Source organism: Cinclus cinclus, chromosome 3 (genome assembly GCF_963662255.1).
Source record: "Cinclus cinclus chromosome 3, bCinCin1.1, whole genome shotgun sequence".
NCBI classification, from domain to species: domain Eukaryota; kingdom Metazoa; phylum Chordata; class Aves; order Passeriformes; family Cinclidae; genus Cinclus; species Cinclus cinclus.
In genome coordinates, this window is record NC_085048.1 from 42,490,203 (window position 1) to 42,634,381 (window position 144,179).

Sequence of the window (144,179 nt, forward strand, 5' to 3'; positions counted from 1 at the left end):
CACAGGCATAGGCAGAAAGTACATTTTAAGTTGCTTTTCCAAGCGTTCTCACTGACATACTGCAGGCTTCTCAATGTTTATCCTTTCAGGTTCTTCTCTGCACCCAGCCAACCAGGAAACAGAAATATCTCCTCTAAATTCACAACCTGTTACCAACGCAGGAGAGCATTTAGGAAACCTGGTTTTAAATGGCCATTCCAAAATAATTTCCCTAGCGTAAGAGACACTGGTGCTCACAAAGAAGTCCAGAGCAGCTCTGCCTGACAACTGCCCCTACTCAGTGGTGGTGTCTAATTTTGTCACATGCATTATTCTCTGCGAGCTACTACCAGCTTATTGGGTTATGTCAACAACTGTTAAATTGTGCCACCAGAGAGACTTTAAACTGGGCTTTCTTAGAACCAGTTCCCTTTGCAATTGGATTGGGAAGAATACTTGATAGATAGAAGTACAGTAGCTGTTATGATCAGTTATGGCAGGGTCAAGATCTTGACAGTAACTGTTCCTCAGGGCAGAGATTTATATCATCATAAATAAGTTGGTTTAAGTGAAGTTTAAATGTCTAAGGCAGCAAGACTTCAGGTTGTCTTAAGAGCACAAATAAGGATCTCTGCAGAAGTGAGCTGGTGTGCATGATATCATCAATGTTAAGTCCCCAAAGGCTTTAAGCTTTAACAGTGCTTTTTCAGAGCATTATTATTAGCAATACAGTAACTTCAGCAGATCTCAAATAGGACTGAAATTTCACTGTCCTAAAACTGTACAAAATCGTTTTAAAAGAACTCCACACCCAGAAGTTCTTATGCCATAAATTGGTTAACAATACAAGATGGAGGAAGGAGGCTGCATTCCAGATCCTTGTCTGAAAGTACTGCAGCTTTCAATTAAAAAAAAAAAAAAAACAACAACACAATAAAAAAATTCATTTGGCGCAGTTCTTGAGATCACACAATAATTTACGCTAACCGTTTTTATTGGGTTTTCTTAAACTTTTTCCTCAAGATCCTACTGTAATAACAAATAACCCTTCAATATGCACAGACCAAATAGCCCTGAATAATATTATTACTTTAACAGAATTAACTGGATTTGTAAAAACAAGACATTTTTTAATTTGTTCAGAAACACTTCCACGGAGGGAGGAACTCTTTTGAGTGCATCATACTAGAAAATTTTTTCACTTCTAATGAATAATTTTCACAAGCATACATGATTCAGAACCTGTAAGCACTTCTGCCCTGACATTAGGCTGTTAAATGATAGCAAACATCACAGCAGAAAAGGAGTAATCTACCCTCACACCTTCCTTGATTCAAGGTGAATGAGTTGAAGGAAGAATGGCAGACCTAATGTCTGACAGGGATGACCAATGTCAGCCTACAGAGATTCTGAAGATATAAATATGCATCAGAGAGAGCATTAAATAACATTTTATTGCATTTAGAGAGCAGATTTGAGCTCCAAAGAAGTGATAATAAAAACCGGGATTTTGCAATGCAGTTTCAAGTTAAAAAAAAAAAAAAAAAAAAGAGAGCGAGAAATGGATGCAGATTGCTGTGCCATTCAGGCTTGGAACTACACTTGGCAAGTATCTTAATTTGAGTACAATGGCAAAAAACAGGGCAAATTTTCTTTACCATGTGCCACAAAAGGTTACTACGAAAGGTAAGACTTTCCTCCAGGGTTAAAATTGATGAATTGGTTCAGAGTAACTGGTGCTAAAGTCACACCAGCATCTCTTCCTTCTGTGAATATTTCCACATGTGAATGTTCCCATTAAAAATGCTTCATGAAAGTGATTTCCCTTCAGTCCAGGGTATCTCACTAAGATGCAAATTATGTTTCCTATTATAACACCAAACAAGTTTCCCTCCATGCAATGGAGAGTGGCAAGTGCTCCTAGAGAACTATTATTTTCTTACATAGACCAACTTGGGATACAACTTGGGATACAACAAATCGTTTTCTGCAGGCATCTCTCTCCACTGCTGCGAAGGCAGATTGGATGAGCTAAGACTAAGTAGAATCATAGAAGGGTTTTAGCCGAAAGAAGATCTTCTTTCATCTCAGGACCTCAGAAGATCATCTAGTCCAATTTCCTCTTCATGCTCAGGGATATCATTCACCAGATCAGCATCCAGAATATGAGAGTGGCTGAATATAAAATTATTACTTATAGAAAAATAGACAATAGACAACTGACAATAGACAGCTACAAAAAATGCATTCTCTCCATGATGTTTCTCTAGGACAGTGTAAAGCTCTAAATTGACTATTAAACATTGTCTACTCTTTGTTTCACTTTGGCAAATAATTATGATACCTATCCATCCATGCACTTCATTATCAGCTTTTTCTAGGAACTGATGGCAACATGGCATCGGATCTGATGTGCAGAGTAATCCAGGATGAACCCTATGTCTCATCAAAGAACACAGCATGAAATTAGAAACATTATCAAAGTACAATGTAAAGGAGTCTATCTGCATTTCTAAGTGATCTCCCAATTATTAAGATCCTGAAAAGAACCAACAGATGCTGAATAAATACCTGTGAATTAAAAAAAAAAAAAAAAGCTGACAAGTAAGCATAAAAAATAAAATATGAGGAAAATAACTGTAGCAGCAATGTTAAGGAAAATCACAGAAGTATCACCTCTAGAAGAGCTTCTCTGACAAATCCATTTTTACTGGGTGTTGTGCATAGGCACAGTCTTACATATTTTTGATTCAGGCAACAAAACTATAGGGCTGTGACATTCATGAAATACAGTCCTTACCCTGCTTGCTACTTTCTCTCCCTCCATCCAATCAAGGCAGCTCTTTTTCAAACATTCAGACACTCAAAAGGTCCATTCTTGATTTATTCAGATATGTCTTGGGCTACGGCAGATGCATAAACAAATAAGCTGTGCACATTCAGAGAATGCCACTGAAGATGGCAGTCAGTTTTCTTTTCAACCTGACTTATGCAGTGATGAAAACAACTGAACAAGCTCGAACTGCTGGAGATAAAATGCTCAAATATAGAGATTCAGTTCACACAGAAAAGCTACAATACTTCCAGATTTGCCATTTCAAGAGAAGGAGTAAGATTTCCTTTCTTGTTTTGCCACAGTAAGACATTAGTGACATTTAGAAAAAAAATGATCATTCCTGAACAGGGCAGTTATGTTACAATAGAGTTTACAACATTGAGATTTATTTTGGCTCGAGGCAAAGTTAAGATTAAAGAGATGGTGCCGCTCAGACTACAAAGGCTCATAAAACACTAAGCCATTATCTTGACCTTAATACAGAACTTAGGATTCAAGACATCAGTAGTCATAATAGTCTTATACTAATTTAAAATTCAGCTACAGTTTGTCACAGTCCTCTTTCAGTTTTGATCTAACCTACCCTGAACTTAGGCTGCACAAAGTATTTATTATTTCTTTATTATGTACAAAATTCACAAGGTCAAAGGTGGGAAGCACCAAGTCTCTGAAAAATCCAAGAAGTAACTGTAGCATTATCCAAGCTGTCCTGTTGTGCTGCCTTTGTATTGTAGAAGGTCAATTTACAACATAATAGAAAACAGTATTTCTACAATTTCAGGCTTGCCATGCAGGAATACATTTGCAGTGCACTGAAGACTGAGACAAATTTTCACACCACAACCTCACAGTCATTAATAAAGAAGATTGTGGTCTCTGTTTGTCAATACATTTTGCTCTCGCAAAATATCAAATCAGTTTTCCCTGGAAGATGGAAGGAGAAAAATGAGTTTGCCTGTGGATGCTCTTGGTTTAAATTCTTTTTAAAAACATGCTAGAAAACTGAAACACTTGCACCTTCTGTTTGAAGGTCACCCTCAGTCTGGTAATTTTTAAATTGCAGTGATTGGAATGCTCCCACCAGAACCCTCAATTCACCTGCATTCCCACAAAAGTAAGGATTGTTTTTGGTGGGGAAAAACTACACAAGCAAAAGATAGGCCAGTCTTCTGAAAGAAGAAAAAAGAAAATGAAAAATAAATAGCAAAAAAAAGTGCGTAAAGTTTCAGTAATCAACAAGAAAAGTGTGGGGGAAAGAAATCTTAATGGTTCTTGGGCAATGACTTTGTTGGAGGGAAGGGACAGGGATACATCAACCTGGAAAATCTGAGGCATCAGGTCCAACAACTACTTATTCTTTTGACCTTTCTTCTGGCAGGAAGCGGAAGCATTAGCACATAGCTGAAATGCAGACCAGAGGTGACAAGCAAAAAGACTGTATAACAACCCTCCTGTCATGAGATTTGGGGTTTTAACCATCATTATGGGAATTTTGAAAATAATAGGAATTTTAAAAGAGGGATTTTGCTTTTTCAAGAGAACGTATGAAATGATGAATCATAATCTCAGGCACAACTGAGAGACACTCATATTTCTACCTTTAAGTTAACATACACAAAACAGGTGTTTACAGTAGAAGAAGGAGATCTTGTAGTACAGGTTCCCAGAAGCATTGTTTCTCAGAATCTGAGAAAAGGAAGGCTCCTGAATACAGCAGCACCCAATAGCTGGTTCCTTTGGTAGGATTTCCTGGTAACAGTACTAACTTTTTCTGACTTTCTTCCTCATTATTTTGGTTTGTGTGGCCTCAGAGTGTGTTCACTCCCACAAATACTATCTTTATAGCATAATGCAGTAGATCTTCAACTTACAGGTAACTTCTTCATTCCAAACCAAACTTTATCAAAATATAACTAGTGCATGTCTGTGGGGTCCAGGAGCCAGAGACCCCTCCACAGCCACAGCTTCCATATGGAGGAGAAACAAGTCAAGTCTCCCATGGGAAGGAGCATCCCTGTGAAACTGATTTGGACCATTGCATTCAGCTTCAAAAACCAGCAAGCTTTCAAATGTAGGAGGATATAGTTCAGCATGGTTTTTCAACAGATGCATTTGTCAAATATGAATTACAACAAAAAGTGTTTCTTCACTCAAGTGGTCAAGTCCAATTCTACCTCTTTCTGGTTTTCCTTTTTTATTTATGGCAAATTTTATTCCGCTCACTCTCCTACTCTGTTTGCTGCAGTGCATACTTACCCACAGGAGTGAAAAATGGAAGTAATCAAAGGGTCATCGGAGGCTCAAAAACCTTAAGCTGTTGTTTTCAAGTTTTATTTATGTTTATTAAACTTTTTCAACTCATTTCATTATTCTTCTGTTTACCCACCCTGCCAAACACTGCTTTGGTGAATAATGAAATAATTCAAACAACAGAAAAACAGATATTTGATCCAATTTGTCTTGGCAGGCAAGCAAAAGAGGGAAATATCAAAAACAGGGAAATACCAGTTGATTATGAATAAAAAGAAGATAAACTATTGATAGCTACCAAAAGATGTTCCTATCTAATTATCTCTATTTCCTTATAGGTGTTCCAAGTCTTCAGAAAAGTACATTATGTGTATGTATAAGGACATAAAATCTTATTCTCTCTGTGCCTTTGAGCCACTACAATTGATCATATTTTAAAGTCTTTGTTTTTAAATGGCCTATAAAGAACAAAGACGAAAAGTGTCGAAACTGCCATCAGTTAATATGCTTCACAGAGGAAGGGAGGGAGAGTCACTATGCCTGGTTATGAAGCTATTAATGAAAGATGAATAGATGAATTTCAGTATCTTTTCACAGTTTATTAGCAGACTGGTATCTTGGAAAATGTTCATTCATAGTGGCTTTACTGTTTCATGCAAACAAATACTAGCTTCAATAGAAATGAGTCTGTCTGATCTCCTCCAGCTCCTTGCCATATTTGTAGTACCTAATTTTCCACTCTCATATCCCAATGCTGTGTCTTTCTCCTGGCAGAAAAAGGTGTTGTCTTAATACAGAGAGTATTAACACGTTTGAAGAGATGGACTTTGGTCACTGAGAGGAGAAAGGTATTTTGTAAATCCACTGATTTTTCTCGGATTAGATTTGCATCTCTTGACACAGGCTATGCCTCTTGTCCTAGGATGTGCTCTGTAAATTTTAATTCGGCTAATGAGATTGCACACACCATTTTTTATTCCATGGCAGTTGGATAGTACATGGGAGGGAATATCAGGCTGTGCAGCTTCAGTCTGAGAATCCCTGATTAGATGGGTTACTTTACCTCTACTCAAAAGCACCTGAAAAAAAGGGCCATTGAAGCTGTGCATTTTCCATTTTATCCCCTGGGACTTGTCAGAGCACAGGCGCTGGGGGCAATACAGATGGTTTCACTACCCAGCCACAGCCTCTTGCAGGGTAAATCCTTTGCACCCTGATGAAGGGAGCAGTGTTGCTGGCATCATTCAAGCATATCTGGTGATTCTGCTGGTCTCTAATTATCAACTCTGTCACCATTCACGCAAACCACCATTATAAGCAAACTGGGAAATATGCTGGAGGGAGATGTATAGTCCTGCTTGTCTGGAAGGGACCACAGTGGGTTATCTGGTCCAACCTCCCTGATCAAGCAGGATCATCTTAGGGCACAAGCGGAGTCAGTGGAGTTTTTTAAAAAATCTCCCTTTTTATTTGTCTGTCTCACTAATGAAGTTACTGTAGATCTTGAGAGACAAAAACAATTCTTTCTGTTCTGAACAAGTCTTTCAGCCTTGATTTTTCTCAATGCCCAAGTATGAGACAACTTTTGAGTTGACTTCATCATGTCTTCATATAAGAAAGTTGTCTTTTACTGCATTGTATTAGGACTGGGGGGAAAAAAAATGAAACATACACAATCACATTGCATTGATTATGCTAACATAAACTGCAAAATATATTTATGTAATTTTTATGCATTTTACTGATATAAAGATTGGGCTTTGGCAATACATGTATTTCTAATTTCCAGTCTTTTAAACACCATTAAAATTACCTATCCAAAAATTGTAAGCTTTCACACATTAGCACTTTCAAAACATTATAGTAATTTTATAGGTTGAAGTTCAGGTTAAAAGATTAACTTTGGTTGTGGAGCATCCCAGCTGCCCAAGACAAATGTGACTTTTGCTTTGGCTGAAGAAATGGAAAACTGCCTGTGGCTTAGATCACAAGCAAACCTTTACCATGCAGAGTTTATAACAAATGCAAGGGCTGGAGATTCAAGAAAGTGCAGCTCTTCACTTGCAGTTAAAGGAGAATGGCATTTTGCCTCTCAATGGCAGGAAGAGAGAGAGGCTGACATGAGAAACAGCCTTCAAGCCACTTGTGCATGGTTCGTCAGTCTAGTAGTATTATTCTGAGTTTTTTATCACAAGGAGCTGAGCAGGATTTTAATGATCTTGCAAAATCTCTTATTTCCACTATGACAATTAATATGAATTCAGGCCTGGGGTATTGCACTCACACAATGAGATCTCTGTCTCTTCCACTCCTCTAAGCATTAGATAGTAGGTAGGTAACAATTGAACCTACCTCAGACCTCGCTTTTTCTACCTCAGCTGCAACATTCTTGCTGTTATCTTTCCACAGACACTTTTCTTGGCTTCACTGATCTCCTTCTGTTCTGCTTAGGGAGTTTTAAATCCCACAGTGGAAGCTATTCTTCACATTACTTTTTGCAGTTCAGTCATTGGTTCCACATGAAAATGTGCTGCCAGTGACAGACTACTTGGCATGAAATCCTCTCTCTGATGGCCTTCTTAGAATAAAAGTGACTTGGGGATCATCCAAATCAAGGTCTGGTATGGCAAGTGCCTTCACCACTCAGCATCTCCAGGGATTTTGGCAATAGCAGAGCTAAAAGTTCTTTCTGGCATGTGCACTTGATCAGCACAAGAAACACAAACATTCTCAGGCTTTTTTGCCACTTTTTATCATTCAGCTAGCCATGACATCATGAGTCACCGGCATGATGTTTCACACATTTGCATTCACAATGCCACTCCTTAAGTGGACATTTCAGAAGCAAGAATATTCCTTGGGAATTGCTGCTTGGCTAGCACAGCCTGATGAAAATCTACAAAGTAAGACAACCACATTTAGAGACTTCAGCTAACTGGATCATCTTAGAGGAGAGCCAGGAACATTTTGTGGCTTTGATGAATTGATACTTTAGGATCTTTTTCTTTTACAAATCAAAGCCTTTTTTTTTTAATTACCCCTTGGAAGAATCAGTTCTGACAATAATTCTCCCCACTTCAGCCTATTCACTCCATTACCCAAATTAGGAATCAATGTTTACTCTTTCTCATTCATTCTCTTGAGGAACAAAATAAAAAAAATATTAGTAGGCATCACTCACTAAAATATGACACTACTTGAAATGGTCTGAGAGCAAGTGCTGTTGTATAAATACTACAGTGATTTTAATGTCCCCTAAACAATAGCTGACACAAACAATAAGAATAAACGTTCTTATTGATTTCCTATCTGGTATTATTTTTCACTCCCAAGGTAAATTATTCAAAATATATCAGCACAGATACTCTGTGAAGAAGGAGAGAATTAATCACATCAAAATATTAGTCACTAATGGGAAAAGGATTTAACTTTATGAAATCTTGTTATCAGGTTTTCCTTCACTCATTGCTTCAATATTTATACCTCAGTTGTCTCCAAAAATCAACTAGTATGTTTGTTACTTGTATATTTCATCAGGTACTAAACATTTCTTAGACAGTTTAGACGTCTGTAAGGCCCAGCATGAAATGAGTTAAAAGTCCTATTCAGTAACATAGATGTCTTTCTATACGACAGAAAATAGTTTTTCCATAAGTACCTAACAAATAATTGGATATGTTGAGCAAACAGCACGTGACATGCTTTTGACATTTAACTCACGTTCTGTGCACTCAGCTGCTGCTGAAGCTTCTCTTTTTGCTGTCCCCTGCTGCCCAGGGAAAGCAGCAGCAAAGCTCCATAAGGGCAGGCAGGAGCAAGGAGCTCCCGAGAGGCTGTGGGAAGCACGGAAGTGGGACAGGACTACTGTGGGTCCAGTGCTGCCTGGCATCATCCTGAGTGACAACAGAAAAGTAAAAGGAGGCCAAAATATGACCAGTCTGTCCACAGGGTGAAGGTATAGATGTTAAAGTGCAATAATCAAAGGCAGGTGTCTAGAATTCCGTTCCAATATCCATTTTTATAGTTGTCAAAACAAAGTGCTCGAGTATCACAGATGAGGTACAATATGACAAAGATTTACCATCTTCCCCATCCATCCTGAAATATATCATGTAACTTAGGAGGTTTCCCATTTCCTTTGGGAGCATATTGGTTTCTTTCCAGATCTATAAGATTTTATGCTCCAAAATTTGAACAGCTGCTGCTCAGCTACAGAAACCCAGCACTCCACTATTCCATCTGTGCCATCTTTCACTTCCTTGAGAATTACCTGGGTACCAAACTAAAGGGTGCATTCCAACCCCATGGTTCCCCTGTGCCCTTGGACAAGACTGATACAACAGACAAAGTAAGGAAATTAATGTTTCATTTTTGAGTGCTTTCCTATAGTTAAAAAAAAATTTGTGCTTGAAATCTAATTACTGGTAATAATCTCTGGTCTGGATTGGCAGAGAATAGAATCATAGAGTGGTTTGGGTTGGCAGGGACCTTTGAAGGTTATCTAGTCCAACTCCCTGCAATGAGTAGGAACATTTTCAACTAGATCAGGTTTCTCAAAGCCCCACCCAACCTGACCTTAGATATTTAGATAGCTGCAATATTTAGATATTGCAGCTTCTCTGTGCAACCTGGTTCAGAGTTCCACCATTCTCACTGTAAAAATTTCCTTTCTTCTATCTAGTCAGAATCTATCCTCTTTTAGTATAAAATGCTTTGTCCTATGACAAAAGGCCCTACTAAAAACTTTGCCTCATCTTTGCCCCTTTCTTTCTGTAGCCCCCCCTTTTATGTACTGGAAGGCTCCTCAAATCTCTCCCCTTGTGCCATCTCTTCTTCAGGCTGAACAACCCCAGCTCTCTCGGCCTGTCTTCATAGGAGAGGTGCTCCAGACCACTGATGTTCTTCATGTCCTTCCTCTGGACCTCCATCAGGTCTCGTCTTTTTTGTATTGATGGCTCCAAGCCCAGATGCAATACTCTACACTCCAGTTCTCAGTGCACTGAAAGAAATAGCCTTTATCTTTAACCACTTAATTGAAAATACCATTTAAAAATACTTGTATCACATCACAAAGAAATTTAGAATATTCTATTAGCAAATCTAATTCTACTCTGCAACTACAACCACTATGAAATACTAAAATTAATATTTAATATCTGATTACAAGCTCTTTGTTTATTATTATAGTTAAACAACTATCAAAATTATGGCTGATTAAGTTTAAATTAGTATGTCTTTCTTGACACTAGCATGTAAATTCCTCATCTAGAGAGGGCAAACTCTGAACTACTTTGCCAACAAATCCACTCTTTTCTGCCAAGCCTTGACACAAAGGATGGGTGATTAGATTAGCTGGGAACTGAGCTCCCTTTAAGACTCTCTCTATTCTAGATAGCCAGTGATTCACTTCTGAGCCTACTATTTTCTAAAACCCTGATTTACATTTGAATAAAGGAGTTGCTTTTCTCTGCTTACTATTTTACTAGTATCAGTTAGTTAAAGTATTATCTCTTCCTACACATGCTGCCTGTTGTCTACCCCTAAACCATAGCTATTATCCTAACTCTTTCCCTCTCCCAGGGCACTCCAGCCCCTCAGCCATGCAGCAGAGATGAACAGATTTCAGTCTGATTTCAGCACCCAGCATCCCAAGAACCCCAAATGATAAAGTAGGTATCAAGACAAGGTCTTTCTTGTTGCCTGATAACCATAACACTGATGAGTGCTCTTCCTCCTCCCAGCATCAGGCCCCAGATCTGTATATCTGAGCACCTGGATGGTACTCTGGTTAAAACAGTGAGTTTGAACTTGAAACTAACAAAGCTGTAAGAAAGCCTTTGATTTCCAGTATGTAAATATGTGTGGCATTCCTCTGCACCTACTAATTTTTTTTAAAGCCTGGTTTCTGACCGATGGAAGTCCTAGGCAGCTACATTCTTTTCTACATGCAAAAATCCTCTGTGGAGATAGATGAAGAGTAATTTATTCTCCTAAAAAAAAAAAAAAAAAGAAAAAAAGTCTTCTAAATAAGGAGTGGGAATGCATTGCATACATTCAATCTTTTCCAAGTTTAATTTGTCTACTCATTATCTTGAGGATCTTCTCAAGCTTTTTACAAAGAAAGACATAGTACTTTTGTTTCCTATCACTTCATTTCCAGGAAGCATTTTATGATTAGTGTGCAATAGACTGCTTCATTTCCTAGAGCCTGAATTCCCAAAAACACCCAAGTGATTTAAGGTCCCTTGACTTTATATTTCCAAAAGCAAACAACTGCAGGTGATTGGGGGTAATCTTAACAGCACCCATCTGCCATTTTCTCATGTGTAGCAAAAGCTTGTCCACATCTACTGCTCCCATCGCTTTGGACATCCCTCCCAGGCTCTAGCTCAGGTACAAAACACAGAGGATCACATTTGTATGTTGCTTTGTAAATGTTGACTCTGACACTTGTTCAGGCACAGCCAGTGGGGTTCAAAGCATGGTAAGCAATACAACTGAAGGAGTCTTTGTTTAAAGCCATAAGCCATGCAGTCAACACTCAGTTGAGCAAAGCTCAGCTGAGCTCATGTGAACTCAGCATGTAGTAAGAACATGTATTTTAAAATAATTACTATGAGTAAATGACAGTAGACATCAATTTTATCACAAAAATATGATAGTTTGCCTGGAGGTAAAGCTGAAATGTTAATGAGATGTAAAAATGCCTGTTTAAGGGAGGTAAGCTATTCTTTCATTTATTAAAACTTTTTTTGGCTTGAGTAAGTTTAGCAATAAAATTTCCTTTCATTTTTATCATCTAGTTCTCCATGAGCTATATTGTCTGCTTTCAAGTTTCATTGTTAAACTTATGCTGAAGGCAATTTAAAAACTCCTAAATAGCAATTTTTCCAGGCATAGTTGCTATGGTTACATATATGCCAATATATACCTGGGTAAAAGGAGAAAAAACATCTGACTGTTCTGCTTTTAAAAGGAGAGCATTATGTTCCACAGATAAAAGCCTGACTGAAGATCATTTCACCTGCTCTGCTTCAAGTCAGTGGAAGCAGAGCTGAGCTCCATGCCACCTTCTCTCAATCTGCCATGGACCTCTGAACCAGTGTGAAGATTGACTACCCTGCCTCCAAAAGCAACACAGTCACCCCTACATGAGCCAAACCTGGCAGAGAGGCAGGATTCCTGCATTCACCAGCTACGTAGGGTAGATGCCAAGACTCAGAGTGGAGCTCTGTTCCCTTGCACAGAGAACTTCAAACATCATTCCACATCCTGCTCCCTATCACACTTTCACTGCACTGTCTTCTGGTCTAAGGTGTATGCGTTCTGTGTCATCTCCAGCTCTGCTTTATTTTGCAAATAAAGAAGGGGCTATTTCCCCTCCTCACACTTCATTACCTTTGTAATTGAGATATGTATTCAGACAGGCTTCAGTTTTCAGAAACATCCAACCAATGTAAAGCAAGTTCTTATTCAGCCCCAGGGTCATCAGTGAAAAGCCAGGACCAGACAGATAGGTCATAAATTGGAGCAAACAAAAAAAAATTCTGAAGGGATTTGGTGACGTTTTTTCTTTATGGCTATTGTGGTTTGACTCCAGTAGACCGCTAAGCCTATTCACCTCTCCACGGTGAGATGGGAAAGAGAACCAAAAAAGCAAAAGGTATAAAACTCATGGGCTGAGATAAAGACAGTTTAATAAGGAGAAGAAAGAAAAGGGAAAAGAAATATGATGGGCAAAAAACCCAGTTGCTTACCACCAGTCAAGCCTAGATAGTCCCTGAACATCAAACAGCAGCCCTGAAAAGCTTCTCCTAACAATTTTATTGCTGAACACAATGCTGTTAGGTATGGAATATTCCTCTGATCAGTTGGGGTCATCTGTCACTTGACCAAAACCTTGCGTACCCCCAGCCCTCTCTCTGGTGGGGTGAGAAGCAGAAAACGCCATGACTCTGCAGTAGTGAAAACATCCTTGTTATCAACACTGGTCTCAGCACAAAACCAGAGCACAGCCCCGTAACAGCTACTCTGCCCCAGCCCAAACCAGCACAGCACTTTGCCATTTCCATGTTCCTGAATACCACAGTCCTTCAAGACAGTTATTCAGTTATCATTATTTGAAGATTAACATCTTTGTTAGTGTGAAGGAAAAGTAGCTATCTCTCAGTTACATCTACATTGCAAGGTCAAATTCTGTAGCATTAGCACAAGGCATTGATCCTGCCACAAAGAGTATAAGTGCATGTGAATTGACTTCAAACCTCTCCCAGAGAGAAGGTGATTGCTCCATTTTTTCTTACAAAATTATAGTACTTCCTTTACAAATTACCAGAGTTCTTACCAAAGTACAAAGCAATTATAAGCAGATTCTAACTTATGTAGTTTTAGAGAAAAACATTACAGTAATTTGTCCACCAAAATTATTGAAGCTGCTCCCTATTGCATCTATAGATGTAGCCCTGGACAAGCCTCACAGCAGAGAGTTCCACAAATAAACTATTTGTCCCTGTGAGCCAGAAACTATGGCAAAGCATACAACAGAGACTTGTGCTGATTTGACCAGAATGAGCAAGAAAATTTGCCACTTCACTAAAAATTATGGTGACCATGTAAATTATGAATATTCATGTGCTACCTCATTCTTACCATCAACTAGAGTCAAGCACTATGAAGAACCAAATTTTGAAAATCCCCTCTCTTGGGAAATCTCAACTCTACTTGTGTTTATGCTCAATTGCAGTGTCATGAAAATTAGTATCAAGATTACACTGTATTAACACATTTGCACAAAGCCTGAACAAGAAGAAGATAGTAATTACTGATATTAAGCTGCTGAATTTAAGTAATTGCTTTTCTTTATCAGCCATATTATCAAATGATCTTGTTACAGCTACAAAATTACCTATAATCACTTGCGCAGAGAGGATTTTAAGCCTGATCAGGAAGGAATCATTAAACATTAATTAAAATACTGCATGTACACTCTGTATTTGGCTTGACAGTTTGCAGGAGCAGCCTGTTAAACAATCCCTGCTAAGCACAGAGATAAAGAGAGGTGTGTCTGCACTGAGTGCCCCACTGGGAGCTGGAAACATGACTTTAGTCCATTTATAAAGTTTTCTCATTAGGTTTCAATTCAGGAGCAATGCCACAATGGTATTTAAAGGATATTCAATCACTCATGACAGAAAAGCTAGACTGACATTGCACAAATGATGTTTGATTATTACCAATCTATCATGTCAGTTAGCAGGAGGAAAAGATACATTTCAATTGATTTCAAAAGACTGCTGTGACAAATGCGTTCTGGGAAGCTGGGCAGCAACAGATTTCAGGTCTCGATTAATCTAGTATACACAAAACTGTATGCCCTGGTCTCTTTTAAGCACACAACACACCCTTCAACAGAAAATTCGAGCAGCTACATGACCAAACACTGGATTATTTTCTTTCCAGTCTTTCATTTGATTAGCTCAGCTCTTGAAAGGGTAGTGTTTAAAACACTCATGAAAAAATCTGGACTTCTACGTATTTGTTATATTGTCACCACAAGTGAGAAGTAGGACAGTGTCTTTGAGAAAATGAACCAAAATAGCTGGGGATTGTGTCACTTGCAATACCCAGGAGAAAGAAATTACATCAGCCATCTCCAAACAGGGCGGAAAGGGAATGTCACCCACCAACAATACATGCACGGCACAATCTGCTACCTCCAACTGTTCTGAGTGGTGGCAGGTCTGTCTTCCTTTAACAAGCAGGACTGTTTGTAAAATAAATGTCTCCACTGAGTTATTTTTTTCTTGCTGTGGACACTGCTAGTTGTACCTGGTGTGTAGTATTTTCCATAAGCAACATGCAGGCTTCCATGCTCCCAGGTTTGCCAAGTAAACAGAGAAGAGCTACTGACCTTGCAAACATGAAGGAAACATTGAGCAAAAAGAGTATGTTCAAATTCAATCCACCCCAAGCAGAGAGTACTTCAGAGACCACTTATACCAGCATATTTGGTTCCTTATAAATACTTCCATTGCAACAAGAAAGCCACAGAAGTACATTTATTTGTTCATTATATTTTCTGCTGGTTAAGGCCAAGAATTGTCCTTCTGCAGGAATTCCCTTTTTTCTCCACAGGGGTAAGATAGATAGGCATTTTTCCAAGTTTTGTCAATTCAGGATACCACAGAAACAAAGAATATATTTTTTCCTAAAGGTCTCTTAAAAAACACATTCTCGAAGACGGGGAAAACAGAGGACAAGGTAGAATTCCTTTTCTGCCTATCTAGTTAGAACCATGTAACTGGGGACTATTCCTGCATGTCATGGAAGACTAAGCACAAGACCTCATAAAAACCACAACCTCTTCTATCATGATGCTTTCACATTAACTCCGATGGTCTGGGCTATCAACAGAAAGGCAAGTGTTACCCCTTTTGCTAATGTGGCTAATAATTAACTACAACTGTTTAGCACTGAGGAATATATTCCAACAATTAATGGGGATAGTATGAAATGCAATTTGCTGTCTTCTTTGTTAGCTGAAGAACTTGAGAGAAGAATTAAGTCTAACAGTAATTGATGTGGGTTGAAGTAGTGAAAAAACAGAGGAATTAATCTGGTTAATTCAAAGTCTTGCTTTCTGATGCACCAGTGCATTCATAGGAAATCATCTTTTGCCTTCACAGTGGAAAAATAAACCTGAATATGAACCAGTGCAAGGCAGTCTTTCACTGGAATGGTTGTACATAGAAACTTTTTTTGCGCTTCTGCCACATTTTCTCCTTCTGGTGACTGGGAAGAAACTTAACACTGTTAGATTATTCCAAATAGACTGATCCATGACAAAGGCTTTAGGAGACTCCCTGAACAGCAGATAGGACTTTTGAATTCTCTCTTGTGAAGCAAAAAGGAAAACAGGCAATCAACATCCCTCCACATAGGTCTATAGTTGTTCTCTCACTGAGCTCACTGAGATCACAACTCCATCTGAAAGTTGGCAAGTCTGATTTTAAAATTTTCTGAAGGTCGGTTCCTCAGTACATACATGGTTCTTTCCATCTGTACTGGCAACAAAAAAAACATGAAATCACCAGTTTGTCTCACAGTAACACTGAGCTACAAGGTTTAACCATGACTAGCTAACAGGATTCTAAACACAGTTTCTCCAGATGTAGTAAGGCTATAAAATCACAATCAGAAGCCCAGCAGCCATTTATCTTTCAGAACAAATTTTGCACTTCGATAAGCTTTTACTCATGTTTTCAAAGACACTGTTCATAAAGTGAGGGGTTGTTCAGTGAGAGCAAAGGAAGCAGAAATGAGATTGCTGATTGGCACTGTCCTTGTAGTCACATCTACCCCAGAAAGGCATTTCTCTCCAGTCGGGACCTACGAGGTGTTCTGAGCACATGTAGAAACAAAACTGCTGAACTAATTATTTCATACCTCTCATAAGAACAAAAAACAAATCTACTCTTGGGCCAGAAATCTTGTGTGACAAGTTCCAGTCCATTTACTAAAAACCCTTGTCATGTGGAATTCATAACCACTGTGACAGCTTTAGCTAAAAGCATGCCATTATAATCTGTCACACAACATAACTATTACCCAAAAATGATGTTCTGCATATTCACTTTGTGAAACATGGGTAAGAGGGAGGGAGCTGGAGTAGGGTAGTATGACACCTGAAATGGCCTTCACTGTCCCAGACCATTTGTTGAAAAATGCACTTTGAAGTTAATCACATTACTTTCACCTCAATAACCAATGTAGACCCTGAATGTTTAATTATGCTACTGGTTTTATACCTAATCAATCTTTTTCATTAAAATCCAGTGAAGCAGACAACTGAGATAATTACTAAAGAATCATCTTAATTAAAAATTTTAGCTTCTAATTAAGAGTCATTGTTTACCTCATCAGAAATCCATTAGGATTCAGGATAAGGTTGCCCTGTTCATTATGTTTTCACCTTATTTTTTTTTTTCTAAAGCTTTGGGCAAAGAGAGTGATACAGGGTTTTATGTTAAAATGGGAATTATTACAGCTATCCCATGAAAAGGGAGAATATGTACAAGCCAGGGTCACCATTTTTCAAAAACCCAACAGCATATTTACATTCAAAGTAATTGCAGAATATGTTTGCATATAAATTGACACTGCCTTGGTTCTTGGAGATAAAGAAATGTCTATACTTAAAATGGACATGACCACCTAAAATATTTTTTATTGCTTTCCAACTACAGTAAAAATAATTTTGAAAGCCCTCAATCCTCATATACTGTAATCAGAAACTTCTATATGCTTTTCACTGTTGTTCTCACAAGTGTCAACACTGAAGTCTGTTCAACATCAGAAAAGTCCAACCAGACATTTCAGCTGGGGATTCAGAACTGCCTAGCAGTTAAATGGCACCACTGAAGATGTGCAGGTTCAACACACTCACACTCACTGCAAGGCACCAGCAGCAGCTCTACAGATGTGATGATGCTTCAACTGACAGAATTAATCAGGGAAAATATTATCCAATCCTTACTGCATTCAGTTGCAGGTTCTCTCTCTCTCTCGCTATATATATATATATTCCAAGACAGAAGCAAAAAACAAAGACATCTCCATATGAGAGGCTTTTTCCACCTTCACCCCATCAAGGAAATTTCTAAAAATTTTGATTATGTCATGCTGAATGTAAGTTCAAACATTTTAAATGTTAAGCTGAACATCTATAGCTAGAATGGTTGCTAATAAGCACTGACCATCTGCTGAAGACAAAGAAAACTATGTTAGCATGAGCACTAAACCAAAACCAAACCTATTTTATAGAAACATCTTGTACCATGTATTAATTTATTTACTTCTAGGGGCATCCTGCAGGATGGTATAACAAGCAATACGTTATCTCCAGTTACCAGTATTTCTCACGCTTTGGTAAACTACTGACCCATACTTCCCACAAGGAGTTGAGAAAATCGCATTAAAAGTAAGAAGTTTGCTTTTCATGCAAATTATTTGTAACTGTTCAAGTAGGTGAGGCTATAATTAATAGCTGCCAGGAAATTCATGGAAATCTTTCAGGTGTCACTGGTGTTATTAAGTTAAGCAACAATTGCCCCTATCAGTAGGAATTATATTTGCCAATAATAGAAGGCAACCACTTAAGGTTCAGGAAAAAGTATCAGATACTTGTTTTAAGGGAGAGAATGAAACCAAAAAACAGAAGATTTTAAGAGAAACGACACATTAGGATAAATAGCAGCAGCTCCTAGCTGATTTCAGGCAAGAACTCAGTTGTGCTAGCTGGTACCAGTACTTCTTAATCAGACGTACTTGCTCTAACCTTACAACAATGTCTGATTGCAGGAGGCTGGAACAGTTCTCACTTCTCTCAACAGGCAATTGGAGCCTGCGCACCCGTGTGGTAGGTGACCAGCACTACTGGCACACCAATACAGGGATACTTTAGGAGTCTGAAAGGCCAGCAGGCATATATTTTCCTGGGAAACACAGAAGGGGAAGACAAGTTAAGTTTACAGTTGCACCTGGGTGACCTCACTGAAGTTTCATGTGACCTAATCTGAAATTCAGATCTTCACCATAATTGTCACATGCTGACTGTACAATTTGCAGGGCACAGATGTTTCTATTATACTGTCATTGAATTCACCAAAATCTCTTGTCTAGTAATTTCAAACCCTTTGGGGAAGACACATCCTGTAAGCATGTTTGGATATCAGACATCAGGTTCAAAACATCATGGCCTCTGACTTGGATGAATAAGTATGGGAAGGTCAACACCACAACCTAGCCATTAAGGAATTCAAATCTAACACTGCCTTCCACATTTCTGCTCCTAAGTAAATATGGGATCTCATCACTGGGATCTTGGATGTAGGGGAAGAAGAACCAAGAGTGAGAAAAAAGCAGACACTTAAAGAACAAGTCAAAGTCTCAACTTCTGAAGCAGCCTTGTGACCTCTTATCCAAAAGGAAAAGCCAATCATTTCTTTCCAATCAAGGTTTTGGTGCTTGCCTAGCCATGCTATAGAACAGGAAGATTCCAGTACCATACCTGTGGGATCTTAGACATTTCTTCACTCCATTTTTTTATGGTCAGTGGTCAGTAGTTCTGCCTCCCTGCACACCACAGGGGTGCCTATCTAGCCTGCTTTTAGTACAGAAACTTTCTAGTTATTAAGTTAACAACACTAGTCCTCCTAAAGCTCAACTCTATTCACTGTCACAAAATTGGCTGCGAGTCACTTTCAGTGGTCACTTTATATTGTGCCACTATAAAGCCTTTATTGTAGTCACTAATGGAAAACACATGCCAAAGTAGTTACTTATTACAGCTGTAGGAAAGTGACATAAAGCAGTCACACTGCCTTGCCATTGAACCCTTATTAAATTCCAGGCCACCATTTTAATTGGTGCAACTAAATTAATTTATCATTTAATTATGTGCCAATTTATGAAGAAAAGTGATTTTGTATTTGTTACTGATCAAGGTTGCTGTGGTAGAAAGTCAGAGATTTAAACTCCTGTCTTTGCTGTACCCACTGGCAGTAACAACTGCTTTGAAAAAAGAAATTATCTTTTTATCTTATTATTTTATTATAATAAGAAATTATCATTTAACCAATGAACCAAATTTCAGAAGATCTGAAATGCAAGATTAGCTAAGAGCAGTTGTAAGGAGTCATAAGGTAAATGTGAAGATTATCTAGGCTGGGGAAATATATTTACAGTTAGAGTCAATGAGCAAACATTCTCACTCTCAGTTTTTTGCTATGAAGGAAACCATGAGACAAACAGCACAAGGAAAAAAACTCAGTCTTTTAAGCATTGAAGCTACCTGGGCATACTTAGCTGCAGATCCTCATGTCCACCCAAGTAATCTAAACTCACAGAGGGATTTTATGAAGTCTGTATAACAATCAAAATTGTATCTGCATGAGGCACAGGAACTGAAAACGCTGTTTGCTCTGTTCCTGGGGCTGATTTGCAGGACCTTGTTTCTGGGACAGTGATGGCAGTGCCAACAGCAAAATGAGGCTGTTTTCCTTATAGGAGCACAAGGTCTGGCAGAATAAAAACTACAGGGAATTGCTGGCCAGCAGCAGGCTCTGCTGCTAAGTGAATAAAAGGTTAGTAATAAAGGAACATCTCCTCAAAGGAAACCTAGTACATGTCAATTAGCTCTTGAGACCAATATAGGAGAAGCACGCACTTAGGTCAGTTTAAGGAAGGGGAAGTAAAGACTGGCTACAGAAAAAGTGGGCTATAGTTATCCTTTCTGTGGAAAGCTGATGGACTTGTCATTTAAGGGGCATCATCACCTGCCTGCAACACTGATGGCAGCCTGAGGAGGGACAAAGTGCATTAAAACCAGCCCATGCATGACCTCACTTGCATTCAAAGCAGAGTGGCTACAAAGACGTGAAACAGAGTAAGAAAAGAGATAATGAGGAGCTACAGCTAAACAAACATATTAATGGGTGCAGGAAAGCTGTTACCAACCCTCAAAACTACCAGAAAGGCATTGGTAAATTGTAAACCAGAAAGAGAATGAAACAAGAGACTAGAGACAGCAGTGCTCTAGACCTGAGCACTGTATGAATACGAATGTGAATGGCAACAGCAGGACACAAGAGATATTTGCTTCGCATAGCCTGAGAGTGCAATATTAAAGGGAAACTGTTTAGATTTCATTCAGATTAGCCCAACATGAAGAATAATTAAAAAAAAAAAAAAACAAATTAACATTTAGCAGTGGGACTGAAAGTTGTAAAAATCAATAATCTTGGCAAACTTGGCAACACAGTGGAACCCACAGAAGGACCAGTTCAAGGCAGAGGGAATTAAAAGACTTACTGACATGTTGGAGGCCATGGGACATTTGGAAAGACAGTGAAGAACTCAAACTGGACATAGTGCTAGTGGTGCATGCAGAGCAATGCATGTCAGGAGTGTTATGGTCGAAGTGGGAGAGCAGCTCCAGCATGCAACATAATTAAGTGTAATTGGAAAGGTAGAGGAATCCTCTGAATGAGTTAGCTTGATTGCTACAAGTAATAAAAACCAAACACATGCTGGGCCAATCTGGGCCAATCCCCTAAAACAGGGAAAATTGTACCACAGCCACCCTCCCAAATGTAACTTGCAAGAATTCCACAAAGGCTGGGTTCAGTACAGAGGAACAGGTACAGTCTACTCTCATCTGCTGAGGGAGCTGAGGGATCCCTACTTCCATTACTGCATCAGGAGGAAAGCATTTCTGTACATTAGAAGCACTTTGTATCCTAGAAAAGGGAATGAGATTAGAAGAGGGGAAGTGATCTGATCTAATTCTCTGAGGAGAAGACATTCATGGATTTAAAGCACCATCATCCATGAAAGAACTGAACCATGCTGAGGCTGTGAACTCTCTGTTAGTATTTACACAAAGATAGAGGGTAACACCAGCACTTTCATGAGGTCTGAGGAATAGAAGAGACTAACCGGTAGTGAAGGAGATGGACAAAAGAATCCAAAATACAAAGGATGACAATCACACTCCAGTGACTCAAATTAGAGCTCAAAGAAATAGAAAAAGATCCTGTAGCAGCTGTCCTGTCATGCAGCAGGATGATGGCCTATAAAAGAGAAGGGACAGATGTTCACTCACACTTATGATCTGCCAACAGAAATAGGGAAATGGGAAGAGAAGCACAGTGTGTAGACACCACTGATTTCTTTTTAATGCAGTCATCGAGGCCTGAATGTCAGGCATCAGAGATATGTGGAATAAAAAAAATAAAATCAGGCTCTGAATGTGGAATATGAACAAGTCCAAAGTAGTGTAGAGAAAAAAAAAAAAAAAAAACAACCCAAGAGATTCTAGAAAATATTTCCCCAACCATTCGGAAGGAAGTCTGTGAGGGTCACTAAGATGTGGCACTATACAAAAGGCAAAGAAGTGCAAAAGAATTTTCCAGTAAGGTGTCACAGGTAACATAAATTCTCCAAGACTGTTTTGTTTATGCAAAGTATCAGGAAAAAAAACAAACAGCAAGGAAGCACTGATAGTTCATGAAGCACCTAATAGAAGCTTGGCAGCAATTGGTGTGTGATTTATATGAACACAGGCAGAAACACTGCCTGCTGATACTTGATTATTGCAGTCGTTTTGTCAAAGCAACTCAACTTAGAAACACATTATACAGCACTGCAATGGATCAGGCCACAGGAATATTCACCAGGCACAGTATGTACAGCAAGCTAATTTTTAAGAGTAGCTTGCAATATATACCCAAGGTACTCTGAAAATTTGCAAAGGACAGTATTTCATACACACGACAAGAAGTTTGTCTTACCTGCAGTGCAACAGAATTCCTGAAAACACACATTTGAGTAACTGAGTAGACATTACCTAAGGCAGATGAAAAGGGTTTGAAATCTTTACTTCTGTTTAGTACAATAACATAACCAATTTGTGAAGTTTTGAGACTAAAAGTGTAAGAACCACCCTATCTAAGAGGAGGTGTAACACCCACAGGTGCAAATTACTGGATAAAAATGAGTGTGGTGGACAAAAAATATTGGAAATTTCACTATGAAATGTCAGGCTGCTAAAACGATCACAAGAAACATCAATGTCATAATATCACATCCAGGCAAAAAGGTTCAGCAATAGGAGAGTAAGACTATTTCTTCTGTAATAGATATGGATACAAACAGATATATCTACTATAATATAAACTACTACATCATCTGCAGTGAATAGCAGCACCTCACAAAGAATCTACCAAACCCATCAACCTGGCTGATCAGTGAAAAATTGTCACTCTTGCTAATGCACCTGCACAGTTTCCTCAGGTTACAAATTTCCCACCTGCAGCTGATGGGTCTTCTGTTACCTGACCAGATCTGCTTTGCAAAGCCTGTTGATATCCCCAGACAAATCCCACTCTCTCACATATAATGATCAGATTAATAGAAAATTAAATATAAAATAACACAGGAGTGAAGAGTAAGAGCATTAAGTACATCAACATTCAAGTATTCAGTAGTTAAGAGAATACCAAGATAATGTTAATTCATGCATTCTATCCCAGAAGGTATAAGCACTACAAAAAAAATTTAAAGTGCTTCTTTTATTCCACACAAAAGTGGTAAGGCCAGGGGGGCTGCAGAAAGGGATTTGACCCAGAGGTGCTGTACAAACCATCCAGTTGTGAGGTGTGTCCCACTCTTCAAGGTTTATGGTTTAAAGTTACCAAAGCAACAAAAACAGAAGGTTAAACAAAGGCAAAATAAACTTACTTACATGGTCATGCACCACGTAACTATTAAAACTGGGGCTTACACTAGTCCTCCTGAACACCAGTCGAGAGTTTACTCCTAAAATGTTGCATTGTAAGAAATGTCAACTGTTGCCCCACAGTTGGACAAACCCCAGGATGACACAAAGCCATCAATGGGGCTCCAAGTTTGACTGCAGGAACACCAGAGCATTCATAGACAATAAAACTTTCCTCCCAAGGCCACAAGTCTTGCAAACTTAGTGGTAAAGCAAACCAAACCTGCTCGGAATAAGCAGTCCTTGTGCTCATAGCTATGGAGAGGAATATTCAAATGTTACTTTTAAATTTTTAAAATAATGATGACAATGTTTTTAATATCTAACTAATGCAAAGACTAGAGGATGATGCCTCTCCCTGGACAGTTATAAACAATGACATATTTCCTATAATACCCTAACTGCAGGCTGAATATGTAATAGATTAAAAGTACACTGAAAGAGATTATTAACACACGGCCCATTATGGATTCCCTAAAGTAGCATTTTCTAAAATATTAATATTTAATTATGGAGGTAGCAGAAGGCTGCAGGGCTTCCCTTCTTTCTTTTCAATGTTCTTATCTGTCCTTAAAATATTAGAGATAATGAGAAATCATGTACCTGTGTAAACTCTAATAGGAATAATATGAAAAAGCAGAACAGAAAAAGAGGGAAAAAAATGGGCCTCAAGCTGTTCATGGGGTCTCTGTTAATTGGAAGAGTCAATGGCTATATGATTCAAGAAAATACCTTCCCTGGAGAAGGAGACTGATTGTGCCACATTTATACAGCAGCTAACCAACACTAAGCAGGCTTTCCTTTGCATATTATTGGTGCCAGCCCAATGAGGCAGAAAATTGCATCGTGTCATTTAATTTCCCAATCTTTGTTTTCATTGTATTAATCTTTTGGCTTTACTTCACTTTATAATTTGAAGGCTCAGCAAGAAGCAAACCAAATGGAAATTCAGCTTACTTTCATGTCTAGCTGAATGTTCATTGCTGTTTTGGAAAGTTTAATTCTGCGTAATCTCACCCATGAATAATAATCATCTGGTTTTGTATGCAGACATATTAGTGGTTATTAAAGACCGCTTTAAAAATTCCTGGGATTGTGCCCAAAAGTCAGTCACCAAAACATGATTAACAAATCGGTTATAGGAAGAGAGTAGATAGGTTTTTTCAACAGAACCTTTTCCCTTTAGTGTTATAGAAGAAAGTAAAGTTGACAAACTCCCTGAACTTGAGTGATCATTTTAAATTTTACAATTCCCAGACTGAAAATTCCAATGCTGAGGATGTTGAGACAGAGTGGTTGTCTTAGAGAAAGCCCAGGACATAAATATGGAGATTTCGGTTAGACAGAACAAAGAGGAGAAAATAAACAAACAACCCTGACTCTTTTACTGTGCTTGAACTTACTTGACTCACCAAGGACTGGTCTGTGCTGGGTCCCTCTCAGACAGCAGAGCCCTGCTGAGATGTGCCCAGAAGCAGGAACAGATTAGCAGAATCTGCACCTTGTCTTCCCTGACAGGGCAAAGTAAGGAATAAATCCCAAATCCAGGACTTCAGTTTGCTCTTATCCCCTCCCAAAGCACGTTGACTCCTTGTAAAAGGTCTGAAGGCTGACTCAATTGCTATTGAGCATCTTAGGCACATTACTCTTGTTGTCATTTATTGCACCATGATGAAGACACACTGCAAATTTATACAACATGTTTAATACATATTTCATGCTGTGGTTAAATGATTCTTAGTTCATCCAAATAGGATTCATGAGCCATATCTGATGAATAAAGCTTTATTTAAAATGTCTTTTTCATTATTCTGTCACTGTTTTGTCAAAAAAGGGGTATTTTTCTTTCAACCAGAATCTCTTGTAACCATGATGAAGAGTTTAAGGCTTCCTCTGGTCAGATCTGCAAGGGCATGTCTTACCCATGAAAGTTTAGGGGTTTGGCTATTGTCTTCCAGCTGTAGGAAGTTTCCACACTTGCATGCGCCTTAGTCACATTAAAAGAACTTACAGCAAATAATGCTGTCACTATCACAAGAGCAAAATTGTGAAGACCTAAACAAATGAAGCTTGTGTTTAAAAAAAAAGTCAAAACAAAAGAGGATAAACTTTAAAAGTTAGTGGAAATAAGGAAAGGGCACCATTAACTAGACTCTGCATTTCAGTGCAGGTCTCCAATTCTTAGTAGAAGAAAAAATACATTGGACCTGCTGCTGACTAAATGATGGTGAATGGAAGGCCCTGAGAGAAGCCACCATCTGACTGATGAGAGCTGAGCATTATTACAGAAGTTCAGCAAAAGTATTTCCTCCCTCTCAGGGTGAGTAGCCCTACCCAGTCACTTTTCTCTGCCTGGCAAAAACAAGGTGCCCTCATGAAACCCTTCAGAAGAGTGGATTGTAATTAAAAGTCTCCAATCTTGCTCCACTGCTGTCACTTGGTCAACTTGTGCCCCTTGAATGCACAAATCACATAGGAATGCACTTGCTGCCTGCCATTAGACAGGTGTTGAAGTACTTGATTATCACCAGGAAATAGATAAGATGTTTTAAAGCCCCTCGTGAAATAGTCATCATTCAGAGAGAGTTCAAAATTAGATTCTTGAATTCAGATTTTGAAATGGAGTTTTGAAAAGCTTATGAAAACTTTGCGAAAGCCATCCATGCTCTAAATGCAACAGAAGTTACTGGACTGCAAGATAAAACATGTCAGGAAATTCTGCATCTATAATATTTTAGCTGCACAATCAGATAGTCATAATGTTCCCTGTAGCTCCCAATTTTCACAGGAAAAGATGAGCAGCATCTCAAAACTCCATTAGTCTTATTGAAATACTAGAAATACCATCCCCTTTCATCTGAATTAATCTAGCCTCAAGCAAACTCAGAGCATACAGGGCTGCTTCAGTTTGCATATTGAAATAATGATTCTTCAGCCATTGTAGACTCTCTATAAGCTCATTTAAAACAGACCAGAAGTGCCCAAAATAGTTTCACAGACCTCAAGACACTCTGACATAAATTCAAATACTCTACCGATTAAGTTCAATGAAGATTTCAAAGTTCATTGGGACGAAGAACTGCATTTAGTTCCATATATCTAGAATAAAACAAGCTCCAATAACAAAAACAATTTAATGGTTTTTTACATTCTGACTTAAACTGACAAGAAACCTGACTTGCTTCACCAGTTTGTAATTGAGGCAATAGATGGACAATTATTAAATACTATGATATAGAATAGATTGAAAGGGTTTTCTTGCATAAAAGTTGATGCATCTTAGAAAGTCAATTACCAGAATTTGTAGAAACTGTCATACAGTTTTCATTGCCAGGACCTGACAAGAATATATTGCTGATATTTAATTGCAGAACTGAGAGAAGATAAAACATGTATCAAGATAATCAAATTGTAAAAGACAGTTACAAATCCCAAAGCTGGTAATTTATGGAGTCTGTTCTACACTTGATATCACTTTATAGTGGACATCATGAGTTCTGTAAGAATGTTTTTCTGTTTAACTTGTTTTTTCCAAGCACTTGTTTTTCCTTCTTGTCATGGTTTAATGCAGAAAGGATGAACCTCTTGTGAATCTTGGGTGCAGGAGGAGCATGGGCCTTGCAAGCAGTCAAGGAGAGAGGGCACAGGTCCAAGGCTGCAGCACAAGCATGTCTGCAAGATAAATGAATGTAGCATAAGACTGGGACAAAAAAAGGCTTTCTGCTATGACTCAGTCAAGATGCTAAGGAGAAAAGTGCAAAAAATTAAGTGCTAGCCTTCCTCAGAATTCTTTCCCAAATTCTTCACTTGACAGTTAATTTATATCTTCATGAAGACTTGTATGTGTGTAGACACATTCATCAATAACTTAAGCAAACACTGAATACACAACTACAACTGGAATAATAATGAAGTAAACATAATTATAACACTAAGGTTGAGGACTTTTTTACCAAAAGAAGAAAAGGACTGTGCAAAATGTTAAATACACTAAACACCCTCACAGACACTGGCATGTTGTTCAATAAATTACCCTCCATGAGAAAACACACATAGTGGAATAGCTTAATAAGGAGATTTATTATAATTTTTAAAAATAGAAGGAAAAACATTGGCAAAAAAACTTCATAAGAAACATCATTAACACTATAATTATGCAAGAGCTTTAATTTTTTATTACACCAATTACTCTTATTGTCCAGATTGCTTTAAGTGAAAAAATTAAAATAGACCTGGTCAGCCTAGATTTTAAAAAAATTAGTAAATGCCTGTTAGATAGCAGAATTAAGAGATGCCATCTTTTTATTTCAAGCCCAGAACCATGAAACATTTGCAAATTATTTGACAGCCATTTACATCCAAAAAAGTTATCAGATGTTCTTCTTAATGCATCATAAGTCTCAGAATGTTGCTAACAAACAGTAACCCATACCACAGAACAAAAGGGGGGGCTGGGGGAAGGGGAGAAGGAAACAAAAAGAACCAAACAGAAACCCAAAATCAAACCAATCCACCAATCAAACTGACCTAGCCAAGCTGGCCATAAACTACAAGGTACCAAAACAAGGAAAGACTGCAAGAATCAAATCTTAGGCCCCCATAATAACAGAATATTCACTAACAGGTAAAATCCTATTCACTCTGAAAAAATGAGCAAGCCACAAGGAAATGTTCACACTGGCAAAGCAAGTACAAGAGAAGTGATGTTAGAAAACTATTTACATGTAAAATTAAGGTTGTATTTTTTAATGATTTTAGTAGACAGTTTGAATTTGGTTCGAATTTTCAGCTCACTGACAGTATGCTTTAGAACAGGTCAGCATTTACCTATTTCTTGGCTATCCAAAGGTGAAGGTTCAAAACACCTGATATTATAGAAACAATTCAGTTTCATAAAGTGGCTTTCAAAATGTTGCAATAGAAATTGCAGCACTGTTTATGGAATTTGTTTCTAATTGCTTTTCCAAACCAAAATTCTCAGACTTTCTATATCTATTTTTGGGATGGACCATAATTTTCTTCTACAATTTAAAACACAAGGAGAAACAATATGAGAGTTTAATTTGGGGGGAGTGTGGGGGTGGGGGAAGAGGGTGTACCTTCTCTGTGAGCCACAAGAAACAGACATTACAGTTAACAGCAAAAAACCTCCAGTATTTTATGATTTCTTATGTTTTCAGAGTTTTATATGGGGATGTCAGGAACATTAGGCTGCTCCATTTTAAATTTCCACAGTCTGAAGAATATTGCTGTACTTTCCAATCACTATAGCCCTTTGCCTTAAATAGCCAGCATGGCAAAATACCTTCAAGTTCTAAAACAGTGAAGAAACTTGGAGAACAGTTTTAGACTCCTCAGTGCTATGCCCTTGAGACTGTTGCAGCCTTCTAGTGCCAATGGAAATGGTCTTTTGACTTTTCTGGACTTTCAGTAAGACCTAAAAAGTACAGTTTCAGTTCTAACTAATTGGTTCAGATGAAAGGAAATGGGGATAGCAATTGCCTGTAGCACTGCACCCGTATTTTGTTCCATGAGGTCTAGATATTAGTGCAGAAACCCTCTATCCCCTGTGCCCTGGCCTCTGACACCGCTTTTTAGGAAAACTGCTATGTTCAGCAACTCTAAACAATACAGTATTTCTGATGAGAGTGAGAAAAGATACTGAAGTTATGGTACAGGCAAGCACTATTTTATGACTCCATAAATACCTGAATTTTGGTATCATGGTTAACATCAACTCCTTTACAAGCTGATACCCTTTCAGATATTCTGTCCTTATCTGTCTGTCACATCCTGTAGGTGGCTGCTGCTGTATTTACACTGGTGTGTACTGCAGCCCTTCAGCCTCCCATGGCCATCCTGGGACTTGCAACTTCTTAGTTCTGCTCTATTTGGGAACAATGCATCTCTTTAAATACGAATAAGAGGCCAACAACTATAACAAACAAAAAAATAGAAGTTCTGCTAATAGGCATTATAGTCTCCGTTTCACACAAGGGGAAACTAGGGCAGAGAGATTTCTCTGCCTGAAATTGAGGAAGAAGTCTATGCCAACTAAAAACTGGAACCAGGCTCCATGCTTATACGTAACCAGCCTATCCTCAGGTAGCTGTTACCTACATCCTGTGGCTGCCTTCAGCCACTAACAAAATTATCTCTGATACCAGGGACAACATCGGGAGCAGTGACGGCACCGTGTGAAAATCCCAGCACCACCAGGGTAGATTTAATCTGGCCCATGCATTGCCCTGTGGCAGTGTGGGAGTGTGGACACTGGGGCAATATGCTCATCCCAACATGGGGGGACAATGACGTGTGCACTTTCAGCAGGACGAGTGTGTCAGTAGGAACAAGAGGAAGCCGTGCCCTGTCAAGAACACTAGAGAGCCATGTCCCTCAGACAGGAAGGAAAGGAGTGAGGGATTGAACTAGCAGGAGCTATATGGAGATCCACGAAAGAAATGCAATTGGAAAGAGTAATCTCTTGGCTAAAAAGAATCTGGTAGCTGGGAAACAGGAATCGGTCCACACTAGGTAGTTTATGCAAAGAATTTTGACAACCATTTGGAACAAACATTGTGAGTTTGCATTTAAAGTTAAATTGGGAGAGACAGCAAATAATAAGAAACAATACAGAGAGATAAAGAAGGTCTTAGAGTAGATATTTTAAATACCAACGCAGCTAATAAATGCAAATGAAGCTCAGTGCTGATAAGCACAGAATTATGAGACTGAAAGCAAAGAATGAAAAGGAGGAACTATCTGCTTAGAGGCAATCAGCTGCACTGTAATGGCCAAGAATGAGATCTGGGGAATTATTGTAAAAGAAATCCCTAAAGCTTTCAGCCCAATGAGGAAATGATTGAAATAAACAAGATGATAGGCTTTATTAAACCACCAGAGTACAATGTTCAGCTTCCACACCCTGCGAAAGGGTAGGAGTGAAATGCACCAAAGCAAAAGGATTAAAACCAAAAAAGCAGCACTAACCTCACAGAGTAAGATGGATTTTTGCCCTTGGCTTTTTTCTGAAGTCTGAATCTTCTCAATTCTTGTGCTCCTTTGTTACTATAATGTCCTATTTTATTATTCCTCTTCCTTTTATTATTTTTCAGCCTGTCAGATAAAACTTTATGAGAACTTACCCAGGAAAGGACAGCATCTCCTTCACAATCACTGTAATCTATTGTTCAGGTCAGGCAGATTTTTAAAGCATAAATCCAAATTACACATTGGATGGCTACCTGAGTTACCATATTACCTCATAACAATGTGCAGGAACAAAATTTAAAGCCATATTACTGCAGTATAGCAATGTTCAGAGAAAGTTTCAGCAGAGCCTGGAATATGGCAAGGAGGAAGCAGGTTGGACAGCAGGAGAGAGGAACTCGCACTAGCAAAGGTCTGGTGTGGACATAATACAAGAATTAAATGCAAGAGTAAACCTATTATGACTCAAGGCAGTTTGCCCAGGCATCTCTCTGCACAGGACCTCCAGAACCTACTGGGTAGCTCCTGGCAGCCATTAGCACCTTCTGGTAAAATCTCCAATCCCATCCCTCAGCCTCAGTGCTGGCTCTAAGAACACTGCAGAACAGAAGAATCGACATAGTGTGGCAACCTGAAAAGTGTTTAGCTCAGACCTGCTAAAGGCTCAGCTCAGATCAAATACAGAAACAATATTTTCTGAAGTTTTTTTCAATACCCTAAAGAAAATGCTGGTTTTAACAGGAAACTGTTAACATTTAATTTGCCAGGTTGTCTTTTAACTCATGCAAACTTTTACTACCCATACAGTCACTTGGTAAGAAACTTCATGGGTCCACTCAAAAGAAGACCATTAGTTTTGCTGAGACCTTTCTAGTGATGAGCAGAAGAATAAGTAAAGTTCTGCTTTTTTTTATAGAACTCCCTATCCTGCCTAAAGAATATTCAGATTGTGATCCACCAAAAAAAAAAATCCTTAGATTTTTTTTTTTCACAGGACTGGTTTCCAGTTAGTTGCTCTTAATCCTGGTCTTGTCAGCAGTAAACAACTGCAGTGAGTCTGGAGTCCCATCCATTAATATTTTTTTATCCCTGAAGTAAGACATTAAAAACAGCATTGACTTGTACCTGGAGAAGAGCAGATGCCTGCAGATACACTTCCATTCTGGCAATGAAATATTGCCTGATGACTTTTCTAAGGTTCTAAAGTTTCATCCCTACCTTGCATAATTCCCATTGTGATTCCAAAAATGCTGTAAAGACAGAGTCAGGAGCCTCAAAAACTTCAAAGGTTTTTTGGTTCGATTTGGGTTAGGCACTTGTATGTACTTCATCTACTTATATATTTTCCTACAACTGGATTCAAGCCAACAGCAGTTCTTCCACTCAGTTCACCCTTCATGAAAAGAGATTCTAACTGCCTTTCTCCCTGAACATCACCTACACTCTCCTTTCCTGTAGAAATAAGTTACTATAGCTCCAGGATCATCTGGGGTTCTAAACACCCTAGTCCTAAACTTCCTGCTGCCCAGCAGGAGCAGTGAATTTGAAAGCTTCAGGCAAATATTCTCCACCTTCTCACACTTAATTAGGATGTACTGAACCTGCAATAAAAATAAAAATGGAAAGGGCTTTAGGGACTCTGTTTCAATGACTTTTTTGGTCCACATATTCCTGCTCTATTGGGCAACAAATCAACCCTTTCCTTGGCCACCATCTCCCTTAGCAGGTATGGCTAAAGAATGATTTGTTTCTGTTCCTCATGTCTCCTGATGGTCAGGTTGATTCTTTTCATGCAGAAGAGTAACGAGCAACTAAAATGACAGTGACACAGGTGCTGATGTGATCAGGCTTCAAACTGCTGAGCCACAGGTGCAGCTTCCTCATTTCCTGGTGATGTATTAAAAATGCCTCCTCTGGTCTATTCTTGCAGACAGCTGTTTTCAGATGGATTTCCTCATAATTTCACTTTCCAGGGTGCATTGCTTCTCATTCTGTTCTAATCCTTCCATTTTGGTCAGCCCAGTGTATGAAAGCTTAAATTGAACACTTTGAGGCTGCCACAAAGGTTAAAAAACCTATTTACCACAAAATTAGACTCTGACTTGCAAGAGATACCAAACTCCTTCAGATTCAACAGGACTTCAGTCCTTATCAGGACCTGTCAAGAGTGGGTCATTTTGTCTCAGCAAGGCTACTTTACACTTCTCTGCTGGCACAACAGAGCCCAAAACCTGGAGCAATTGCCACCTGGGCATTTCTAGAGGGCACAAAATCTCCATAAACAACTCTAGCACTTTGCCTAGGTGCTCCCAACACAGTGGTAGAGTTGCTTTCTTTATCCCTTTGACTCCTTGAGGATTTGGAGGCAGGTCCCAAAGGGCAGAGAAAAGCCTTCACCACCACACCACCCAAACATCTGTAAAATGTGCCTGGCTCAGGCCCAGCTGTGGCTCAGCAGTCCCAAGGGGAGTTGACATGTCAGAGTAAAGGGGGGAGTGCTGTAGGAGTTAATATTTCATCTTTAGCATCTCCTGAGCCTAGCTCTGCCTTTGGTCATTGACTTAGTGACTTCCTTTGCACCAAAATTATTTAAAAAAAAAAAAAAAAGGACGTGCAGAAAGACAAGCATTTGAAAAGTACACTTTTAATAGCCTCTCCTGGGCAGAATCAACTGTACTCAGATGCAAAACTACTTTTTGCCAAACTCCCTGAAAGCATCATAAGATCTCGTTTTATCTCTCTTCTCTTGATTTATTGTAGTGGTGCCCTCTCACACTTCCACTCCAAAAAGCATTCCCATTACAAACTTCCTTCCTTTTTCAAATAATTTAACTCATCATGCATCTCATATGCATCATGCTGTAGCTTGGCATATAAAGTCCTTAGTCCAGTTGCAAGGGGGTTTTTAAGAGGTTAAAATGTGTTCTGCAGTTTTTGATTTACAGACACATAAAAACTCTAAAAATTACACTTTTCAGAGCTAGGGAATGTACCTGAAAAACAGAAATGATTGAAGCCAGGGGAAAAATGTACTATTCCAAATTTTAGTCCTAGAATTATTTATTTGAAAGGCAAAATACGTTTTTCTCAGACCTCATCTCCTGAGCATCTACTTTTCAAATATAGCAAAGGCTCAATGTATTCCACTTGCAATAAAGTTGCTGGAGGGGCATATAGGAGGAATAAAGAATTTTGCCTGTGATATGTTGTATCAGGGATCAATTTTGGTAGTTGTAGTTATAACTCAAAGGGTTACAAGACATGACCAGAGGAGCCAGTACCACATCACCAGACACAGGCAATGCTGGCAGTGCAACCAAAAGATAATAACTTCTGAGAAGTAAAGAACAAGATAGCTGATCCCTTAGAAATGCAGCTGGTAAAAAACTGTCCCCACACCCACATAAGACAGCTTTCTGTATGTGTTCTGAGCCTAGTCTAGTGTTACAGGTAGCTGCAATAAAGTCAGTTCAATTTTGCTGAGAAGTAAAATCTGCCACACACCAGTACCCAAGTTACTCCAAAGGGGGCTATAGGTTTCTCAAATCAAAGAGCAGCCCACCTCTGCTTCCCTGCATTATTGCCTGAGCCCACACCCCTGGAACCCACTCCATGTTGAAACAAACAGGTTTAAATCTTTAAAATCTAGTTTGCAGCAAAAAGGAAGAAGACTCTGCTGGCAAAGGACATATAACATATTCCTGCATTGGCTGTCGGAAAAAATCTTGCATAATTTTATAACCCACTTGATGCCTTGTGTATTCAGAAAAGAAAACTACACCAGCAGCATCTTTTAAAGCATCCTGCTGGTAAGTTAAGGTAGGGAGCACAGGAGACCTGCTGGTCAGATGCTCAAGGCCAGAACAAAATGCTGGTATCATTTACTGCCTCCCTCTTAAACGGGTAAGTATATGTACTACACTGCCCTGCATTTCTCGTGGCTCAGCTGGGCAGAAGCAAGCAGAACCCAAACTCTGCAGGGGCCTGAGTATATGTTTTGTTTTCCAATCAGTGCCACTGCCCTGCCACTGCTGCGACCCAGTCTGGCTGCTGCTCTCCCTGGGCAATAGCCCATGTACTCCTTGGTCCAGGCAGACATTAGGACACTTAGCCAGCAGTTCCCAAAGTTGTATTAGATCCTTGGTAGATAATTTTGTCAGCATAATTAACAAGGGTTTGTGCTGCCTCACAACAGAGAGTGCCCCTTGGTGTAGATGTAGCCTCCCTGTATTTGAAAGATATCCCAAGAACAGAGATGAAAGGGGAAACTGAGGCTGTGTCACACCTGGTGTCACATCCTCTGAATTCCCTTGTCTTTGCTCTTTTTCTCTCTCTTTTACCATAAAACATACAATGAAACTGTCTTTCAGCTATTTCAAGAGCCATGGCAAAAAATCTGTACTCTACCAGAGCTGTGTGCTGAAATACTGCAACACAGACTTTGCCTCACATGTTTGAAGTGATCCAAACATGAGAAATAACAGCTGCACACTTAAACAAGTTCAAAAGCCAGACCACTGAAGCAACCCAAAATTTAGCAAACCAAAAATGGCTCAAGTCACTCTTTATGGCCTTTGTAATTATTCTTTGCAAATTATAAAAAGAGAAAAAAAAATTGACTGTTTCATTGTGTTTCTTTTTGGTACATTGCCTGAAAAACCTGACATATTTTTAAATTACAGTGGCCCAATGTTTCAGATTTCCTTAGGTATTATTTTGCTATATATTCTAGAAAATATTTAGCTTATTGAGGCCTAAAACAATTGATCAAGGAAGTGTGAAAATGGAAGTAGCACAATTTTCTTTTTAAGGTGATTCATAGACATTTTGGTAAGTGCTGATCAAGATATTTAATTATGAACTTCAGACAATTCACTATTAAACTTCCCTAGTCTGTACTGCAGTGACCAAGGAAATAGGGAAAAGGATATTAACAAATGTGCAGCTTTCTGATAATCCATTAAACCAGTAATGTACACTGCTTTTTAAAAATGAACTTCATTTGCTGTGATTTGGTTACATTTTCTCTTTACATGTACATGGAAATGCTTTTGTAGATGTAGTAGTCTCATTACTTATCTCCTGCAGCTGCAAAGGGTTTGTTTTTCTCACTTGATGGTGAGATTATCCCCTAATATATGCCTTAATATTAGGATGTGAGACTGTATGTCATTTAAGACAATGCTAGAAAAGAAAGTGTCATGGCATTGAAGTGCAACAGTTTCAATTTTCAAAACATAAAATTATTTGAAATAAAAACTTTTATTTATTTGAAATAATTTTATTTAAAAATAAAATTGTTTGAAAACAGAATAATTTAAAACTAAATCAGGATATTCAGTATTGTGGACTGTGCTTGTTCCACCACACAAGCTCAGTTGTGAGCAGGGACATTTCATCCACAGCAATGAATCCTGCAATAACACTCAAGCGTAAAGCATTTACTTTCCCTCATAAATTGTCACACTTCAAAACATTAAAAAATGTTTCTGCATTCCCTTTAATCAAAATCAGTTCTATAAAAGCAGAATACAGCTGTAAAGAAGGCCCTAGATATACATTACTGTGACACCATAAAGCACGGTGTGTATGAGGTATGCTACACTGTCATTGTTACTGAGCTGGAGAGACCTGCAATGCAGTAAATGTTTGATAGGAAATGAAAGGCTAGGAAGGTTTACATTTCCTTTACATGTATCCAAAGCATTTCATATTTCAATGTACTTATGTAAACATGCCCTTGTTTCAGGCTTTTAGCAGAAAAAAAACAAGTGCAGTTTACTACTAAATGACTACTATCTGCAAGTGGCAATTCCAGCTAGCAGCTTGTAATTTGTCAGGGACAGATAACAGAATTCTGTTATCCTGCACCTGGTTAATCCTAGCCCAGTTTATCTTGTGTGCATGTCTGCACAGCCCAGCAACGTGAGCAGTAACAAATCTCATGGCATAGGCACACATCCTGCTGCCTTGTTCATCACACTTTATTGTCTTTTGCTTTATAAGCTGCATGTAAAGTGTTCTTCCAAGGTTTGCTAACTATAGAATGTGCATTTGAATTCCAGGACAACTGGAACTTTATGAGAACCTCCACTCTCATTCAGCTGTTTCGAGAGAGGCAATGAGAGAGGAAGAGAGGCTTTTCTAAACAAATGAGTTTTCACATTGGAAATAGTCTATGTTCTAAGGCACCATGGCAGAACATTAAAGTGTGCTGTGCAGGCTTTTAAAAGAGACAATATTACCATTTGTGGTTAGTCACCATCCATAGCCCATTATTTGAAGGAAAATATTATCCACTAATGGCAGCACACAGGAAATTGCTCCCTTGACAGAAATGGTTTACAAATAGGAAACAACTTCAGAATGGAGATTTGCTAATAGCTTTTCCTTGTCTTCACAACATTTTTTTATTCTTCTTTGCCTTTATTGCAAAGATGACTCCTTAATAGAATAAAGCCACTATCAGAGAATATTAGTTATTCATGTAGCTTCTGTGAGCTGTGGAAACAAATTATTGCAAGCTGAAAATGTTTCTCAAAGACCATAAAAAGCACTCCTTTTATGTTGCTCCATTACTTACAATTATTTTATTTATTTCCAGCTTTATATTTCTCTGTTAGTATCTTGTTCACTTGTCCTGAGGACAAGATGTAATTTCTCTTATCAAAATTACCCAGCTCAGACTGAGGTTAACTTGGAAAGCAACTGGTAATTATGCAGATCATTTTTAGAAAACATAAGTGAAGGCAAATACTACACAGAATTGCATGGATCCAAAAAATCTGGATGCTGCATCTCCCATTCCACCAGCTGACACTATAAAATGCAGAAGTTTCACTAAAGCCATTTTTCCAAGTAAGATTTAACTGCTTAATTCTCTTACACACTACAGAATGTACATTAATGCCTTTTTTCCATTGTTTTTCATCTGACAATCTCAACTGACTCTTCAGGTATTAAGGTATTAAAAAAAATTGGTTAACATGCTATCAAATGAGGGGTTTTTTCTCTGATCTTAATCCATTTGGGTTTCTGTTCCCCATATGGCTGGAATTCAGACATGAGAGGTTTTACACAAGTCTGTTCAGAGGATTGTTCTTACAACTAATTTTGAGCTGCTAACAGAAAATGACCTTCATGGTGTGTTGATATTTACAGGGTGAATCCCTTTATGATTGCCACCCCTGGTACTTTTCCTCAGGAGTTTGAAGGGGCTGGAGAAAACTGTCAGACAAAAGTACCTGGTAGTTGGTACCAGGTACAAAACCTCCCCCTGATACCAGGTATGAAACCTCTGATTTTAGTCTGTCAGAAAGCAAGTGGTCAGCTTGGAAGCTAGGAAGCAGAGGTCAAGGGAGACACGTGCTTACCCTAAAAGTCATGGTAGCTGTATGAGAATCTAATCACACAGCAAGATTTTTATATCTCTACTTGCCCCAAGGAAAAGAGAAGTCTTGATATTCACCCTGTAATATTAACAATATGCTTAATTGGCACTCAGCTCATGGTTATTTAGATCAGAATAGTGAACAGTTTGGACAGATACCAGTTGTCCTCAGGAGGTTGAGTTACCAGCTTACATTACAGGTGAGTACCCTCTTGAGTATTCAGAGAAAAGTTTGCAGGTTCAAGCCTCACAAACATCAGACCATGACAGTCTTCATGCCTACATAACTTGACACATATTCTGACAGCTCTCTTCATATGTCAGCCAACAACAGAAATTAAAAACAAGTTAACTCGCTCGATCATCCCTCCTGTTCAGGAACACAAGTAGGTACAAACCTCTCCTCATATTGCAAGCCCATTTCTCCAGAAGGCAGCACTTTCAGTCAGCTCAGGACTGAACTCAAATGGATCCGTTCTTGAGGAGGAATAACAAGCTAATCACGCACAAGTGACAGGAAGAGCAAGATCCTGAGCCCTTCCAATAAATTCTCTCCACCTAGTAAGAACAGGCTTTTAGCTGTCTGCATAAGTTATCCCTACAATCCATAAAGGAAGCAGATTCTACCTGTCCAGCCTTCCCTCTGGAAATATTGTAGGAGTGGGACATAACTCAACTGCTGCAGATTAAAAGCGTAATTCAGATGCCCAAGTACTTTACAGGTGAATTAACTCTGTGTTTGAATTTTGTCTATTAAGCATTTCATTGAAAGGGAATGAGAAAGTTGAAATTTTATTATTTAATATTTTCAATAGACCTCACTGTCATACTCAAAAGCAAAGAGTTTTCTTGAGATGCATATGTAGATGGGAATTATAAAAAGGCTATGCCAAGAGGTTTTATGGTGATGCAGATGCAATAAGATTTCTTTATAAACATGTTTTCCACTCAGTAGCACATTTAAAGACTGAAGGATTCTTTGCTCAACATCACAAAATTGTACAAGACAAATTCTGGTTTTTTAATGACTGTGGAGTACAAGCCTCAGTCAGGCTCCCAAATTTTGGTTCCACACTTTTCTTACCTCTTCTTACAATATGACACTTGCCTATTCCCTAAGTAAAAGTTGATTTCACATCCTTCACAAAACTTGAATTAAAATGGCATATTGCTTAATGCTTTTCTTGAGAACATCATCGTTGCAAGCTACCTGTCATGTCAGTTCTAACTATCTGTTAGCCAGATTGCTTAGTAGCATCACACTGGGTTCCACTAGAGGATGTGCAATTTTGAGATGGTGTTTAAAAACATTATAATCACAGGACTCAGCTACCATCACTACCCAAAACATGAGCAGCCTTTTTAAACACTAGAACTCAGGTATTAAACACCAGTGTTACAATCCAAAAACATTTCCACCTGTTTTTTGCAGTGGCTCAGGCATCGTTCTCTGCTCAGGATGTGATAACTGTCTCTCAATCTCCCCAACACTTTAAGGAGACAGAACCATTATAGGTGCCAGCTCAATACCAGGTGCTACTAGAAAATCAAGCACATACTTGACTTCACAAAGCCATGCAATAATAATAGCTGGGGTTTTGGGGTTGGTTTTTTTTTTTTTTTTTTTCTATTATTTGACCCAAGCATTCTTAACTATGAAACACTCTGTGATCTGTAACCCAAAATCCTGAGATGGTCTCCTATTTCAGGGACAAAAGGAAGAAGGCCTGAAATTAGACTGCTTCAACAGTTTCTTTGTCACCAGACACATAACTGTACACATCAGACTGCTGCCAGCAGGCTTGTTGGAGGCCAACTTGCTCTATGTCTAGATGCTGCTGCAATGACACAGCAGCTGTTTGAGAGAGAAAGGATACCAGCAATCCTAACCTTAAGGGCCCAGTTCTGCACATGGGCACTAGAGGACTAGGAAGCAGCAGGGAACTAGAGAAAAAATTCTGCAGACTGAAGTTCAATCAAGGGACACTGTAGGATACCAGCAGTTAGCAACAGAAGCAATCATCAGATGGGATGGGGAAAATGCACAGATAATTGATTGGAACAACATTTGGGCCCAGATAACACCCCAGTTCTCAACTAATACTTACAGGAGATGTCAAAGGAGCAATTGAGCTACCAATAATGATTATATCACTTTTCATCCCATAAGATCTTTGGATGGTTTTCAGACTGCAGGATTTCTCATTCACTGACGAATTACAGCTGGCTACAACAGCCATTTTGCAGCACTATACAATAGCTATTATAAAGGAAATGAAGAATAAACTTCTTCTATTGATCCAGCAATAGGAATCTTCAATAGACAGAATGTAATTACCTGAGGTAGAGGAAGGTTACAAAATGGCAGTAACCATGAGTATTAAAAAAGCACCAACAAAGTTAGCCTTGAAGCAGCCAAGGAATCTCTGTGAGAAGTTACTCACGACAGAACAAGCTTTAATGTAACATCAGGGAGCAAGGGAAAAGGAAACTTCCGCCCCACCCAATTATCCCACCCTCCTTCCCCCACAAATACAGCATCCTTTTCAGCCAAAAGCTCCCTATGGTCTTCTCACAGGAGTAAACAGTGACTTTATATGCAAATATAATTAACTTGGTCTGAAAAAACAGAGTGAGAAAGGAAGATAAAGAAGGAATCTTTCCAAAACAGTCTCCTTCACAATCCCTTTGGGGAATTAGGCTACTTACAGCCTGTTTGGGTGGCAGTCCTCCCTCCTTCTCTGGATCCAACAGGAGCCCTGGCTTTGCTTACAGAACAATGCATCCCAGGAACAGCCGCACAACACATCTCCTGCCACTGTGATTGCCATTTCAGAGCATGTGTTTTGTTCCAAAAGTGCTAGAAACTCTCACTCTATAGCTGGAGGGTCCACAAAAAACCCCAAGCATTATATATTCAGGTATTTCCTGCTCAGATTCTGCAGTACAGCTTTGTCGTCTCTAATTATCACCTCCTGCAGTGGGCAGTTACTTTCTTCTGGAACGAGGTTTTCATGTTTTCCCACAAAATATGGCTGCTTCAGAGGACTATGGAGATAGGGAGCAGCAAATCTCACCCTCCACATAAACATCATCATTTTCTGAAATCACATGTTACTCCTGCAAAATTACTGTTTTCTGTGTCAAGGACTGCCTGATGCATACAGTAAAAGAGAAGAGCAAGGGTGAATCTAAAATTTCTCTATAAAACTAATGAGCTCAAAACTGTCTGACAGCAACTCCCTTCTCCTCAGCACCTCAAATCCTCAGATCTTCCTGTCCTTTCTGATGTCTTCCCACTCTGTCATCAAATTACCCTTAGCGTTGTTTTTCCAGCAATGTGTTGAATTTTTTTCATTCATTCAGAATTTAAAAACAAAGGACATGGATGGGGACTCGAATAAGTTGATTGGTTTGATTTCATTTACTTTTAAGATTATCCAAAAACATGTTCAGCTTTGTAAAAGTAAGGCATGTACCCATTGATACAACAGTCATTTGTCTGCAGGAGAAACAAATGCCAGCTGCTGGTAGTTGAGACCATACTTTGATTTGACCCCTAGACATCTGAAGGCACCTTATTCATTTGAACTGTAAAATTTTGAGAAATCTCAAAAGAAATATGAAGTCATTACAAATGACAAAACCCAGAAAATGCGTAAAAAGCACTCCTTGACAAGACGTAACATTTTACACACCACTCAGGGGTAGACAGGGGTATGAAGAGGAACATGCATTACCATCTTCCACTCATACAGAGGAGAGAGGCATGGTAGTCACTGGAGTTCTCTCTAACTTGTAGAATTTATCTAACAAAATCCTGCTGTATAGAAAAGTCCATTTTAAAGATACTTGTTCCACTGCCTGCTGGCATTTTCTACAGTTTGCAGCATGTTAGATCAGCAGAGTCAATCTAAAAGAAAAAAAAAGCTTTCATCTTCTATTTGTCAGGAAACTGGCTGCATCTCAGGTACATTTAATCCATATTTGATAGACTTTGTAATATTCTGCAAACATTCCAGTAAATGTTAATTGTCATGCTGTGGCATGATGCATTTATAGAACCTGATGACTTCATTGATTTAAATGGCCTCTGGAAAAGATCCAGGCTTGCATCCTTGCCTAGTCTCATATTTGCCAAAACCCAATTTAAAAACCATTAAATCCTGTGAGAAGGAGATTATCATTAAGAAATTATTTTAATTCAATACTATTTAAGCCTCAAGTAATAGCTAATAACAGCAGTCAATGCTTAAAAGAATGTCTATAGTGCTTTGAAGATAGAAAGTGTTCTTTAGTATTTATACCAAGGAAGAAAGCTGAGTTTGAATAAACACTATCTCTTTTGAGGGGAGGGAGAAGGAATAATCAGCAAGCTATTATGTGTCAGTCTGTAAATAAATAGCTTTTGTGATACTTGAAAAGGTTCAGGCACTAATAAGATTGACATCTGAACCAGAAGATTTCAAGTGCTTTGGTGCTATTAGGTACTAATCTGTTTCTCTGAATGCTTTTGTGAAAATGGCCATCTTCATCAGACAAATAAAGTGGTAAAAATCATGTCTTAGCGAGGCAGCTTTTTGAGAGCTTGCCAAATTACGGAAAACGATACACAATTAATTATGTCTTTGTTCTCATTTACTCAGGTAAGCTACAAACTAGTCTTGGGGTTTTTTCCTCATATTTATATTTACAGTTACTGTGCTTCAGTGACCAGAGATGGATGATTCTCACAGGTGAACAGTTCTCCCACCCAACAGTTAAAGCTGTTAATGTGTTGATTCATTTCCACCCTAGAGAGTAGAGTTTGTTGGGAGCTCAGAAGGGTAGAAGAAAACAAGCCTTGGTTATATCACCAGTGTGAAGCTGCAAAAACTAAATCAAAAAGTTATTCTAGCACATATTAACAAGGCTTTAATTTCTAGATAGCAAATGGATTCTTCAAGAAAGCCTGAGACTGCTGCCTTAATGAAAACAAACCATCCAGGATCCTTGAGTCAGTGCTCTGCCTTCCACACTGAGAGCAAGATTGAGGATCAAGCCCAGAGCGTGCCCACCTGTATCCCTAAGGAGAAGGTGACCAACTTTCATTTAAGATAAGGGGCAGATTTAGAGATTTTGGCGCTGAAATCTCGCAGGACAAGAAGGGCTTAACCCGTTAACATCACCAAGAAAACACTGAGCAGTTCTGCTGTGAACCCACTACTTTTGTGTGGTCTCTATTTGAGTGTCAAGTCTGTGATTAGTCTCAGTTTGACTCATGGTTGTCAAGTGGTGCTCTAAAGTTGTTTGCCCTGAGGGTCGCCTTCTGGTGTTTTGCTATGTGGCAAGGACACAAGTGGCTGAGACAGGGCCTGGATACCTCCTGACTCAATGTGCCCACATACTGTGGGGCAGTGGAAATGCTCTACTGCTTTTCATGCCCTGAGTTGCTCTCCAGCAGCAGCATTATTTTAAAAAAATACAGTCTGAAGTTAATTCTGATTAGCCTCAAATAGTTTTCTTCTTCCAGGCTCAGCTATTCCAGAAAAAAGGGGAACCATTATATCTGCTGATCATCTCTCTCTCTCGCTGAAAGCCACTGCTCCCACCAGTCAGTAAGTGGAGAAACCTGTCCACACTCATCACATTCCAAGCCAAGCCAAGTGAATTAGCTCACGTAACACCAAAGATGGTTTGCTCCTGAAGAAGCAAGAGCAGAGGCTTGCACATAATTCCCCATAGCCTGACTAAAAACCGAAGCAACCACGTCTGCGAGCTCAGCTGAAAGATATGCATAGCCTACACTGCTGGTTTCTTATGTCACAAACTTCTTTTCATGATCAGATCCTCCACATCTCTACCATATGATGCCACAAAGCAGTTTGTACAAACAGGTTACCCGCCTCCAGATAAATATGGCCAGCTGTCCTCAAGTTTCACTATGTTTCAGGAGTGCAGTAAAAAAAAAAAAAAAAAAAAAAAAAAAAAAAAGTTCAGCTAAAGAGGAAAAAGAGTAGCAGCAATGAAATGACACCTCTTTTTCAGAGTCTTCCTGAATCCAGTAGGAACAGGCCAAGACAGAGGAACATCCGGACTTCAGCCAATGGCTGCTTGTCAGATGCTGTTATGAGGCTCTCAGTTCTGCTGAGAAGTGTCTCTTTGAAGAAGTGTTTACTTTTTGGTGAGAAAATAAATCAGAGAGATCCCCTTCAGAAACTGAGAGGGAGGGAGAGCCCTTATTTTGTGCACTATTGTGGATTGTATGAATTTGCTGCAGATTCTGCTCTTCACCCCATGAGACCCTGGCTGCCTGTGCTAAATACTGTCTGAAGGCATGTTTGCTTTCAGGTCTGTGTTTGCTCAGGGTGACTTTCAACAGATAAGTACTATGAAAAATCATCTTACCTGTGCTAATAGCTAATGCCTCTCTGGATCATGAAGTGAAATCAGGATGAGAAAAGTGACATGGAAATGGCACAGAAAATTATAGTTATGAGTCAGCAGGAAGGCAAACAGCAGTTCTGCAATTACATGTGGTACATCAAAAGCTCTGACAACAACTGACCTCTTGAAGTTGTTGTGCATGATATCTGATTGCACCATTCACCACCAATAGCATTGAGGGGAGTTAGTTGTCAAGAACCACTTCTTTATTATTATCATTTTCCATAGATTCAAATGTTCTTTGAAGACATTGGAGATTAATAAATATAAATAATTGGTCTGTTCCATCAGTCTGCAAAGATTTACACAATCTTGTCCTTGGTGAAACTTTGCCATGTGAAGCTAACATGAATGCAGCAGAAAGGAAGATGTCCAAAGGACTCTTCCAGATCCCATCTACAACTGAATCCTCTGGCTGTCAAAACACAAGTAAGAGAGGAGGACTTGTCCCATAAAAGTTGAGCCTGTTTTAATATATTTCAGTCAAGAGTAATGAAAGGAACTGAACTTGGCAGTGTATTTAACAATGAGTTGGAAGAACAACCAGTAGAAAGACTCCAATCTTTCTTTCAATACCATCCTGCTGTGATGACCAATCACCTCAGAGGCCATTCCCACAAGACTTTCATGAGCTCCAAACTGAAGCTAAATTGCATACCCAAGATTCTTTAAGAAGTCTGCTGTAGAGGGAAAAAAAAAAAAAGCCAACATGATGATCCAAATACCGGATTAGTCTCCCAAGCTGGAGCATCTTCCCTCTGCCAACTATTTATCTGACCATGATTCATTGCCTTTCAGATGGCTTTTCACTGAGAAACAGTGAGTTGTAAAAGGCTTTGTAGATTGAACTAGAAAGGTCCTCAAAAGGTGAACCAAGTATGATTTCAGATACAGAAATAAAAATGCTGTCTTGAAAGAGGTCAGAGAAACAGATGCCCATCACTTCACTGATGTTGCAAAGACGATATGCTGAACATTTAGCCTCAAACATGAACAGAGGAGCCTCCATCCCTGCCTCTCTGCCCTTGCAGTCTATTATTTATGTGCCATTTGGGAATTTTTCAGCTCTTTCATTTCTTACAACAGTTTCTCAGAGCCCTTCTACAGTCCCAGGGCAGACTCTGAAATAAAAATAGAACGGTGCCAGACTCAGATGTGATTTTTGATTAATTATCAGCATACCCTTTATGTAGACACCAACGCCTTCATGATGGTACCATATATGAACATTATTTTTCTCCCTATCCAATTAGAAAATAAGCCTCACTGACGCTGTAAGCAGTGTACAAAACCCCTATGATCAAGAGCCATTAAAAACATTTTTTATGCCAGAAAGACAAGGGGACAGTAGTGGTGAAGTCACAAGAAAGGACATGGAATAACAGCTTCTCAGACCCTGGAGTTCCATGGCAAGATAGAGTAAAATATCCAGCCAGATCCAAGGGCACCCCAGCCACATTCAGTCAAACATCATCTAGCAACGGGATCTTGCTGCATATGGCTCAGGAGTCAAGGGCTGGCCACAGGAAAATTGTGGGTTCTGCTATGAAATGCATTCCTAGTGGTACTCATGAGTCTGTCCTGGATGCTAGAAGGGAACTTTGTGCTCCTGCTGTTATCCTGGCACAACTAGAGCACAGCAGCTTTCACACCCTGACAGGATTTCATTTCACTTCTCTGACAAAATAAAAAACCTCAGAGTAAAACCTTCTCACGTGAATTTTGACAAACAAACAAGAGAAAAAAAAAGACAATGAAAAAATCAAACAAGCAACAGAACTAACTGCACCTCAGTCACTCCCGACAATCACACTCTCTCTGCCAGAAACTCGCAGTGGTCCCCTGCTTGGCAAAACATTGAAACTCATGCCACAGGTTCTGGGGGCTGCAGGGAGGAAGAAGGCAGATTTTAAACAAGTCCCATTGATAATGTCTTACTGGGTAAAGTGCAAGAGGCTCTTAGACCCAGGATCTTTCAACAAGACTTCCAGTTTTCTTCTGAAATCCTGCAAACTGGATTTTCAGATTCATCGAATATTTTCGCCAGTCAAAACAGATAAAATATGATCAAGGGATAAACAGAGGCCTAGACATTTCACCTGAATACCTGTTTTCAAACAGTGGTGTTCAGAAGGCAATGCCGCATGAAGTGCTCCCCCACATTTTGCTTTAAACTCTATAGCCTACCACCATTTTTCAAAATCTTGACAGTATGTCTGTACAGAGATAGAAACTAAAAAAAAAAAAAAAGCAGTCAGTTTACAGTCTTGAAGTCTAGTTACTGCTGTGCTAGAGGAAGAATAACTGCAAGCAAGGAGGCTACTACTAGCAGAAGTAAAAGGAGGAATAACTACACAGGTGCTTTTTTCAACCAGTGTGCTCACCTCAACTTGCCTTGGGGAGGGAGAGAGGGAGGAAGGAAGGAAGGAAACACACCTGGCACAGTGCATGAGTAACTGTTCAATCATTCTGAAAGAAACTGCAGAGAAAAAGGTTTTAAAAGTTCTCTAGTTTGGGGGAACTGCTGCTGATCACTTTCACAGAGTTAATAAGGGTTTAGGGTCAGCTCTTAAAAAAAAAACAGAGAATGAAGCTCAAGATAATGAAGCATTTGGTTTCTAACTATCATCAGCACAACACACATCTGGATTGTGGTTCAGTTTTTTAAGACAGCATAACTACCTTTAAACCACACCAGGCTTAGAGAGGCACAAGGCATACTCTGTGTATATTTTGAAATTGTCTGAGAGGAGAAACAAGCAGAAACTGGGCTGCCAGCAAAGGCGGGGGGGGGAAGGGGATCACTGTCACCCCCAGAGGCAGGTCAGACTGACAGAAAAACATATAAGCATCTGGGAAAATAGCAAGTGTAGAGAAGAGATTTATTCTGAGTAAGCCTGGATATAATATAATGAAATATTCTGTGCTGTTATAAAATATTTTTAAAAGAACAGAGAGATAAAAAGACATCAACTTCTAAATAAAACACGTCTTGAAACAATCTATTAGAAGCTGGGGAAATATTTATAGTTCATTCCTTGGTAAGAATATACATTTGGAATCTCTCACCCACCATCAAGCGACACTATAGTTTGATGTTGTTTACTTCTGATCAGCATTTTTCAAGAGAGTTTTAGGGGTTATGAATTTTCTTGCACCATAATCCAGAGATTTCCCTGCATCAGTATCTCATGACTGGTTTTAGCAATTTATCCTGACAAAAAACAAATACATTCATGTTAAGGTATCAAATACACACACACTCTCCCAAGGAATTTTAATCTTGTTTATCATAAATGCATCTTCCATTTCTAATTTTTCTATTCCATAACAGTTACCAGGTGAGCCTTTGCTTGTTCATTTGCATCCAATCCTTTCTCCCATTCAAGAAGCTTAAAAATCTACTGCCAGCTAGGTGCCCCTTGGAGCTGTACAGGTAATTCTCTTGCTTTACACCGTTAGAAATCAGTAATGCTGGGCAGCACTTTCTTTTGCTCTCCACTCACCTGCTCCATCTGAATCTCCAAGTACTTGTAGTATGAGTACTTGCAATAATCATCTGCATCTTATTTGCATGGACAGTATGTCTTGATGAGCAGGATGAAAGCAGCGTTGCCTCCTGTTGAGACCAGTAGGGTATGGAGTTCACAGCCAAAGGGCAGTGGAACATTTCCCATACAAAGCATTAAGGTGGAGTGTGCTAAATCAAAACCAAAATGAAGAGGGAAAAAAAAAAAAAAAAAACAGGAAATCTACTGCACTTTTTGCATGGACTGTTTTTTCTTACACCTTCTTTTCAGTCTGTAAAAACAATATATCTGCAATAGCTTCTAAAAATGTTAAGAGGACCCCACATGATGCCAAGCAGGCATTTGTCTGTGCATCTGCCCTGTGAAAAACCAGGATTTAGGAAAAAGATCTGTGGGTAGAAAGGCATTTCAAGTTAAAATGCAAAAGCCAGAAGTGCTCTGATTCCGAATTAAACACCTCTGACTTTGTTCTGTTCAAAATGGATGTATCTCATGTCATTATCCTAACTTGTGAGAAAAGCAATTGTTGAAACAATCTTCCCAAGTTCCTTTTCACAGGAAGGCTAGACTTCTCCTAGAGCATTTCCATATGCTTTAAGGCATTGCTGCTATTAAACCTTCCATATGTCAGAAATACATAAAGAATTTATCAGCTCCTGCATGCCTATTCAATAATGGTCTGATGGCCTACTGACAACAACCTTCCAATAAGGTCTTGCTGTGGTAGTCCTGGCAGTTAGGGCTGGTTTGTTTAACAGCATATTAACATGAAAAATTCTCTTTTTGAACCTTACAGAAACACTACAGTGTCCTGGCAAAACCTCAGTGAACTGTGACACTGTCTGAATTTCCTTGAATTGCTCTGGAAAAACATATCCTTTACTGAATATGAATTCAAAACGGAGTTAAAATGAAAGTCGAGCAGCTTTGGCAGGAAGCTGCTCCATGTTCTTTATCAGAAACCACTCATGACTAGCAGCCCACCAGGCACATGTCAAAATCAGGGTGCCCAGCAAGACCTGGAGCATGTCACCTTCATTTCCAGTCCCTGAAATCTATTTGAACTTATATTTTTCTCTTTATTCTAGAATTTATTTACTCACTTGCTGCAGAACAGCTTTTAAAATGCTTTCCAGCTTGCTGAGTTACAGTGGGTCACTCCCAGAGGTCCATCTTTTCATTCATAGTGCCATAAATAATGGCCTTCATCTACAGCATTATTATCTTTCTTGTTCCAGTATCTCTCAAAGTGACACCTTGTTTGGTGCTCCTGTGCCTGAGATGGATTAACAATACTCACAGGTACTAAACCACATTTGTTAGAGAGACATTCTCTGGGTTATTGACTTATACACTAACATGGTTCTCTCTTGCATTCCTTGCAAAGTTTAGAACTAATTACTTTGCAGGATGTTTCACAGCAGAGCAGTACAGCTTCCAACAAACTTTTCTTTCCTCTTGGAGGCAAGCACTTGCATTAGCAAGTTACGCTCATGTTTTAGTGCTCACAGATTGAATTACACTCATCACTCTGGAAGCAGCAACAGCATGACTGCCCTTCCACACGTGAGACATGCAATTCATCGATTTCTGGAGCTGTAACCACAGCTTTACATTTATCATATGTCAGTTTGGGTTTACTTAGCAGTCCCCTGTGTGGGACAGTGTAGTTTAAAATGTTGCTATTAAAGTGGGGAGTAAAAGAAACATTTCACATACAATGGTAGCATTCATCAACTGTTCTTTGCAGAGTGATGTAGCACTACTTATCAACTACCAGCTCCCAATTTCTCTAGCAATAACTTTTTTACTCTTATAGACAGTTCAGGGATCTAAGAACAAAATGACAAAAAAGAATAGTTGAAATACAACTCACATAAACCTGTTTCTTGTGCTGAACAACAGCCCCTTTTTTACAATAGGAAGATGCCATTTTTGATCCCTGAACTTTTGCCTGAAGGCACAGATCAGCTTCACGGCCCCTAAGGAAATTAACTGGCCCCCAAAATTAAAAGCTTCACTCCCAGTTTTGAACATCCCCATTTGAGTGAACAGCTCCATATTAAGGCATCCTGTTTCAGAAGCCTCTGAATTCCTCAAGCACTGGGCTTCATGTAGGCAGCCCCTGTTCTAGGGGACCTCACAAACAAACCCTTGCACCTGCCATTTGGTTTTCACATTAAGTAAAATTGAAGGTGAGTGACAAAAATCTCCCTATGTCAACTGTTTAGGTTAGTATCTAAAAAAACAAGATACTTTTAGCTAGTTCTGAAGCTCTTCAACTCTTTCTTCCCCCCCCACATTTTAAAATTTGTGGCTGCGAACGGCATGAAGTCTCTGACAACTAGTTGGTTCTGTCAGCCACACAAACCTATTCTGCTGCCCAGGAAGTCAGGAGAACCTGGTCTTCCCTTCATTTCTGGAGATGTTGCAGGCCCCTTACAAATCTCAGATGGACAGTGGAAGACAGGCTGCAGAAATAAACTTAGAATCATCTGCAAAATATTGCCCAAGCAAAATTTCAACAACGTGGAGATTGTCACATCTCTCTAGGCTTTAAGGAGCAAAGTGTATTCTAGCAGGAGGAACAACAAGGTGATGGTTTTCCCTGCTGCCAGATCAGGAGGCACTGCAGGAACCTGCCAGTACCAGGAGAGAGGGAGCAATGCAGTCACCCGCTCACTCCTGCTCAAAGACCTTCTCTTTTTCCTTTGCACTGGAAGAGGCCTCACTGGCCAGAGGAATAGCTTGTCTTGTCTTGGGGTAGGAGGGACATGAAGGGAAGAGGGTGGTGACTGTCATCACACTGGAATATATTTTCAAATGGCTGAGGGGAAAAGCAGAATTAATTCTGTCCAGATGACGCAGCAAAACATCAGCATGACTGCAAGAACCAGCAGACTTCAGCCTCTTATTGAAAACATATTGTCCAAGGAAAATGAAAAGAGAATGGGTCAAACAAAATGACGCCTTCTTGTGACACTTAACCTTGAAGATTTCCTAGTTCTATCAGAGGTGCTTTCATGCACTTTGCATTATGAATAACAAAATCACAGACATTTTAATCACAAGGCAAGTCCTATTTGTTTCTTGTTTTCTGTTGTGAAAATTGCTTTTCTGGCTAATGTCAAATATGTCCGAAACAAAATACTGTACAAGAATATTTCCTAAAAACTATTAGTTTCTACTACCGTACAAAAATATATTAGCAAAGAAAAAATTATGTAGTGCTGTTAACTGGTTTTATCTGTTTTATCTGTTCAAGAATAAACTGGTTTTAGATGAAGCAGGGCATAGGAAAAGGTAAATCCCAAGAGTTATCTCCACCTCCTCCATAACTTGTTAGTATGAAAACAAACGTAGGTTTTGCCAACATTTCTCATTAAGAAAATGTCATCATTTCCACTAGTTAGGACAGTCACTTGGGAAGTGGGAGATCCACATTTGAGGTGCTATCATCAGAGAAGCAAACCAGAGATATCTTTCTCAAATTCCAGGTATGCACAGAAAAGACCCCAACACATCAAGTAGTTTGACCTCCTTCCCCAAGCAGATCAACTAGATCAGGTTGCTCATTGCCATGTTTTAGCTCTGAATGTCTTCAAGAACAGACACACAGAAACCTCTCTGGCCAGGCTCTTACAGTGTTTGGCCACGCTCGTGGTGGAAAAAAAATTCTAATATCTACTTGGAATTTCCCTTGTTGCAGCTAGCCTCTGGTCTCTGCTATTCTTTCCCTCTGCATCTCACAGAAGGGTATTAAAGCATAAACATTTCCCATTACAATCCCTTCATCTACTCATCACTACATGAACGTGGGAGACTGGTCAGGCACAATTTGCCCATGGTACACCCACACTGGCTGTTCCCAGTCGCCTTCCCATTCTTCACGTGCTTGAACATGGCTTCCAGGAAGACAAGATCCATAACCTTCCTGAGAACTGAGGTTAGGCTGAGAGGTCAAATGTTCCCCAGATTTTCCTCCTTACTTTCATTAAAATGGCATTAAAATGGCATTAAAAAGGCATTTGCCCTTTTCTTGTTCCCTGATGGGCATCACATTTCCAAGACAATAGAGAGGGATTTTGCAATTTTATCAGCCAATGTTTGGCACCCTTGGATGCAACCCATGTGTTGTTCCTAACTCAGTCCAGCTTCCCTGTGAGTCAAGCATAACCCTCCCATCACTGGATGCAGAGCCCTTCACAAGATCCAGTCATGCAAACTACCTCAGCATATTTCTGCTATTCCAGTGGCAGAGGTCTGCATCTGCATGTGGACTTCAAATTCCTTCAATTTTTTTTCCACGCTGTGTATGTACCTGCATAAACACTTGATTGAGAGTCTGGCTTTAGAGAAAATAGGTAAACAAATTCTCATTCTTTCATGCTTCTCATTGGAATTCCTGTTTATCTCTATTCATATCAATGCTATCTTATTTCTTGGCTATTTAAAAAATTGGAATAGTAAGCTTAAAGCTTCCTATATATGGATTGTGTAAATTCAATCAGACAGTAGCTATAAATCCCATGTCCACAGTCTGAAAAAAAAAAAAAAAAAACAAAAAACAGATAAACTGAAAATTGTGAAATAAAGTCTGATGAGACTGTTATGAGAAAGATAGGAAGAGAGAAGGGAGGTACAATTGGAAACTTGGAAACTGATATTCCTCCCCAATACTGAAGAATATTCCACAATACTGAGCACAGAGTTCAAACTATTTAAAAGTTTCAAGAATTAATTAGAAGCAAGAAAGGTTTTGGCCATGGTGTCCAAGTGCCATGGACATGGAAAGCACACCTTACAAAGGAATATTTAATTCAATGGTCAAGTCTCCAGCATCAGCTGAAGCCAAATAAATTTAAGTTGTATGATAGTTGCAAGATTTTAATACAGTGTGTATTAAAACACATTTGCAAGGAAAAAGGTGGAATTTCCAGATCTTCAATTCTCTTTGCTGACAGTCTTCCTGGAAAATGTATTTGAATAGTTCAGAAATAGTTATCTCCTGAAAAAATCCTACATATGCTGTAGCCTACCCTACAAAAACTCAGAAGAGAACATGAGCATACGTTCAGATTGAAACTAGTATAAAGCAGGCACTTTCTTGATTTTGCCTAAAAGCAAAAAGTGGGGCACCATAGTAAGTCAGAGGTGTCCCCAACAGCATCACAGCCAGTGTTCTGCCAAGGCAAATTCTCTGGAAAATATCCATTTTAATTTTACTCGCATTAATAAATTCCAAGTTTTTGGCATACTGGTGTGAATACTCCAGTAATGCAGTAGAGCAGCAGCCTGTTTATATTCCTGTAGAATGACATTTATTGCAGTGATGAACTTTACAAACACTTTGGACCAGATGGTGACCTCTTTCTTTGATGGCACACAGGGGAAGGGAAGCCCCTCGAAACCGAGCTCAGAGGAAATCTGGGGAGTTCAGAAGGTAACACCTCCACTGACTGCAACTTTCCAGAGGTAGTAGGGCTTTGTCTCTTTGCCCTTTACATGGGGGTAAACCTGGCTGCATGTGACCTTTGTGGCTGTGTGTGAGCTCATCAAGAGAAACAGATGTGGAAACCTTGTCAAGATGGACATAGCTGTCACCTGCTCCCTGCAGCATTCAGAGACTGTGGTCTACTTCAACCAAGCTCATGAAGGTAGTTCAACAAGCCTTTGCTGAAGTGAATAAAAAAAAAGTTTGAAGAAATCCTAAAGTGAAAACAAATAAGGACAATATTTTCATAGGTACCTGTCTTTTACTGTTCTAGTTTTGTGTCCCTGATCATTTGTTTACACTCAGCTATTCTTTTTTAGCCTTTTTTAGCTCTCTTCTCTTGTTATCTGAGTCAGCCCCTTTTAACCACCTTGCTGTCCCGACCCCCAAGCTGCAGTATATGATATTGGTTTGGTACTTCACTGTGATGAGCAGAACTTCATGTCCTTGCTGCAGGCATGGGGCAAAGCCCACTGCTCCTGCTTGGAGGATGCAGAGGGGACTTTCCCCTTCCCTCTTCCCTAAGACAAGTCTCACCAACAGGCTTCATGCTGTTTGCACATAAATGCTGCTCTCCCACCCACACTTCTGTCTGCACACCACACATACGGTCTTTTGGCTGTATGAAATGCAGATATTCACACCAGCAAAATGAACGCACCTTACCAGCCTTAATTCTTACCTGTACCAAAGAAGCAGGATGCTGTTTGAGATACCCAGAAAAGGCACTTTTTAAGCATTTGTCATTGCATACATAGTGCGTACAAACTGCTACTCTTTGCATTTACCTCTGCAGTGCAGCATTTCAGAATGTACCTCTATATATTACCTCATTGTGGGCAACAAACACAAGCCTGGTGTTAAAATCGTATCATTGTGACAGTCATCCAATCTATATGTTAGAAGGACAATTCTGCAGACTCATTTGCATAGCCAGCATGGCAAAAATCTATTAGAAGAAAGAGCTTTAAAAATAAAACCCTGGATGCTACAAATCCAGGACACATAAAAAACTGCAAGTTACGCAAAATCATGCAGACCTCATTTTGGACTAGCTGAACTTACAAGAACAGCTGCTTCAGACATTTTTTCAAGAGAATTGAAAGGTACCAGAGGAAAAAGCATTTGTGTGCATACATGCATATCTTGTGCATACACACAGGCACATATATTATATTTATTTATGCACCTGACAAGATTTCTCCTTTACTCCAAATAAAGCATACAGGATCTTAAGGACTACCAGTTAATTTGGTAGCTTTTATATTCAGATATAGAGCCCAGCTGCCAAATGACAGAAATGGATTGAGTGCCACAAACTTTTTTTTTTTTGTTTGTTTCTCATTTGGTGCTGATATAATTTAGATCAGAAGCAGAGCTGGAATGCCAACTGTGCCAGCAGTCAGCTGCAGCCCTGGCACATTAGCTCCCAGCTCCCTCTGTTAGTTGTGTATGTCCATGTATCTACCAGCCTGCCTGACTTCTGAACACCTTTAATGTGCTCTAAAGATAAACATTTCTATATGTAGAACAGGAAATGAGGCTTCTTTTGCTGATAAAAAAGACTTACAACAAGAGTAGGGAAAGAACCTTTCCAATTAAAGCACCACTTAAGCTTTTTTTTTTTTTTGTCCTCAATATCAATGAAATCAGAACACCACTGTAATTCTGCTTGATAATTTTAACTTAGTTTATTAGAAATTATCCCCCTGAGTCACAAGCTGACCTCCAAAGCACTCCAGCTTCCTGTGGGATAACAAAGAATAACATAAAACATGCTATTCTAAAATAAGCATGGCTGGTGTGAAGTTTGTTCCTGTGTTGTCAGATATACAAACCTATAGCAAGTACTCAGCAATGATCAAATAAATATCTAGAGACCTTTTTCTAACAGACAACTCAGCCACTTCAAACAGATTTCTTGAGCAAATTCACTTGTGGTATGTGCTGATAAAGCAGTGTTAATCTCATGCTTTATATCAAGTCTCTGTCATAAGGCTCTATTAATCTCTTCCAAGTCATCAAGTGTCTTAGTGCTAGGAAATTATAATTCTGAAATGAATTTTGTTCTCTTTCAGTGTAGCAAGAAATATTTTTCAAACTTCTAATAAGAACTGTAAAACCTATGATGCCAACAGTATGTTTGAATAAAAACCATCATTTAAAGCCATTTTCTTCCAAGCCCAAATACTACAGCAAAATAACAGAAATTAGTTACCTAGAAAGAAGAAATTAAACACAAGATTTTAAATGAAAGTGAAGCAGACAGTTAATGTTCTTATCTTTTTATAGAAACTGGATATTTTTTTTTTAATTCTTTATGTCAAACAATCTCCAGGCACTAATAAAACACTTATTGATTCTTAGTATACACACTTAGTCTACAAGATGTCCTTACCTGTAGTTTCCATTATTTCTAATAGGAACAGATACCCTTTACATCAGTCTGCAAAGTTAGTGCCCTTTTGTTTCATGGGAAACAAATTTACAGTAAGTAAATATCTCTGCATTAAATTTACTATGCTTAAGTTAAAATTAATAACCATAGGTGACAAAATAACTTACTTTTATGGCCAGCAATAGAGCTGCAGGGTGGGCAGTGGCAGGAGACACCAGAATGTAACTGCAGCATCGATAAATTTTATGGCCTTTGCTTCCCAAGAAGAGGTCCACCATCTATATAAGGTTTAGACAGACCTGTCGCACTGGGTTATTTGAATCTTATCTACTGCTGACCATTACCATCTCACCAAGTGCAACAAACAGCACTGGTCAGTGCTTAGAACAGAAATACTGCCTGCATCGTCACACAGCAATAAATACATATCTCTTACACACCAACAGAATAGCATTTGCATTAAGCAGTGTTCAAGGCCACAGGGCCAGGACATCACCACTCAACTGATATCAGCTTTGCAGTCAAACCAAAATCCAGGTAGCACAAGGAATCACCTTGACTTATCAGGTTTGAGGTAAGATGGATTCAATTTCACTTAGATCAAATTTACATTTAAAAAATACATATACATGTACACCAAACCAAAAAACTATCCATGCTTGCTGTGGATTTATTCTGTCTCTGTAGTAATTAGATTTTTCTCACAAAAATGGAAGTCAAAACACTTACCACAAAGTGGCTTCTTTGGAAGAGGTTGTGGGATGGGAAGGATAGTGTTACCTTTTAAGTTAAGGTGGGACACATGGTGTAAGGATTGAATACCACCAACAGCACAGCGAGTTTGGAGCAAGAAGCATTTTAAGTGACTTCTGTCTCAAGTCTAATTTTAGCTGACCTTCATTAACTGTTCAAAGTTGACTTTCCTGTTTCCACTCCTATGACAAGGGTTTCAGAGTCTCCTCTGACATCACCATGATCATCCTCACTGCATTTTCTAATATGTGCCAACCTTTAAAGCATCTGCCCTAATAATCAGAGCTGTTAATGAAAACTGGAAATAGTTGTGAAAGCTAAAGGCAAATTTATTGTTAATATTTTTCAAGGCTGGTGCAGGCATGTGCTTGGTGTATGTGCAGGGAGAGCAGACTCATCCACACACAACAAAACAAGCAATAGGAGCCAGCTGAGGAGGCTATGGTGGAGCACAGGTCAGACTGCTGGTTCTTCTGGTGGCATGAATTAAATAAGATTTGATTCAGAGCAAAAAACACAGCCAAAGTGTTTCCACAAGACAGAGCACTTTCTTTCTAACCTGCTTTCTTTGTGACAAATGGAAGGATAATTCTCCCTGTCGACAGAAAAACAGAGAAAGATGAGAGAGGGAGGAGGAGAGAGAAAAGAAGCTACAGAGAGAGAAGGGCAGCTGCAGCCACCAAGGCTGGAGAGAAAGGGGGAGCACATCCTAGAGCTGACAATCCTCAGGTAGGCATTGCAGCAGCCCACCTGCAGTTCCTGCAAACAATTAGAAGTGAAAGGAGCCTGTTCTTGTCCATGCATCCAACAGGGCATCAACAGATTTTATAGTCCCTTTGTTTGCCCATCAGGCTTCTCCCTCAAGACATTAATTTTATCCTCTTTTAAGTAAAGCTGTTCCACTGACATATTTGAATGATATTTGCAGCCCGAGCTCTGAAACAAAGAGATGATGTATTCAGCAGCCTGTGCATACCACATTTCCGTGGAAACTTCTTCCCCAATTTGCCCTAGGTACCCTGTGATAAGTACCAGAAGAAATGCCTTATCAAGACATTGGTGTTTTCTCTGGAGACTGCTGATCAGTCTTTTCCTACCACAACCTCTGAGATCCAACAATAAAGAGAAAATATGGTCTTAAGACAACATAAGCAGAAACACATGCTCCTCCAAAATTCAGAATTTTAAGAACTACTCAAGACTACATAAGAAAATACAGATGGCAGTTGGGCAGATGTTAACTTTTGTATTTCAGGCTGGTCTTATACATGGAGAATGAGAATCTAAAGAGAGTAAAAGGCTCCTCAAAGGTAAGTGTCCTCATTTGTGTTACCTGAATCCAGTAAATATTTAAAAAATCACCGCTCAGAACATAAATTTAGGAGTTTGGCAATAAAAAGAAATTTCAAAATGGGAGGAAATGACAAGACACATTATTCAAAGGTCAAATTCACACCTCCCACAGAAAGCTGTCTACAAAAAAAAAAAAAAAAAAGTCTTGCATACAAACACTAAATTCATTAGAGAAAAGAGGAATTGGACTAATTATCTCTGTATTAAATACTATTCATTGGAGGCATATTGTATGATGCTCCCATTCCAGCAACTTATACTGATTTACAAGCAAGAGACCACTTTCTTAAACAAGTCATTGATAAAACTTAGACTTTTGCCCAAAAGTTAAAAGCCTTTGTAATCTCACCAAAGGTTTCTGAATAAAGACCTTTCCTTACGCACCCATTTACACAAGTCTGATGAATAGGATATCCCACATTTAGTTTGGCCTTTGGAAACTGGAAGACCTGGTATCCTACAAAGATTGAAAACAGATCAAAATGTCAAAATAACTAAGTTCCCTTAATTAAGCAGGTTCAGACATACTGAACTAGCACAGCTTTATGGTCCAGGATCAGACTGTAGTTGTCCTAAGGCAGCAAAATCAATGGAAATATTTTAGATACTTGGTACTCTTTTTTTGAGGGACGGTAGGAGTTGATGCTCGGCCTAAATCACCGCATAACTATGTGTCACCTTCAAAATTAGAGACCTTCAGACTCTGCAGATTCTTTGCTGGTTTTCTGCTTTCTATCCTGCCTTCCATCCTGCTCAGAAGCCTTCCTGATGCTGTGAAGTTTGATTTGAAGGGAGGGTAATTGTATGTCTGAAGGGGAGGGTAGCTTCATGAAAGATCTAATATTCCATGGTCATAGGAAAAATCAGGTATGCTTTAAAAAAGCAGCATCTCTGTAGAGATGGAGACTAGCACTCTGGATGAAGAGACCAGCACATTTCTGGAAAAATCAAGAAACTCCCCACCCTTGTTCCCCAAATTGTTGATTTCTAAGTGCCACCCACCTCAAACACAGACCAAAAATCTTTTCATGTACATAAATGCTCATCTTACAAAGATACAAGTGCACTGGGCTTTATTTTATTAAACCAAAAATCGTACTCGTTGCAAGCTCATATTGAAGGTCCAGATTAGATATAACATCTCTACATAACAGAAAAAATATGCAGACTCTAAGTATAGATTGCACCAGTGAGAGTTGCACATATACAAAAAAGGTAGGATTGACACCAGATGGACTTTTGGGATGGGTTCAACTTCAGGATAGTTAGTCTTGGGACCAAAGTTGCCAGGTGATGTTGAATGGATACAGAAACAGACCCAAACAAGAGGAGCATAACAATCACCATCAAGGCTTCTGAAAATTAAATTCACTTCTGCTTTAAGGAGAAAGTAAGATTTGCCTGTCATAGGATAACTCCTACTGCTTAAAAGCAACTTTTCAACTTTGTCACAAACTGGAAAACAATGCTTAGATCCTTATTTATCTGAACATTAAGGAATCAGCATTAAATCATGGGGATTTCCTGCCTTATCAGAAGCACCTCTCCATTCAGATCATCTGCGTCTGGGTGTAATAGCCTCCAGCATCAAGGAAGGCTACGAAGGCTCTTGACAAGATGGTGCTTCTAGGGCAAATTAAAGCACCTGAGTCACACTTGTATGGAACATCTCTGCCAGTTCACTGGTTATCAGACATGACTGCTTTCCAGACAGACCACAGGAATGAACATGTTCCCTCACACTTTAACAAGCATATGATCATGGTGACAGGGGAGGACAAGACACTGAAGCAAAATCAAGTCTTGGAGAGAGTTTGGTTGATCCCAAGCCCTTCTGTTACCATTTTCAAAATTTGTGACTGGTGAGCACTAAACAGCATTTTCAAGATACCAAGGTTTCCTGAGCACAAGTTTATGACAACTATCTGCTCCAGTTTGCTGCAGCTGCCAGAAGGGCTCAGCAGGATGGATGAGACAGAAGAACAAGTACACTCCTGAGACCCCACTCAAGGACGGTCCCCAAGGAACAGAAGTTAGCCCTGGGTAAAAACACAGACTATGTCTGGATACTTCCACATATCCCTGCCAAACTCATCCACTCTGCGTGGCATCACACAGACACACAGAGGCTGTCTCCATCCCTCAGAAGTTTACAGTCTAACTGCAATAGCACAGCCTATGTACAGAGACACAAAGGGATTCACCGAGGTTACAAAGGGGGTCACTGGCAGACGCAGACATCAAACATGAGCCACAGCAGTCTCCCTGTCATCTGCCTGTCCATTGAACTTTGCTGTCTGTTAACTACAAAGGTACATGACAGAGCAAAAGACCCTGGTGAACTCGCATCAAACCAGTCAGGACTGAGTAACTGAGAAGCCTGGTACTGGAAACAAGACAGAGAGACAAGCAGAAACAAAACCTACAGGCCAGCAGGGCAAGACATGGTAAAAGGATTTTTTGTTTGTTGGCTTTTTTCTGTAAAAGACAGTAAGAAAACCCTTTTCTTCAGGCATTTACACACACACACGAAGTGCACATTGCTATGAGCTGTAATTACACACCGCTGGGTTTTTAGACAGTTTAAAATGAAGTAATAATGCACCTTACAGAAAGCATGGCTTCGCATTAAAGTTTATCCCAGTTGTTCACTCATACATTTCTATAATTTCAGTCCATTCTTCTGGTAGCATTACCAGCGAAGACACAGGAAATTGTCACACAATGTACAGAAACTAATGAATAGCAAAGACTGAAAGTACATTTGCCTGGTCTGAGACAGCTCTTAAATTGCCACAATCCAGCCAATACTGAAGGTGGAGTTTCTAAATACAACACTTCCACAAAGAACCACAACCTAAACAAAGACACACAGAGACTATTTCCAAAACAAACACACAACATAAGGGTGCATTTTAAAGTGATGTCAAGGTGCTAAGGACCAAAAGCACAGATATGACTATTAACCCCTGTGTGTCCTGCCTATGGATTTTACATTTAGAATTTTCCTAAACCAGAGACATATTTCAGCAGTTATTCATGCCACTGTGCTTAATAGGGAGTATCTCACCTCCACAGAAGGAAACCCCTTCTCACATACAATTTGAAGTGGTGCCTTTTCAGCAGAAGCTTAACTTGCTTTAGCAAACACTGCCAAAAAAATCTACTTTAAGGCATGGGGGGGGGGGGGGGGGGGGGGCGGGAAGGGAATATACCAAAATGACAAATCAGCAGTAGACTCATTCTGAGCTAGCATCAAACATAAAGAAAATCCACCATGCTCCAGCAACCCTCCTGGCTGAGCCAAACCAGTCATCCCAGTCTCAGTGGCACCAGACTGCAGCCTTCAGACCAGGCAGGGAAGAAAAAAGGATCATAGCACTACAAGGCCCAGGCACTTTTCCCATCTGCCAGCTGAATGACATATCTGTTCTCAAAATACCCATTATTCCACATTTATACTCAGGACACGACTCACCTCTTTCCTGAAGATATTCCTCCCTTTCAGAAGTGTGCCTCTACTATTTATTTCCTCTTTTTTCTTGCTTATGTTCCTACACCTAAGAGCATCACTAATCCGTCCCACAAATCAGGGGTAAAGCACAGCAGTTATCTCCAAGCCACCTCTCCAGACCTAATCTAATACAAAATTTAGATCCCCCATAGTACAATCCCATATTTTAGCTGACATACACCAAAAAGCCTAACATCCACAGGCATCTAAATACCAATCAATAGCTGCATTACTTTGTAGAAATAAGGACAGCAATTAGAAGAATTAATCTAAAATAGTGTTTATACATTGACCTAAATACATCAGAATAAACTTACCAGCACAGAAAAGCTGCCTATTAGACACCTCTGAAGTCTTTGCATGTCAACTAGTACCATTCTTCAAGCGTTCATTTTCTTTCCAATCCATGTAATTTGTAGACAAAGGTGTTTTTATATACTGGACAGCACTAGGGTTCAGTTTCCTTTAACCAGGGGTTATAGATTTGACTAGACAGCAACAATTGCTTTTTAATCTAAGCAAACTGGTATGTCAGAGGCAATCAGTATGGCAAAGCTATCCCAGGAGTATCCTAATAATCCCAGTGAATCACCGGGCGTGGTATGAAACTGAATAGTTGAACTCTTGGCAGAGAGTGTCACAAGCACTTAATGCAGCAAGTATATGCAGCTGCAAACAGCGACCTCAGGGACAGTTCCCTTCATAGTGTTTGTACTCCTGCTCAACTTCTGCTCTTTTGGCATTAACCAGTTTCCAATCATATTAGCCTATTTTATTTTTTTAAACAATTTCCCATGAGGAAAACCTGACACAAATTTAGGGATGTTATTTGCTATTCCTACCAATGGTTGTATGTTACATTCAGAGAAGAACAGGAAAAATCTGGGAGGGCTCTGATACAAGAGAAAATCTATTGATATAAAGTAGTTAATAAATTAAGGAGAACAAAGTGCTTCCAATGAGAGACTTTTTAACACACAAATGACTGACACACAAATTACATTGATTTCAGAGGAAGTATTTCAGTGGACCGCTGCAGACCTTCTTAGCGATGCTTTGAGCCTAATCTGTAGCATTTCAAACATATCAAGTGAGCATTTCAAAAATAATGTCTTCCAACTAAATTATATGCCATTTATGGAAAGACATGCGATAATGCCATTTTTAAACCCAAACTAAAGGTGCAGTCTATCTTAATTCCATTTTTATTAATATATTCTATTGGTTTGAATTACATGCAGATTTTTAAAACTGAAACTAGAAATACTGCTTTACACACATAATTAGATATGTTTCAATATACCTAACTACAGAGAGCTATTTTCAAATGAAAATAATTAGCCAGTAACTAACCTAAGCCAGTAAACTTACACTAGGTTTCCTTATGTGGTGTGATTCCTACCACCTCTAAACAACAGCTAGCCCCACAGACGTACTTTAACTCTGTTAGTGTCCTTAGAGTGTAAAAGTGTTGAATTGACAAGTGTGTCTATAAAACATGCATCACAGTCTCTTGTCTATCCATCTTGTCTCTTGTCTGTATGATTACCTATAGTAAGTCTGGATAAAAACAGATGTTCTGACTTGAAAAGCACTTATCTTTACAACTCAAGAATCCCTGAGGAGGTTTAATATAGTTGATTTAAAGCTTTGGTTCTTAGCATCAGTTTAGTAGTTTGCTGATTTTACTTCTTAACTAGACAAATGCTCTTCTATGGACATGCTAAAAATTCTCAGTAATAATAGCTGCATAAACTACTGACTTGCCCATCATTTTTAAAGCACAGGTGATCCTAGTAATTTTTCCTACTGTGCTTGTGAAAGACTCCAAGTATCTGGAAAATTCAGGCCAACCACCATTTTCTTCTCATTCCATTTTCAATCTTACTTGACTACAGAACATACAGTAGAAGTCATTAAGCTGCATTTCACAGTTTATGGTTTTAATGGTTTTGCAACATTAGATGCACAACACACTTTCAAGCACCAAAAACTAGGCTTTGCTATCTAACATTTCATAAAGATAATAAAAACTAATGAGCACTCATGATCTATGATCTGACAAGACATCTGTTCTGTTCTTTCCAAGATAAAAGACTCACCCTGCCTTGCTCTGGCACAGTGGGAGAGAACAAATATAAACCAATTAACCATTCTAAACTATAAACTAAATTAAGTTATAGTTTCTCAACAGGCTTTTCATACTCTGTTGCTAATAGGGCACAGGTGTCCTAAACACAGTCTTTCCATGCAGTAATTAAATCCTGCTAATTTCACATGGTCAGCTGCAGTCAACAGCATTGTTCAGTTTCAGCAGGAAAAAACCCTGTTCAAAACAAGCAATAACAAGGTTGATATTATACCAAGAGTCCAGTATCAATAGCTCTATTCCCATTATCTACATCTTTACATCATGCTTTCTTATTACAGGACAATTTTAGAGGAATTTCATCCTGATCTGTTAGGGGGGTAAGTAGTGCAAACAATACAAGAAATCCTACAAGATACATCATAAGGGACATGACTAACATGGGGGCACAGAAGCAACAAGAATAATCCGTTTTACCATTGTGAGGCTGTAACAGGGAGATCTGTCATAGGAAACTGTTTAGAACATGGAAACTCTGCCCTCCTTTACATTTCAAAACCAGCTGCTAAGCATGTTAGGGGAACTGTTTGAGACCAAACTCAATTCGTTGTCACCTACAGTAAATTACAGAAGTGGAAAAAAAAAATTCTTTTTTGTCTGCATTCAACCTTGCAGTGTGACTCACTCGGAACACTGCAGGAGCATGCAATATTTTGGCTTCCTGGAAACTGCTGTACATTCCTCTAAATAAAACATGTGAAAGGGAAAAAAAAATCACAGCCTGCATAGTAGTTAACAAACAACATTATTTACAGTAAAACCTTAGATAAAGAAAAAAATCCCACTTTACATAAAGAAAATAAATACCCAATACCTGATATATATCTTGTACTGCTCAAAACACTGTCCTCCTATCAATCCACCTTGCAAAAGCACATGGTAAAATAAGCAATGGAAACAGGGAAGAAAGCACATCTTGCAAGAAAGCACAGTACATTTGCTGAACTGAAGGATCCAAGGTAACTGGGATTTAATATTAAAACCCCACATATCCTCAAACATATAACCTATTCAAGTAGCCTAAGCTTCCTCAAGCATGCCAGAGAAGAACAGCACCTCCCCATTTCCTTTCAGGAAAGGGAATGAAATCTTGCAATTTCAATGAGGATTATTTGGGCAGGATTCGGCTCATTTCCCTACACTTTTCACTTTTATTGTTCATTTGGTTTCAGAATATTGTTCCTTTTTTTGTTAATATTTCATTTCTTTAGTTCCTTCTCCTCTTTGTTTACCTTTCTTCCCTGATTTTACGACTTTAGTTGAAGCAATTTTGGCAAGTTTTGGTCCTTTTCACTGCACTTCATGTAATCCCAGTCTATTTGGTTGTAGTTGCTCCATTTCCAAATTTTCTTTTTTTCTGCAATTGCACTTTTCTTGATTGTATCTCCTTTCCAGAGCGTTTGTTAGATTTTTTTCTCTGATTTCAAAATTTCATTCCCTTTCCTGAAAGCAACAGCCAAGCAAGTTTCCCTGGATTGTTCTGCTGGAAGAGTCTGCTCTTTCTACTAACTAAACTGGTATTCTCCTCGTGTTGCAGCCACAGACTCTGCCTCAGAATTTAAACCAACATTTACACAACATGTGCACAAACAGAACCAAAAAAGAAGTGAAGTTAGTAAGTTCATGTACAAAGCTTAGTCCTGAGGAAAAATTACCGTGGCAAGATGGTCCATGGATTTCTCTCACTCCCCCAGAGAGGTTATGTATGCTTTAGTTTAAAAAAAAATAAAATATGAAAATAAACAGCACTAAATAAGCAGCCTAAATCAGCTGGTGAACTTGGGTTACACATGTATTAGCACTTAGCGTAGGAAAACATCAAGGGATCAGAAGGAAACAGTTTCTGCTGTGGACCTGAACATTAAAATTTGCATGTTTGGTGGGTTTGCTATGACCAAATTAATTTGTGAAATCTTCAGATCTGTAATATTCTTTTGTGATATTCTTCATATCATTTAAGCCTTGCAGACATAAATTTGATGCTCATCCATTAGCATTTAATACATTTTTGGATCAATTTTTTCTGTCCAGTTTCATCCAGACAGCATCCAATTTGAATTCTCCAAGGCAAAAACATGACAAGCAGGGATAACAGGATTAATTCACCAAAAAAAAAAAAAAAAACAAACATATCCACAACTGAAAAAACATACCGACAACAAAAAAGCATTCCTAACCTGAATCAAAACAAGAATGTAGACCTACCCCAGGGTCCCGAGAAAAGCAGTTATGCAACAGCATCATCAACCCCAACAGGTGCAGTTACTTATCAAATGTGCTGAGCTCTTGCTGTGCATTTTTGGATATTATAAGTGTAACACATTCTAATTCCTTATAAACTTTGACATGAGAGTCTAACTGTAACAGTTTAGTCAGTTAACTGCCTAAGCTCAATTTACTTCCTTGTGCACTTTTTATGTCCATCCATACACTCTGACTCTGAAAATACTGGTTCCATGACAATTTAAATTATAGAAAGATGAATAAAACCCTGGTAGAAAAAAGAATAATCTGCCCACAAAGACACAGAAACTTATCACATTCCAATTCTGGTTAAAATATTAAAATTTAATTAAGACCTTTTGAACATACAATTATATCAAGGGAAGAGTAAAGGCATTCAAACAATGGATATAGATCTTAAACAATATTTACAAATTCTAAACTGCAAGTTGACTTTAAAGTCACAAATACTTTAAATATTTTGTAGAATATAGTGTAAATTCTAATATAAAGTAGATAAACTCAATCTGTTGGGTTTTTTTCCAGTCATAACAGTCTAATCTTTAAATATACATTAGAATACTAAAAAGTTAGAAAATTTTCTTTCTGTTACTATGCAAAGAAATGGAAAATACATCAGCTCTGTCTTACTGTACAATATTCCAATTGAACTTTCTGTAGTGGTCTGCAAAAATAAATGGCACTTCCACATGCAACAAGGCATAAAGTACAACTCTTTTCATTTGCAGTATTCCATCTGAGTGCAAAGTAAACTGTAATACAAATGTTATTCAACCACGTAGCTGGAAATCAAATGTAAACTGTGGAAAGAGATTCTGAAAAATTTTCTCAGATTGAAGTAATAATGAAAAGCATGTAAACTGATCTGTAATTTTAAGAAATGAAAATACAGAATACTGAGAAGTTTGTTATGATGGTATCAGAGCTACCCTGACAACACAATAATGGAGGAAAAGCTGATGGTGCTGTGCCAATTCTAAAACCCAGGCCTGCCAAAGGGCTTGCAGCATCTAAGATGCTTTTCTACTGACAGTTTCCAAAATTACTTCTGCCACACAAAATTGCACATTAACAGTCAGATGGGTTTTCTAGACTTCATTATGCCATTGTGTAACCATAGCTTCCACAGTGCAATGCCACAAGAAGCCTGTCTTTCAGGATTTCTTTACTTGGGTATTCAGGTAACTTGAGCATGTTGATACTGAAAATACAAAAAAAAAAAAAAAGACATCACAGTTCAGCAAAAAACTCAACATTAAAGATTTCTGATTAAAACCCCTGAAGAGACCATATGTATGGAAGAAAATGAGCCTGTGCAAACTTAAGAGTATCACTGAGCATTTGAATATATTGTAGGAAATTAATTTGGTTTTTTCACTTTCAATAAGTTCTAATACAATAATTTAACTTTAATATTCTTTTATTAATTTCACTAACTTTAATTAGACAAATTCGAGTTGCAAACAATGAGCAAACATAATGTAACATCATTTGGGATAAAACCCACCACTTTCACGTTGGAGAGTGAATATTGCAGAAACTGTTTAAATTTTTTTGGAGCTTTTAATATTCTAAAGAACTGTACTTTTGACTGTGACCGACATGAAAAAGCCCTGGTTTTAAGATTTTTAATGAGAACAGTTAACATACCATGTGCTTGACGTTGGTAAAAGATTTGCAGTGTATGGTACAGCAGCAATAGTAAAATTTTGCAATCCACTGCCACCCATTATGTGGGCAAAGCCACCATGAGGCACCCTGGAACTGAGAAAATGTACAGAAATTAGAGCAGTGCAAAGACATTTTAACGCAAAAAAATGTAATCTTTACACTGAAAATATCTCTTACTTAGGATAATGTGAAGTTACGGATACTTTTACTAAAGTTCCCTTTTTCTTACTGATATCAAAATTCTCGTTCTTTAAAAGCTTTTAATTACAAGACTGAATAACACATCAGTCCACTTACAACAGGCATCATATTGTTTGACTGACATTAAGATAATTCTGCCTGCAAAAAGGACTCATTTCTATAACCAGCTTTTGTTCCTACAATCAGAATATTCTGAGCTGGTAAAGACCCACAAGGCTTGAAATCTGACTTCTAATGCTTCAGGGATCGCACCATGTGCCTGAGGGTTGTCCAAACCCTTCCTGAACTCTGTCAAGCTGGTTCTGTGACCATTTCCCTGGGGAGCCTGTTCCAGTGCCCAACCATCTTCTGGTGGAAGAGCCTTTCCCTAACATCCAACCAAAACCTCTCTGACATAGCTCCACATCATTCCCTTGGGTCCTGTCTCTGGTCATCAGAGAACAGATCAGTGCCTGCTGTTCCTCCTCCCCTCTGAGGAAGCTGTAAACTGCAATAAAATCTCCAAGGTCTCCCCTCAGGCTCTTCTTCTCCAGGCTGAACAGACAAGTGACCTCAGTCATTCCTCATACAGCTTCCCCTCAAGGCCCTTCACCATCTTTATGGCCTCTTTGAATGCTTTCTAACAGATTTATATCATTCTTATATTGTGACATTATCTCACTTAAGACAAACATGTCCATTTATGTTTAAAATTTAAGCTACATCACAAAACAGTTTATTCTCTGATTACTATCTGTGGGAGAAATGACCAAAGTGTCCTTGACATGTCTGTTCATTTACTACTTCAGATCAAATATTTCAAGTAACTAATAAAACCATTACATCAGTCACACTATAGCCCAGTGAAAAACTATAGCAAAACTAGAACACACAAAAAAATCACTAGCATCTTCAGGAATGCAATCTCACTTAATCACATTACTCTTTTTTCCTTTACCCAACATAATATTTAAAGATTACTCCAGGTGTAAACGGGCAACAGCCCATTGTTCAGGCTCCCTGTCATTCTAAACTAACAAATATAATAAAATTCAGATATTCAGATATTTTCATAATATCAATTTAAACTGACATACACTACAAGATAACATCTTGTTAGCATCTCCCTTGCATCCAAAAAAACCTCAACCTCCCCTCAAAATCCACTGTACTGAAAGGATCAAGGAAGCTGAATGCATTAGGAACAATGCCCACCAGTGGGGAGAGGGTGACTATCCTTTCCCTGTACTTGGGGAGAAATATTCAGCTCCCAACTCCCCACTATAGGAGTGTGACAGGGACATAATGCAGTAAGATGAGTGAAGGCCCACAAGGATTGTAAGGGATTGGAGCACCTGACAAAAGACAAAAGCAAGCTGGGACTGTTCAGCCTGGAGAAGTGAAAGCTCAGAGTAATCTGATCAATGTATATAAATACTTGAAGGAAGGGATAAATAAAATGAAGCAGCAGTCCCCAGTTACAGTACAAGAGGCAACTGGCAACAAATTAAAGTCTAGGAAATTTCCATTTAAACATAAGGAACACTTTTATAGTGTGAGGTGGTCAAACACTAGTACAAGCTGCCCAGAGAAGTTAACAGGTCAGCATTCCAGGAGACAGTCAAAACCCAGTCTGGACAAGATCTTGAGCATCCAGCTGTAGCTGACCCTGCTCTGAATACCATGCTGGACTAGACAATGAGATTACATCAGTTGTATAGAGCATGGTACTAATAATGCAAAGGTTGATCCCTGTACGAGCCATTCACTTAAGAGTTGGACCTGATAATCCCTGTGCGCCCCTTTCAACCCAAGAAGATTCTGTGAAAGTTAATCTCAAGAAGTCCCTTTCTGTCTCAGCTATTCTGTGATTTTCTAGATAGCAAAGAAAGAATCTGATAAAACAAAATAAACCTTCCAAAAATATCTAAGAGCTGTTAAAATTTTGGATTACAGGTACCTATACTAAAAGCAGTGCTCCCATATTCACCAGATCAAGAGGTTGTAAAAGCCAGAAGCAAGTGTAACAGGAGAAATGTTTCCACTCACAGTAAAACTACCTAGCAAAATGCAAAAGTGTAATGGTTGCTGCTGCTGAATGTGAAGGAGCTGGGACACAACTCACAGTAACACATTTTAAACATACCTTTTAGAACTAGCTGTAGTATCGAACACATAAATCTGTATTACCTAGTTTAACAACAGCAATGTTGAACATATACTTCTAACACTGCTACACAAAGTAACCACTATGGAGAGAAGTGCTGATTATTTGCAGCATATTCTTTCTGACACAAATGGAATTGTGCTTATAGCAACACTTCAGAACAGCAGTAAAAGATGGTACATCAGTACTCTTATACCATGGTTTTGGCTCACATTCCAATACAGTCCTACCTCCCCTGCAAAGACTTTTTTTCCCCCCCTCTGATAAACATCCCACATTCAAATCAGCAATAAAACAAAGACCGAACTGCTGAAAATTTCCTTCAATCCGCTATTGTCTAAGCATTTTTTTAACGTAACTTATTATAATATTTTCCATATAACAGGTCAAAACTGTAAAGCATGGTCAAGGCTTTGAACATTTAAAGGAAGAGACTGCTGCCAACTTCTGCCTCCAAGATTCAGTTTTCTCTCTAAGTGAACACTGCAGTATAGTAAAGAAATCCTACCAAACAGAATCAAAAAGAAGGAAAAAAAAATCACAGTAGCCGTGAGCAAGAGCAACAACACAATTTCACAGCTTTGGAAATTTCTACGTTTACATCTGAATCATGACTTTTCTACCTATTTTTCCACTGACAAATTTTGCGTAAATTTCCTTGGAATGAAAATGCTGTAGGAGAGATTTTAAGCTTGTTTCTGTATGTTTTCTTACTCTTATGTGATAGTAGACACACACATATTTCATATTTAACAACAATGCTGAATTTTTCTTAGAAGAGCATAAGCATATTGCTTATTGTTCAACAGAAATTACAGTGCCCAAAGAAGTTCTATAGAATTTTTGTAGCTGTAGAATACAAATAAAGTAGAATTTATCATTTAGAATTTATCAAGTTGTCAACACTTCCCTCCAGCTGTTCATTAAAAAACCCATCAGAAGTTGCCAGTGGAGAATCAACAACAAATCAGCCAAATACTATTATAAATACCAAACAGATCAAGAGGGAGAAAAATAAGAAAAGCTTGTAGAATTGGCAATATCATCCCAAGCAGCTGTTAGCTGAGAAAGAATAAATGGCATCATAAGTGAACTTTCAGATCCCCAACATGAGGCACAAAAATATTTAGGCGTTCTTGAGTGTGCCAAGACCTTCAAAGATGTTCAAACTTTGCTCATGACAATTACTTTACTATTAAAAGATGTCTCAAAATTGGCATTAACGACAAATGCAATGTTATCTCTACTGAAACTACCAAAGCAAGACTTCCTAAGAGAAAAAAAAGATGTAAAAATGGAGGAGGAAGACAAAAGGCAAAGTCTAAGAAATATTCAGAGATACCAGAGAAACACTGAAGACATAATCATAAATCTAAGTATTCTATTTAATTTGCTAGATTAATTTCACAGTCTTTGATTGGAAAGAAAGAATAGTTTCACTTCACACACACACAAAAAGATCAAGTAAGTGAATGTACAGAAGAGACTAAAGGGAAATGGAGGAAAAAAAAGACTTTTGAATGTAGCCTACCAACCACTACCCATAGAAACAAATTCTTCACTAAGGCAAGAAAAACAGGTATACTTTTAATGTAGAATTTTACTTACGATACCAGCCTGACTACTGTAGTAGGCTCACAGAAAAGTCAGCATCTAAATCTTCCATTTAAAAGAAAGTAGGACTGTCTGGGAACTTATGTGCAAAAATGCCAGCTGCATATCACTATTAGAGGTAACTTTCAAAAGTTAAACATTTATGGAAAATATATCTATTACATTTCAAACACTGAAGTAAAACCAGAGTTCCTCCTAGCTGATACAGAAGAGAAAAATTCTGGGCAGATTGGTTTTAAATTCCAGACCAGAGTTCTTAAAGCCACACCAAAAATTTCTTTCCTACTAACAACAAAATGGATAAGAACAACACAGTAGGTGATTTGTGACCAAACCAATGATGCTGACGCACATATTAATCAGACAGTAACTGCTTACTTGATAGAAAGCATCCCTTAGAATCCAGTAAGATTAGCCCAAATGCCATAAAAATACTGAATTCCATTTCAGTATCATTTGGAATGTCTTAAGAGGCATTTGAAACATGACCTTATATTTTAAAGATCCTTATTTGCTATCTAGATTTAGAAATGGACCAGTCCACTAAAAATGAAAGACCAGCAGTTGGCATGCCACACATGTGCAGTCACAACTTCAGGAATCATTTCTTCAGAGGACAAAAAGATCAACATGCACACAACTAGCTTCCTAAATCAGCCATATTCCCTAAAACCAAGAAAATGTATAATAAATCAAGTGAAATTAATACAATTTGGAGACTAGGCCATTTGATGATACATCTCTGACTGTGAAATTCCTTAATATACAAGGTCGTTTTGATGATGCTAATTTGTATTTTATCAGTGCTTAACCACAAAACATATACACAAAAGGTCAACTACTCTACTAATCCTAGAATATTAAGGGAACATCAGACTAAGAAGATGGTGTGATCTCTGCCTGCTACCAGAAAAAGATGAGATTGCACAACTCAGGTGTCAAATTTATGACTTCGTGAAATGCCTGTACCCACAAGCTCAGCAAATCACCCAGCTCACAGGGTCATTTATTATTAAAATAATCCCTCACTGGCCCCAAACCATAAGGGAAATAAAAGTGGCTTTCCCTAGAGAACTAATAGATTTAGGACAGAGACCCTTTATAAAGCAGACAGTCTTCCATAAGGTTACATCTTCTCTTGACATACTGCACTAATGTTGAATTCAACTCAGCTCGAGGAGAAGGATATTCTGTGCACACTGACTGAAGTGATACCAACTTAACCCATATATTACAGCCTCAGCTGATTACTGGAAAAGCCAAGAGTCACATAAGTGTGCAACAGGAATGAGAATATAAAGCTCAGTTAAATTCACTGCAGCCTTGTCGAGAACGGCCTGGACAGCAACAAAGGCTTCTTGCAAAGTGGTCAAGTATAATGAATATGTAATCAGTCATTTTGCAGGCAACAGAGATAGCAAAAGTACTAACACACACTTTGTCTACTTTGATCAATGTATAGAACAACCAGTATGCAAAACAGTTTCTAGATGATCTTCAATGGTCTCTTAAGTCTCTTGTCTTATTTCAGAATATCTAGACAATGTGTTTGTTCTTATAGAAGAGTCTCTCACCTGCCAGTAACAAACTGTAATAGTAGCACTCTCTCTTCCTGAGTTAGCTCTTCCACCACATCCCAGAACCACTAAACGACAAAATAAGTTAGTTTGCATTTTCCATTAAATACTTGTAGTACTTGAAAATATGCTGATGAAACAATAAATGGAATATACGTGAGTTTGCTACTTAAATTACGGATTTTTTCTACCACATTTATACACATTTAAGTTACTTAATATAGAAATACAGCATGAAAAAACCTCCACAAATTTCAGTGAAAATAAAGAGTCCACAAACACACACAGATAATGACAACAACAAAACCACATTTCTTGGATTAAATACTCTACATTATTTAAAAAAAAAAGGAAAAAAAATTTACCTGAATAACTTGGTCCCCTCTCTCATAGCCACTGGTGTATTCTGTATTTTTTAACCAGTCATTCACATCAATTTCTGGCATACCTGACAACAAAAGCTCCTTCAGAAGAAGCACATAGGTTGTGATTAGTTCTCCTGATTAACCACTTCTTTCAAGACTTTATGCTATTTTAAGAAGTAATGTTTTAAGAAGTAGAAAGCTTACAGTGCTTTTTCAGTTTATTGCAACCTTATGGAACCCACGACTGAATTTTAATACATGAAGATTCTTGAATTCAGGAAACTTCATGTGATATGTTTAATTTAAGTATGCACTAGCAAGAGAGAAAAACTATTGCCAAAGAACCTAAAAGAATAAACCTCTGAGTCTTGCCATGATTCAGAGAAAATATGAGATGTGTTGGCTACAGAAGCTCAAACCACCAACAAAAATTTACAGGAATTTCACTCCGTGACTCAGAAAAAGTAAAGACAATAGATAGCATCTCCTTACTCTTAAAGGATTTCTGTTCTCCTCAAGGAAAATACACAAAGACTTAAAAGCCACAACATGCTGATTCCATACTGAAATTACAATTTAAGGCCTTTATTTCTGCCATGTTAAGTTTCAGGAAGATGGTAACCCTGAGTAATTAGAAAAAGCAGGAATATACATAATGAGATCCTCACTGATAGATGCCCAGGAAGAAAAGCCCATGTGAAAGCTACAAGATCTTATTTTGTGATTACTGACCTTTATTTCTACATCACTTACACTGCTGATGAAGTATGATGAACAAAGTGTTTAAAAATACATATGAATTTCTGCTTACCAGTTCATATTCATCAAAAAGTTGGATCAAAGATGGTGGAATGAACATATGGAAGCCTTGTAAAAAGGCATTTATCTGAGGCTGAATGGCTCTTGTCATTCTGAGCTCTGTCACAAGCTGGACATACTCAGCCTGCAACATAGAAAACAATATTAAGAAAGACCCCAGCAAAAGCACATAGTGCTCAGACAAACTCAAACACACAAATGCAGTCCTCAATGCATTACAAATCTCTTCCACTGTAAGGTAATGAGTCCCTTTGCATTCTTCATATAGAAGCAACCCAAAATAAGCCCCTTCTGCTCTTCTGCCTTCCTTCCTAAGACAATTCCAAAACAGAAGTGTTTGAATTGTTACTTAAACCAGTCAAAAAACAGGGACTCAGACTAAGATAAAGGAAATAAATAAAACTTAATTTGTCATGCCTACATCTAATATAACCTCCATTAAACTCAATTAAGGGCATAAACACACCAATGTTTGTAAGCAAAAACACTATTTAAGCAAGCTGTCATTACTCAGGAAAAAGAGCTAATTTCTGAAGGAATATTTGTGAGCCTAAAAGCTTCCTTGCTTTCCCCCTGTCTCTGGAAGCCTAAAATAATACAAAATAAAGCCTGCAGAGGTAATAAGTCTTAATAAGAATTTCAATTTTTTTTAAGAAAGTCTTGAAAAATCTCCTTAGTTTTTTAAAAAAGAAAAACACCAGAGAACAATTTCCACCATAGCCAGGGAATAGACTACAACAGGCTTAAGAGATCTGGGGGCTCCATTCCCTTTAAAAGATGCCGGCCAAAAAAGGAATCCACCAGAACTTTGCTTTTGTTGAGAACACAAAAGCCTAGGAGGTGTTAATGGAAGAAGGCTTTTAGGAGGAGACAAGTGCCTTTTAGAAGGGAAAACTGCCTACATTCAAATTCTGTAAACATGTCTCATCTACCCCGACCAAATTACACAAGTTGAATAAAGTTTCTTTACTGAAGAAAATAGTTTTCCACTCGAAAACAAAATTTATTCCTGGATTATTTAAAGTACTCTGTTTAAAGAAATGTTTTGACTTCGCAATCATGACTTTTACTTAGAAAATCATGAAACGTATCTCCCAATTAGAGCATCTCAACTACCAGTTTCCTTCAAGCAAACAATCTTACAAAAATACTACTTTGATTTTTATTTTAAAAATACTTCAAACTAAACTTTTAGGTTCTGAACCTGCACAAAAGCAACCAAGGATTTCTTCTTTCCTCCCTTCCAGAAAAACAGAATGAAGCATGAAATATTTCAAACAGACAGGTATTTTTTAAAGGCAGGTCCTTATATTCACAGCTGTACAGAGGGGTTGTTTTCTTTGAAACATTTTGCAATTGAAAGATACTTTTAAATGCATTATCACCATTTTATTAGATTGAGAGAACAATTAATTTGTGAAGCATTCTGAAGAAGAGGAACATGACCTAATATCTTCAACTGCAATACTGCTCCCAAAAACCTAGTTTCAGCCCAGTAAACTCCCCAGGTTGCTTCTATTATCAGTGCAGCTGAAGACACCTCCCTTCTCTGAGGACTGAGAGGCAGTCAAAGGAGATTAACTGCACTAGACAAAAGTCAGTCTGTGAACAAAGAAGGAATCAGAATTTTTTGCAATACCAGGATTCAAAATAACATTAACACTGGTTGTCTTCAATGATCAGAAATGCATGTTTTACATCTCTTAAACTGTTCTTATGCAATTTAGGGTACTCAGAAAAAGAGCATTGTGGAAAGAAAAATTCACAACCTTGTTTTCAAAAATCAATTTTAAAAAATTACTTATTTTATGCATGACAAAATACTACACTGAACACTTTAATTATGAGACAAAGCAGTTGCTGTACTTTAGGTGTAACAAGAAATGTTTAAAATAGCCTGGAACTGCCAGGCATCCTGGGTATCAGGACCGGCACATGATTAAAAGACCTGTAGCACAGAATTTACATAATACATGTCAGTAAACAACCTGGTCAATTTGTTTTGCTTTTTGTGCACTTCATTTACATTTTATTCCCCTCTAAAGCCTTAGGAGAACATTACAAAACAGAAATACCTACATCATTTCAGATCTACATATGCATTCCTACACAGTACATAAAGTTACGATCCAGCCTTCTTTAAGGAAGGGAGATTTGATTGAACACAAATTAGATGGACTTCACAAATATAATGACAAAATCTAGTTAGGGTGAGGGATTGTTCTGTATTTTACTTTGAGGTAAATAAAGCAGAGACCATGCTTCCTCGATTTCACAATCCCATATACTGTGAGACAAGGATCAATGGTTATGATGATTTTCAGATTCAGAGAGCAGCTCCATTTTAAAGCTGACTTGGAAAAAAAAACTACTATTTTACTGCCAAACAGAATGGCCAGCTCACATACAGGTTCTGGGAGGACAAAGAAAGCCACAGGATTATGCAGATCTGCTCCATTCTTTAATACAACAAATAGTCAAACTTTGACTAGGCCTAATATTATTCTTTTCCTAAAAAGCAGAAAGCTGCAAAACTATACACAGCAAAGAGCAAATATAAATTCAGGATGAAGCCTGACTTTTCTCTTTGAAGTCTCTCATTACCATGACAAAAGGCATTTGAGCCAAGTTATAACTATTTCAGCTGGGTTACATGGACACAGCAATTGCAAGACATGAGTATTTGCATCATCTAATTGTCCCACAACCATTCACCTATTACACCGTTGATATAAAAAAAGAAAATTACCCCATTCTGAGAAAATAACATCTTAAAAATAGCTCTTGCTAGTAGTGCATTTACTCTGTTTCAGTTTTCAATGAGAGAAAGGGACTGGGTGGTTTCTGTGCAGGGAGGGACATGTGTTTTATTTTGGTTTTGACACAGGGAATTTTTTTGTGTGTGTGTTTGTTGTTTGAGTTTTTCAAGGGATAAAGATTCTTTTATAATTCAATTTTATCAGGCAATCTGCTAGTGTGTATACACAGCAAAGAAGCTGAATTTTCTTCTCCCAGAGGTACAATAAATACAATGAGTCTTAAACAGTGACCTATTATTCCTTGGGTAAAGGCAGGGGGGAAAAAAAATGTATCACTTGCTAGAGAAAAAGAGATTTTGTTTTATAAAGTAGACACATTCCCATTTAAACTGATAGAATAGCTAAGCTGAAACATACTGCAAAACTATATCAAATTAAACAAAATGGAAAAAAATCCCCCAAAACCACTAACATACACATCTCCAATTCGTAACAACTTGGTCACTGTCAACAACTTTGCCAGTGAACAAAACAGTGCCATCTTACAGATGTTTTTTCAGTTCACATTTTGCAACTTCAAATTTTAAAAATGCATTAATATTAATAGCTTCAAAGCTACCACCAGAGTCACCTCTTTCTTCCCACCTTCCAAATTAAAGCTACACAAACTCTAGTCTCCTCCTGCCATGCTGAGGAAGGCTTGATAAGATAGAATGGAGGCATCTCCTCCACATATTTTCAATCACCCTTTTTAGACTGTGCCCCAGCTCTAAAGTTGAGAGCAAATTAAGCTGCTGATGGGTAGTACCCTCATGTAAGCAAACTTCTAATTTTATGCTAATTGAAAGCAGGTTTTAAATAGTAGTTATGAAATTACAACTTAGGTTAAATGCATCTTTTTTATACACTGAGAAGCTAAGACTGACCAGATACAAGAATCAATACCCTTGCTTTCCCCAACAGATAATAAAGAAATTAAGTCTCCACTACCTTGACAATTAGATTTGTTTTACCATCTGTATTCTTTCACAAGTGACGGTACTGCAGGAATCAGTGCAGAATCAGGCTAATAATACAAATTCCTGCTCTTGGAATGACATTGTACCTTAAGGACAATGAGGATTAAGGCTACTAGAATCCAGGGCCAATTGCTCCAACACAAACTGGAATGTCCTTGCAACAAAGGCTGACACCAAGCGGCTGTTCCCCAGTACAGCAGCTGTCGATACCATTCCTGAAGCCAAATGCTTACTGAGAGCAGAGAATAGGCTCCGACAGCCGAACACAAATAAAAATCAGAACGCAGCAGGACCAAGAGTCAACATCACAAAAAACTGCAGGTCTACCCATGACACTCCTGCAGTTACTCAGAACTGTTTAGTCAGTAACTGCAGGATTCACTTAGATTCAATGTTTATCAAAATTTCTAGAAGATTTTCAAAATCTGGCTGTGTTTCCCCATATTTCTTTTTTTGAATTAATACTGCAGAGGAATCAGGGGCTTTTGAACCTGTTAAAGTAATTTCTAAAAGTGAGTCATTTCCATACACACCAAGTGACTTGCAAATGGCTAAAAAATGCTTCCTGCAGACTTTTACTCTGTCCATTATCTGCATGTTAATTAGAGCAATCCAGTGCTATAGACTGGCCTAGCAGGTAGCACACTTTGCAACATTACCTATAATTTTATGTTTAGCAATTGCTATTGTTCTACTTTCTTGGTTTATATACCCAATACATAATTTTAGGACTATCTGTGGCTTTTAAAATAACTCCTTCATTTAAATTGATCCTAATTCACTTCCACAGGTCTGTCAGAAAGAACTTCTAATCTGAACTTTTTTAAAGATTTTAAGTAGTACTATTTATGTAACATGCTAACCCAGAAAAAGGGGAAAGAGTGCTGGCAACTAATTTTTTTTGTGTTTTCTTCAAAACAGGTATACCACTCACCCTTCCAGTTATTCAGACAGTCCAATGGCTTTTCCTATAGGACCTTCTTCTGAATAAACCTGTATACTCACCTTGTTTTCCTGTGTAACAAGTATACTTGCACCCCCTGGCTTCAATGGCACTTCTTCCATTGCTCCAAACACATCAGTCTCAACAGAGAAGGTCAGCTCTAAACCCAGATCACTGATATCATTATCTAAAATCCACTGCAAGTTCTTTGCATACTCTGGATCAATAGATGCTACGTCCTGATAATTTACAGGTATGCCTAGGGGAAAAAAAAAAACAAACAAAAAGACAAAACTGCTCAAATAAATAGGATAAAGCAAAAACGGTTCTGACTTAATACATGGTAGAAGATTGCCCTCTAGAGAGAAACCAAAATAATGCAGTAACATGGAAAGAGAAAGGGAGGCAATGTTGCTAACTACAGCAGAACTGTATATACTGTATATTTTAAATACTACAAAATCAAATTTCCTCTGTATGTTTTTCCTCCTAGTGAAGCAAATGACATACCACTTGGCCAAACCAATTTGCATGATATTAGGTCACTAATGGATTTCAGTAAAAGCATCTACTTATTCTGAACACAAAACTTTAAAGGTTTCCTACAAAGTCTTAAAAGCTTTCTACCTAAATTTTAGAAACACAAATACCGTATTTCTCTATAAAAGTATCTTTTCCCCAAGAGCATTACTTGGGGGGGGGGGGGGGGGGGGGGAAATTATTATTATTATTATTACTACAGGAATTTTACATTTCAAACTGAACTTGCAAGTCATTTAGAAGCATTAAAAGGAGAGTTGCTACAAATCTGACTTTTATCCAGGTACAGAAAGTGTCTATTTACAAACCCCTTCAGAGACATGGCACACAAGAACATTTGAGCAAGCGACCCTAGCTCATGCAAGAGAGCTACCCTCTTCACAAGAAAGCAGACCTCGATCATTTTAACTCTGTCATGATAGATACTTCAACTATACCAAGACTGATACAGTAACTGGGAAAAGGGGCAGGGGGTGAGAGTAGCAGTAGGTTTAGAGAAAAGCAAGTTATTGGGAATTACTGTCCTTGCTTCACCATCTTACATGCATTGTGCAGTGTCACAAAGGACGCCCATCAGTAGAAGCCTTAGCACACTATGGATTGTGGATGCAGTACCCCAGAGAAATACAAAATTCAAAGGTTAGCAGCCACTGCAAAACATTCAAGTGTGAAAAATGGTATAGTATTTCCCTGGAAGAGCTGACAAGCGCTGAAATAGTGTGTACACAGCTGTAAGGCATTGTTTTTCAAATAAAATCAAGCAATACTCCAGTTTAAGAGAGGGACAGATAATTTACTAATTAAACATCACTGTCAACTCTCTCAAAACAAACAAAAAAATCTAACAGCTGTCTAATAGTTTCCAGAGGACTTTTACTTTTGCCAACTAGCAAGCATATGTGCATTTGACACACAAAATGTGGAAATAATGATGTCTCCGAGGGATACATGCAAAATGTGGGAAAAGAAGACTGAAAAGTAGGAATCAGAGACTCCCTTTAGAAAAGAAACTCAACAAGTGTTATGATGAGAGTACACTCATAGTCAGCATGTTGTGAGACCAAAGCACTAAGCTCAGTCATTTGGTTGCTAGATATTTTACCAATGAATTGACTCAAGCAGGCGCTTTTAAAAAAATTCCATCAGACTTATGACAAAATTAGAATCCCACAAAATATTACGTATCTTTCTCCAGTATACCCCTTGAGGCCCCTGCAGTTGGAAAAGGAAATCTATCTTAGCATAATTGTGAGAAGTATGTATTTTTGTGCAACAGAACTTCAAAGAGATACTACAGGTAAGCTCTGAGACAAGCTCATTAATTATTCAAGGTTTCAAGGCCTCCAGTTCAAAATACACTGACACAGAAATTACTTTACACTTTTGTTTATGCCATTTCAAAGACTACTTTCTATTACAGAGTGGAACGCAAGAGCAGATAGAACAGTTAAGAATTTATCCCCTATCTGTCTTTGTAAACTGGAGGTAGAATTTTCTTTTTACACAATGGAAAGTAACCATACCTGCAAAGAAATACAAAGTAACTGGAAAACACCACTAGAGAAACCATCTGCTCCTGCCCTGCTTAAGCAGAAGGATAATAGGTAAGAAGTGTGAGAAAAATAAACCTAAGAGGTCTTACTGACTTCTGACTGTATTTCTCCCTGTGCTACATCTGGAATAGAGTGCAGCCTTAATAAACATGCAGACCTACAGAACAATGTTTGGTTTCACAGCATACACACACAAAAACATCATGCACACTACATATCTAATACCTTATAAAAGCACTTTAGTTGTGTGTTAGCTGTATCATCACGTAAGTTAATGATCTCACCTACCAGATATTGTTGCAGGAAGATCTCAACTCACCACAGTGGAAAAAGGTAATGCACCCACCTGAATCTTCCAGAAATATATGAACAATTTGTTCATACAGGTTTCAGCTTCTAATTAAGGCACTTCCACATCATGTCTGTTGACTAAAAAGAGGAGTTCCTCTCTGAAAGAGATTCACAGTGTTCCACAGATACAGAAGGGCTTAGCACATAACTGGTGGTTTCAGGGCCATCAACAGATGGATATACTTTTCTACAGAAAACAAGGATCTCTGTGCAAGGTGAGAAACCAAAGGAATGGAAACAGTCTCAGACAGCAAGAGATTTCATACTCCTTTACTTGAGGCCTGATAAGTAGCTGAAGGGAATTTCTATGTCTGTGACCAAATAACTTGCATTTGGCATGAACAAGAGCTAGCAAAAATAAAAAAAATCCGCTCAGTAGCACCCACTGCTGTGCAACTCTGATTCCTTAGACAGGAAGATAGGAGTTGCACAAAGCTGATGGAAAAGGCCTTGGGAAGGTTTAAATAAATCACAGTGATTGAGGCAGAAAAAGCAACTACTTTGAGAAGTGGAGGTGTAATTTTTTCAGTTCTTTGTCTCTGATACATAATAAGAAATGATAAAAAGAGATTTTTTGACCTTAAAAAAGTTGAATGTGTATAAGCCTCTAGAAAGTTCCAGGATGCCTGTAAGACAGAATGTTGGAATGACAAGACCAGTTAGACCTTATTAACAGAGACTAATGACCACTACTTGGTTTGTAATAGTTATTCTACCAAAGTGAAAAAAAAAGAAAAAAGTAAGTAATAGGTCATCATGTCAATTCAGAAACCAACAAATCACGCATATCATCACAAACCAAAACTAGGAGGGAAGCCAAAATCATTAGCAGCCATTTCCAAAAGAGGTGACAAGAACAACATTTCACTATTCCCAAGGTAATACTGAACAGCAGAAAAATAAGATTTTCTTTTTTGTGAATACATCACAAGGAAACTAGCCTGTGAGTGTTATTCATAGCAGCATGGCAAGGAGGTCAAAGGTGATGATTTTGCCTCTCTATCTCACACTCCATCTGGATGTCTGGATGAGACCCCATCTGGAGTACTGCATCCAGCTCTGGGGCCCCAACATAAGAAGGGCATACACCCGTTGGAGCAAGTCCAAAGGAGGCTATAATAATGATCAGACAGCTGGAGTACCTCTCCTACGAAGACTGAAGGCTGAGATACCTGGTCTTGTTTCAGCCTGGAGAAAAAGCGCCAGGGCTTCAAGCAGCCTTCCAGCACCAGAAGGTGGCCCACAAAAGAGCTGAAGAGAGACTTTTTACACAGGCAAGTAGTTACAGGGAATGGTTTCATTTCTACCTAGTACAAGGGGGAATGGTTTCAATCTGGAAGACAATTAAATTCAGATTAGATAAAAGAAAGAATTTCATTACTGTGGAGGTGATGAGGCATTGGAATAGGTTGCTCAGAGAAGCTGTGGATGCCCCATCCCTGGAAGTGTTCCAAGACCAAGCTGTACAGGGCTTCAAGCAACCTGGTCTAGAGGAAGGTGTCTCTGACCAAGGTAACAAAGATCCCTTCAAACCCAAATCATTCAAGATTCTTCTACTCACTCTTGATGTCAGAGGCCAAGGTTTAGGTCAGCACCGAACTGTGCCATGCCATGATACCTCTACTTTAGACTCTCCTGTGTGAAGATCAGTGACTAGGAGAGCCTGATGAAGCACTGCCAACATGGTGCTGCTGCAGACTGGCTGTGCTCCACTGGCCCCTGTCCAGCAGAGTCACTCTCCTGCCACAGAAAGCAGTACTGAGGGAGAGAAGTAAAATACACTCCTTTGTGAAGATCTTGACAAAGATGACTGAGCCAGCACCTTCAATGAACTGCAAGTGTTCTCTGAACACTTTCAGGGAAGATAAACAGTAAACTTGAAGTTAAGTGTTAATCTGTCCTGGACTCAGCAAACAACACATGAAGATCATGTGAGAACACATGAAGATCAAGAACACATGTAGGTAGATAAAACGATCACAGAAAACCATCAAGCTACCTCATACTTCCAAAGATTAGTGATCAGACACAAAGGAAATGCTGCATGCAACAGCAAACAGATTTATATACTTGGAGGAGTAACAAGAATGCACTGGGAATCACATCTTCTTTCAAGATAAGTTTTTTCATGACAATGCAGAAGAGGGGTATCTTGTTCAGCGATCAAGAGGCACAAAGGTTCTTAAAAAAGAGCAGAGAAGAGCCCTAGGCCACAGATACCACCAGCTAAAAGAGGGTATCCTCTACTAAAAAAGTTACATTTCTATAAAAACATCTGTCCAATCCTCCTGAATACTACAGTAAAAGCATATGAATTCATTTCTCTCATTAAGGAGACAGGATGAACCTGCATTAGATCTGAAATTCTATTTTGGGAAATAAGTACTGTTTTTTTGGAGTAGGTAGACAGAGAGGTTTACAACAGCAGGGGTTAGCCTTTTTAAAAACCACTGCACAAGTGAAGAACTTCAGACATGATCAAGAATGCCTGGTAGATTTATGGCAGAGTTCATAAACATTATCAGCTTTGTCTTAAGTTAACTAGGGAACAATTATTTTCATTTCTCAAGAATGACACTACTCAGAAGAACAAACAAATTTCACAACTGTGATGCAAAGGACTGTTGTGACTCTGATGTACATAAAAGACTAGCAAGGCATTAATTTCCAAAGCTTTTTCACTTTTAACACACACAAAAGTAAAAAAGGAAAAGGCTTATTACTCAGACAACTGCTAGGACTAATAAGCAGGACTTTAATAAAACCATACCAAGAATATGTTTGTAGAATGACCTTGTGAAGTAGATGTTCACCAGCTGCCTGTGATTCAGAGCCAGCCCCAGGATCTGGCCTGCGAAACGGAAGTAGTTCAAATGATCTGGATTTACAGAAGAGTTGCTGTTTGGCTGGAAAGTTGTTCCTATTAAACAAAAATATTATCATGTTCCATTACTTTTTTTTTTTATTAAGCTTTTATTTATCAAACACACTAAGCATCTGAAAACACTGCAAGAGTTTTATCTCGGGGTTTTGATTGGAGTTTTCTGTTTACACAAAAAAGATGTCAAAAAGAAATGTCTTAGAATGTAATGACACCTTACTATAATGATACTGTTTAGCCATTCTCCAAGGTACTGTTCTGAAATACTTATCAACAGAAGGGTAACTACCAACTGGTAAATTTGGTCCTCCATCTTACTATATACATGTTTTACTTACTCTAATGGGCTTTGTTTCTATCAACTTGTGAACATGCTCAAAGGAAGGACAAAACTATATCTACTTCCTTTCATCTGTCTCCAGCCAGATACAGGCAGGAGACAGTCCAGTCCTAGTCTCCTTGGAGAAGACTACTTTAAACAGGCAGACCTGAATCTCTCCTTTTAGATTTCATGAAATAATCTGTGCCTCTACACAGACTTTTTGGATTACAAAAATGCTTTCATAAAAAATGACACCATGAACTTAGTGAAACAAAAAAAAAGCAGAGACATACCATCAGCTGACTGGGTAAATAAGGCATAATCTGGGTTAACTATTTCACTGGATAAGATATCAAACCATTCACGCACTACACCCTGTCCCTGCATGTCAAGAGAATAAAATATATTAGTACACAAAACTTTCACTCAATAGTTATGCTGAGCAACCACATATTTCTTTTAAAGTAATTCTAAAGTAAACTTTAGTTCAAAAACAACACTTGTGAATTTTCCATATGAAAATTCCATTAAAGAAAACCATGCACTTTTACCCACCATGCCTTCTTCTCCATGAAATCTCACAGCAATCCCCTGCTTTAATTTTGCACAGTTTGCTTTAGACACAACTTCACAGCTACTCCTGAAAATAGAATCTAAATACAAAATATCAATTAATTTTTTCATCTTCATTCATTATCTTTCAAAGACACACTAATTCCATTTAGAACACAATACCTCTGTGAACCAGAAGTATGTCATTTTCATTAACAGGCCTGTGCACCATGTCTGAATCTGGCTGCCCGGCGTGCAGATGTTCATAGAACCATTCACAGCGATCTTTAAATGGCTACAAAACAAGGTACAAACTGTATCATACTCATGCATTGCCCTGAACAATTCCTCTCCCGTCAGCAAATGGTTATGCATAATTCTCAGTTAATTTTTGAGATGTGCAGTTATCCTAATACGCTATACAGTATTTTGGGAAGAAGAAAGGACTAGACACGTGCTTGAGTCCTTGCTGAAGTTGGGTGTGCAGAAAGACTGGACCACCAGCTATCCAGAAAGAGCTGTTGAAGTTTTCCATGGAAGAGAAAAACAGCACAAAACTTCCTACAGGTTAGGGGAGAGCATGAAGGAACTTAGATAAGAAATAAGTCACAGGCTTCTGTAAAACTACTGATAATTAACCACAGCTGAGCACAGAAGCAGAAGTGATATGAACCAGCCCTATTTGCAATAACGTTCACTGGCAATATAAAACAGCCTAAAGGAACCAGAAACCTTACAAAGTAATTCCTAGGTGAGAAGGTTCTAACTTGTTTGACTCAGTGTTTATACTGACATTTTGCAGCTCTTTTGAGACAGATATGACATAAGTATGGCCTTTCTCATCCCCTGCAATTCACAGCACATACATAAGTTATCTAACAAGGTATCAGTTCTCAGGGTCTGCTCATTACTCATATGTAGTGAGTTTCAAAAACACACGTTTCAATGAAAGACTGAATAAACAATACACCTACACCATGTCCCAAAAATGAAACTTGATTAATAAAAGCAATTTATCTTTAAAAATAAAAACACAGTATGATTTACAACTAAGGAAATAAAGCTGTTGGAACAGACAAGATGACATGAAGTTTCACTAAAGGAGCTGCCACTGTGACCAAATTAAGTAATAGTGATGTACCTATCCTCTGGTTTGTCTCAAAATCTAAGTCATTTATGAGAAAGGAAAACATTTTAAAGTTCAATCTATTAGATGTGTACAAAAAGATTTAAAAACAGAAATTTCACTCTCTAACTAAAAGTTGGACTTGTAAGACACATCCAACATTGGTTATCTCAAATGGACTCACCCATAATAGAGAAATCTGGCTGCCATATCTGTTTAATATTATCTTTCCACATTACAGATTCAAGAGCACTAGAGGCCACGTTTAGTTCTTTTATCCTCCCCAAACAGGTTTTCTTTAAATATTTTTTTTAAAATCCTTAGTATATTCATTGAAGTTGTAACTAAGCACCTCCTGATATTTACCTGCGCTTTTATGATGTGCATAAATCTGGACATTAGTTCTGGACACTCAAGAAGAAAATGAAAGTGATCAAAAATTATTTTGGGATTTCTGAAAGAAAAGTAGGTTAGAAGCTGTTAGAGAATTAATAATAATGCTTCATGATGCAAAAAGTCTACATAAAGAAACAATGCAATTAATCATATAGACAAGTCTCAAGAGATTCTTCTATTTTATCACTTTTTCCTAACTCTTGTTTCCAAACAACTTACACTGCCTCATCTGTTAAACATGGAAGGATTAGAAGCAGCTCCCCACACAGAAGGAAGGTTATAAACCTGGCAGTCCCAGAAAAAATCTGGAAACAGCCAACTGTACAAAGATGGTTTAGACTCCTTTAAGTCGTCACACATTTGAGGAAGAATAAAAGTTTTCATCTACCTTAAAAGGGAAGGCCTTATTTGGAACAAATACAAGTAAAGAACCCATTCATCAAATTACTCTGTTGCTCTGTAAAATAATCATGAACCTTACAAATAGATCACTTAAATATGCAGAAGAGTTCATTTATGTCTGAGCTCTGAATCATTAATCTACACTCCCTTGAGTTCAGCAAGGCCATTAAATTGCATATTGTTCATATATCACGGCAACAATCTAAAAATACAACTCAGAAGAAAAAAAATGAATTATTGTCAGGGAGGAAGAGAGGGGTGGATTACAAGGTCTGTATTTGTTGAAGCTTACCGGTTAACAAAACACTTAAGGACATCATCATGTTTACAAACAAATTCTATAAAACGAGGTGACGTCATCCTGTTCAAAAATCAAAAGATGTTTTTGGTTAGTGCAATGAAAATTAATTTGAATTACATACATTGCTGGGGTCTTTTTTAAACAAATAGAAACTGATGCTTTAACTAGTTTAACTAGTCATCATGAAATTAAATAGTCAACAGCATTAAGATCTCACAACAATCTAACAGAAAAGGCAAAAATGTCAATAACCAATCATCTTCCAGAATATCCACAGAGATCTATGCCCCAGAAAAACATTACTGGCTAATTTCAAAGCTTTTATTCAACTCAGTTTGGCAGAGAAAGAAAAAACCTTATGGTTATTAGGAATAACCAAGAGTTATCATTTAGTAGGACCCTTGCTTCTTGATTCCTCAGGGAATTTGTAATGCCATCATACTTGCTTAATCTTCTATTCATGAGAGCCAAAGTCACAAATATTATCCAGAACAAGCTTGGACAGACTACGATCTCAGTTACAAGTGGGCACACTTATTTCCCTTTTAAAGGAAACCTAAGTTGAACTGCATGTTCCACATAAAACTACATGTTTGTCAACCTGGGACAGGATTCCAAGTGAGCATTACTTTGAGATTGAACTCTCCTTGTTATGTATAATATAGTCAATAAGTTTTGCCCCAGCCATCATTTTCATATACAAAGATAACTCTTTTTTTTTCTTCTGAGCTTACAGCTCTTCTTGCTGGATAATCACATTAAATTCAGGGTTAATTTCACATTAAGAGCCAACAGCAAATACAGCTAAGTTTCAAAATATCAAAATCTTACTACGTACAAGTATACTACATGATAAAGAAGAGCCATTAAACATTCAATATAAAATGTGCCCTAGTGCAGCTACATTCATAGCAGCAGCACTATAGAAAATTTGTACTGTTGTTTCGTGGCTTTAGAAAAAGCACTAGGGAAAAAACAAAAAAAGCATTCAAATGCTTTAGTGAAAGCATTAAACAGCCTAGCCTTGCCTGTCACTAATAAAATGTGGTTATTATCAACATTCTTCCAAGAAAGTATGTATGATTTTAAAATGGTAATAGTTTGGGTAAGCAAAATTAATCATCTCCTTACCCCTGAGGCATCTGACAAGAGCAGCACATATAGAAGGCTTGAATGACAGCACTTAGCCTATTTGCTGTCATGGAGATAACATCCTGACAATCAGAACAAGCTTCCTGCTTCCCAGCAACTTCATATGTTTTTAACTCGACAGCATCAGTGGACAGCTCTTTTATTCCCTCAGTTCCTGCAGTGACAAAAGGAGGTGCAGGAGTAGCATCTTGGTGATCTGGTCCTTTCTGCTTCAATAAAATAGAAGTAATGTTGGCAGAGTCCCTTTTGTTTTTCATCAGCTCTGTGGCTATCAAAACAAGCCATTCATCCAGAGAATGCCAGAGCAGTTCCAGAGGCTGCAATAAACACATGAAAAAAACAGACAGAAAGTAATATGCTGACATTAGATAATAATGTGACAATCCTCTTAAGGCAAATAAATATCATGCACGTTTTAAAGCTTTAAATGATCCTTTAGAGGTCATGTTAAGAGATAAGAGGCAAATACCCATAAAAAATTCTTCATTTGTATCCAAACAGCACAAACAGAGAATTTCACATAGAAGGAAAATCAAGCAGCAGATGGAAGAAAGATAAACTCATTTAGAATGAACTACAGAAGAACTACAGAAATGAACTAAATGACAAAAGTTTGGCCACACACAGCACACTATTGCCTAACCCCTGCAGCCAACCAGGGAAACAGAACATACAAGTTGAATTTCTAGAGTAAGAGAGTGCCAGTTCTTTTCAAAGAACCTTGTCAAAGGAGCTTCCTCTCCCAAGAAGATGGAGGAAATCCCAGACAACACCACTGAGATTCAGGTTCATGCACATGTCTAGTAAGAATGTGCTTTATGCATCCTGTGAGCTCATACAGCTCATTTTGATAGTACCTCAGCTGTTTCAGAATCAGGGTCACTAACACCTAGCTTTAAGAAATAGAAACAAGTATCAGCAGAATCCCATCTCAAATTACAAGGCTATATATTTTATTTTACTTTAACAAAGACACACTTTTTTCACTACCCCTGATAAAAAGCCAATATAATCGAAATCCAATACAATTCCCTCATTACACATTTACTCCGAGCTGCAGGCTTACTATGAAGGAGAAAAAGGGATAAGACCTGTGGCTTTCTCATGAGCATATAACAATCCACAAGGGCTAACTGTGTTGTCCCTTAATGGTGTTTAGGGCTTGTTTCACAAGCCTACAGTCTAGTGAGCATAGGGATATGAATCCTACAGGGAGGTAACCAGCTCAAGTACTTCCGAAAGTAAGAGTGAATTTCTAAATGGATTCCTTTTTCCATATATTACTGTTGCATCAACATTTCTCACCAGAGAAAACATTCAAAGACTTAGCAAACACTGCAAGTTATGTTCTCATATTCTCAGGCTGCTTTTGAAAATAAAGAGCTGCTCACAGCATCTGTATATATCTGGAATACTGTCAGTTGCACCTCATAGCTGACATGTTCTCAATACTCAATAAATTACTTCTCATAAGAGCTGTGTACTAAAGATTCTGCTGAAATTCACCATTTAAAATTTTACTACCACGCTTCCATTTTTTTCCCAACAGGAGTGTGGGGGAAAGCCAGCCTGATCTGTAGTACTGGAAGGCTTTGCTCAATATTTTCTATGTCACTCACTTAATGCTTGGGCTCCTAACAACCACACATCTCGAGATGGTGATCTGAATATCTCCAGCACAGGTAGCATTTTCTACATAAATGTCTGCCATACAGGCTCAAGTTATCCTTCCAAGACCCATCTGGAAGAACTTTACTACAAAATATAATGTAAAAAAACTTTCTAATGGAAAATATGATTAATTGAATACACAGGAGAATTAAAATGCAGCTGTGCTCTTAACCTGTAATTCAGCAGAAACTAGGTAGTTATTTACTAGAATATTAAAATCTACTTTTTTCCCCTCAAACTTTTTGACGTTTAGCTTGCCAGACACCATATTCCCCGAGTATCTTGTATTTTATCTTTCATTTCTAACAGATTTAGCACACCTTTCAGAACTTTTCCACCCAATTTGTTTTTCCAAAGCTAGTTCTTCACAGCTTCTGATCATAAACTCATTTCAAAGTCTAGTCAAGCACAGCAGCTTTAACATTTCATTTTCTTTCCTTCTAGTCCAACTTCAGGATACAAAACACTTCTAAACATCATCCACCACCTCCATATCCATGACTGTCAGCATCCTATGCTGGCATCCATGACCAGACCTTTTCAAGTCTGGACATCCAATCACTGGCAGTGGTTTTTTTCAAACTACTAGTCAGCATTCTTCAGTCAATTTTCACCATGAACCTCATGTTAAACAAAGGCATCCACTCAAACTTCAGTGGTCATATCTCACAGTGCAGAAAAGTTTCTCTAGAATTGTACAGCTGAATCTGATGGAGTACCAAGCTTTTACAGCTGCACACCTTACCTCCCAAATGCAAGAATTTACCTATGCAATGCCTTCCTCTTTACTCATCTAGAAAGCAAGACCAGTAACCAAATCCATATTCAAACTGCAACACTGAAGCAAAATCTTTTGCCAGATGTCATATAGCTTTTTAAGATACAGGGTGCAGGAGATCACTAATCCATGGAGTGACTTTGTTACAGCAGAGAAGTTACCTCAATTCTAGAAAAGAACAGTACGTGAAACAAGGAAAAAACATTAAGCACTTCCCAACCTTTTTCAGTTACAGAGAAATTTTGCCGCAAGTTTCCCAAATGTGCGATCACACTGAACAGTAACTGGAAGAGCAATACACAGAAAAGTAACAAGTGTAAACCAGGTCAAAATTACTACTCAAAAGTTTCTCACTGGTAAGTTCTCTTTTGAGTTAGCAGCTTGTTTCAAGCTTGGGAGACAAAACTCCATGATTCTTCTGTATCATACAGGATCAGTACAAGAATGTGTTATCATTAGCTAGTGCTTCCACTTTAAAACATCTGTATAGGCCTGAATCACATACACAGAATTCCACTAAAGCACAGATAGCCCTGTGATTTTCTTGACCTCATCAAGCAGTAACATTCCTCACTAGGCTCAAATAAAGAACAGTCACATTTTTAATCCCTTCCCAGCCACATTACAGTGACAATTTTTCAAAATATGTTCAATCAGTACATTGATACAGTAAAATTTAATGAAGCATTATGAAAAGTCAGGTCTTTTTTATCTCTTCCCAAAGGGTGAAAAAGACTATCACAAGCACATTTTCAAAGAAATGGAAAAAAAAGCACAAGGAAGGGTAGAAGTAAGAAAACTGGAAGTCACCCAATTCACTCAGCGCTATATCTCATCTCCCACTACCCAGTCTACTGTAAATCCAGGGAGGAACAGACTAAACCAACCACAACTGTAGATTAATTCAGCATTGCCAGACCTGTGTGCCCATTCCCAAACAAGAAGTTCTCATCAGCAGTTTTATATTTCTGAGTTTGAAATTTAAAACAATCTTTAAAATACCATGGACACAACAGTGGCTCTACTGCATGGTGGCCTCACTCATACTACTGCTAAATAAATTACAGTAATTACAATAACAATTTTTAGATCAATCTGAAAATTTTGTTTTGTTAGGTAATTGCTTACTTATTAAAATATACATGTTGTTTTCACACAAGTAAGAAGTACTGGTATTTTCTGGGACAACTGTGGCAGTTGTTTAATAAAAGTCTACTGCACAAGACTTAAATGCACAGTAAATTAAGAAACAACTTTTCATCATAAAAAGTCCTATGGGCACATGGCTAAGTAATTCTACTGATATATCACCTCCTTTGCAAATTGCAATTGAATGTTTTTGTTCATTTTATGCTGAGTTCTGAAATTATGTGGAGTTGAAAAGCAGGAAATCTTCCTTTTTTCCTTTTTGGGTTTGGTAGCAGAATATCTCAAATAGTTCTTGCATGAAGTGTGTTTAATATCTTTTTGTTACTTAATCTGGTATAGTGGGAGTAATTTTCATTAAAACTGTTAGAAAGCACTGCCTTTAATAAAATAATTCTTGTGATTTGGGTAGGGTTTTGTTTTTTTTTTAAAAACAGAATTCTGGCTAAACCCACATTATTGCCCTGTTTTGATGAACCACTCCAAAGGAAAATTATTACACTGCACACTGTACAATGCATTACATTTTTCACACAGTATTGTCCAGACTCAAGCATTAGTTTGATATTCATTATATAAATCAATTTGTTCTTAAAACTATTGTGCTACCAGAAGAACAAACATTTGTGCTTGTGCGTTTTTTAACTATCTAATGCTTTTTTTCTTTCCAAGAGAAGAAATTTAAACATAAACTGAGATACTTCACTAAATAAACAGGAATTAAGAGTATCATCTTCCACAATCTTATCAATATAGTTCTATCTTAAAAACCCTTAGAAGTAACCTAATATGATGGACACATATCATCAGATAATTGCAGTAAATTCAAAATATTGTTTTCATAACACAGTGGAAAAATGCAAAGCTAAAGAAAAATCCTCAAGTAATTATTGGCACCTAAATTTATTGATACAAGCTGAGCTGTGTAAGAGCATGGAGTAAAATGAGAGAAGAAAGATCACCCTGCAGTTCTTTTTTATTAGGTGCTCTGAAAAGTATGGCAGTTTTATATCCAGTGAAGACTGACTGGCACACAGGAAACTGGGGCTTCTTTACATAAAGGTAATCTACAACTTTTTACAGAGGGATTCCTTAACAAAAAAACATAAAAATACCAAACACCTTCAGGAACTAAACCCCTAAATGGCAACCACCAAAAGCATGTGTTTGAAAGCAGCTATAAATCAATCACCTTGCAAGGGTCACAGTGAACTGATATGTTTCAAATCACATAATTATAAAAACCAAGAACAACTTGGGAAAAGATTTCATGATCACAGTGAGAACAACATACAGACCAAGAATTCAACTGTTTCAATTTGTCTTGTGAAGCTGGATAAAGCTTATTGATCATCACACCATCTGTGTATCTCCAACTACCATTTTGAAATTACATTAATATAATCTATTATATTAATATCACCATATTTTGAGACTACTATACTCTTAACAGAAATAAAAACAAAATTTACCAAAGTCACCTGGGTAACTAAACCTTCAACACCTAATAAACAATATACTAAATAAGAAATCAACAGAAATCATAATATGAGATGTGCATCAGTGGTTAAAGGAATTAATTCAGTGAGGAAAAAAAAACAGAGGAGAAGGAGAGTGGTAGGTTTAACTTAAAAAGGGATAGGGACATCAACCAAACTTACTTCCTGTTCATGAGATGTCTGATTAATGAATGCATGCTTTGTGACATTCATCTCTTTAACGTCTATCTTCCTAACAACATCATATACTTTTCTGACCTTGAACACCTGACTTCTTGGAGTTTTATTTCCATTGTAGCCCATGTCATTTCCATTACTGGGAGAGGATGGGCCAATGCGAAACACATGGCAAAATATCCTCACGATCCTTAAGAGACTCTTCATTTGAGCTTCATAATTACTTGACAAGCTGGGGGAAAAAAATGGAATGTTTAAGTTTCTTTTCCTAGATGAAACAATTTAGTATAATAAGGAGTAAGCAATCTAATGGTAGGGTCTGATGCACATGCTGAGAAAAACTCCTAAGCTTCAAACCCTAGAAAATCTTAAATTTCATTTCCTCCATCAGCCCCAGAAGTCAAATATAAGCATGATGATTTTACTAACATGTACATGCAATTTTAACTAGAAGAACAGCAAATTCCAAATATTTTCAAAATACTTTTTTTTCATTAATGCACTTCTTAGGAACCCCTGGGAAGAAATTAAACTTCCTACAGAAAGAATCTCACTGCATGAAGCAAATTGAGATATCGAGATGAAAGTGTTTTTCAACTCAGAGAAGAGAGCATCCAATGGTAAAAGCCTACTGACTGACTGATCAGATATGCTGCTATAGCCCATCCTCACCAGCTATTATTCTAGATACCCAATAGCTACCTCAACCAGACAAGGGATCAGGATGGTAAGGATGTAACTATCAAAAAAACTCTATCTAAAAGATACTAAACAAAACTACCACTACATTATTTATTTATCCAACAAATATACCGAAACCTTTATGTCTCCTTAATTTAACAGGAAAACACTGAGCTCTGTACCAAAACAGTGCAAAATATGAGACATTCATGACTTTATGCACAAGCAGGACATTCCCCACCAAACTCAATTTGGTTTTCTTGACTCCTAAGTAGTAAGAATTCTTCTGTCTTGAATGCATAAAAATCCACAAGGAATTAATTCTTTTTCCATAAAATCCTACTAACTTACAAATATTACAGAAGTGAGCACACACACAATTCTATCCTTGAAGTACTTGCAACTTAAAAGCATGCTTCCCAGCCAGAAGATCGGTAAACACCAGAAAACTGACATCTTATAGGGTGCTATAAACATCTGTTATAATTAATAACCTGTTAATTCACAAACCTGAAACACAATTATTTGTAACAGCTAGTGCAGCTTAATTATGATCTCATTCACCCTGTGTCATTAGCAAAGGACCTATCTGTTTTCAGCACTACATTTTAATGACTGAGAGTTAACTTTAAAAAGCAATGTGCTAAGAATTATTACGAAACTACCATACAAAGTACGACCTTCTTGTGACAATTCATACTTTAACTAGGTAAGTTTTCAGTAAATCAGTGTAAGAAAGGAACAGAGAGAGGAACAGTGCTACATTAGGATCGTTTTTAACTAGGTAAAGAAAATCACCTGACTGGCAGTCTGCAATTTTTTTACCAGAAACTCTTGTCAAAAAATTAGCATTTGTAAAATCTTTGCTTATATACCAAAAGAATCTATGAATACAAGAAGCTAACTCAAGAAGTTAACTATTTAAAAAGAAAAAAAAAAAAAAGAAAACAGAACAACTACTAACATTTCAACTGAGGTTTATCATGTCTCAGCAGTCGTATTTTCCTGGTGAAATGTCCAGGTCTCCAAGATAAGGACCCACATATATAGAAAAACCTTAGAGGGCATTTAATATTTTACTGAAACTTCTACTGGCATGTTTGTAAACATTCAGCTATGCCTAACCTGCACCAGCAAGACCAAATCATGTCACACACTTCAATTATTTTCCTGGAAAAAGAGAATGCATGGTAAAGATAATTCTAAGTGAGACAGGGTCCTTGCTCATACACAGGGAAGAAGTCTTCAGATAGAAGATTAGTGGCACTCCTGGATACTTGCTGGTAGCATTATAAGAAACAATTTCAGGTACTTTAACAATGGAAAAACACAAAAGCAACCGGTTGGGGGTTAGTACCCAGGAAACTAATAGAGATTATATTAGTTCAGCCACGCAAAAATATCATTATTGGAGGTTTTTGTGTACAAAGTACATTTTACATGCTTTTGTAGGAAGAAGGAGAAGAAAGAGGCCCAAGCTCAGAGTATTTACCAAGTACTACCTTAATCCTCATTGTGTTTATAAGAAAGCAACTGAGAAATACTTCTTGAAGTAGAAATTCACCTGCTTCTGCCAGGAAACCAAGCTGGAGAGAAGAGAGACACAGTTTTTGTGAAACTGCGTCTATGAAACTATCTTGGAATTGTTTCCTTTTGCTATCACATTTCTGTTGTGACATATTACAAAGTGCCAAAGAGAAGCTGGCCAATAAGAGTTCACAGGACACTCCAAGTACTGGAATCTCTAGAAATGAGTCCTCACCCAATGAAATTAAATCCTTCCACCTTGTCTTCAGCCTCCACTAGCCCACCAAAACACAGCAATACAGGAGCACTCTGTGGCTCAAACTCAAGAGACAGTACAGACACCAAACTACTGTTTCTACAGCACACTGAGGGAGCATTGCTCAAGTCAGAAGAGCAGTAACGGTAACAAATCCAATCCAAACATCAAGACACTGTAACAGAAACAAATACTACTTCCTATGATGTAATCCAGCTACTACAACTTTCAATAACGTCCCTATACAGAGCAAGTTCGAAATCCTTTCCTGCACTATGGTTTTACACTTTATCACAATTTGTTTGTGGGAGATCTATCCGCTCTAAGGAAGTCTGGAGACAAAAATCTGCGTGTTACAAGTTAAGATGATACACATTGAAGCTCAGCACCAGCAGAAATTCTTTCAAGTTACCTTTGCAGCAACAAAATGTCATTAATGTCTATACCACTTTAATCCTGAAGTTTAAAGGGATTCAAACCTTTATGTTAATTCAAAGTGAACACTCATCAGAATAAGATTTATTCATGATGCAATGAAATTAATTTCCTACCATCATCCAGGAGTTCTGACCTGCTATCTACAAGCTCCATTTAAACTTTACTAATGGGGAAGAAAAAAAGGCATCTAGGGGTAAGAATGCACTACTCATTTTCCATCTCACTGATGGGCTCCTTGGACCCCAGCCAAAGTTAAAAAGAAGCTTTCCATGTCATAATCTTCTACAACCTATGCTGGTAAGTTGCTCTGATTACAGAACACTCTCAAACCTCTCTTTGCCAAAATGCCATCTAAAACATAATAAGGAACATCACTCATGTTTTCAGACCCTTGACTCTTTCACTAAAGATTTTCTAATAAAGCATAAAGGTTACACCAAAATCTGTTAGCTGTTGAAAACAGTAAAATGTTCCAACAAATAGCAGACAAAGTGTTTTGCACGAACTCAAACAGATGGCACAAAAGCTAGGAAAGCATACCAGGTAAATATGCTTGCCTGTCATGCATCTCCCCAAGTTACTGCTGCTTGTGCTGCTGAGACAGCACACTGGCAGATGAAATTTTTTATCTCAAATATATTAGTAGCCATGTAAGGCAACCAGAGACAGCAAACATGATACAGGTGTCAGAAGTAACAAAACTCTCTTCAAGCATACTAAGGAAGCACGTCAAAAAATAAAAATGTGGACGGGAAGTAAGAAGGGTAAAGCCAAAAAAAAAAATTATTTGAAAGTTATCTAAGAAGCTTCCCTTCCTAGGGCTGACATAACCAAACTAACCAAACCAAAAATATGCTTCTCTACAACTCAACCTTCTAGATACCAGCAGCTATACATAGACACCAACTTTTTCTCTTGAAGTCTTTGTGAAGACAGCAATCTAAATAGACATTATCATATTTGAGATCCACCTACTCTACTGTGCTGAGCATCAGATAGTTTGGACTAATAAATCTACTAAGTGGCACTAACTGCCACTTATCAACTTGTGACCTCACACTTACCTGAGCAATTTGTGACCATTTGTTGTAGCAACTTCAGCAAGACTTGTCAAGATTTTAAGATATTGGCTTTCACTCTGCTGAGACAAGTGTTCCAGAACTTGCCGCAACTGAAGGATTAAAACAGAAGCAATTGCATAGTGTCAAGGAGCATCAGATCAACAATAATTTATCAATTATGTAGAACACTATCACCCAAGCCTTAATATCAAGCAATAACAATGTACATCTATACTGTAAAACCTTTAATCTAACCTCAGTTAACATTTCATTATCATTTACAAAGATTACTGCAAAGGTATGCATTCTAGTGTCAATTCATGCACTGCAGGGTATTTAACATTACAGAATGTTACAAACAGTGGATGCTCAACCCTGTATTATTAATTCATAAGAACAACTTATGACATTTAAAATGTAAGTCCTGACTTGTAACACATATCCAGTTTCCTTATGTCATCACTTCCAGATAATATTAACTGGTCATTACCCAAGACTAAGCGGACCAGCTCAGACTTGGCCATAGAAAATAATTTTCAACATATGATTACATTTTGGCAATGAAGCAGAACTATAACACGTATTAGCTAATATATTTGGTATACACTCTCATTACGATCTTGTTTTTGCAAACACCTTGATCATTACTCAGACAGATGAAAAGTTTTTCTCACTTATTTTCTTCACTTCTACAATATACGGAAGGTCTTTTTGTTCTGTTGTTTTAGTTCTTTCTCTTTTAAATCATCCACAGCATCTCCCCTTGCATTTAACATACACTTTGAGAATTCTCACCTGCGTCATTTGACTCTCTAGAACTCAACTCTCTCTCAGAAATTTAAACACTCACTTGGAAATCCTCAGTGTTGTAGTGGAAGTAATGGAGTCATAGAGAAAATGAAAACGCCAAAAATTTAGCAAACTAAATCAAGTAAATTGGCAGCCAGCACCTTACTAAATTTTTTTTGCAGTCTGTAAGGTCATTTGCAGTTATTTTATAACAAATAACGAGCAAGCTAGATTTACAAGGGGGAAAAGGCATCCATCCCATGTTTGTTTTCCCTTACACAATCAAGAAACAAAACTTTTTCCTTGATTTTTCTTTGCTTTAGATTGTACTACCCCACAATAACCAAAGAAGCAAGGTATAAGAGAACCATCAAAAAAGAAATAGAGTAGTTTAATCTACAGAAATAATACTCAAATGAAATTGTGGCTGCAATCTTTTACACTCTAATTGTACAAGGCAACTTCATACAAATGAGTGCTCATACCACAAACTTGAAGTTTGCAATGCCTGCTCTTTAAACTGTCTAGATCACTTTGCCAAATGTGCAACATCAGAACACTAAAGGAAAACAGATCCTACATTTAATTCCAAAATCTTTTGTTTAAAATTACGTGAAAAATGTGCATTTCCCATGAGGAAAGAAAGATATGTAGTAGTCAACTACTGTGGAACTGATTGCCACTCATATTAAGCACTCAGCTCTCCACTACACACAGAGAGATCCCTGGCTATAACACACAGAATCCCGTATTACCATGTTTTCCCGCAGATCTTCATTCTGTGTCATTTGGATTATTGTCTGGAAAAGCCGAGGATGGTACTGTATTAAGACTTCACAAGTCTCTCCATAACCACCCTAAGAAAATGTTTTAATTAAAAGACACATTAGAATTGAGAGTTAGACTATTACAGGCAATAACATCTATTAAGGATGACAGTATTTTTCTTAATGCTGGAGAAACCATATTCTAAAATAAATTGAAATTCAAAAATGTAGCCTAGTTAGGTACACCAAAATGTCTGGGAGAAGACAAAATCAATTTTTTTTTCACTATACTGGCTCACCTATATCCACTCCTGTTTTTCTGGTTTTTGAAACGTTTTCCTACTTACCAAACTAAAGGTACAGTTGAACAGCACTTCAGCCAACAATTACCAGAGATTAAAAACAGTGCCATATTTCACTTCTCTTCTTCTTGCTGACATCTACTTAATTACACCCAAAATCTAATCCTTCAATGCAACATTTTCTAAAGGTTCATAGGACACATATCTGACTTGTTACAGGAAGAAATAGGATAAACCCATGAAAGGATTATTCTAAAATCAATATACAAGTATGATTCCAGGTGTGCCTTAGAATAATTTCACACCTTTCTGAGAAAAAATGTTTTCTGGAAGAAACAGAACTTGATTTTGTGGTTTATTTGTATCAAATCTTATTTAACACAGCTGCATTTTTAAGCAGACACCTAACACCTGAATATGCATCAACCCCCACCATGGGAAGATGACCATAAAATGTGTTAACTGCTGCAGCTACAGGGACTCCTCCTTGAATGACAGTTGACATTACCTCAGTAAAAAACACAGATTAAAAAATATATTTTTTTTTCTGGTACCAAGAAATTAAGTATTAAAAATTAACCCACCCAGAATCTGTAAGAATTAATGAAAGTCAAATCATCAAGATCAAGGTAATGCTGGCAAGAAGTATATGAACATATAATTTCAGTCTTCTAAAAATATGTATCAACTTTGAAAAACAAACCTGTAAGCATAGAGTAAAACCTTCAATGTAAAAAGAAAGAAAACATATTGTTTTCTCCATTCTTACTTGGCATCATCAACTTGTATACTGCATGATCTCGAACACAGTAAGATCATCACTACAAAACAAACACCAGGTGTCACTACTCACACCTAAAAAAAGTTAACAGAAGTTTTATGTGTAAAGAGGTGCCCTAGGAATTGCAAAACTGGAGACTGACACAGAAACTCAAAACATTAATCATAAAAAATAATAACTGTACCATTAAGCACACACTGGTATAGAATCACAGAATAATTTAAGTTGAAAAATGCCTTTAAGATCACCAAGTCCAAACATCAGCCTAGCATCACTCCTATGTATGTTACTAAACCACATCCTCAAGTGCCCTATCCACAATTTTTTTAACACTTTCAGGGGTGGAGACTCTACCACTTCCCTGGACAGTCTTCTCCAATGCTTTACAGCCCTTTCCATGAAAAAATTATTCTTAATATCTAATCTAAACCTCTCCTGCCATATACTGTCTTACAGGTCTGTGGCTGCAGAAAACCTTGAAACTGATCAGACTCCATGTGGCTTTATGTAATTGTAACTCATTCTGCCATAACAAAGAAAGAAACTCTGAATTTCACAATCAAGTCAGCAGTGAGATAATACAGTGATCTGGCACTTCTCAGTGACCAGAGCTGAGGACTTACTTGGTTTCTTACACCCAAAAAGAAATACTCTAAGTAACCTAACTGGATCAAGGTCTTCCACAAATAGTCTGAGAAATAAAGCTTTCAGAGTTAAACGTTCCAAAAACATCCCACAGGCATTGGAGACAGCACTCTTACACATACACAATCATTTCAAGTGCAAGTCTTAGGGATATGAGGACACCTCAGAAATTAAATAACTTGAGGCTGAAATAATTTGAAAATACAGAAAAAACCCCAGAAAACTTCAACTTTATCCTGACAAACTAATGACATGCACAAAGGTAGTGTGATGTCTACTCATTCCAGTGATTTGGTTTTTTCAGATTTCAGTTCAGTTTTCTAGTCTGATTACTGGCAAAGGTTCAAAAGCTTCCATTCAATCATGCTATTTATGCACTAACATTAAACTGATCTAACAAAAAAAAGTGTAAGTGTTCACAAATAAAAAGAATTCACTTTAGCAAGCAGTACAAGCAGTTCTTGGTATCAAACCAGACAAACTCTTCTGCAGTTGAAAATTCTGTGTTAGTTGAAAATATGTTAAGAATTTTGTTCCTCATCCAAATATAGAAATACCTTTGAAAAGTAAGAGTCATCACCATCTAAGTTTTGTTTGCTTTTAACAGCAATATCTTCCCAAGAGAAAAGAAAATCTATGATTTGAGGTTAAAAAAAAAAAAACACTCCTTTCTGCATGCCTTTACCTCTTACTTGATTACAGGTAAGCACCTAAATTGTCTACTACCATTATATCAAGGATTCCAAAACTTTCTAATCAATTGGAGCTCTGGAAACTCTTTCTCATGAGGTCAATTCTTGCTTCTTATGTAAAGGGCAGAAATTATGAACCTGCCTGTAGGATCAATATCATGATTAAAAAAATATATATTTTGGACTTGTTTTGCTGAAGGACTACCATCTTACAGAGGCCTTAAGAATAAAAAAAAAAAGGTAATAATAATCAGGTGACACTGTAGCAAGTCACAGAAACTCACAGAAGAAGTGTTGCTAACTTAATACCTGTACACAGAGATCCAGCGGAGTAACACCGTTTTTGTCTGGTAAATATTTAGCTCCTCTCATCAAAAGAATTTGTGCAGTGTCTCTCTGACCATGGCTATTCAAAAGAACAGAAGAAAGACAGTTAATACAGTATTTATTATCTGAGTCATAAATCTGTTTTTATTGCATCTAATCAACAAAACCAACATAAGCTAGAAGAAAATAGTTACTGCAAAAGAGCAGTGCAAAATTAGGGCCATTTATAAAGTCAGAGTCACCCTCATCATTCAGAAATGATTCATCTTAGCCTCGCCTCAAATATTTATGAGCTGCATTTCCTGCAAAAAGAGAGCTCTTTCTCCATTTACATCCTAATTTACTTCACAGACGAAGTTCTCTTTGCCAAGTTCTTTGCTCACTTCTACCACATTTGAGGAAAAAACAATCTAATTGTGCTTTATCAATAAAATATTAGCAAGATATTTTTATTAATAAACTTTTTGCACAAGAGATAAATACATCACTCAAATGGCTCTAATTCCTATATATAAATGTCATGCATAGCCTCTAGAAGTGGTGAGTTTTACTTTTCCAATAAAAGTCTATTTCAGTTTCTATTTCACTAATCTGCTTGTACAGGACCCTTAGTTCCCTCGAGTTAAAAATTTCCCAACATGCTAGCATTGCCTAGTAAAGCAGAAAACCAACTATTTTATACCTGTCAACACTTTCCCAAACCTTTTCTTCTGAAAAAAAATGAGAAATTGAGTATCAGTGATCAGAGGTCTACTTCATTAAAAACACATGGTATGATTACTTGAATATTACTTTCACCACCATTAAGTGCATATACTGCCAAACATAACAGAGAATCATCTAAAGGGTGAAATGAAAGACTGATAAAAAAGACATAGCAATTAAGGTTACCAATACAAGTTTTTTTCAGTGAAGTTTTATTTCTCAAGCTAGTTTGCAGTACACCCTTTACACCAATGTATATGAGTATTTGGCATCCTGGAATATATCAGAGGCTGCCTGCAGCCTATCAGTTCAGAAAGGGCACAGGTAAAGTGACAACTAAAAGCTGAGGGGTGAGAGGTAGCTTCAGTGATCTCTCAACAGCTCTCAAATGAGCTCTCCTCAGTCCTGTCCTTCCAGCCCAGAAAGCCAACAGATTAATCTAATGTACCAGACTTTGTCCCAATGCAAACATTAAGGGTCAGAAAGGAGCTAAGACTAATGGCCTACTCGCAGCATCCTCAGTGTAATTCTCTAGACTAAGTGCACAACCCAACACATTGACAAAACAGGTGCTTGAGACTCAACCTTGGAATACTGATACCCTTTCTGCAGCTATCACCTGCCACTGCTACCACATCCTGCCCTCCCTGTCATCAGGGACTTACCACCTTTCTTTCCACGTTTGCTGTAATACACACCCTGTTCATTCTACCCTGCCAGCTGCTCCAGTTGGTAATTTCTAAAGAATATGAATCCTGTACTTGCCTCATTCCCTTCTTATGAAACTTCTCCAAGACAAGACAAGCTGCTTACTTCTTTTCAAGTGTGTACAAATACCAGTCCCTAAATCAAGGACCAAGGCTAGTAACTATTTATTCTCCACTTCTCTTCCTCCCAACTGCCACAAGTCAACATATACTATCTCCAGAGACCACAGCTCCCAGAACATAATTCTTAGAAGGACAGCAGGTTCAGTCCATGTCTCCCTTTGCTTATAGTAATAATAAATCTTATGTGAACTACTCAATCTGCAACCAAAGCACAGGGATTGCAAAAATTGTAAATGGCTCTAACAAACTGCAGAAATGCTCTATTAAAACAAAAGATCATTTGTGATTAATTTTAAATATAACTAAACTTTGAAGAAAACAAAACTGATCAAAGCAACAATGTCATTTTAATTCAGCACTGTAAGTTTAACACATATATGCACATTTCATGTGTACTGTAATACCATACTGTACAGTAAGGAATAGCCAAACTTGCCTTATAAAAGTCTCTGGTTTTAATGTACTCAAAATAATCTAAGTTGGCAGAACTCATTTTTTCAGAAAAGGGTTCAGCAGTCATCAATCTGTGATTGTGTTTAATATGTCTGTTAGAAAGAGGTACATAAGGCTGCAGTACTAACCTAAGTATTTAGATAAGATGCCAAACTACACTCAAAAATAAGACAAGATTAAATACCAGTTAGCTTTTTATTTCCTATATTTTGTAATTTCTAATCAGCTATTGCAAAAGGGGAAAAAATACTTCCCTTTTAGTCCAGTATTCAAAAGTTAAAGGTATATAACCTGCAAGCAAAATAAAGTGGAGTTGCCCCAGAGACGTTCGGCCTGTTTATATCTGCACCGCTGTCCAGCAAACACTGCACCGTCTACAAGAGAACAAAACACCAGCTGTAGAAAAAGAGCACTGGAAAACTCTATTGGTTTGCAGCTATTCAGTGCATGTCTAAAGTATGAAAACACCCAGCAGACACTCAAACAACTGTTGTTACATTTCAGTTGCATAAATTTCCTACTTTTATAGATAATAGTTTTTCAGAATTGGGCCTTCCAAAATCCCTCACTGACAAGAACAGAAAGGTCTGTGTAGAATTACAATTTATTCTTTAAAGCAGTAAACAGTTTTGCTGGCAATCTGTATATCTCTATGGGGCTGTAATGCAGTTCAAGTAAAGTATACAGATTCATACTCTGAATATAAATAGTCACTCCTAATGCAAGGCCAGGCATAAAAATTATTCACACAGATCAGTAACAGAAGACTTTATTTGAATTTGTTTGCTTCTAGAGTTAAAATTTAAACTGACCCAACTCTGTTTTCATCTTTTACTCACAGTAAATTATTATTTCAGATTTCATATAACAGCTTGCACAATTATGAATTAAACATATTCTGAAAAATAAGGAAAAACATTTTCAAACATCTAGCATTACATAAAAACTTGATATTAACAAGCCAGTAACAGCACTACAGAAGACCTGAATACTATACAGTAAAGTCACCTAAACTCCCATAAGCATTGAGATCAATCACCTCCAGAAGAATAAATAAGTTGTTCCCATGGACGTGCCTGCAGTCCATACTAAAACACAGAACAGCATTTTTCACACTTGTATCCATTACCATGTGCATTACTACTCTGAAGTCTATTAAAAAAAGCACAGCAACTTAGAGGCATTACCAAGTTCTTCACAAAACAATTGTGTTCATACAATTTAGAAACTTACTGTCTTGTGTCCATTTTGACAAGCTACATGAAGGGCTGTCTGTCCCATGGCATCTTCAACATCTACATTACTGACATGCTGAACAAGATCATGAAGCAATTCTGTTCGTCCATTGACAGCCAACCAATGAATCTAAGTACAAAATTATGATACACTTTAGCAATTATATATATATATCGCATAAAAATTATTTTAAACCTGGCTGAGTTTTTGTCAACACTTTCATAAAGAGAAGCTTGGCATAATACTAAGAGAAGCTTTGAACAATATAATCACATGCTTAGGTATTTTGATCACATCTTTTGATTTTTTACAGCACTGGTTACCCAGCAGTTTAGTTTTATATGTAAGATGGCAAAAGCTTAAAAACCAAGAATCTCCAAATTCTTCATTCATTTTAAGAACATCATGATAATTAATAGCACTTACTGCAGTCAAGCCTTCATTATTACAAATGTTGACATCTGCACTGTATTCCAGCAGCTTGCTCATACATTTCTTCTGGCTATAAGCAAAAGAATACATTAAAATCCAGCCAGGGAAAATCACTGACAAAGACTGAATATCTTCTTGAAGCTCCACTCACTCTAATTTATCATTGCTCTAAGCACAGAAGGTGGTTTCAATTTTTAAGGATTATAGTAGTGAGAATGTGAAAGTGATCTTCACAGACTCAGACAGGGCAAGGGTAGCAAACAACAACATAGGGCTAAAGTCATAACTGTTTTTGTGAAAGTGCAGAAGCACTTAACCACTACTCTAAGTTTCAGCTCTGCATGAACTGCCCTTTCAAGGCAAATAGCCAGAGTTCAGCCAATAAAAGTCCAGGAAGTTCACCACTGCCTGTTTACAGTACACCACAAAATCATGACTTAATGAGACAGTCATTGTAAAACTATGCAAATCTTTGGTAAGTACAAGTACTGTCTTAATAAAAGTAGAGGTATTTTACCTAATTCATGGGGTTTTTTGGTTTTTTAACACTTTTTTAATGCTCTAAGTGCTTTACATTTACAAATTTATTTTGCTTTTCCTTTTTATTTGGTACCTTTCACACCTTTCTTATACCTCATTTCTACATAACTGTCTCCTGTGTGTATTTCTGCACTTCATAAACTACTTGGCTGCTTCTTTCCTCTCCTACAAATAGACTTCACACATACCCAGAAGTCACTAAACACTGTCACCTCCTCATGTGAAGTATCAGCTATGATACAATGCAGTTACTTTATCACATACACGTTCTAAAATGAAAAAGGCAACATTACAGCTGCATGTTTTCACATACTACAATTCAAGAAGCAGGATCTTAAAAAGGTACTGGTTGCTTGCTGGTTTGGAGTTTCTTCTCTGCCCCTCTCCTAACACTGCACAGGCCAGCTTTGTATTCCTTTTTTTGCAGGGAAAGTTTTCTTAGAGATATTATCCCAGAAAAATCAGAAGTCTTTGACCCAACTCCAAGCCCTCCAAAACCTTTCCTTACTCAGCTAACTGGAAGGTGAATGTATCCCTTGTTCAATTACTGTTGTAAGAATCATTATGCCCTTGATTAACAGAAAACACTAAAATAACTGGCACTGGAATTGGTACTTCAGACATGACTTACTATTTATAAAAAGGTTATTCTATGAATACTCGAAGTAAGGATTTTCATCTCCGTGTTCATTATTTTCAAAAGTGAAAAACAAAGGCATTTTTTTGAACTAAGCAAAAATATTACAGAACATGCCAGCTCAAGTACATTACGAACAAATTTTTTTAAGAATTTAAGCATTTTAAAAACCTACCCATTCCTTGCTGCTAAATGGAGAGGAGTACATCCTGAGATGTCCTGATAGTTTGGATTTGCTCCTTTTTTTAGTAACAGAACAAGGCATTCAACTGATCCACAGCTAAGAAGAAAATAAGACAGGGAAAAAATTATAACAAGGATATTTACAGATCTGAATTGGCATAAAGACAATAGCAATATTATGTACAGATCACACTCACTAGAACACCATTACATAAAATTGTTTTACACCTCATAGTTCAGGCTACACAAAGCTAAAGGAAAGTCAATAACACAGTGTGAAATGACTAAATATAACTTGTAGCAATGAATACATGCCAGCCTTCCCTCTGATTTTAATGACTTTAAAGCATAACAGTGAGTCTTCGGTAATTCTCAAAACTATAAACTGTTTTAAAAGTTTTGGTTTTGATTTCATCTCACCTCCCTCAGCTATTAACAGGACTAAATTTTCCATTGAATATTTTGGGGTTTGTTATGGTTCCATGTCTGGAAGTTATGTTTAGAAGTTTGAATATCAGGAAAATTCTAAAACTCATACAAATATTTCTTTGCTATTAATTTTGAACCTGTAATAAAGAGCTGAACTCTTTTACTTTACATAATACAGCAGCTCTTCAGGACAACCCATGTCACTAGGAAGACAGAAACTCTGCATTACATGTTTATCTTGCTCCTGAACTTTTCAAGAGGAAGAGCTGATTGAAAAGATAAACAGAGTATTTTTTGTATCTGTTACTACCAGCTAATCCATTTTTACAAATCTTCCCTATGTCAGAACTGCTACAGAACCCAAAGAAATTGAACATTAACTGTACAATATGTTGCAAAACCAGCAGCTTGATGACCCCTTTGTAACCCAATAACTAAGTCAAGATAAAAGACAATCCAGAAACTAAGTGTAACACAACTTCTTGTATCTTCAGAATCAGTAAGTACAGTGTATTTTCAAATCTACTTCTAAAGGGTATGCTAAAAATTTCCTTGCATTTTTTTAAGTGCTTCCTTAAGTAAATTTCATATAAGCAATATGTAATTCTGAGATGAAATCACTGGGAAACAGCTATTTTTAGAAGTCTGTTTAAGAAGCTGGAATTTCCACATTTATTGTGACCAAATACTGCTATATAAATGCAATACTACTACTATTTTTTGCCTTTTTTAACAGTTTAAATGTAAGAACTTCTAGGATATTTAAAAGAGAGCCAAATCATCAGTTTAAAGTTTAGTTACCTGAAAGGTCACGTCAAAAGCTATTTGGTTCATTTCTATTTATATGATGTTAACCTGTCTGTTTATGGGCAGAGTCACATATAAAATAGTTATCCCCATTGGAGAGGTATACAAACAATAAATAACGTAGAGCAAAATTTGTACTTAAGCCCCCTATCCAGGACACAAAGCTTATTAGAAGTGAGTGCCCAAGTTATATTCCCCTCAGCTATGGTCACATGAAGTACTTTGGAACAGCTACTTCCCAACAAACATCCAAATGCTTCCCACGGTTTTAGAATACCTCAAAAACAATCAGCACCTGCAAACAAGAGCTCTCCAGCTCTACAAAGGCAAGAGTAACCCAGCTATACAGGATGGACATCATGGCTGCATTTTTTTAAAGATTTGATATTTCACAGAAAGGTAAAGTATCTAGCCAGACCTCCCTCATTGGAATTTAGAAAGCCATTTCATATCATGTGTAAAATCTGTCCTCTTTATGAGGCAGGCAAGAAGAACAAACAAGATACAAAAGTGTGAAATCAAAATGTTAACTGACACTACAGAGTTTTCCAGCTTACATTGGTGCCTTAGATTTGTGGCAATATTTTCATTGTTAACTTCTGGACTGGACTCAAGTAAGTCTTACTTTGCTGCAATATGAAGCAAACTTCTCTTCACACGTCCAAAGGCATAATTCACATCAAATTTTGAATTTGACAGCAGCTCTGAGACAGACCTTCGAAGAGAAAAATAAATTTTAATTTTAAAAATAACTCACAGTGTCCAAGCAAAATTTATACCGAAAGTTATACACAAGTATTCTATTTCTTACTTAATCACTATTTCTTTTCCCTCCAACTGATACTAAGAGATCAAACAGTTTTTAAGCATTTGCTGATTAACAATACCTTTCTACTTCTTACTGTACATAAAAAATGACCTGTGACACTGGGAAACTGTTTCAAATGCAAACTAGTAAGAATTAGACCAAACAACCAAATCACTTCTTTACAAATATGAAAAACAAGCATTTCAACACCTTTGGTTTAAACAAAATATAAATTCCCATTTTCCCTCCTTACCACAATCACCCCAACCACATATCCAGCAGTTTTCCCAAACACAGGCAAAGCTCAGAGGGAAGATTGGTATGTGAAATCATAATGATGAAGTAGAAGGATACAAGATCAGGATAAAAAATTTAAATAGGACCTTTCAACTTCCAGTAATGGGCTGATTACGTAATTTAAAACCCTTTCATGCAATCTCAAAATACTACATAGCAGAATAAATGTTTACGTTGGCTGGAAAAACAGCTTTCTGTTTCAGTAAGAGTTACTGCCTGCTTCCCTATAAAATTCATGTGAAGGAAGCACCACTTAGCTGGCATTATAAAGCCTCGAGGTTACAAGCACTCTGAGGACAAGTCAGTAAGAAAAACAGCTGCTCATTTGAGGAATTCCAGAAGTATCAGTATCATTGTCCAACTCTTACTCCATGTTTTTCTGAGATGTCTAACGAGACTGAGAGCTTCTATGTCATCCATAAATACACACTGAGAGCTAAGACACAGTTACAAAACCAGGACAAATTTTCCTATGTTCTTCAACAGAACACATCCCAGTTCTGGTCTATGGCATAAATCAAAACAGAAAAAAGTATGCTGGGATGCACACAGTCAGTGACTAACTTCAAATTAGAACATAACCTCAGCAATTCAGAAGCAGGACTTCTGACAGTGCTTTATGAGCTATGATTTCAGCAAACATTCCGCATTTTTCAGATCTTAAAAAAAAAAAAGTAAATTTAAAGAAGCTCTCACCTGTGCTGGTCAGCCATAACCATTGGCATCAGTGTATAGACAGCAGTTTCATTATCTGGGAAGAAATTAAATTACTCCATTACCATAAAGCTTTATCATTTACATAAAATAAATGTATCTAGCAACACTTACTAACTTTTTCAAGTGTCCACTGTTCAACAGATCATTCTTTTTACACAGATTCTACACATACAAAGTTTCATTATAAAGAAAAAGTCATCATGCATAGATAAAAGAGAGAACAGAGTTACAATACATGAAATTTCAATGTGGCTGCTTTTCTTTCACTACGGAAAAATTACAGAATTCTCAGTGGAGCATCAATTTCTTTGGATTGACAATTCTGTGAATTAAACCAAAGTTTTTAGGAAATGGGCATTTTAAAATCCCGAACAAAACAAAAACCACTTAACTATTTAATTTTAAAAAGAAAGAAGTTTCATTTCTTCCAAGATGACTTCCATAGTTCTGAGACTATGATTTTGTAGTAGTGACTTCTTTAAATTACTTCATAACCATTCCATTTTGCCTCTATACTTGAATACCTCAGTGAAGTAAGTTTCATTTTAATTCTTAATCTCTAATCAATGTCATATTTCACACTCGAAGGCAACAAAGAAAGGCCAGAACACAAAGATCCACATCAGTGGTGGGAACACACTGACATTCAGTCACGGTTTCTGCCACCCCTACTGCTGCAAATGCCAGCACACTGCATGGATGCAACGAGCCTGTTCGGTCACTTACACACTTCCTGAAGCAATATAATATTTTTAGGAGATTAATTTGACAAAACTTAAAATCTTTTAACATATAATATTTATAAATAATATCAATGTGCAGTAATTTTTATTTTATTACGGACAATTATTATAACTTTTCCCTCCAATACGCTACCTATTTTTGAGAGTGTAATCTCCACAGACTGTTCACACGGATACCAACTTATGACAGGAGGAGCTATGCTTTCTGAGAACTCAGGTATATGGTTTCAGGAAATGGAAATACAGGACTGTTCGCGCAAAATCTTTATTTACAAGTTTTTCCTCGTCGCCTTCATTGATCTGAAGTTACAAAGCAATCACAGTGGGAAGAATTAGAACAGTCCCAAACAAGCATAGTATTTCATGTCTTTTACATACCATGCTTCTATACATTCACTACTTCCACAAGGTTGGCAAGGTGACATTTACTAAAGATTCTTCAGAATTATGAAGTGGGATCCAAGAAACTGTTTTGCTGCAGCTATGCTATTTGTTGTTATTATGGTTCTACAGTGATTCTCCAAAATTATTGCTGCTATCAGCTACCTGAAGTTGTGTGTCCCTAGCCAACAAAAGAAAGTAGCAACAGTAATCTATTATCTTTGAACATTGAAGAGATAAGTCAAATTCAAATCATGTTTCATCAGCTATAAAAATTTTTTTAAAAATCAACATTTTATGCTACACAGTCTGTAGCAAAAACATGGTGCAAGAGACACAATCCTCTCAAAACACCAAATGATGATTGAACATTGCAGAGTGTCACCAACCATCATCAAGTTCAAGTTTGAACTCTTTACAAATTGTTCCTCGTGACAGAGTTCTGTGAGCATCGAATAACTCCACCTCCAACACACACTCCTAGACTTTGACTGCTGTGCAAAGAACAAGCTGGGAGGGAGGGGACACAGAGAGAAAGAGTCCTGAAATAAAATTACATAGATGCTAAATAAATATCAATTGAAAAAAATATTTGAGCACTTTTAAAAAAATCTATCCATTATTAGCTCCCAGTATACACAAACTAAAAAGAAAAAATAGTATCTTGAGCTCCGTTTCACAGAGCTCTCGGCAGGAAGATAAAGCTTTCCAAATAAAACAAAAAACCAAACTTAAGAACATCAACTAAACGCAAACATGACATCCTTATATATTTATACAATCAGACCCTATGCAAGGTAACAAAAAAAGTGAAACAAAACTTTTAAATAGATCAGCACACTTAACTGAAATGCTTCATACTGATTCTAATTAAGTTTAACTATGTTGCAAGTATAGCGATCTAGAAAAACTCTAGAAAAAGACAACAGTAAAATATGAGTGTAACTGGGCCATAACAGGCATTTATGGCACAGTTACAAAACTAAGCCTTTTGCCATTCTATTAACAGAAATCACACTGTGGGGCACATGCAGATTTTTCCCAGAGTTTTTCTGTACAGAAGTAATTAAAAGGATGCGGGACTAAAGAGTTATTATGACTATCTTTTGTGATTATTTTCTCTAGTCATTAAAAAAAAAAAACCTCCAGCTGACATAAACCACACGACAGCAGGTAGAGAAAAAGCATTATACGCCTCATGGACTCACTGAACGTATGTGCTATCTAATTTGCTTGAATTTCAAATCCTGATTATATTAAAAAAAAAAAAAGGCAGGAAACTTGACATCAAATGCAGTGTCAGCTGCAAGACCCAGTTTTCAGGCACTGAGCCTTAATAGTAGCACCCAGAAATTTATGTCAAACTCTCAAGCGTCCAGAAAACAACTGCCTGAAGGATACTTTCTGGGAGAGTGCTTTAAAAAAAAAAAAAGTTCTACTTGCAAGCTCAGGGTATTCACTGGCACTAGACCCAGGTATTAAGACTTGCTTCAAAAAAATAAAATAAATAAATTAAAAAAAAAAAAAACCAACTTGAAATTCATCATCTAGAATCCTGACCTGGCAAGATACACTTACTACTTTATTTCCACAGAGATACTGCTGTGAAGTTTGCAGAGATCACAAATCTTAAAGAAGTGTCAACACTGTCCACATAATCCCCTAATAGCTATGGCACATGAAATGGAAGTTCAATACCTGAAGTTACTGCCTTCTTCAGCCTAAGTGAATTAAAACATACGTCTCCATTTCCTGTGAGAGAACTGTGACTCTCACTTCAAGGATGGAGGGGTAAACTACATATCTTTCAAATTAAATGTCAAATTAAAGTTATTCAAATGAGATGGGGGGGATCATAATTCAAGAGGTCAGACCCAGCACAAAAGAAGCCATCAAACTACATACTATCCTAGACCACGGTGGAATATTCCAAGCTGATCCTGTCAGTACATGTCTGGAACAACATACTACAAGCCAAACCTGCTTCTCAAGAACAGTCTGGGCAGACCTGCATGAACCTAATGAACACCAAGGTCAAGAATGAGGATACCTAATGAGCTAAGATGGACCCATTGTTGGATGGCCATTGAAGAGAGACCTTCTTGGAATGCAATTTGAGACTTCAGTGTGTTAAATTCATTTATCTCCTTATATCAGTCCCACTGATTTGTTCCACGCAATTCCTAGGGAATGCATAGAGCTCACACTCCTTCTGCACTACAGGATGATAGAGGTACTTGTTCCAAAGGTCACAGGGCTTGCACTTGCACTGCCATTCCACAGACATAACTACCTCTGAAGAGTAAGATAAAGATGCCCAAGATGTGAAGAAATCAGACGAAATTCAGAATCAATTTGCCTACATTAGTACTGGAGCAAATTTAAAGCAGCTCCAACTGACACAGGCTGTGTAAAGCGTTATTCATATCAGGATCTTCAATTAGTTAAACTCGAGCTACTCCATTATTTCTGAAAGACTAAGCTTAAGTTAATAGTATTATACCAATTTTCACTGCTGCCATTCAAAGGCTTACAAGCAGCAGCAAAATCTGCCTGAAAAACTTGCCTGTCAAGTGAAATTTATGAGAAACTGCACTGGAAGACACTGGAACTGTGACATAATAAAAATTAAAATAAGTCAAGGGTGTACTAGCACAGGTTCAAGAGGACACCAGGAAGTCCAAACAGGGAATGAAGAGAGAAAACAGAGTATCATTCCCCCTCCTCCACCACTGGAAATGGAAGCTGGCAGACAGACAGCCAAAGACTCATCCATAAAAGTAAACACTGAAGAAAGAGCAGTGACAGCATATGACTCACAAGAAGATATGTAATGCAATATCCGAGAGTTTTACAGTTAGTCCTCCCAAAAACTGGACCTGGCCAGAACATCAAACCATTTGCCGTAAGAGCCTGAAGCTGTTTTCAAATCCATCTCGATATGGGGGAACAAGCATCCCAGTGAAGTGGTTTAGAGGGAAAAAAAAAAAAAAAAAACAAAAAAAAAAAAAAAAAAAAAAAACAGGCTGTGACGGGTGACAGCGACTTACAGCACCTTTCCACACAAAATTCAGCACCATTAAAAACAAACAAAGAAAACAAAACAAAGACGCAAAGACTTGTCATCACTAGTCTGTCACCGAGGAGGGAGCTGACGCAGGGTTTAAAAGCCAACACGGACGGTGCCCGGCACCCCGGCCCTCACTCGGCCGGGCTCAGGGGCGGCAGCAGCCGGCAGGGATACCCGCGGCGCAGGCAGCGGGTGAAGGAAGGGGACGCCGCTGCCAGCACGACAAAACAGAGCCTGTCAGAAGCGGAGAGAGGAAGCCGTTCCCATTTTCCCCAGCCGCCTCAACTCATCCCCGCCGGCCCGGGCGCGGAGGCCGCCGGGACCGACCGCTACGTCAGGGCCCCGCTCCTACCGTCCGGCAGCTCCACGGTGCGGGCGCGCCGCAGGGACCTCGTCAGCCGGTTGAGTTGCTCCATGGCTCTCTCCATCCTCGGAGCGCCCAGCCCGGAGCCGCGCACAGCCCTCCCTGCCGCCGCCTGCCCTCAGCCCATCGCGGCGCTGAGGCCGCCCAGGCCGCCGCCACCCCGGGAGGCTGCGCGCGTGCGCGGGGCGGGGCTGGGGGCGGTGGCCGTCTCCCTCAGTTCGCTTTCTTTCCCGCAGGAGGGAAAGGGGTGGAGGAGGGTCGGTTTTCAAAGCTCGTAGAAAATGGGTCTTTAAACCTCTGTTTGTTACAAATAAAAATAAAAGCGTGCTGCCTTTTGAAGGCGCCCCTGCCGGGTGATCCTGCCTATGCGGGCTCATTTCCCCGGAGCCGCGGAAGGGAATGGGGCTGCAGAAGGCACCGGGGCTGCAGAAGGCACCGGAGCGGGACAGAATCACAGAATCGATCAGGTTGGAAACGACCTCTGAAATCATCGAGTCCACCCTACGACTGAACACCACCATGTCAACTAGACCATAGCGCCAAGTGCCACACGCAATCTTTTTTTAAACACCTCCAGGGATGGTCATTCCACCACTTCCTTGGGCAGCCTGTTCCAGCGCCTCATTGCCCCTTCTGTGAAGAACTTCTTCCTAGTGGCTGGCCTAAACCTCCCCTGGCGCAGCGTGAGGCCATTTCTTCTCTTCCTATTGCTGGTTGCCTGGGACAAGAGACCAACCCCACCTGGCTACACCCTCCTTTCAGGTGATGAGGTCACTCCTGAGCCTCCTTTTCTCCAGGCTGAACACCCCCAGCTCCCTCAGCTGCTCCTCACAGGACCTGTGCTCCAGACCCTTCACCAGCTCTGTTGCCCTTCCAGTGCCAGCACAAAAACTGTAGGCACTTGGAGCAAGTCTGTATTTCCTTGTGCAAAGAAATAACTATCAGCGTGAGCTTGTCAATTCATTTCTTCCCCTGGCATGATAATGCATGTTGTCAAGCATGAAGGAGAATTCCGTGTTGGGTATTTTGGCTTTAATGATGCTTCAGGTATTGATGCAATCTTGGCAAACCAGGGGAGTATGGGCTACATGACAATGCTGTAAAATTAGAATGAAAAAAATTATGTAAAAAATTGAATTTAAAGAAAGCATAGCCCCACAAGATTTTATTCAGGATCAACTTCCAAATGCAAGAAAGTATATGGGACTCTATGGGGATCTGTTGTGATCTGGTTCTGTGTAATATTTTCATTGTTTCATTCTGTAAAATGTTCCAGTGACTTTGACTTGAAAAAATGAAGAAAACCTATCAAAGATTTGAAAAATGTTTAGAAAGGACAGCAAGGACAATCAAGATTCTTAGAATCATGGGATAGTTTAAATTGGAATAGGTTTTTAAAGGTCACCCATTCCAACCCCTCTGTAATGAACAGGGACATCTTCAACTAGATCAGCTTGCTCAAAGAGCTGTCCAACCTGACCTTGCACATTTGCAGGTTTGGGGCATCCATCTCTCTGGGCCACCTGTTCCACTGCTTCACTACTCTCGTTGTAAAAATCTTTTTTCTTATATCTAATCTAAATCAACCCTCCTACAGTTTAAAACCATGACCCCTTGTTCTATTGCAAAAGGCCCTGTGAGGTGGCTTCCATATAAATGAGAACTGACTTGGAGTTGTGCTATCTGGAAAAGAAACACTGTACAGGATGAAGTAGAAGTAGAAAAATAATGAATGTCATGAAGATATGACTGAGGGAAAAAATTAATTTAATTTATTACCAATCAAAACAGAGTAAGTATATGAGAAACAAAAGCTAAATTAAAAAAAAAAAAACACTTTTCCCCCCCATAACTCCCTTCTTCCTCAACTTCATGCGTAAATTCTCCACCTTCTCCCCACCAGCAGCACAGGGAGACAGGAAATGAGGGCTGTGGTAAGTTCATCAAACACTCTCTATGCTGTTCCTTCTTCCTTAGAAGGACATCTCATACTCTTCCTCTGTTCCAGCCACTCCTGCAGAAGTCAGTCCTCCACAAACTTCTCCAATGTATATCCCCTCCACAGGCTGCAGTTCTTCATTAACTGCTCCAGCATGAGTCCCTTCCATGGAGTGCAGGCCTTCAGGAGCAGGCTGCTCCAGTGTGGGTCCCCACAGGGTCACAGCTCCTGCCAGCAAATCTGCTGCAGCACAGGCTCCTCTCTGCACAGGGCCTTAGAGAGCTATTTCCTTTTATTCCAAGTTTCTAGGGTCTGAGGTTAGAGTTTATTCCAATTTCTAAATGTTCTCACTAGAGTAGAGGATTAATTATGTGACTGCTCAAGGTCCCTTTCCCTTTCTGTGAGAATGATTCCAGATACACCTAATATTAGAACTACAGTATGTATGAACAACTGTTCATGGAAATCAAAGAAAAGTGAGGAAACTGGAGAATGTATGTTTTTTTCTAAATTAGTATTTTTTGAAACCCTTTGTAAGTAAAGTAATATTTCTTCAGTGCAACACTGCCACAGGACATATTTGGTGGCATCTTTTAAAAGCACCAAAATAATGGGCTGAAACAAAAACATTAGGAGTATGCAGTAAGTCACAAAATGTTATAAGTTTTTATGTATTTAGCTTCTAATTCAGTGCTAAACACAAAATATATTCAGGATGCATCATCAAAAGTTAAAGCATTGATACAGCAGTATGAAATCCTTAGTAAATTTTGTTTTAAATACTGAGTGTTTTACTGTGATCTGCAATCAGCAGGGAGGAAGTGCTGTTACTGGACAGTGAAGAGATAATACAAGTTCTTGTATACAATACAGCTTTGCATGATCTCATTGTAGTTTAAATTCTTAGTTCTTCTTGGGAAAGAGAGCGGATAAAATCTCAGTGGCTATTCTCGTCCAAACTGTCACAAACTGCTCAGGAGAGAAGGGAATGAGCATACATACCAACTGACTCATTTCCATAGCAATAAGCTACACAGTCTCCCAACCCTAAACACAAGGTCTTCCTTGACCTAAATACAGGTTCTTCTACTCTCTGTCTCCTGGGGTCTTTGTTGTAGTTTAGCCACATCCAGCAACTCAGCCCCTCCCATCTGCTTATTTACTCCCTCCGGGTGGGATGGGGAAGAGAATCGAAAGGGTAAAAGTGAGAAAAGTCATGGGTTGAGACAAAGACAATTTAAAAGGTGAAACAAAATCTGCACACACAAGCAGAGCAAAACAAGGAATTCATTCACCATTTCCCATGGGCAGGCAGATGTTGAGCCATGGCAAGGAAAGCAGGGCTCCACCATGTGCATGATGATTTGGGAAGACAAACTCCATTACTTTGAACATCCCTGCCTTCGCTCCCTCCATTTTTGACCCTATTTCAGTTTTCTTGCTAAAAGTCATTCTACTTGCCAAGACATTCCCAAACAATTAGGACATATGGATAGGCATTTGCAGCTTTGTAGCCTTATTCTGTCCACTACAGCATGAAGAAGTCTACAATGTTCAATAACTGTTTTAATTGATGACTGTATAAAACTTCAAGGAAGAAAAATCCAGAGGAGGCCAGAAAGTAATCCAGGCAGGGTTGACATGATCTCAGTGGTCAGTGTCAGGGGTCTCAACATTCAGTATCCCTTTCAGAGGCTGATTTAATTCCAGTTCCACCCAGCTGGTGTGAGGGCTGCATATATGGCTAAGGTTTCTCTTTTTAGTAGACTACTTTGTAGTAGACTTCATAATTCCAGAAAAGTCCCTGTGAGCTTTTAGTATGTTCCAGGAAATTTCTACCTGAATAGTGAGCTTTTCCAGTGGTATTGCAGCTGTCCATGCCTATATTGCTTGCTGTGGAGAATTAGGCACCTCTGCATGGTACTTAGTTCCGTCTAGTTTAGAAATGGGTATTGTGCTACAATTAGACACTTTCAGAGGTGTTTGTAAGACACCTGTAGTAAAACTAAGTCTTAAATGGACAGCTTTTAAGTGAGTAAAATTAGCTGAAAATAGTAAAATTAGATTAGTTTGTTTACACCATGACAATACTTCCAAATTTTATTAATTTTCCTGATGACAATGAAAAAATTGACATCTCAAGGGAAGGTAAAGGTTCCCAACTTACCACCTAAGCTTTAAGTCATTTGGCCATTGAGTGCAGTCAGCAGAGTTCCCTTCAATACTGAGATAAGGGAACCTGAATATATCTGTCCTTTGCACTTTCATATCTGAAGATGTCATGTTCAACTGCCTGTGAGCACTTGGTCAAACTTGTCTTTCACAATGAATTAAATAAAACTAATTATCAGCCCTGTGAAAGAAACACTGTCCTTACCATCCATAACAGTTTACGCTCTGGTGCTCATGGCATTTATTTTTCTACAAGAAAAGTTTTCTTCAGAGATAAAAATTATTTTGTTTTTAGGATTGGGAGGAACACAGATTGTTGTCAGAAATGGAATGCAGTACTATGGAAGACTAAAAGCATTCCGCTCTTTCACTCTGTTTTTTCCTCTGTACATTCTTCACAAAGACATACAAAATTAGAGGAACTTTACACTAGTTAGCCTACAGCATAGAAGTGAGGAATTGATATTTATTTTTCTGTGTTTAAATGCCAAGGGAAATTTGTGGCATAAAGACTTAGTAAACTTTGGATCTCAATTTTTTTCCACACCTTTTCTGTAATTAGATTGCTAGTCATTCACAAAAAGCCTTCTCTGGACAGTGCTGAGCCCAAGCATCCAGTCCTAAACTGGACCTTCAGTCATCACAGAACACCAAAATATAGGTATAAATTCAATGTGTGGGAAAGTGTATTTCATCTATAGTTTGTTGTCTCCTTTTACCAAAAAAATAAAGGATTTCTGCTCAGATTCAGTTCAACAGGCCCTATTAATTTACAGGAAAACTATGAGACAGGACTACTTTGAAAAAGTACTAAATCTCTGCAGAAAGGAAAAAATATCATTAAATAATTAGAAATAGAAAAAAGAGCATAATTTTTTATTTTGCCTGAGAAGAACTCCAGGGTCATTGAGTCCAACCATTAACCCAGCTCTGCTATGTCCATCACTAAACCATGTCCCTAAGTACCAGTACTGCACAACTTTTAAATACCTCCAGGGATGGTGACTCAGCCAGTTCCCTGGGCAGCATGTTCCAGTGATCGACAACCCTTTTGGTGAACAAATTTCTCCTAATATCCCATCTAAACCTCCTCTGATTCAGCTTGAATCTGTTTGCTCTTATCCTCTCTCTTGTGATGTAGGAGATGAGACCAACCCCTGCCTAACTTACTCCTGCCATATAGTTGCACAAAATTCCCCTCCAAGCCTCCTTTTCCCCAGGCTAAACAACCCAGATCCATAAGCCATTCCTTATAAGACTGTACTCCTGACCCTTAGTCCACTTTGTTGCCACTCTCTGGACTTGTTCCAGCACTTCGATGTCCTTCTTGTAGTGAGGGACCCAAAACTGAGCACAGGATTCAAAGTGCAGCCTTACCATTGCTGAGTACAAGGGTATGATCATTGCCCTGGTCCTGCTGGCCATACTGTTTCTAATAGAAACCAAGATAGTATAGTAGTCCATGTTTCATCAAGGAATGAACTAAAAATCTGAAAACAGTATGATTTTTTTTATGGGATACTCCAGATCGACGGACATGAGTCAATGTTCTTCCTCCTGTAATCCCATTTGCCTCGATTCCATTCCCTAGCAGTGAACTCCAAGTTCAATCTGAGCTCTTCCTGGAATCACCTCTGCCAGCAGAGATTTCCTTCTTCACTTAATTGCAGTGTTAGGAGACATCACATCTTTGGAGTGTGGCTTGGAGCCATTATTCCCAACAGCTGTGTGCTCCTTGTAGGCTGAGTCAGCTTCTTCTGGACATGCCAGCAGACTAAGGTTGAAAACTGCCCACATACACTGTGCTGGGACTTGCCTGCAATGAAGATGAAGCTATATAACTGAGGACCTTTGCAGAATTATAGTAGAGATCAACTTAATTCACAGAGATCTTCAACTACCTTCCTCCTCTCCACATTACCATCAAAGAACATAAGATATTCACAGGCAATGTGTCCATGGTGCTTTCCCTCTGCTCTTGAGGGGGCTTATCTTCATACAATCAAAGTGTGGTTTGGACTAGATGAGACCACAAAGGTCACCTAGCTCCAACACCCTGCCGTGTGCAGGAACACCTTCCACTAGACCAAGGTTCTTAGAGCTCTATCCAGCCTGCTCTTGAACACCTCCAGCTCTGGGGCATCCACAACTTCTCCTCACCACCTTCACAGTAAAGAAGTTTTTTCCTATATCTATTCTAAACTTGCCTTCTTTCAGCTTAGGGCCATTCCCCCTTGTCCTATCACAGCATGCCCTTGTGCAAAGTTCCTCTCCAGCCTTCATGCAAGCACCCTTTAGGTGCTGCAAGGCCACAGAAGATCTCTCTTGAGCCTTCTCTTCTCCAGGACAAACAGCCCCAACTCTCTCAGTCTGTTTTCATCAGAGAGGTGTTCCAATCCTGTGATCCATTCAGTGATCCTGTAAACGATCCATTCCTATTGCTGGGCTCTTTGGGATTGAGGAAATTAGATCCAGGCACTGCAGTCAGAGAACTGTGCATAATGCCAATAAAAACAGTAGTAGAGGATCTATACGTATCTCCAAGAATTCCAGTGCTAACACAGTGGCATGTCCGTCCTATACACTAATTCATGCAGCTGTGTTTTAGTCTATTTGGCCATGTAAAACGCTACCACAGCGAAACTTCAAGCAACATTTTTCATCACTGGATATATAAGCTTTATACACATATGTGTGAAGCCGTGTTTTTCCAGAGATTTTTTTTGATTCTAAAATCAACGTTTTACCTTGTTATCATTAGTATTGAGGGTAAGAAAATGTAGCTTTAAATTGTTTCACTTTTATGTGCTATTTCTACTGGAAATCAATTCTTAATTTGCATATCTGTCTTAAAAACAATCGATGTAACACCACTTTTTGTCAATGGGGTTAAAAGTCAGTAAGAATAATATGGATTTTCTCTACATATATTTCTACTGTCAAAAGAAATGTGAACTTGGCTAATTTCAGATTTGATTTCTGATCCTCATTTTTGTGCTATAGATGCCAAAGCAATACTAATAAAGGCTGCATTCATTATTAATAATACAAACAATATATTTATAATTTATTGTCATAACAATAATGATTTATTATAATCATAATTATAAAAAGCCTCACCAAGTAAGATCTATTATTTCTACGCCTTGTCTTAATTTTGAGTAATATGATCCTATGTAAAAATATTCTGGCTTTATAATTACTTAATGGGATTTCTTGAAGTAATTTTAATATATTATTTTAAAAGACAAGTTAGTTACCTAGATAATGTTGAAAACCATGTTCTAGAAAAGTACAAGCTGTGTATACTTTGCCTGAGTTTCTTTTCATTTTAGGATGAAGACATTTCATCAAGGAGGGAAATTGCTCAGGGAGGGCCCTGAAAGCATCACAGCTGCTTTGATTCTGCCAACTGACAGGTCAGCAGCTATGGCTCAGGACATCACAAAAACTCCCCATCACTTTTTCTGGTTTTATTTTATCTGCCTTGTTGAACTGTCTTGCCTTTTATTTCTTTGCTGCTTAGCTGTGAGAACTATACTAAGTCCTGGTTTCTCTTTCTGAGATTGTGGAACTGTTGCAAAACAGGTATAGGGGTTTTTTTAAAATAAGGTTTAAAATGTTATTGTCTATTTTTATGACCCACATGACTTACATTGACTGTCAAAATTTCTAAACTAAAGGACCATCAATTACAGCTTATGAAGCATCCATTTCAGTTCTCTGTTGAGCAGTTAATGCTACTTGATGCCTACCTACATTTCCTTAAAGCTGTGTTGCTGAAATTTCTCAAAAATACTATGTCCAGGCTTGAAGATATATTTTTAAACTTTCACTTTGCCTAATTCACCCAGGCTCGTAGTCTGAAGCAGCTCCTGTCAGTTCTATTTCTGTTATATTTATGCTACATCTCCCTTGCATTAATTTTTCAAAAGGAAGTTTTAATGTGCCTTGGAACAAATCCAGAGTGCTCAAATATTAGAGTGAAGATACTTTGAACTATTTTCATAATGTCATAGCCCTTAAGTTTGCATTGTCTTTACTGGATCTTGAAAAGCTTATGACTATGTCTCATAATAAAAAAATAATCATCAGTCTTCTTTTAGTGAAACCCATCTTCTGCCGAAAGCAAAAGAGCAAGAAAGATATAAACATAAGGCTTTTTTTCTGCTAATCATTATGCTTCTCTCAATATTAGTCTAGGTGGAATCAGGGAAGAGCCAAGTATTTAAACACCTGCTTGGCCAAGAAGAAATCAATAACCATTCTGTCCTTGTCTCTCTAACACTGGTGATGTTCTTGCCAGATTATTTCTGGCTGTCATGCTTTTCCTACCACTTCTCTGGTTAGTTGTGTTTGCACCTTTATTCTGTGCAGAAGGAGCTCTCTACAGATGCTAGGGAAGTTTTTTCTCCAGATAATGATGGCCATTTCTTTATATTCTCTCACGTTTTTAGAGCAAGCATATTTACAATTCTGCGACAATAAATATGACTTAAGGTCCTGTAATTCATCATCACCACACTCAAACAGAGATCAAAAAAAGGAAACCTACAAGGCTGAAATACTGTGTTACATCCTGAACAACAACCTAAAAATGTTGAATGAACAGTGGAACCATTATTTTGTTCCATTTGCTGCAAATGTTGTGTTTATGATATACTGACGTTTTCACTATCTCTCCCTGTTTCAGGTCCTTGTTAATTCTGTAAAAATTGCATTCAGGTTGACACTATTTGCTATCATTCTAGAACTGATTCTGTTTTGAAGGACAAGCAAAATCTATTAATCTGGTCCTAATCAACTCATTTTCATCTTGGGAGTATATTAAAACTGGGCTATTTTTAATTGTTGGGAGACAAGGAAGCATTCTGTCAGTCAGAAAAGTTCAAAGGAAGGCAATCTCCTTTCTTTTCTCAGGCAAATTAATTAATTAATTAATTAATTAATTAATTAATTATATACACAGGGTTGATCTATCTGCACTTGATAAAGTAACTGAAGATATTTGTCCTGCTGTTCCTCTGTTACTTGCTGCTGATGCTACACAGGTGGACTCCCCTTGATATCCCAGACTTCACATAAAGCATTCCTGCAGACATTGCTGATGCCTATGAACAAGCTAATCAAGTACCAATAGAAGATTGCAGAGTTTTGGATAAATGTCCCAATTACTTTCTAGCTTTGTATCTACACATTGCAAGTTGCAAACATCTGTCTAAGAAAGAAACTTCTACTTTAATAATTAGAAGAATGTGAATATAGAGCCTCTTAACACAATCCCTGAGATTAAAAAAAAATAATAATTTGGCATTTTCTAAAGTGTTTGGACTGCAAAATAGTATTCTCTGAAATGGTTCAGATTTTGCAGAGATAGGAGGTGCACCTTTTACCCTTACACCACACTAAAGTACATGATGAAACCTTGGGGAGTACAGCTGAGTCCCAGTAACTGTCTTGATTCTTGCAAAAGGCAGGTCTCACTATACACATTCTGCTGGACATGGTAACTTTTAACTCACAAAAGACAGAACATGATTAAAGAGACTTTCAAACCAAAGGCTATTCCTTTGGTACTCCAGCCAACGCCCTGAAGTTTGCATAATGTTCTAGGACAGGATTGCTAACAGTTTTTAAAATATTCAAGATAAGTATTATTATGAAAACAGAAACACAATTAAAGAGACTGTGACTGCAGTGGTAAGAATGCTTTTGTGCATTAACAATTCAACACCATGAAGCTCTGCAGGGGAAATAAGAGAAATAAATTTTGATACAGCATTAATTCTTTTCTCAGCTCCCTGGTGGGGTTACTGAATAATTTTCAGAATCGTGTGGCTAATACATCCTCAGTAACATAGAGAGGATATGCAGTAGCTGTTTAAGGCAAGGGATAAATTCAGTCTTTCCTAAATTCCGGCACAAGGAGTCATACGAAAAGCAACCACAAGATGTCAGTCTTAATGAATTACAGTAGATTATTCTGATTGGCTCCTTTCTGATAAGTACCTAGGCAGGGGAAAACTATTGATCATATTGAAATATTTGTGGAGAAAGTGATCTAGGAATAATATTGCTAGTCCTAAACATATTCATGAAAATGAACGATCAGATCCAAATATAGTCCCTACACATATTTCTTTCTTCTAGAAGATTTAACCCTTCACTAGGGGCTCACAGGAAGGGCATAGCAGGGATTTGTCCCTCCCCACTTGCCCTTTTGCACACATTTTCTCTAAGCATCTTCCATCAGAGATGGGGTATCAGACTATATAGACTTTGTGTTTTTTTTCTGTAAAGCTATTTTTAAATTCTTAATAGTCTTGACCATGTTTTAATCCTCCATTTCTGAATGTTTGTAAGATAATAAGAAAGTCCAATTTCCATTTCCAGTCCAGGTTTAGAGACATCCAAGTGACAGGTATTGATCATTGTTCCTGGAGTACTTTACAATCCCTTCCCTCATAGTTCACCTTTTGAACCCTGACAAAGGAGCTGTGTTCTGCATTGTTGTTTTTTTTGAGGGACACTGTTTACTTCTTGCTACTCACACCAGCACTGTTCTTGTATTTGCTACCTGTTTGCTCACCAGGTTTACCATCAACTGCTGCCAGCAGTCACAACTTCTGTTGTTTCTGCTGGTTGTTCACACTGTGCTGCTTTGGTTTGCTCTGATCTGCAGAAAAATTGTTGTTTGCTTCAGTGCTTCTGCTCAACCCTTTCTTTCTGCAGTCCATACAATCTTTCAGTTGTGCTTGAAAAGTTGAAGTGATATTCAGGATCTGTAAAGAGACCTTGTGAAAAAAGGCAGTTTTCCAGCAGGATCTCTCCCAGATTCTGAAAAATACAGACAAAACACCAAAATAGGCTTTGACTCAAATTTGCTTTCACTTACTTTATTGTGAGAACCAGTGACAAGCTGCAGCATTTGCTTCCTCAGCAATCGCAGAAAGGTTGCCCATAACATAATTAAACCACTTACAAATCATCTTATAGTTGAAATATCCCAAGGCACCACAACACTTACCAGGAAATTAAACTCTGAATCTTTGGTTCCTTCACTGTCTCATTGCAGACAGGCCATCTTATGGGATCCTCACAGGGGCTGTCAGCCTCCTCTGCACCTCACACCTCCAGCCTTACAAACCACTTAACTCACGTTGACTGACTCTTGGCATTCAGCTATTAACTGAAAGCAATTTTACTAAAGTTACTTTATTAAAATTTAATTCACCTTCTGTATCTTCAGGTTTCATAATGCACTGTTTGATGGTTGCAAGTCTCCCTTGGGGCATTTTCTTTAGCTTTCTGACAAGAGCAGGCATCCTAATATGCAGGTTAAAGGTGCTGTGGGTCTTGGCTCTGGTCGTCTTAGTGGTAAGAAGATGACAGAGACCAGAGACACCACTCTGCAACTGCCTAATACTAATTCCAAAACAGGGACACACAAATTCACTCATACAGGGCAAGAAGGAAGATGATGCACTCATGTGGAGTAGTCTGAACCTGCATCCCATGGCTGAAAGTCTCCTGCCATCTGGGACAAGCATGGCTGCAAACATAGGCTATTTGTGTGTCTGGTTGAAAGATGACTCATGTTCTGCTGAGATCTGTTCTGTGCTTTGTAAAACGTATGGGCTGTAGTAGGATGTTTCAAAATTTAGAAAGGAAAATGTTTTGGGATGTTAAAGCTTTTTCTTTATACATAATTTTTTATACCAGTATCCTTTAATTACAATAATCTTTTGCAAATATTAAAAGTAAAAAGGTAAAGGATGAAAACCTGTTTTTTTCTTGTTTCTCTTAACTTCTGTCTTGTAATTTGCCTGGAATCTTGTCTGGGTTTTGGTACATAATCAGTTCATTCCTGTGTACTTTCTCTTCTGGAAAACAACTAAACATATTGGCCACTAACACAGTCACAAGGGATGCAGAATCATAGACTCAGGAGTTAACTTACATTGATTTAGTGCTCATCAATTATTTTATAATGAGTACCACTGGAGCGATGCAAAATGTCAGCAAGACACTGAAATTCCAGAACTTATCTGAAAATATATCTGACATAGATAATTTCTGCTAAGTCCAATGCTTCCAACACAAAAAAAAAATCAATTTTCAGATCACTCAGATAGCAATATTTATATTTTTCAACACCTATAAATACACTCTATTAGAATTTGCCATTTAAAGGGCTTGTTCATGTCACAAGACTAAGTAGTGTAGCACCCCCAGCTCTTACACTAGAAGCTCTTCAAGCACTTGGTTTTGTGGGTATCTTTACATTAGTCAGTACAACCCAAGCTCAAGTTTCATTGAAGATAGCTAATAGAGTTACTGTATTCCATTAAAAGAGAGTTTTCTTTCCTTGCCTGATGCTTAATTGGCTTCCTAAATGTTATTCTCTTGCTCACCTCTTCTCAGTATGTTCTTTTCTAGTTTTACCATTTTAAGACAAAGGTATTGTACTGGTTCCAGCTGGGGCAGAGTTAATTTCCTTCACTGTGGCTCTTATGGGGCTCTGTTTTGGATATGCACAGAACACAGGGTTCATGATACAGAAATGTTTCTGTTATTGCTGAGTAGGGCTTGCACGGAGCTAAGACATGTTCTGTTTTCCATATTGCCACACTGGAAAGGAAGTTGGGGGATACATGGAGATTGGGAGCCAGGACACAGCCAGGACAGGTGACCCAAAGTGACCAAAGGGATACTCCAGACCATACTGACATCATGCTTAATATATAAAGTGGAAGGATGAAGGAGGAAGGGAAAATTTGAAATGATGGCATTTGTCTTCCCAAGTCACTGTTAGGTGAGATGGGGCTCTTGTGGAAATGGTTGAATATACCTGCCCATAGGAAGCAGTGAATTAGTTCCTTGTTTATCTTTGCTTGTGTGCTTGGCTTTTGCTTTCACTATTAAATTGTCTTTATCTCAACCCACGAGTTCTTTGGCTTTTACCCTTCAGATTCTCTCCCTGATCTCTGTGGTGGGGGAGTGAGCAAGCAGCTGCATGGGGCTTGATTGTTGGCTGGAGTTAAACCAGGTCTGTCCTATTTTAGCACTCGATGTGGGGTTCAAAGACTTTGAGATAATGATAGATTTTATTGGGATGTGGCAAACTGAATTTACATCTGATAGTGCTGTTCAGCTAGTAATGTGCAGGCTCCTTTGCTTCCATGGGGCTTGCCTGCCTGAATGTATTGTGCTTGTTAATGGCTATTTTTCACTTTTGATGCTGCTGTACTGCTTATCACCTCACTCTATTGTGCCTGGGAACATTTTGATAACAGCCATGGCGATGCGACTGGGCTGGCAGGTGGCCAGGCACCGCTGCTGTGTTCTGTGCTGCTGTGCTGGACAGGCTGGAGCTCCGGTGTGATCTTGAGTTGAAGGGACTGTGATGGGTGAGTGAGTCCAAAGGAGAGCAGAGATACACATGTAGTCCATGGAAGACCCCAAGCTGGAGCAGGTGGATGCCTGAAGGAGGATGTGACATGACCCTGTGGGAAGCCCATGCTGGAGCAGGTTTGCTGGTAGGACTTGTAACCCCACAGGGGACCACGGGTGGACATTGTAATGGATGTGCCTTTAAACTGTTGTAAGCTATGATTTGAGTTGTATGTTTCAGGAATTACTGTAACAGGAACCACCCAACCCACCCAACCCAATGGAGGAGAAGCCTTACAAGAAGCAGTTGCAGTGCAGCAGTGACCTGACCTCGGTTGGCTTTGGTGCCCAGTAACTCCCCACATACACCACCTCTCCTGAGTGACCGTAACAGATGGATCCCAAAGCCGTGGACTATATACATTCAACAGACATTTTGTGGACATTGTGGGGACATTTTGCAGGGGTGGTCCATAGGCTAAGGGAGCAATATCTGTGTGTTATATCAAAGAAGTGGAGGGGGGGGGCGGGCATGGTTAATGAGGTTCTATTGAATAGCATGGGACCTGAGCATGATGTAAATGGTACGGAATATGCTGGTTTCAGCACAAGTAGAATTAATTCATAGTGGTTGGTATAAGGCTGTGTTTTGGATTTCTGCTGAACACAGGGTTGATAATGTAGAGATGTTTTTTGTTATTGCTGAGCAGAATTTGAACAGAACCAAGGCCTTTTCTGCTTTTCATGCTGCCACCCTGGAAAGGAAGTTGGGGCGTGCATTGAAAATTGGGAGGAGACACAGATGGGACAGGTGACCCCAAGTGACCAAAGGGATATTCCAGACCCTATGACATCTGCTCAGTAAATACAGTGGAAGGAAGAAAGGGGAAGTGGGGGAGGACATTTGGAGTGGTGGCATTTTTATCTTCATAAGTCACCGTTGCACATGATTGGGGCCATGCTCTTCTGGAGATGGCTGAACATCTGCCTGCCCATGAGTAGCAATGAATTAGTTCCTTGGTTTCCTTTGCTTGTATGCTTAGCTTTTGCTTTCCCTGTTAAACTGTCTTCATCTCTACCCCTGAGTTCTCTGGCTTTCACCCTGCCAATTCTCTCCCCAGTCTCATGTGTGGGGGAGTGGGTGAGCAGCTGCATGGGGTTTGATTGCTGGCTGAGATTAAACCACAACAGTCATAGATTGATGTTTCTTTCAACATCAGTTTTAACCACTGACAGTGATGATGATAGATGATGTATACCTTCCCCCATGGCAAGACAGTAATTCACAATGCATTTCCTGCCCTGCATTCCTAAGATTGCCCATCACATCCCTTATCTTCTATTCCCCCATTTTTATTTTAAAAACTTTCCTACCCATAACCAGTACCGTCATCCACCTACTCTGCATCAGCTTCCACTATCTCTTGGGGCCTCCCAAACACACACACAGGCAGAAAACAAACCAGCCCAAACCTGATGAGTGTTACCAGTCCTCTGTCTCATTTTTCTCCTTGCACTAGAGAATTTTCCAGAGGGCAGCATGGGGCTAAGGACTGTGCCTGTAGAGCCAGCCAAGTAAATGGGAATGTTGTGTACCTTAAGATAATGTATCTTTTTAAAAGCTTGCGGCAAGGCTTTAGAAGGATAGGATTGGGGGTGTTATCCTGGGTTTAGCTTAAAAAAAAATCTAAAATACTATTTTAGGATTTATTATGTGTGTGTATGTTTTCTTCTACTGCATGAAACTCATATTTGTATTTTGAAATTTTCAGATCTCTCAGCATCCTTGTCACTCACCTTTTCCTCCCTGAATTTGGACATATGGCAAAGTTCCTGTGCAACAAGGGACCTGCTGAGGGGCAACTGCAGCTAAGGAGTCTGTTTTACAGCATGTACCTCTGGGTGCTCCTGAACATTGTGGCCTTCCTTGTCCTCCCTGCCACATGGAACTGATCACTTGGGTTTGAAGCTGCACCTGGCCTGTGGTCCACAAAACAGATGCAGTTTAGTTTGGGGATATATCTTGTAGGTAGTTCTTTGTTTGGTACCATGGCTTGGGAACATGGGCCAGGAGACAGTTAAACAAACCTGAGTTTTAAAGGGCGATTTGGCATATCCACTTTTGAGAGGGAAGGTAATTTTTGCTCTGTTACTTTCAAAACACTGACAAACTTTGAGCACATTAGAACACAAGTATATAATGATAATAAATAGCAACACTATTACTTTTAATTACAGTATTTTTTCTTTTTTATTATACCTATTATTTTTCAGAGAAGTTTGTCGCTGGTTTGTGCCTGTTGCCGAAGTATTCAGGTCTATAATTGAGAGCAACTTTGTAAGTGAATAGTTAATCATCTAAAGCATATATACAGTTGGGAAAAATAACTGCATAAAATAGCCCATCTTGTCACACTTGCTTATATCATCATCTGCATAACTTCCTTGGAGCAAGAAGGGGGTGTGAAGCCTGGGAAGAAAGGAAGGGATATACAGGACAAGAAGCAGAATGGTTTACATCACTCTGAGCTATTATCTTAGGCTGTTACTCACTTCCCTCCCTGAGCTCTTTGGGGCCACCTCAGAGAAATCAGTGAGATGAATTGTCTATTTTGTATGCTTTGGAAAAACCTTCCATAATTATAGCTCAGCTTTTCTGAAGACAATGTATGTATAAAAAGATTAACTTGTAGAAAATGAAGGCAAAATAAAAACAGCTATTGCAAAGTGCTAGAAAACATAACCATGGCCAAAAAGTGACACACAGACACTGACTGTTGGATGAAGTTTACTCGTACGTTGTTTCTGTGTAACTTGAGTTACAGAAGCGAGGGAAAGTGACACCCTCCATCATTCTGCTGCCTGTAACATGCATGGGGTGCCAGAGAGGGCACCTGGAAGCAGGGAACAAAGGCACCATACTCATGGTGTTGGCAGGTAGGAATGCACAGGAAACAGCAGCAGCAGAAGGCTTCAGGCAGATAAATACTACAAAGGAATTTAATTTATTGCCACCATCTTCCAGGGGCTGGAATGAGTTTCCCATGAACAAGACTCTAGTAGCAGAGCCCCATGTCCAGGCCACCTGTCCTGGATTAACTGTAGGGCTGCATGGAGCACCAAGATCATGCGCCGTGGAGCTCATCCAGATGTGCAAAGAAGAAATAGAGTTTTAAAACTTTAATGTTCATATGCAAGGATGTTTAGGTCATGAGGTCAAGAGACTTCTGAGCTGTCACATAAAAGTTGCTAAGACAGCCTAGCACCCAAAGACTGTGCTTGGCTTCTACTGCTCTTGGCAAGTTTCACAGCTGACACAAATTAGGGTGTTCTAGAATAAGACATGCCAGATCTCACATTAACAGTATACTGTATTACCTACACATAAAAATATAGAATTTGACAGACCACGGGGATGCTTCCAGTTCTTGCAATGACCTAGTTTCTGGCTATTCATAAACGCAGACAATAGATATTTTAACCAGAAACTTTGGGTTTTGTACTGCACCTAAATAATTAACCAAGGAATAAAAGTTATTATTTAAACATATTAATCTACAAAATTACACTCATATATATATATATGTATGTATATACAAGAAAAATATAATATTTTTGTCTCTGTATTTCAAAAAAAATACCCTCAATAAAATTGCAACAGGGATTGAAAAATATTTTTGGCCAGTTTTCTACATATAGACAAGGCATCAGATTCCTTGTGAACCAGAGAATCAAAATCCAACCATAAAGGAATTAATATTGATCTACTTACATACAAATTATACCCTTACATAATATTTAAATGAAGTTTTGGGGAGGTATCTATCCCCATGCAAGGCCTGATTTATATATGGGTATGTATGCTAAAAATTATTTAACCTGCTATTTAGCAAATCTGATTTCTGTATATGCTAAGTCGGCAGAACTTGTGTGCTCCAAAGGTTTAATGTCCGTATCTAATCCTGATTATTCCTAATCTTAAATCAGAGAAAATCCTCTACTCCCCTCTGCAACACCTGATCTTGATTCCTGGATTAACTTATAAATACTTAATTGCTTATTAACATGAATCATCTCCTTTTTAAAATATATTTTTTACATATTTAGGACCTCAGCACTTCTCACTCCTAGCACCACTCCCTTATGCTATTATGTCTCCTAGGTATTCTAGATATAATGTAGAAGAAAAGATCTGGACTCATCTAATTTTTGAACACTTTTCTTCTGCTCCAAATACAGCACAAATGCTCGGGGAAGCAACATCAGAGATTTGAGAGGACTTGCACCCACTCAGCACGTACACCACAGTGCCGATCTTATCCACCCCATGCTTCTCTCTCTACAAGTAAATCTGTGTCTAGGACTGTTGCCAGTCACTGGAATTGAAGTGTCTGTACTGCTAAATTGTTAAAGGAGTACCTGAAAAGCTCTCACTCAGGCACACCTCTCCCAAGCAATCCCCAGTCACAGCTAAGGAGCTGCCCAAGGCCAGGAATCATTTCCAATAGGGCATGCGTATGGCCACCCTCATTTATAAACAAGGGCCATTACTGGCTGTTGTGTCAGTTAACTAGTTTGTTGATTAATTGACTCATAAGACAATTCCTTCATGGATTACATGTGAGTTAATTTTAATTTGAAGAGCTAGTTATGATTTCTAGCAGATGCTCCATGCCAGGTGTGGAAGAAGGAATGTCAAGCCTCCCATAAGGTGTTATCTACCATCATCTCTTTTATAGTATTCACATGGAAGGATGATCTTCCTTGGCAAATCAATAGAGAAGAAAGAAAAAAATTAGAAAATGTCATTGCACCAGCACCACTGGGCACTGTAGGCAGTTCTGCCTCCTCATCCAGCTCAGAAAGAGTGAAAAAATATGTCAGGGACAGTCAAAGTTATGAAATTGCTCCCATCTGAAGAGTTTCTAAACACCCAAAGACAGAACTGGGGGTGAGGAAGAATGCAGAACAGATGCCTGTAAAGCAGACAAAAAACGTGCATGCCAAGTGATTATGGGCATCAGTGAAATTTCCAGGCAGCATTTTCAATATAAACAAAAGGCAGGATTACTGCAGACAGCACAAAGGAAACTAGAACTCATTGACACAGGACACTGTAGTAGCCCAAAGTATAAATGAATTAGAAGAGCAGCTAAACAAATTCCTGGAAGGAAAAGTTCACCAAAGGTTGTTAAACACCAAGTCCTGGACACAACTTTGTCTCTAAAATGTCAGTAGATCAGGAGAATATACCAAGCATCACGATACATTAGCTTTAGCAAATCACATTGATTGTTGCTTGAGACTGGGATGCTGGGCTTTGCATTCAAATTACTAAAATCTTTCTTATTTTTTGTCTAGTCTATAATATAACCATCCTAGGTAATTAATGTTCATTAACCAAAGTTTAAGCATTAATAAAAACCCAAACTGATCTTATCTAGAAGACCCTTTGGTTTGGATCTTTGGCCTATTTAAAGTGAAATGACTTTGAGGAAGAATGATAGCAACTCCTCAGATACTGGCCTGCCAGATATCCAAGATGTGCAATTGAACATATGCTAGGGATATTTTAAAAGAACAAAGTTTCCACGCCTGTTGTTAAATGGATATATTATCATTGCTATAGCTCAGAGCTAGATTAACTTTGGATATACAAAAATAGCTTCAGCAGCTGTGCAAGGTGAGTGTTGACTCTGGAGATTAGTGTCTCAGAGGAAGAAGAGATACTCTAACAAAGTCTCTACTCACAGCCACGTCTCAGAAATTTATGAAGTCAGGTCAACTAAGCTCATGATTCTCTTCAGTAACAACACTGAAAAAGGCTGACATTATGTACCTCTGGACCACATTTCTACTAAATGAGATTATGGGAAAATGGACATCAATATAGCAAGTTCTAGGTACACAAAGTCACACAAATTTTACTTAATATCCTGACACATCTTTAAGCTGAGCTGTGAGAAAAAAAAAAATTGCCCTGTGAGAAAAAAATTGCCCTGTTTTTTTTTTTTTTCCATTTGTACATCATCTACTTTATTCTGCATGTTTCCTTCCTTCCTTCAAACTTGGACAAAGCAGATATGTTTTTGAGCCTGACAAGACAAGAAAAACACTACACTATGAAAAGCTATACATGTGGAAGGCATGGATTTTAGCTTCTTAACCTCCTAAGAATTTGGCAAATGAGCTTGTGCAGATCTGTATTTTTTACATATTTTTGTCTCTGGATGATATGAGTTTATATTAATATTGGCCAACTAGGATTTATGGCCTCAACTTTTGAAAAGATATGTACAATTACTGATCCCTCAGCCCACAGTGGAGCATCCTGGTATACTGCATTACAGTGTAAGCAGAAGATACCTTGATGGAAAAAGTAATCTGGTTAAAGGGAAAAGGAGCATCTTAAATATACTCCTATGAAATTTTGATTTCTAAATATCGCTTTAAACCTGTCCTTAGAATGCTAGAAGCTAGTTCTGTAGTTTATTCCATCCATGAGCTCATTTATATATTAATACTTTAAATAATCATATCAGAAATGTATGTGTGTGCCAAATTATGTGCCCACTGGTGCTGAGGTCAATGCAATTTACCATCAGTGTGGAAAACTGAGCAACTGGTGTCACTGCCTGAGAGCAAAACTAACAGAGATACTAAAGGGCAGCAAGACAAGCACTGTCCTGCAAATGTGCAGACTTCTGAGCATATTGCCTTGACATCCTTAAGACCTTGAATTTTCCATTCCTTTGCATCTCCCTTGAGCACATGCTGTTTCCTCCTCCATACATGGTCCATGCTGCACAAATCAGTAGCCATCACTACAGGCTTGTGATGAACTCAACAGCACAGCTGAATCCTCCCAAACATAGAGTCAGGAAAAAGCTGCCTGTGAAGTGAGTTTTTCATGTCCTTTTTGTACCTCAAAGACCAAGGCAAGAAGACTTCCAAGTGGTGCCTTGTAGATATAAGAGTTTCTTGGAGGGTGATTCAGGTGAGACACAATTCAGTTGAGTAAGAAAACTCATCCTATTCTTGGTATATAAGGCTTGTTTTTCAACACTTTCCCGTGTAAGTCCAGCTAATTGATAGGTTTAAGTGAGGAGATAATAACACAGGGTGATTTTTTTTTTCTTTTCTGGCTGATCTTTTAAAACTTGCTTTTCATCCAATTCCATTAACAAAAGTGTAACTGACCAACTGCACAAGCCTAGTTTCTGGTGTAACTCAGGGAAAGATGCAAGAAGAATACTTGAGAGTTTTGATCGTGTGAATTTGAAAGTGACATTCCACAGCAAATGAAAAAAAAAAAAGAAACCAGTAAATTTCACCAAATCTCCAACCTTCTCTTCTAATGTTATAAAATAATTGAGGAGGGGTTTTTCATTTATTTTTTATTAAGTTGAGCTGATGACCAGTTCCAAGAGTATACAAAAAAGTAATGCTCTAGGAAGGACGAGAAAGCAATTTCACAGTTATGAAACAGATTGTTGGTCACCAATTCCTTTCCTGTTGACATTGGCAATTTGGTAGTTGGAAAGCCTAATTCCTGTAGTATGTTATGGATAGGTGAAACAGTTACTAGGCAATAGCAGAACAAAAAAATTCTTTAACACTCCCTTTGAAGAAAAAATAATTGAAGTTCGCATTGTTCAGTGTAATAAATGGAATGTTGTCTTTAGAGAGAAGTGCTGATGGCATTTTTTTACTCCATATCATCCTCTTCTCTGGAAGTTTGCCCTATCTCCGTCTTTCTTTGACAGAGAAAGTAGAGTTCCTTATTTACTTCAGCTGGAGCGCTGAATTGTCCAAGGGCTCAGCTGTGGTGGTACTCCAAAGGTCAGGACATAATCTGCAATATAGGTCACATTTGCCACATGAAGTCAGCTGAACAATGGTACTTTGCTCTGTGAAAGTTTGCCTCTAACTTCTTTGTTGTCTTTCATACACATAGTAAATGTGTATGTCCCAAGTTTCATTTGCTTTGTGCTCTATTACGATTTTGTTTGACATTCCAAAAGGATAGGAGAATTGGCCTGCTGCTAGATCTCTCCTGTTTAGGTAAAAATTTTTGGTCAAAATTAATTTATTAGCAGCTTCTATGTAGTTTGTGTATCACTTACATAGTGGTCTGCTTGGTTTTTCAAAGAACAGATTTATTTGCTTAGTACCAGTGAAAGTTGGTAGAAGGAGTGTCCAAGTTCATTTAAAACAAAATATAAGTAGGAAAGACATAAAAGAGTATTTAATTTCTTCAAAGTATATTGAAGGACATCTCTTCACTTGCCTTGCTGAGTCCTGGGGTAGACATGTTGGAAGATGTAGAGACTAGCAGCATTGTTCAATGGAATCTCTCAAGAGAAGGGACAATGAGCTTTATATAAAATTTGGACGATGTCAGGAATGCCTTGGAATGGGGCAGCAAAGAGAAACGAAAGAGCAGCTTCATTTATGGGATTTTTGTTTGCCCCCAGTCTACTTACTTCTGTGTCAACAGGGATTCAGCAGGAGCATTCATGCAGGAGAGAGCAGGTGACAGGACAGCCAGCTCTGGGAGGGGGCAGTGCTGCCACATCTCCGACTGACATTCCACATACTGCTGCCCACTGAACTCAATTTGTGGTGATGAAGTCATTTGTTAGCAAGATGTCAGTTCTTGTCTCCAATCAGTCTATTTGTTAAAATCATTAAAACGAAACAAAACCACAACTTTGTGATTCTTCCTGTGCTGTTCCTTGCACTTATTAAAAGCTTTCAACTGCCAGGCTATTCCATTATCCCTTTTCAAGTAGGTATTTTGTATTTCTTCCATAATGCCTGCAGAAAATATGATAACAGTTAGATTACAGGTATGCTGTAACTACTGTTAACTCACTGACTTCTGATACCTTCTTATCAATCTTCATTCTTATTTTGATTTGCAAGCTCTTTACTGAAGATATTTTTTCCTCTCTATTTGCATGAATCCTTAAAAATATATATGTCAGGTAAGAAAAAAAAAGCAAGCAAGAAAAGGAATTCACCCCACATAATCTAATTCAACTATTCTCTGATTGCTTCATTCACTTTTTAAACTCTAGGTCCCTTCCAATAACAAAAGTTGTACATTTTCATGGCTACAGTTCAGGTTTCACAGACTGAGCCTGGAGGGTGAATCAGCACAGGATGATGCAGGTTCAGTTGAAATTCCCTTTTGTTTTTAACAGTCTTTTTTTTTCTTCTGATCATAGAGATAATGAAGGGGTAAATGCCTTATCTCCTCCTTTCTTGCTATTTACCCCCCCAAAGTTTCTGACTGATCATTCAAACAAAACAAAAAAAAAAAAAAAAGAAGAAAAGAAAAGAAAAATTAATTCTTTTTACTCCAGACTTCCAGCTGTGTTAGCGTATCTGTTTATTTACATGTTCCCAGGTCTGGCTAAGCACAATAGGATGGTTCTACAGAGCTGAATGAAGCTTGCCTCCCCTCATTAAGTGTCAGTTTATAGTTGAGTGACACAGGGATTTTTAAGGAGAATTAGTCATCCAAATCCAGAAAAGGTTATAACGAAGTCTATAAGGAAGTGTTCTGTGTGTATATGTATATCTATATCTATAATAAGGCGTTACAGAAAATTCCTTGTTGTGGTTTGGTTTCCATTTAATTTTTCTCTGAGGGTTCCACTATTAACTCTTAAGTAACACATGTAGCATGTCACCAAGCTGAAGTGCATGAATCCCAGCATTTGTCACCTATATTAAGAAAACGGCATGCTGAGGGAGAGTTGTCTAGGCTTTCTGACTCTTCCTAAGATTGGTAGTTATTTTTTTAGAAAGGCAGTGAGAGTTGTGGTTAACAAATTTTGTGGAAAATTCTTTTCTCTAATGTCTTTCATTAAGAGAAGTTTTCATTCTTGTGCTGTAAAAAAGGAAAGTGAGGGAATTTATTCCCATCAGAGAAAGAATTTTTAGCATAATTTTTAGATTAGATATCCCACATACCATTGTACAATTTAGTCTTAATTTCTGTATCCTTAGAGTGAGGTTAATATTTTTGTAAGTCCAAAAATAACTCACTGGAAGTATGTTAAGTGACAAGTAGCACTGACACATTGTGTAACATGTGCAATTAGAAGAGCGCTGATTTTACCTGGTTATAATCTTCGACCAGTAACCAATAAATAGAAAAGAATTTCTTAAGCCATCCAAAAATTCTTCAGTCCTTCAAAGACTCTTGAATTGCTGTCATGAAACACTCCAAATGAACATTTATTTGAGATGAACTTGGGACATTGAATTTACTTACTTTCAGTAAGTAAATATATATGTATCTATTATATTATACTTAATCTATAACTTTGGAATATCTTCCTTTCTTCAAAATTACATTTTACTTCAAAACTGGTTGAATATTTGCCCCAATTCCCTGATGTGGGATATTTATTTCATGTAATTATGGTGCTGTTCATTCCTGTTCTAGTAAGACATCTTGTGTTTGGATATGTTTGTGTTTAGTGCATTGTAAATTTTACAATTATTTTAAATTTATATTGTATTATTAGGGGGATTTACCTCAAACCAGATCATAATCTGAGAGTATCTCAAATAGCTACTGTATGTTGACTAAATAAATCAGTGATGTAGAAGTTACAGCAAAATATGTAAACATATGTGCACACATTTGTTTTAAACTGAAAGGTGATGAAAGCTGCGGAAACTTGTGCTTATTTTATCAGGTCAGATCTGTGATTCCCTTTGACTTAATGCAAAGCTGAACACTTCCTTAAATCTAAAATTCTACATATGATGTTCTCAGATGTTTACTCAGAGAATATTTCAAAGTTGATGTTTTATTTACTAAGATCTCTATGATCTATAGTAAATCTTTAAAAGTTCAGTTATTTCAGCTTTGGTAATGGCCTAATTAACCTCTGTGTTTGTATAACCTAATTCAATTTACTTATATTTCCAAGGTTTTACTTTATAAGAAAAATAGTCTAATGAATAGGCTACTAAGCTGAAATAAAAGTGATAGCACCTTGCTTTTCAACTCATATAGCCATGAGCAACAACAAGAAAATAAATTATTGTAGTCTATGTCTCCTATCTATAAAATTAGAACACTTCTATTTCTTCCCTGGTTGTCATAAGAAATAAAATTTATTAATGGCTATGAGGCTTTCAGATACTGGGATGAAAAACATACAGGTGCACATACAGTAGTGAATTAAACAGTGACAGAAGATGGATCTGAACACAGGAACTTACTCATCTGTATAAACATTGAACCAATTAGGTTTTTTTCTTAACATTGTAGGGCACAACTTACAAGTTAGAAAGACGAGGCACCATTGCCAAGTATGAGGTTGTACTTGGCCCCTATTTGAAATTTAGAGTTTAATAACACTGGTGTTGGCTACCCCAAGTCAACTGGCCAAGAGGCAGAGAAAGATGTGGAGCCAATTAGTCCTTAGATGCACTTTCTCTGTGCCCATAGCTGATGAGTACATTTCCTGGTGATAAAATCAGATCTGCATGCCATGATACACAGTGTATTACTGGTTTTTTGTGAGCAGATTTGAGGAAGCAAACATTTCTTCTTCTTCTAAGCAACAATCACTTATTTGAAAACCCTCAGGTCTGCACTTGTAGATGCTCAGAAGACAAAGGATTTTCCAATTTTCCTTTATTTTTAAATTGAGAGACAGAGAACAAGATTGCCCACACTGCTTGCCTCTGCTCCCAAAAATGCATTTAAGAGACCTGTCTAAAACCATTGTCTGTACTCAGTAGGCAATTTATTTCTTAGTTGACCAGCTCCAGTTTGCACAATGCACATATCATATCATATCATATCATATCATATCATATTCCACTATAACAAACTCTACTTGAAATTACCCAAATATTTGACCAGGTGAGTTCGTGTCCTAAGTTAAGAAGAGCTGGAGTTTTTTCAGTTTCCTTAATTTTGACACAGCCTTGCCTGAGCACTGATCTTGCAAGCTGTTCTACCCAAGTGAGCCCATGCAGCTCTGTACAGTTCCAGCTGAATTTCAGACATAGGTTTCACCTAGATTAGCAATTTTTATCACAACTAATATCTTTTACATGGCTTGCCTTATTTCACAGGCCACAGAATCAAAGAGCCACTGAGAAAAGAACCTCTGGAGATCATCCAGTCCTCCTCTGCTCAAAATAAGGTCTCCTACAGCAGGGTGTTCAGGTCTGGGTCCAGTCAAAATTTAATTAGCTTTAAGGATGGAGATTCCATAATCTCTCTGAAGAATCTATGTCAGCATTTGATAATCTTCAAAGTGTGTCTAAGTGGAATTTCCAATATTTCTGCTTTAGTTGATTGCCTCTTGTGTTTTCACTGAGCATCACCAAGAAGAACTTGGCTCTGTCTTCTCTCCTTCTCCCCATTAGGTATTTGTTATACTCATTGATCAGGTTCCCTCTGAGCCTTCTGTTCTACAGGCTAAACAGTTCCATTTCTCTCAGCCTCTTCTCACATGGCAGATGCTCTAATCCCTCAATCACCTATGTGGCCCATAGCAGGACTCACTCCAGCATCTCTTTACTGTTCAGTTTGACATCAGCCAGAACCCCCATCTCATTTACTGCCATGATGCTTTCCAGCTAGGCAGCCTCCAACATTTGCTGGTGCATGGAATTGCTCTTCCTTAGGTGCAAAACTTGCTGCTTCTCCTGGCTGAACTTAGAGGATGCTTCTCAAGCCATTGCTCCAGCCCATCCAGGTCCCACTGAATGGCACTTTGACTGACTGATCTATCAATAACTCCTTGCAGTTTTCCACTTGAGCAGAGAAATACTTTTATTACTCATTTAGGAAATGTATTACTCATTTATTACTTCATTTAGGAAATTAATCTTTAAAGAGCCTCTCATTTCTCTAAGACATTTGCTAGTCTTTGTCCAGGCTCTTTCTGGATTTTGTCTCATAGAAAGTATAGAGCAACTCAACTCTCTCCCTGCAAAAATCCACACCAAAGCAACCATGACTTTTAAAGAGAAAAGGGATATTTTTGTTGGTTTATTTTTCCTTCACGTATGTCCCTTTTTGTAGCATCTCAAGTTTACAACTCCTGTCAATCCTGAGATACACTCCTAGAATGGACTGTTCTTCAAACAAGATTGTTGCAAGCAATAAATCTGCCTTCAAGAGTCTTTCATTGCCCAGGAAAGCTAACTGATGCAAGGAAATATAATCTTTGTCTTAGTAAATCCCCTTTCAAAATAAAATTGAAACTTTAAATAAAGATTCCTTCAGGTTCAAAGGAATTGTTAGAGACCGGGACTTTGAAAGAGGTATTTGCAGTGCTTTTTAGTTTTTTTCTAGAAACAGTGTTTGAAGAGAAGCTGAAAAAGGCAAAATCCTTAATATCTATTTGTGGCAGATGCTGAGGCAATGAAGGATATCAGTATGTTTGAAAGGGTAAGAAGGGCACTGCAAGCTCTAAACCTGCAAGCTCAGGTTATATATTCTAAATATGCAGTTAAACCAGATGAGTGTCACTTAATTTCAGAGGATTGTCAGTTTGCAATCTTCCATTGGTGTAACCCTTGATCATGCAAGGCAAAAACCAAAACAAGTACAAGCCATGCGTATGCCAGTGCATATCTTCTGCTTTTTCCAAGAATGTCTTACCCACTACTTGCTTTGTATGCTGCCACTGGAGAGTTCAGTTTTCACCTCTCTCATGAATGCTTTATCCTTTTACTTCTCTCCAGGGTTGTTTGTTAGCTTTTCCTCTTTCTTCTGAAGAAAGCAAGCTTGATAGGTTTTGCTAATGATCATGCCCTCTACACTGACTATAAAACACGTATAATTAACGATGGAAGCAAAAGGTTAAGTAAACGAAAGGTCATGACAATTGAGGCTGATTTCATTAGACAGCATCAGTATGTTATTGTTCCCAATGCAGAAATCTAGGTTTAAAGATAATGCATTCATTAAACTGGGCCAGAGGAAATGATCATTCTTCCAGTTTTGTTGGGTCACCTGCAACTCTTACTTTAGTTAGAGTCACAAGAAGACACTGCTAAGAAATAGCCTGACAATTACATATGAATGTGTTTTCATCAAAATGACTCACATTTTGATTCTTCCACATTTACTCATTGTGTAAAATTTCCCAGTATGAAAAATCAATCTTATATGAAAGGGTGGAAAATTAATTCTCCCCATTGATTTGTGTCACTTCCATTTTCATCTCTTGGTAATAAGGGAGGAGCACAATACTTGGGTCCATGTGTTTTGGAAAAATAATGAGCTAGGATAAGGAAAGGGATACTTTATCACATGGAAACAGAAGCATACTTAACGAAACACACAAAAATGGCAACTTTCAGCTCCCTACATTATATTGCTGAAGCAGATAAACTGTTTGGGAAAAGGACTGTATTTAAAACTAAATGCTTGGCTACTTAATTATGTATTGGTCTATATAAACTGTAGCACGGGAGGTCCAGAATAATTTCTTCGATACCACCAGTGCCTGCAGTGGAGTTTTTCTACCAATGGATTTAGCCAATATCACTAAGCCTTATAACTTCAGAGTCTAAGTCAGCTTATGCCAGTGTTCTGTTCCTGAGAGAGAAAAATGTCAGACACCTAGATGTTTTCAATATATTCACAGTTCATCACTGAACTTTTCAGGTGCTCAGTGTCAGTCCTGCCTTCCTTCTTCTTCCACATCCATCTAGCTGTGGCATGCAGTCTCCTCTTCAGTGGCTTCATTAAACAGCCAAATATTACTGCTACTCACACAGTTGGTCCTTAAGTGACTGTCAAATTTTTGACGCTCCAGTTTCTCTGCCCTCCTTTTCATCATCAGTATTTCTTCCTTGATTGGATGGAGAATCTTTGCCTCTGCTGCCATTCTGTAGCTAACCAATTTGTTCCCTTTATTTTGAGCCTCAGACATGCCTTTGTTATTTATACTGCAAAATCTGTTGGAAAAAGTTGTGAGATCTTTCTGTTTCCACAGAAAGCTGATCCTCCACTTCCTAGTTCAGCTTTTACTTTGGCCAAGGAGCCCTTCTTTTTCTCCTTTCATTCTGCAATTTTTATTTCTGTCTGTTATCTGTTCATTTCTTGCTTTTCTACAAGAAAAAATAAGTAGGATTTGTGAGGATCTCCCTTCAATGCTTCCTTCCCTACTCAGATTTTAACTTGGACTCCGCCTAACTGAAATTTTCCAAATTTCTTCTGATAGCAAGTAGAATGAGACTTAAACTATACTGACTTTTAGTCAGAAAAAAACCCTCAGAATTTGTTAAAAAGCCATGCTTCTATTTCCATTGTCTTTTTTATCTATTTATTTAAAAGGGTATGGGAAATATGAAGGAAGACTCCCCTGTATCAAAGCATTTGCCATTTGAATCAGTGTCACTTTCAATCAGTTCACCCTTTAGCAATGTGGTTTATTTCTGCAATTAACCTATGGGTGAAATCTGATTGACTGAAACTGAAGTGGCAGAGGTAAGCCAGGAGTAAAAAAAAATCTTTTGAGACAATATTTTTGAGTAGTTTAAGCCTTGCTTATCAATTAATGTTTCATTCTTAAAATTCATGAGTAACAATAAGAGCGATGCTGCAAATGAAGGCTTGGACATTATTATTCTAGTTGCATATTATTCTAGTCCAGTGGAAATGCAGAGAAGCTCTTTCTAAACCATGTTAACTTCTCTGCTTGGTTTTTCAATATTCAATAGAATAGGAAAATGCTGACCTAACTGACTGTAATTAGTTATTGTGATTGGAGCAATGGTAGATGAAGAAACAAAGTAAATGTATAAGCCAACTGTGGCTTTCCACCCACAGATGCATGAAGCAGGCACTTTCTCACTCTACGCCCCCAACTCCAAGTAATCATTTCCTTTCTTCACCACTGTACACTTTGAAAAATGTTCTGTAATTTTTTTCTACCAGCTAACAATTCAATTTTTTGAGCCTGCAGTTCCCAAAGGAAACTAGTTCAAACTCCTTAAATCAAGCTGCTATAAGGAGCCAGACAGTTTCAGCTGATGAAAACCACATCCAGTGTAATGCAATAAAACCCACAGACCAGCCTCAGTCATAACGAAAAATTTATTCCAAATGTTAAACTAACATTTTCTTATGGCCATTACTCTTAAAGGTTACACATATTGATTTAAAAAGCA

At 38.2% G+C, this 144,179-nt stretch overlaps 1 protein-coding gene across 4 annotated transcripts; it reads right to left on the reverse strand.

Moving 5' to 3' along the window:
• Positions 1 to 65,956: 65,956 nt before the first annotated feature.
• Positions 65,957 to 114,586, reverse strand: HACE1 (HECT domain and ankyrin repeat containing E3 ubiquitin protein ligase 1). Of its 4 annotated transcripts, none has more exons than XM_062489911.1 (24): positions 114,491 to 114,586; positions 109,924 to 109,978; positions 108,748 to 108,837; positions 106,879 to 106,983; positions 105,521 to 105,596; positions 105,092 to 105,223; positions 104,150 to 104,232; positions 101,853 to 101,949; positions 99,112 to 99,213; positions 97,571 to 97,677; positions 93,686 to 93,836; positions 88,313 to 88,650; positions 87,173 to 87,241; positions 86,449 to 86,536; positions 85,140 to 85,251; positions 84,960 to 85,057; positions 84,698 to 84,785; positions 83,972 to 84,121; positions 78,820 to 79,016; positions 74,029 to 74,160; positions 73,218 to 73,316; positions 72,850 to 72,920; positions 67,294 to 67,407; positions 65,957 to 66,844 (listed from the first exon to the last, which is right to left on the reverse strand). In XM_062489911.1, exons 1-24 carry the CDS (start codon positions 114,564 to 114,566, stop codon positions 66,742 to 66,744), a joined length of 2,733 nt encoding a protein of 910 aa, XP_062345895.1. In that variant the 5' UTR covers positions 114,567 to 114,586; the 3' UTR covers positions 65,957 to 66,741. The 4 variants fall into 4 exon arrangements, with proteins under 4 accessions (XP_062345895.1, XP_062345893.1, XP_062345896.1 ...); XM_062489909.1 differs by having other exon boundaries at positions 93,590 to 93,836; XM_062489912.1 differs by lacking the exon at positions 105,092 to 105,223.
• Between the last annotated feature and the right edge of the window lie 29,593 nt (positions 114,587 to 144,179).

What these genes read in the sequence shown, in the direction of transcription:
- HACE1 (XM_062489909.1), bottom strand. Translation starts at nt 114,566, where the DNA reads ATGGAGAGAGCCATGGAGCAACTCAACCGGCTGACGAGGTCCCTGCGG. An exon ending in GTTATGGCTGACCAGCACAG is followed by an intron (nt 108,838 to 109,923) that starts GTGAGAGCTTCT and finishes TTCTCTTCGAAG; the next exon opens with GTCTGTCTCAGAGCTGCTGT. An exon ending in ATTCTACAAACATATTCTTG is followed by an intron (nt 79,017 to 83,971) that starts GTATGGTTTTAT and finishes TTTTTCCCCTAG; the next exon opens with GCATACCTGTAAATTATCAG.